This window comes from Hibiscus syriacus, unplaced genomic scaffold (assembly GCF_006381635.1).
Source record: "Hibiscus syriacus cultivar Baekdansim isolate YM2019G1 unplaced genomic scaffold, ASM638163v2 tig00110864_pilon, whole genome shotgun sequence".
NCBI lineage: Eukaryota > Viridiplantae > Streptophyta > Magnoliopsida > Malvales > Malvaceae > Hibiscus > Hibiscus syriacus.
Window position 1 is genome coordinate 210,758 of NW_024062893.1, and position 144,179 is coordinate 354,936.

The window sequence follows — 144,179 nt, forward strand, 5'->3', positions numbered from 1 at the left end:
AACTATTTTCCAAAAAAAAGAAATAAAAATAGAGATAAAAAATATTTTCTAAAACCATAAGATTCTTCTATTTTATGGTTTTCGATAGTTTAGAGGTAAATTTTATTTCTTTTAAATCCCAAAATACCCTTTTAATAGAATAAACATATCGAGTATTTCAATATTTGGATTTAGTAGTTAATGAGCTTAATTAATATTTAAGACGAATATACGAGTTTATATTAAAGAAAATTTTAATAAATTCGAACTTATATAATCCAAAACATTAAATTATTAATAAAAATGAAAAAAATTAAAATTTTGATCATTTTCGCCAAGTCTTTCATCTATCCCTGTAATTATTAGCATTGAAAGTCTGGATGTAAATTTGAATGGAGCATTGTAAGGGGGTTTCTATCTCGTTAGGTAAACGAGTTTAATGAGTTGGAGCATGACATGAATGAGTCGACCACTCCTTTCGTCTTCTTTTGATTTGATCCAATACTAGAAGGTCGGCTCGGTTCCACCAAAACAAACGTTCTTCGTAAACGTCTAACACTAACTTTTAGTTTAGAATACTAACAAGGGTCACAATTGTTCATGTAGTATATCAAATTTATCGATTTTGCTCATATCATATTTTCGTATCAATTTTACCTTCTTATTTATTTAATTACATCAATTTATACCTTTGACCAGGTTAAATAACAAAATTGTTAATTTCTACTTATATGAATGCCAACTGTTTCTACCTCATATAATTTTATTGACGTGTTAACATGATAACGTGATAATAACAAAAATATATATTGTTTTTTAAGTAAACAATTACACGGTCCATTGTTCGGACCAGCAACATTCGAAGCAGTTGATCCACAAATCTAACAAATTCTAGGAAAGCCATTGAAACCATAGAAACAACTTTTATACTTATAAAGTAAAATTTGATTCCCTTAATTCCCAGAAAGATTGTACACCTAGAAGAATAAATCGTGCCAATAATTAAAAAAAATAATAGCAAAACATCCCATAATTAAAAAAAAAAAGATTACTCATTTCCCTTAATTTTGAACCAGGCCTCTACACACTGTTTATGGGCAGCAACCAAATCATCTTTACAAGAACATCCCAACTCTATAGGCAAATCACATTCTTGATTACTGGGGTTCAAGCTGAGATGGCAAATCCTGCAATTTCTCTCCACATTTTCCAAATGCAGCTTGGTTCCAGCCTCCAGATCCACTTCCAGTTACGACACCGAAGATCCCCTCTCATCGATCGTCCCAAATTTTGCTTCATTCGAACAAGAAGATATAAAAGAATTCTCAAATACTATTATCTGTCAATACTTTAACTCGAGAATTTCCAAATAGATACATATAATTTTGTAGAAAGAAATTTCTAAGTAAACATATATAATTTTGCAGTAAGATTAATTGTAGAATAATAATGATCCCGTCAAAGATCAAACGAGTTTAAGTCTCACGAGCCCATGCAACTTGAAGAAATATTATCGAAAGATATAATTAAATCCCCAATTTGTTTCACTTTATATATGTCATTATTCTCGATTTTCTTTTGTCCTTGTAACTTCATTTGTTAATGATGTAGAGTTTTCAACCCCACGTTGCAGCTATGTGGTTCTTAAATAATCAGGGTAAAGTAAACAAATGATCCATTGACTATAGAGTATTGTTTTATTAAGTCTCCCGACTATTAAAAGTTATAAAGTTATCCTCTGCCTATGGAGTGTTGCTTTGTTGAGTCTCTCGCCTATTAAAAATTACAAAATGGTTATATAACTATTCATTAAGTTCCAAACTTGTCTTTTTCGTTAAAAAATTGACGGTATTTTGAGTTGAACATTAACCTACTGACTGTGATATGATAAAATTTGATAACAAAATCTCAAATGACTATCATATCACAGTTATCATGTTAACGTCCAGCTTAGATGACCGTCAAATTTTAACTGAAAAGGATGAGTTTAGAACATAATGAATAGTAGAGTGATCATTTGGTAACTTTTAATAGTCAAAGGACTTAACAAAGTAACGTTCTATAGTCGGAGGACCATTTTATAACTTTTAATAATCAATAGACTTAATAAAATAATACCCTATAGTATGTAGACCATTTGTGTACTTTACCAAAAAAAAATTAATAGAGTTAAAATTGGTACTGTTCAGTTAGATTTTTTCATAAATTAATTTAATTTTCAAATTTTATATTAATTTAAAATTGTATCTTTTCAAAAAAATTATTTTGATCTGTAATTTTTCGATGAAATATACATTGAATTTGTGTTTGGGAGGTCAAAAAGAGTGAAACATAAATTTTGTGTCTAATAGTATCCAACAACAATCATCGATTGAATTTAGGGTTAATTTGTTATTTTATATTAAGTTTAGGGGTTAAATTAAAATTGTATGTAAATTTTAAAGTTACATTTGAATTATTTATAAAATTCAAGTGTCAAGTTAAAATTTAATCATCTTTACATCAGTAAAATAACGGGAGCTAATACCAAAATAAGACACCGAAAACAAAAGTGACCAATTCTTTTTCTTTGCAAAATCGAGTAAACAAAAAATATAAGATACCACCAGTGTTGTTTATCTCACATTCTCAATATATTAGAATATTTTTAGAATATATGATTGGAAGGGAACCAGAATGCCCTGGCTTGGCATGCTTCGCCATCGCCTCGATAGTTTAAAATATTTTTCGCGCAGTCTTCTTTCTCTTTTTCGTCTTAATCTCTGTAGGGTTTACTTAACTGCCAAGTTCAATTAACATCAACTAAGTTTTGAATTGATTTTCATTTATATCCCAAATTCTCATTTCCCCTTAAGTTTTCATCATCCCCTAAGTTTTCCTGGAGGATAATCTTTCTTTATATTACATAAATATTATAATGGGTCTACTGGATCCGTCGCTGGAGTTGCTAGCTACGAGAGGCGGCGACACCGTTAGGATTTTCGACATTAAGCTTGAACCGAACGATTCTTGTGTTCTAAGTTACTCGCCTTCTCCGAATTGCTTTGTTAATTCGGTTAAGTGGAACCACACTAGTAAGCTCTTTTTTAATTTTAAATTATTCTCTCCCCGTTTCTGTTGCTACGATCTGTTCGATTGCTGTGATTTTTTCACTTATTTTTTTTTGGTTCAGAACTTTATTAAATATTAATTTAGCACTTACGCAGAGAGTTTCAGTTCTTTTTTATGCTTGTTTGAATTAATTTATGCTGAGTTGCTGTTATGACAGATTTAGTGGTGGCGTGTGCCGGAGAAGATAAGAAGATATCTTTGTGGCGGAACAATGGGCAGAGGATGTGGACAGTTCTGGTTTCTGGGACTGATTGTGGAGAAACATTGAGGTAATCCTCCTTTAGGTTTAGCACATTGTCAAATTGCAGAGAAAAATTTGAATATTACCGTTGTAGATTTTGATATGATTATTGAGATGAGTATGTTAAATCCAATTTCAATTTGTTTTATGTTTTTTATCTAACTATATTTTTCTCGATGTGATACTACATTCGTGTACATGATGAAATAGAAGTTACCTATGGACGTGCAGTCTTTGTTGATTGACTGTCCACTTAGATGCTATATTTATATATAAGAAAAATCATGTGCTCTCATTTGCAAAACTAAAACCGTCAAGTTTTTACGTCAATCATCCAAAATTAATTAGTCATTGATGATACCGAAAGTTGGATGTATTTAATGCCAGTCCTTGATTGGTTTCAACACTATGAAAGTCTTTACAATCATTGCCATGGGCTTTCACACTTAAATTAATCAAGTAAAACTCCCCACCTTTTCACAGGAGTCTATTTTAGCTATTAGCTTTAGCAACAAGGGGTCTAGATACATTTGTTCAGGGGGAAGTGGTCAAGTTGTAAGGATATGGGATTTGCAAATGAAGCGTTGCATTAAATGATTAAGGGGTCATACGAGCACAATAACAGGTGTTATGTACAATTGCAAAGACGAGCATTTGGCCTCCATCAGCCAAAGTGGAGATCTCATTCTTCATAACCTTGCTTCCAGGGCTAGGGCTGCTGAACTAAAAGATCCTAATGAAAAGGTTGTTTAGTTTGTTGCACATGAGTGCATATGCTAAGTTCTCATTCTTGTTTGCAAGCTAATTTTCCTGTGATGGATTTTAAGACCAGGTACTTAGTGTACTTGATTATTCACGGACCAGTCGACCCCTTTTGGTGACTGCTGGTGATGATGGATCTATCCATTTATGGGATACCACTGGTCGTAGCCCAAAGGTTCTCCTCTCTCTCTCTCTCTCTCTCTCTCAATATTCTTGCCGTTTTAAATAGATAATTAATTCATTTGCCTTTTACAGGTTTCCTGGTTGAAGCAGCACTCTGCGCCCACAACTGGAATTAGCTTCTCACCATCCAATGATAAGGTCTCGCTATTTCTTTTTTATTCTCTTCTACTTATTCCAGGATTAATTAAAGAAAAAGGCTGAGACTTTTTGGGAGTTCAAAATGAAGTAATCTTTCTTTTATGTTTTGGACATCTTTCAAAAATTTGTTAAATATTCTGACGCTACAAGTTGCTTCTTCCTTTCTGACAGCTAAAAGTTAGTGTCGGGTTGGATAAGAATCTACCTATGATTCAGGGTCTAGAAGACCCTCATCTTTCGTGTCTCATGAGGCACCTTTCACTTCATTGGCATTTAGAGATGATGGTTGGACACTGGCAGCTGGCACCAATAATGGTAGTGTGGTGTTTTATGATATTCGGGGGAAACTAAAGCCTTTTACTGTCTTCCGTGCTTATAGTAGTTCTGAGGTGGGTTCTCTTTTCCTCTACGTATCACACTTCTTAATAGAAGAAACCCAGACATGATAATTACTAGTCATTTGCACCCGCTTTCCTACTTTTTTTCAAAGAACTCTTAACTCGATGTAGGATTTGAATTGTATTAGTATAAAGGTTCATGTTTTATAATGGAATTAGTGATATGTAATATGCTCTCACTGCTTGCTTGTTTGTGCTCCAACTTAAAAGATATTTTGTAAATGGAACAAAATAATGATAATCTTATTGTTAGGTCATGAATTTAAAGTAAGAACCCTGATTCCTTTAGTCATTTCAAATCCTAAGTGTTTATTGCATCCATCAGGCTGTTTCAAGTTTATGCTGGCAAAGATCAAAACCAGCAATTGTTAATGAGAGAACTTGCACTGCTGAAACTGCGCTCTTGGGAGATGCAGTGGAGGACTCAGTTCTTATGCCTGACCCACTTCCATCTGTGACATCAACAAACCTTTCAGCATCCACAGCAATTTCTGGCTCTCTTATCACTAGCCGCTCAGGTCCCGCAGAATTATCTCCTGTTACAAGTAGTGGATTAGTATCAAGTACAATCAATCTGCCTTTTTCTATGCAAACTCCACATCAAAAGCCATATGTGGCCAGGGGGAACACTGATGAGGCTACATGCTCCACGTTCTAAATACAATCTCAAGGATGATATGGATGTATTTTCCCCGGTCGTGGATGTTCAACCAATTAAACCCTCACTAGATAAGCTGTGGGATAATCATGATGGTGCAAAGAAAGAGCATCTACTCACTGATAAGAAGCCTTCCTCCCTTCTGTTTGCCTCTAGCAGGAGGTTTGGTGTTGCAGATGATGGAGCTCGTGATCACCCAATTTTTGATTGGAAGCCCAGTTCAATGTCTCGCAGGTTTTACGCATTTTCATATTTTCTTATGCATACATTTTTGCATGGCTTGTTTATTTTACTTTTTTTGTACAGGATATTTACTCTAAATTTTCATGGCAATGTTCTATGATAATGTAGTTAGTTTTATAATTAGTGCTCATTTTCACTTAGAATGTAAATTGTCCTTTTGCTCATTGTTTTGGATGTTTGTAGCATTTTGAGTGTGCATATCAACAAGTAAAATAGATTACATTTGTTTTAAATACATACTAACAAATTGGGTTTACATGTTTTAAGTATATCTAAGATTTACTATATCAGACCTTTTTTGTTGGATGAATTTGGTTTTATTATCCAAGAAGCAGAATTTGGCTACCATAGAAAATATCAGACTTGTTATTCTGCAGAAAGCTCTTGTTTCTGACAATGTTCATTTCTCGCCTCTGTCCCCCATAAAGATGTTTGTATACCACATTTTGTGCAGGTTGACACAAGATCTTTTACATCATTAGGATCTATGTCTTCAACATCATCCAAGAGTGAAGAGGCCTCCATGACTACTCCAGGATCTTGGGGTGGTGAGAAGATATCTGATAAATTTGCTCACCTTCGCCTTCTGCCATCTCGATTTGGAATGGAGGCTTCTGGTGGTCTGACAACTAGCTTTTTTTATTCTGGACAATCTCAGTCTTCAATGCTCAGTCAGATGAGTGTTAGCTCGCTAACAAGTTCTGACATAAGCTATGAGAACTTGCACGCAAAAGATGTCACTTCAAATCATGAAACTTAAGTGGGATTTCCAGACCACTTCTCCAGCTCCATGTTTGCATCTCTTGGTTCAAAAGGTATTACTGGAGCAGGCAGCCTTGATTCACCAAAACTATCTTTAGCACTGTCTGGAAGGTTTTCAACATATGCCGAGAGAATTAGCAATGCATCTGCGTTCAGTGATGGAACGTCCCTGTTGGTGGCTTCCCCAAAAACAAAGAAAACCGGAGATGAAACCAGAGAAGAGCTGTTGAATAGCTTGTTCTTGAAGTCCGATTCATTTGCTTCAGCGGAATCAAGAATTCTTCCAGCTATGAATGTATAGAACCTGGTTTGGTTAAATAAATGTTGGCTTCTACATTTACTTTATTATTATGTAGGTCTTTTAAGAATGGAAGTCTAGCTTGAGCAATCATCCTGCTTGGTCTGCTCACCATGGATGGTTTCACCATTTTTTGTATTCTGCTATCATTCACACATTGAAATGGTGAAGCCAACCATGATGAATAAATTTTAGGAACTTCTATGATTTTCATAGTTTTCTTTGGTCACGATGGATTGTTGATTCTGACTAACAGGGAGGAACGCAACAACCCCACTAGGCTCTTCAACCTGATCCCCAGTAAGGAAGTAACTTCACTCTTCAGCTATTTCAACGTACTCTCGAAGAAACCCTCAAATCATTTCCGAAATCCATTCATGGAGATCTGAGGAACCTTCATAGTGAAATCTTAAGACAATTCCACAGGCAGGAGGTATCTTCCTATCCTCTTTTGTTTTTCTTATTGCTTTGGCATTTGGGAATATTCACAGCTCTAAATGTGGGACTGTTGAACAGATGGAGATGTCTCGTGTGATGAGCTCCATTCTACAGTACCAATCTGAACTGATGGAAGAGATTAAGTTTCTTCGGAAAGAAAACTATCAGCTTCGTCAATTGCTTTGACTGCTGCTGATTGAACTGCATTACTGCGTCCGGTTAGTGAATGCCTTTTCCGATCACCTTGCTGTTTCATCGGTACAGGTCATTGTATTTTAAAGTAAAATTGATTCTTGGATATCATTTGTGTAAAAATGGGTAAAAAGATGGGGAAAGAATCATACATACTAAATGAAGAGTACAAATGCGGGGTTTAAGAGATTTTCAGATTCTCTGAAAAATGTATAGAAATGCTTCTCAATTGATTGAAAAATGAAGCTTTTAGAGGCTTATACCTTGGTAGATCTGAGTTCCCTGTAATCACTACATATGTTTAGGCTTATCAAATCCTCATCTTGCAATGCAAGAGTCAAAATAAAAATATATTTTGCACAAAATATTTTTGGTATTTCTCTAATATTTTTAAGCAATAATTATAATTTCAAAAAAATATACATGAAAACTCATAATTTATTTTTAAAATTATAAAAAATATTTTTAAAAATTATGATTCTTAAAATACATTTCACAACTCATAGAATTTTTATAAATTTTTAATATTGTTGAACTTTTACCGTATGAATATTATATTTTATATTTCAGTAATTGTTGGATATTAGTTATGATTATTTTGGTTATGATTTTGGAGTTTTGAATGATTATCGATTCAGCTGTCTGAATCAAACTGTGGTTTTCTTTTCTACTGAACTTTGCTTTATGATTCCACTTCCTTATTTTTCTTCGGTTGAAATTTGGGATTTTCCAATGGCGCCATGAACCGTTTTATTATACTGAAGGTTTCATGATATTTTCGAACACTGTTTGGTGTTTCAATGTTTAGCCATTGCAAGTGTTATGATTGTCTAATAATTCATATAAACTTGTTGATACCAATGCTGGAATTTGCTTTGTTTATTGGATTTAAGCCCCTTTTACATTATAGAACAGAGTGAATATCATGAACATTGGATTATTAGTTATGCTTGATGAAGGTGAGGTCTCTGGAGTTACGATTCTGTTGATTTCTTTTTACCATTTTGATCTAAATCATTCGTTTAGAGATTCATTTTTAAATCATTCGTTTAATTTTTTTACCGCTAATATATTAATTTCTACTCATACTTTTCACCAACCCCCAATTTCAAGTGTAGGTATTTACTGGTGTGAAATCAATCAATTTTATAAGGTTTCATTTATTATTAATTTCTTTGTTAAGTACAAATATCACATTCTAAGGTAAATATTGAGATTTAAACTTATATAAAATAGAATAATATGAGCATTCTTATCACTATTAATTCATGAATCTCCTATTATTATTGATTTTTAATAAACTGATTTTTACTTATACAATGTAATTTGTATTTCCCGTACATGAATTATCTGAATATTTATACCATTAAAGTAGGCCCATTATTAGCCCAAATCATTTGAACCTCGTTGGAAAATCAATAAAACGTAGTCGTAAACGCAACGCTCCAGAAAGGCGCGTGTCTGGGGGAGATCCAAGCTCCCCAGAAGAAGTTTTCAGTCAATTATTTTTTCTTTATCCTTCCGTCGTCGTCCTCTCCGTTGCTTCCAATAAACGCATCGTTTTTGTCCTTTTAAAAAATCCATTAAAAGAAAACAATTATTTCTAAAAGAGATACTTTAAAAGGAATTCTGTTAATTTCTCAGTTGGATCTCTTGTTTTCAATGGAGGAATCATCGTATTCAAATCTTAGTACCTCTCATTTGCTCGGCTCAGTTCCCGTAAGCTTCTTACTTTTCCTCTTTCATTTTATTTGTATGTCCTTATTTCTTTTTCTTTCTTTATAGAATTAAATCTTCAAAGATTTGACTTGATTTCAATTTCATTCGAATCTCAGGCTGTTGCCAATGGAGAAAAGAAGGCCTCGTATGAAGGTTTTCTTTCTTTCTTTCTTTAACTTATAGTTTCTCGAAAAGTATTTTTACAGCATTGACGAACTTGTTTTTGTTTTTTTCTTTTGTTGAAATCGTACAGTTCCTGAAGCGAATTTGCAAATTTTCCCTCCAAATAATGGAAGTGGAGGGGGTAGTGGTCGAGGTTATCAAACTCTTGAAGCTCCTACTGGTATATTTTTTTCTTATTTCTTTTAATTTATTCCCTTGCCATAAAAAAGTAATACTTAGTTAAACTCATCATTTTTTATTATATATTTGAAATCTGCTATATTTGCAATGTTCATTGTATTAAAGAGCGGTTCTAGTGAATGTAACGGTAAGAAAGAAAAACTTCCAAAATCTTTGCATCTAGAGTTGAGATATCAAAAGTAGGCTGAGTATTCGATCAATTCGAGTCAAAAAAATTTGAGTTAGTCAAGTTGACAAATCATATTTTATAACTCAAATTTTATTTGAAATAGTTTTGAGTCGAGTCGAGTTTATAAAATTCGAGTTAAGTCAAGTTGTTTAAGTTTCTGATTAAATTTGGATGTAAATACTTATAGTGTTATGGTACTAATTGATTCCAGTTTGAACGGTTTTCTATAACCATATTTGATATATATATATATATATATTTCTTAATTTTTTATATGTGATATACATATATCATGTGGAGTTAAGGGGCCTGGCTCGAACTTGGAAATCAATCTACTAATTATTAAAAATTTTGAGTTATTCGAGTCCTATTTTATAACTTGACTTGAATTTTAAAAAAAAATAATGTTTAGATGAGTCAAAAAATTCAATTTTTTTGAGCCGAGTTTTGCTTATCCTTAATCAGAAGTTTGGTCATTGACCTGTGTGGTTCTTCTTTCTGGAAGTTCCATATGGTATAATAAGGGGTATTCAGCAAGGATGTCTGATATTTTCAATGCCCTTTAAGTTTGAATGGAGAGATTACACTGCAATGTACTGTTACGTTTTCTTTTATGCCTGGAAATAATTACCTGTTGTTTTTATTGACACTAATCTCCTTTTATTAGATGGAGCATTGTGAATATTTTTAAAAATTATAATTCCATATCTTCATGTAATTGATGTAATCAATTGCAATGCCTCGTCCGAAGTTAAGTACTATTGTCGTAGTTAAATGCTATTCCATTATGGTAATATTTAATGCTTTTGTTTAGTGTTACTTAAGTAGCCTTAATGTTTAATTATCCATTCGATTATTCTATGCAGAAGATTTTGAACAACAGGCAGCAAATAATTGGAAGGGAGTTTTTAGTATCTCATCATACACACAGTATTTTAATGTGGATACTGATGTTGTCATATACAGATTGATATGTTCCTTTTTTCCTGCCACTGGAGATTTTTTCAGCAAGATCGATGCTAACCCTGATCTGTGAGTATGCTCACCCCCCCCCCCACACACACAAAAAATCACCAATTTTTTCTTTCTGTTGCTCCCCATTGTATCATAGAATGAGACATTCTTCAATATGGGTGAAACAACTGCTGCACAAAAGCTTCGTCATTGTTCTTTTTGGAAATTATCAATTGGAGGAGAAAAGTTCATGGGGGGTTTATTCCTTATAAAATCGTATTATATGTGGTTGATATAAATTGGGATGAAAAGTGGATTGCAAGCAATCAAAGCAACCATTGACTTGGCAATCTTTTGTTTGCAAGAAATAAGCTTTTTGGAAGTCAGGATGAGCTCACTGATCTTATTTGCAAACTTACCAAGTTAGAAACTTCAGTTATTTGGTTCTTTATTTTGATATGAATCATAACAAGTAGGAAAGACAGAGAAAATTAAAAGAAGCATTCTAAACATAATAAGTGCATGTGGTGTTATCTAAAGGGAGTAAAGGCAAGCAGAAATACAAAATATTTAAGCACACATTGGTTGCATAATTTGTTTTATCAATAGCTATTATTCTGATTTTAGTTCTAGCTTTCGCATTTCTGGTTATCTTTGCAAATTGGTTGATAAAACGAAGTTATTCATTGAGAAAGAAAATAGGAATACAGAGAGTAAAGAGATAGATGAGTCATTCAATTATGGAAGTCAGAATACATAGGATTTTGTAGCATTTATTTGTCTCATAGAAGGGGATTCTTCAATGAGTTGTTTGATAGCGAGATCATGGATGGTTTGCCTTAAATCAAAGGATCTTTCCTGGTATAGCTAATCAGCATGTTGCTTAACGGATAGTGCTGGGGTAAAAGCTGTAAATTCTGATCTGATGGATTATTATTAAAGGTAACCAGATACATGGTCCGTTTTGTTGTAATCTGTGGTAAAGTGCAATTCCTTGTTAATGGTGATTGGTGAAATATAAATCTGATCATGTAGAAATCTTGACAATGTAACAGCCATAACTTGATAAAGGTGAAATAATGTGCAGCTGTAAGTGTCATGATCATCTGTTAAATTAGTTTGTTGGTTGATATTTTTCTGTATGTCAGTTATGGGCTTATCTGGATCACAACAACCTTGGTCTTTGCGCTTGCTTCCTTTGGAAACTGTGCCACATACCTTATGCAAAAGCACACTGATGGTACCACTTCTTGGAGCTTTGATGTTGGCTATATAAATGCAGCGGCTTCTGGAATCTATGGTTATGCAGTTGTGGTGCCAGTGGCATTTTACTTCTTGCTTCAATATCTGGGTTCAAATGCTAGCCTTGTACGATTTTGGTGCATGTGGGGTTATTCGCTCTCCATTTTCGTTCCAACTGCGGTAAGTTATAGCAAACTCATTGATGCTTCCTTGAATCTTGTGGTGGGCATATATAGACCGTTACTTCGAGTCGAGTCGGGTATGTCTGCCCTTCTAAGTTATTCCATGTATTTGGAAATTTTTCAAAAGGTCATATACCTATACCTATACTCCTGTCCAGATGTGCACTGGATTCTTAGAGTCACATTTGCATCAGTATGAACATCGAAGTTATTAGTTATTCATTTGTTCTTTTACAGTCATCTGAGCTGTAGTTTGTAACATATTTGCAGATCATACTGCTTATTCCACTTGAGATCCTCCGATGGATCATTATACTCATCGCCGGTACGGCCTCATCATGCTTTGTTGCCTTGAATTTAAGAACTTACATCGAGGGGCCGAACGATCTCAGAATGATGGTGGTCGCAGCATTCTTGTTGCAAATGGCCCTTGCAATCTTCATCAAGGTATGGTTCTTTGCATAAACCTCACATCCAAGCATCGAAAACCCAAACTTTGTTTACTCTGTTTGTGGGAAACCTGCAAAAAGAAGATCCGAATTCGATCTAGCGAGATTCCTCATGAAGAGAAGCTTGTTTGTTATTGTTGTGGGATACATTAGTTGTTGAGGTGTAGTTTTAGTGATAAATTTGAAGCAGAGAGACAAATGATAGGGTTTTTGGAGTGTGGTTGATGTACTTTTAGGAGGCCAACACCATCACAAAAACTAGAGTAGATGTTAATGTAACGATTACGAATTCTAAAAACTCACTAAGATATACACTTTCACTTGTCGGTCCGGGTCGCCACAACGTGTCACGTGATCTGCTTTACTCTAGCTAGTCAATGGTTTTATATTTTGTACGTTTTCATCTTTTGACTGCCATTTTATAATCATTATATGACTTACCTCCTCTATTTAACCATTAAATAACAAAGATTAACCCATGCCATAAGTTCATGATGACCAATAAATATTTTCGTTTTTTATGTCTTATGTATTTTGAAGGAGTGTTTTTAAGTTTTATGTAATTACTTTATCTTCAATAAAATGATGTACTATTTTCCTCCTTCCGCTAGTTGGTTCTTGCCTTAGGGTTGAGGACTACTAAGAGGGAGGTTTTTAATGAGGTATCCTATTCCTATAAAAAAAAATATAAATATTATCGATTTCTTCTTCTCATATTGCACAACTTCAAAGCCACATGATTTGTTTTATAGCTCTAAACTCATACATCATACTGTTAAGTACTAAGCACACATTCTTAACAAAATCATATAAATTGTTATTTAATTAAATGACTCAAATGTGAACGCAAACAAAAAAAGATAAATTTCAAAATCTTAAAAATATTGTATATAATGACGTATGTAATTTTTATGGGTAAGTCAGGATAAATTGAAGAATGATTGGGACAGTTTGAAGGAATGATTGGAATAATCGTTTTTTTAAAAATTTTAAATTAGTTTGTATTTTAAATTAATAAAATATTTTTATTAAAAATATATTTTAACCTCTTAAAATTTTGTAGTTTGTATTCTCTTATTATTATTATTTGGTAACAAAGAAAGCCACTATGATGAAACTAGTGGGTTAACTACTACTTGTTCTGGGACGCTCAACATTAAAAATTGACAGCAATTAAGTCGGTGATCTTTGAAGAACGGTAAGCCCCAAGTGGTCGTCATTTTCAAGATGAGCTATGGTGTCAGCAAGTCGGTTGGCTTAACTGCTAATATAACTGAATTTAACTGCTAATATAACATTGGCAGGAGGCGGTAACCAGCCGTGTAATCGACGGTTGTTGGTGTGCCGCTGGGATTCTTTAGCTTGGTTTTGTCAGATGGTTTTCGCCCAAGTCCAAGCTGATTGAACAATTTCTGGGGTAGACCAGATTTGGCCATTAAAGACCATGCAGTTAAGCTGCTCCCAGAATCTCCAGGTAAGAATGCCAAAAAGATGTCTCCAATAGAAATCCACTTGGTCCCAATCTGCGTTCATGGACAAATTAGAAGAAAGCCAAGAAAACAAATTTGAGGGAAAGAAACTTATCTTGGCCTGGTTGGGGATTAGGGTTTCCCAAATAGCTCGAACCGACATGCAGTCCCGTAACGCGTGAAGAATGGTTTCGTCTCCATTGTTGCAGACAGGACAAAGGGTGCTCGTAGTAAATCCTTTTCTGGCTCTCTCAGCGTTGGTCATAATCAGTTGGTGAAGAACGAGCCATACGAAATGTTTCACTCTTTGGGGACCCTCATAATTCCAAGCAATATTCCAGATTTTGTCACTAGCATTACAGTTAATATGTTGACTGCTTATATAAGCAGATTTTACAGTGCAGGCGCCGGTTCGGTCCCATTTCCAAGTTGGTCGGTCCTCTCCCATCTCATCAGTAGGGGCTGGGATAGCCATGATCCAGCGCATCATCTCCTCACTAAGAGGTTTCGAGACGCTACCTATCCCAAGTATTATCAGCAGTGGTAAAATCGCGAACAGTGGCACAGGGGTAGGCAAGATGGGTCGTGTTATCAGCTGCCATTAAAACGTTTTGACCAAGGATCCAAGCATCGAACCAGAAGTTAGTGCTACGCCCGTTTCCAATCGACCAACAAGTATTCTCCTGAATGAAGTTCCAAACATGGGACAAACATTTCCAGACAAAGGAGCCAGTGTTAGACACCGCTTGAAAGGGAATATTACTATGGACTTTGTATTTAGAGCGCACGACTTTCACCCATAAAGCATCGGGATTAGTAATGAAATTAAACCCCAGTTTGGTGAGAAACGCTTCACTTTGGGCATGGAGGGATCGGATGCCAAGACCACCATGAGTGTGAGGTTGACAGCAATTCTTCAGCTAATGAGGGCGGGTTTTGGATTGTTACTTGAGCCTCCTCAGATAAAACGGTGAGCAATTTGCTTGAGTTGATCGTATATGCCTTTCGGGATAGCCAGTCTGGATAAAATAATTTGGGGTAGCCAGGAGAGTAGCTTTAACAAGCGTGACTCAGCCCGCCATAGATAGTTTGAAAGCCACCCAATTGCTTAATTTGTTGCTTGACTTTATCAACTATAAATTGGAAAGTTCTTTTGGTGACTTTTTTGTGAAACAAGATACGTACCAAAGTCATACGAACGTTGGAAACCCAAACGATTATAGATGATATCTGTCATATTGTCGCTTGTATTAGCCAAGAAAAAGACCTTAGACTTGTTGGGATTGACTTTATGGCCAGAAAACTGCTGAATTGATCCAAGGTAGCTCTAAGAAGGGTGGCTTGGTTTTCTGAAGCTTTGCACATGACGATAAGATCATCTGCAAAAAATAAGTGAGATAAACGAGGGCCTCCACGGGAGAGAACCATCGGATCCCAAAGGTCAAAGTCCATCACATAGCAGATACTGTGAGCTAGCCTCTCCATTCCAAAGAATTTGCGTGGTGGAAGTAGAGACTGCATCCATAATAATACATCGAATGTTATCCGGGCAGTCCATGCCTTTAATAGAACCAGACAGGAAATTCCAGTTCACCCGATCATAGACCTTTTAAAGATCCACTTTAATAACCATCCACTGATTTTTGCCTGAGTGGACAATCTCTTGGGCTATAATGATATCATCAGTGATGTTACGCCCGACTATGAAGCTAGCTTGATTCAGGCCTATGAGTTTTGGAAGAATGGGCTTGAATCTGTTGACAATGATTTCTATTTTCAGTTTATACAAGACCGAGTACAGACTAATAGGCCAAAAATCAACAAAGTTTTCGGGTTCGTAATTTTGGGATGAGCACCGAGAGAGTTTTATTGAGCTTCGAATCAATGCGGTTACCTTCAAAAATACTTCTGACCCAAGAGCACACAGAATTACCCACTATATGCCATTAGCTTTGAAAGAATTAGGAATGCAAACCATCCTTGGGACTTGAATGGATTCATCTCAAAGAGAGCATTCTTGATCTCCTCATCCGAGACACTAGCATTAAGAATACTTTAGTCAGTTGTGGAAATATTGGGAAAAGCTCCTCTAATAGGGAAGTTGTTCAAGACCCTTCCATCGTCACGGTAAAGACTGGAAAAGAACTCAATGGCTTCCTTGTGTCGTCATTGTAACACCAATCCCCAGGCTTAATCTTTAGAGCCAAAATTCGATTAGACTTGCGACGTTGGAATTCACGACTGTGTAAAAACTTTGTATTGCGGTCCCTATCTATGAGCCAGGCACTTCTCGCTTTTTGTTGCCATAAAATCTCATCTTGATCAAGAACCTCTTCGAGTTTAGTCCGGATTTCGAGCTCCTTGGAAAATAAATGATCATGACCAGAGAAATCCATCTGATGTTGAATCTCCTCAAGTTGCTTCTTTAGACTTTTCTTTTTGTGAATAATGTGTCCAAATATGTCTTATTCCACAACTTTAGTTCATTAGAAATAAAGGAAATAGAGTTAGCTATGTTATCTACTGGGGACCATTTGTCCTTAATGAGTTTACTGAAATCCGAGTGCTTGACCCAACTAGCAAGAAACCGAAAGGACCATTGAGCTAGAGAAATGAACGTCTCGCCTATATGCAGTAAAATCGGTCGGTGGTCAGACTCAGCCCCGGCCCTGAGGGGTGTCTGGGTTGGGCAATGGCCAAGGGCCCAATATGAGAAGGGGCCCAATATTGATTCTAAAAATAGTTTTAGTGAAAAAAAAAAAAAGCATATTAAGACAAAATAGAAAAGAAAAAGACCATTGAATCATGACTGCTTCATCACTATCATTAGAAACTCTTCGAATTCTCTGCTTTTTCTCTCTCTTCCCAAGATCTAGAATTCAATACCTATATCTCTACCCACCATTAAACTCATGGAAAAATTCCTTATTTCCCAAAAAAAATAAACCATTATTAACATCGAAGCTCCTAAACTTTCTCTTATCAATGACAATGAAAGTTTTTTTTCTTCAATTTAAATAGGGTCAAATCACAATTTAATAATGCATCACTCAAAAGTTTTATCCTCAATCAATTGAAATTTATAAGAAAGATTGAGACTTTAAGGGTTTCAGATCGGGAAATCTATTGTGGGCAGTGGCGAATTGGCGGTGTTCGTCTGACAGTTGATGATGGTTTACTGGTTTTACTTGGTATTCATGATTAGGACTTTCTAGAGTTTTTGAAATTTCGGAATGCAATCAGAGGAAACTACTGGTGTTGCTTGCAATTGGGTTGTTGGGGCGTCGCTCTATAGGTCTTCTCGTTTCATTTTCTAATTTTTTTTTCTTGTAATATGATTTGAGTGTTTGATTTATTTGTTAATTTTTACGTGCAATGTTGCCTAAAAAACATTTATCTAGGAGTGAAAAAAAGGAAAAAGAGAAAACAAACTGATGAGTTAATGAAATCACAACAAGGTGATATTGACAGACTTGTTGTTAGAAATGTAGTTCATGAAAATTCGGTTCACCAAAATGAAAGTTTACATGATGATGTCAATGACAATTCTGAAATTGATCGTCCAAATCAGTCTAATTATGTTCAAAATGAGCCTAATTTGCCAAATAATGTGTCAAATGTGTCCAATATTTCTATTGATATTGACATTAATGTAGAAGCAGAGCAAACATTTCCTACTAATTATGACATTGATGAATAACGAGCAATTCCTTTTGTGGATTTTTATGATCTTAGCAATTGGTCAAATCTTGATAACAAAACAAGAGACATTATAGTCGAAAAGGAGCATTAAGATTAAGAGATTTGAATCTTGACTTTCCTCTTGGTGATAATAATAGACACTTTTCATATGTTTATTTTTCTAGGAAGATGATCATTGGTGAGATTAGCGATAGAAAATGGTTTGTTTACTCTAAACATGTTGACAAAGAATTTTGTTTTTGTTGCAAGTTGCTCAAAATTTGTTGGTAACAAAAGTTTGTTAACAAATGAGGGTTTACGTGATTGGAAGCTTCTTAGTGAAAGGCTAAAAAATCCATGAGAATAGTACTAAGCATATTGAATAATATTGTCACACCCCAACTTAGCGCCTAAAATTTTCTTAATTTTTTTGAGAACTAAATTGAAATTTTAACTAAATTCAGGAACCAAAGTAAAATTTTGATTAAATTCGGATCCAAATTCAGAAAGTATAAAAAACTAAATGACTTATGGCATAATTTTACCATTTTTCCTTTTTTGGAATATACAACTCCAAATCTGGAAAATTTCCTCTTTTGGAAACTTCATTCTCTCTCTCTTCAAGCTTTCATCTTTTAGTGGGAAATCTTTAATCGACGTTTCGTCACTGACCGTTGTTCCGTTTTCGACACCTCTCGTACCATCGTGTTCCTTGCATCGTCTCGAGTCCACCGATGTCCATCTTGTCTCCATTGCCGCCAACGTGTGAGGGGGTGAGGAAGATCAAGTTTTTGCCGTTGCAAAATCGAACTCTGTTGAGTTAATCGATTGACTAAATCGGCCAAGAGGGGGGTGAATTGGCAATAAAAATTTTGGTGGAAGCTTTTGCAGAAAATTGAAAGAAATTGCACAGCGATTTAGAGTGGTTCGACTTTATCAACCAAAGTCTACGTCCACTACCTTAGCTATCCACACTAAGGATTTTCCAACAAATTCACTAATTTGTTCTTTCTTTTGAGGCCAAAGAGATAACCTTACAACTCCATCAAGAATATACCCCAATTCTTGAGAACACTCTTTTCTCAAAGAGAAATGCAAATTTGCAAACTTACAAGAAAAACCTCACAAGGCAAATATGTTTGCACAATTCTAGAACAAAGAAAGAACACTCAAGAATAAATACAATTGAGCATAATAAGTGTTCTTGAAAGCAAAATGAATATTGAATGAAAAATAGGCTTGAAATGCTCAAACTTGAGGTTTGATACTTTCTCTTTGATTCTCTCTTGATTCTAATTGCTTGATGTTTCTTGTTATTGATCAATGGCTTTTAAGCTTGCTTAAATACACCTTGAATCACTTGTGAACGTTGGGGATGATTAGAGAAAATAATATAGCCGTTTTAGTGTGAAAACAATTAATAAAACAGCTTGGAGCGTGGGGGGAATCGGTTCCCTAAGTGTAAAATTCAAATATTTCGACCGTTATACACGGGGGAATCGGTACCCCCTAGGGGGGAATCGGTTCCCTCCGAGCATACTGGAATTCTCGGAGCCAAATCATTCAGGGGGAATCGGTACCCCCTTGGGGGGGAATCGGTTCCCTCTGAGCAATCTGGAATTTTTGGCTTTGAAATAGTTCGAAATACTTTGTAAAATTATTTTGAATTTGCTTTAAGATTAAAACTTAATTTTACACTTGAGTAAGGATTAAAAATGATCTTTGAAAGATTTGGAGTAATGTTTTGATATTCGAATAATTCTATCGAATATACTTAGAAAATCATTTGGAAAATCTTAAAATTCATTTAACTTAATTTGTTATATCGAAATATCAAAATGTTTTCAACAATCTCCCCCTTTTTGATATAACAAAACATTTTAGTAATTTTAAGATTTTGTGATTTTGAAATCAAGTTTTGAAATTACAAGTTTTGAAATTACTCCCCCTTACTTTAACACTTCTCCCATTTAACACATTTAACACTTCTCCCCTTTTTTGTTAAATCAAAAAGACATTTTAAAGAATTAAACAAGGTTTTGAAATCATTTAGCCATTTGATTATATTTTAAGCTGCTAAGATCACAAGCAAGAGAAATGTTAGCCATTAGTTTCATAATCAATATTCATAGTTAATGTGAAATGGAAAAATTGGTCATATATCTAATCATGAAGTAAATGATGCAATAATGAATAAGTTTAATCACACCAAATAGATAATTTCTAACCATTCATAAATCCAAACAAATTCAAAGTCAATCAATCCACAAATTCAAACATTCCAAAATATTCAAAAAGTTAAAACAATAAGTTTGGAGTTCAAAGCAAAACATAGAATCACATATCAGGATCAGGAGGAGGAAAATGAGCTCGCATAGCGGCCATTTCTTGAGTGAGGTCATTAATACGCGCGTTGGTTGCTTCATTGTTTGCACGCATCTCCCGAAGAATTTCTAATTGTTGAGCTCCCATTGTGGATAAGTGGGACTCTATAGAAGAAAAGTGTGAATCCATGGTAGCGTATCGGAAATTGAATGTCTCCATAAAGGATTGAAAATATGGAGGCATTTGATGCGTTTGTTGTGCTTGCTCTTCGGGCTGTTCCTCGGGCTGCTCAGGCTCATCTTCGGCTTCATCGATGTCTCGCATTAATTGCTCAAGATCGAGATCTTCGTCAGCTTCGGGTGGAGGTTGTGAAGAACTAGCTCCCAGAGTATTTGCAGAAGATCGAACCCATTCACCGGTTTCCTTATCCTTAATCCATCCCGCTCTCGTTAAGGAGAGAAGGTTAATTTGTTTCTTAAGGGGGAAAACGACATCTAGACCGACTCTAAGCCCAGCTTTGGAAAACAGAATAGTCAAAATGCAACCGTGAACTAGGGATGAACATAGTTTCTTGTTAGGAACAAGATTTACGGTTTCTTGTTAGGAACAAGATTTACGGTTTCAACAATTTCAGCAAAAATAATCTGAGGTAGGTTAATTTTAATATTGTTTTCGAAACAATGTAACCACCAAAGATATAAGGCTCTAAGAGTAGAATAACGACCTCCGGATGGTCGAAACCACCAAGAAATCATTAGATGAAGAAAACGTTCATGAAGGTCTAAGACACTTGCACTATCCCTTGTTTTATAACGAGATCCTAAAACCTGTTTTTCATTTGAAATACCATCATTATCTAATTTGAATGTATTGGCTATGTAAGCCGAGTCAATATATAAGAATTGTCCTAGGAGGTAGGAACGAAATCCTATGGTTTCGGTTTCAGTTTGGTTTTTAACACAAACGACATTAGAATAAAAAATACGAACAAGTTGATGGTAAACGATGGGTTCAAGGTCAAAGAGTTTATCAAATTTCCACTCTTGTAAAAGAGGAAGATATTTAAAATTGATAGCTAACATAGCTTGACGAGAAGGAATACGTTCTTCCCGGATTTTGTAAGAGTCGAAATATTGATAATACCAAAAACGATGATTTCTAGGACCAGGATGATTGAAACATGAATTTTGGATAGTCAAGTTAGGATCAATGGGATTAGGATTAGAAATTGGAATAGGAGGAGGATTTGGAGGTGGATTTGGTTGACGGTGTGAGCGACTAGATGATGACCTAGCACGTTTAGGATTGGACATGGATTAGGAAATCGGAATAGAATTGATAACCTGCAATTTAGAAAACACATGTATGCAATTCAATCAATCCCAAAACTCAATTGAGTCCTCAATATTTCAAGGTTCTCTAAATCAATCCTAATGGGAAAAGATTTTGAAAAACTTTTGAAAAATATGGTTTTGAGAAACAATATATGTATAGTTTTCATAACAACAATATAATTTAATCAAAACACAATAATTTGAAAATTAACATTTTTTTTAATTTCGAAAATTTAAAAAAATTTGGAAAATTCTTGTGTTTTTGATGAAATTGGTTGTAATATCTAGTTTCTAATCACTAAACAATCAATGCCCGATCAAAAGTTCATCCTAGAACTAATTAAAACAAGTCCTATGTTCAAAATCAATAAAATAGGGAGTTTAGAAAATTTTATCTTGAAGGATGAGATTGAGTGGATTTTGATGTTGTTTGCACGATTTTAATGATGATTGCAAGTTTAGGAGATGATATTTGAAGTGAATTCCAATTAAAATCGATGATTTGAGGCAAGAATGGAGATAGGGAGAGAGTTGAGAGGGAACGGCGGAAGAGAAATGAGAGGATTTTTTGAGGATTTTGAAGGGTTCTGCCGTGTATAACCAGAACCCCAGGGGGTATCGATTACCCTGTGGGGGGAATCGGTTCCCCTTCAAAGGGGGAATCGGTTCCCTAAAGGGGGAATCGATTCCCTCTGCACCAAAATGCTAAAATCCGATTTTAAACACCCAAAATGCTAAATTAATTTCCTCTATTGGTATTGGCAACTCATATATTGAAAATTAATCATGTTCAAACAATTAAATTAATCTTTAAACGATATTTGAACATAAAATTAATTTTTCATCAAGAATCATAAACTCCCCCTAACTAATATCAATGAATGCAATCAAAAATTACTATTATAAGCATTTTCATTTATTCTTAAAAGTGCCAAAATTATTTTTAAACACTAAGTGAAGATAGGTTGGTCAAACCTAATTCTCTCCTAAGTGTCCAAAATCTTTCCTTGTCTAAGGGTTTTGTAAAGATATTCGCTAATTGGTGCAAAGTATCAACAAATTCTAGAACTACATCTTCCTTAGTGACATGGTCTCTAATGAAGTGATGTCTTATTTCAATGTGCTTAGTTCTAGAGTGTTGGATGGGATTTTTAGTGAGACAAATAGCACTAGTATTGTCACACTTGATAGGAATGGTACCTACTTCAATTTCATAATCAAAAAGTTGTTGTTTCATCCATAAAACTTGTGCACGACAACTACCAGCTGAAATGTATTCGGCTTCAGTGGTAGATAATGCAACACAATTTTGTTTCTTTGAAAACCAAGAAATTAGCATATTTCCAAGGAATTGGCAAGTACCGGAGGTGCTTTTTCTATCTAATTTGCATCCTCCATAATCCGCATCAGAAAAAGCATGCAAGCTAAAGCTAGAGTCTCTAGGATACCAAAGTCCTAAACTAGGAGTGTCCTTAAGGTATCTAAATATTCTCTTAACAGCTAGTAAATGTGATTCCTTAGGACATGATTGAAATCTAGCATATAAGCAAACACTAAACATAATGTCTGGTCTACTTGCAGTTAGATAAAGCAAAGAGCCAATCATTGACCTATATAATTTTGACATCTACACATTTACCTCCTTCATCTAAGAGCTCATTGGAGTGTCATGAGGTTTCCCATTTTCCAGTCCAAACTTCTTGAGCATATCTTTGACGAACTTAGCTTGATTGATGAAGATGCCATATTTTCTTTGCTTGATTTGGAGTCCCAAGAAAAAATGAGAGCTCCCCCATCATGCTCATTTCGAATTCACTTTGCATTAACTTAGAAAATTCTTGGCAAAGAACATCATTAGCAGAACCAAATATTATATCATCAACATAAATTTGAACTACTAATAAATCTTTACCTTTATGCTTTAGAAACAATGTAGTGTCAACCTTCCCTTTTGAAAAACCTTTTTCAATTAAAAAATTTGACAATCTTTCATACTAAGCTCTAGTAGCTTGTTTTAAGTCATAAAGAGCTTTTGTCAATTTAAGAACATGGTCTGGAAATTTTGAATCTTCAAAACCTGGAGGTTGTTCCACATACACTTCTTCCTTTATAAAACCATTTAAAAATTCACTTTTAACATCCATTTGATATAATTTAAATTCATGAAAACATGCAAATGCTAGTAACATTCTAATTGCTTCCATCCTAGCTACGGGAGCGTATGTTTCATCATAGTCTATGCCCTCTTCTTGAGTATACCCTTGAGCAACAAGTCTAGCCTTGTTTCTCACTATATTACCACTTTCATCAAGCTTATTTATAAATACCCATCTAGTACCTACAGTAGTTTTATTACTAGGTCTTTCAACTAATGTCCATACTTTACTTCTCTCAAATTGATTTAATTCTTCTTGCATAGCCATAATCCAATGTTCATCTTTTAATGCTTCTTTGATGTTCTTAGGCTCTATGCATGAAATAAATGCATCATAATTACAAATATTTCTAAGAGAAGATCGAGTAGTTACCCCTTTGGATGGATCACCTATAATTTCACCATCCTTGACATAGTTGTACTCTCTTGGATAAGATACTTCCCTTTCTTCAATGGTTGGATTCTCAAGAGGATCATGAGTTTCCTCATTTTTCATTTTTTCCTTTGATGATGGTTCTCCAACGTCATGTCTAACGTCATTTGTATTTATAACACCTACATCATCATTCACACAAGAATCCTTCCTCGGAAGGGGATTATCATCGAAAACAACATGTATAGACTCTTCTACAACTAAAGTTCTTTTATTAAATACACGATAAGCTTTAGAATTTAAGGAATAACCCAGAAAAATTCCTTCATCACTTTTAGCATCAAATTTGCCAAGGTTTTCTTTACCGTTGTTTAAAACAAAACATTTACATCCAAAAGGATGAAAATAACTAATGTTAGGCTTTTTATTTTTGAAAATTTCATATGGAGTTTTCTTTAAAATTGGCCTAATCATTACTCGATTTACAACATAACAAGCGGTATTTGTGGTTTCCGCCCAAAAATATTTTGGCAAATTATTTTCACAAAGCATGGTTCTAGCCATTTCTTCTAAAGTTTGATTTTTCCTCTCAACAACTCCATTTTGTTGAGGGGTTCTAGGTGCTGAAAAATTATGGCTAATACCGTTAGAGTTACAAAATTCAATAAATCCAATATTTTCAAATTCAGTTCCATGATCACTCCTAACACTAGTTATAGAGTAACCTTTTTCATTTTGGATAATTTTTGAAAATGTGATGAAATGTTCTAATGCTTCATCTTTTGTACTTAAGAATAGAACCCAAGTATATCTAGAATAGTCATCTACCAAGACAAATGCATATTTTTTTCCAACCAAGCTAGTAGTTCTAGTTGTCCCAAAAAGATCTAAATGGATCAATTGTAAAACTCTACTAGTTGATACATCATTAATGGATTTAAAAGAAACTCGCTTTTGTTTTCCTTTAGCACAAGCATCACAGATTTTATCATTATCAAATTTTAGTTTAGGCAGCCCTCGAACCAATTCTCCTTGAACTAACCGTTGTAAAACACTCATACCAGCATGTCCTATTCTCCTATGCCATAACCAACTATCATGCTCATCCTTAGCAACTAGGCATAAATTAGTCATATCAAAAGAATCTAAATGCACCATGTATATGTTTCCTATTCTATGACCAACATGCATAATCCGATTAGATGCAATGTCAATGACTTTACAACCATTAATTTCAAATAAGACATTGAATCCTTTATCGCATAATTGACTAATACTCAATAGATTATGCTTTAATCCATTCACATATAAAACATTTTTAATTTGTATGGAAGAGTATTACCTATTGTACCAATACCTTCAATGTGACCTTTTGAATTGTCTCCAAAAGTCACTTCTCCTCCATTTTTAGCGTTAAGCTCAATGAACAGGCTTTTGTCTCCGGTCATGTGTCTTGAGCATCCACTATCAAGGTACCATGAATTTGAATTTGTTTCTCGTGCCTTGTAGCAATGCTCTTTTCCCTACAAACATAGATTAATTTTTTATTTTTGGTACCCAAATTCTTTTGGGTCCATATTCATTAGTTTTCAAAATCCTAGTCTCCTTAGGTATCCATTTGTGCAGGATATTTTTATCTTTAGTAGTAATGAGTTCTTTAGGAACCCACATACTTCTAACGATTTTTCCATTAGAGGTTCTTTGGGGACCTCTATGATTGTAGTTTCTAAAACTTTTTCTAACAAAGTTGGATTTTGAATTTCCACCTTTTTCAAAATATTTTGTTCCAACTTTATCAAAAGAAGTTTTAATATCATCAATTTTCTTTTGATAATCATCATTGATCTTTGAAAGTAAATTTTGCAAATCTAAATTTTTCTTTTCAAACTCTTCTAGTTTGATTTGCAAATCTTTGATTTTACTTTCAAGATCATTGTTGGTTTTGGATATGAGTTTGTTTTCAATTTTCAATTTTGAAACATCATTTTTATATTTTAAAAATAATTTCTCATAATCCGAAGCCAACCCATTATATTCCTCTAATAACTCATCATATGATAAATCATCAAAATCGGATGAGTTAGAGGTTACCTTAGAATCTTCCCCGAATGCCATCAAGCACAAGTTAGCTACTTCTTGTTCCTCTTCATCGAAACTTTCTTCATCACTCCATGTAGCCACATGAGCCCTGTGCTTATTCTTTGATTGACCCTTTTTCTTCAATTGTGGGAAATCATATTTGACATGCCCTGGCTTTTTGCATTCATAGCAAATGATTGGGTCCTTCTCTTTCGGTTCATTTTTGAGGCCTTCATTTCATTTGAATTTTCTTCCTCGATAAGGTCTCATCATTTTTCTGAACCGTTTGGCAAACAATGCCATTTCCTCGTCATCGTCATTCGAATCACTCTCATCTTTTGTGGATTTGAGAGCAACTCCAATGTTTTTTCTTCTTCTCCTTCTCCTTGGTGTCTCGTCAATCTTGTCGAGGTCCACCTCATCTTCGAGCATCATTTCATAAGTGAGGAGTGACCCAATTAGCTCTTCAAGAGTTAAGGACGTTAAGTCCTTAGACTCGATGATTGCCGTCTTCTTTGATTGCCACGATTTTGGGAGGGAGTAGACTAACTTCCTCACAAGCTTTTCATTTGAAATGATCTCTCCATATGATTTGAGACCATTGACAATCGTTGAAAATCTATCTGTCATAGCTTTGATATCTTCATTTGGTTTCATCCTGAAATTTTAATAGTTATGCGTTAGAATACTAATTTTAGATTTCTTTACCTCATCGGTACCTTCATGAGTGACTTGAAGTTTGTCCCATATTTCTTTGGCGGTTGTACACGATGAAACTCTTCCATATTTATCTGGTCCAAGAGCACAAAAAATAATATGGATGGCTTTGGAGTTGAGCTGGAACATTCTTGTCTCTCCTTCATTCCACAACCTTGGATGAGTGAGAGGTTTGATGTATCCTTCTTCTACAGCATTTCATGCTCCCATGTCACTTGCTTGAATGAAGTACATCATTCTATTCTTCCAATAGGCATAGTTAGCTCCATTGAAGAAAGGAGGCTTGTTGACGGGCATCGAATCGAGACCGGAGTCGAAGTTTGAAGCGGAGGCCATTGATGACTTTGATTATCGATAAAACTCTTCCCGAATCGACTCAAGAGGCGATTAAACCTTCAAATGAGTTAGGCTCTGATGCCAATTGTTGAGTTAATCGATTGACTGAATCGGCCAAGAGGGGGGTGAATTGGCAATAAAAATTTTGTTGGAAGCTTTTGCAGAAAATTGAAAGAAATTGCACAGCGATTTAGAGTGGTTCGACTTTATCAACCAAAGTCTACGTCCACTACCTTAGCTATCCACACTAAGGATTTTCCAACAAATTCACTAATTTGTTCTTTCTTTTGAGGCCAAAGAGATAACCTTACAAGTCCCTCAAGAATATACCCCAATTCTTGAGAACACTCTTTTCTTAAAGAGAAATAAAAATTTGCAAACTTACAAGAAAACCTCACAAGGTAAATATGTTTGCACAATTCTAGAACAAAGAAAGAACACTCAAGAATAAATACAGTTGAGCACAATAAGTGTTCTTGAAAGCAAAATGAATATTGAATGAAAAATAGGCTTGAAATGCTCAAACTTGAGGTTTGATGCTTTCTCTTTGATTCTCTCTTGATTCTAATTGCTTGATGTTTCTTGTTATTGATCAATGGCTTCTAAGCTTGCTTAAATACACCTTGAATCACTTCTGAATGTTGGGGATGATTAGAGAAAATAATATAGCCGTTTTAGTGTGAAAACAATTAATAAAACAGCTTGGAGCGTGGGGGGAATCGGTACCCCCTATGGGGAATCGGTTCCCTAAGTGTAAAATTCAAATATTACGACCGTTATACAAGGGGGAATCGGTACCCCCTGGGGGGGAATCGGTTCCCTTCGAGCATACTGGAATTCTCGGAGCCAAACCATTCAGGGGGGAATCGGTTCCCTCTGAGCAATATGGAATTTTTGGCTTTGAAATGGTTCGAAATACTTTGTAAAAATATTTTGAAATTGTTTTAAGATTAAAACTTAATTTTACACTTGAGTAAGGATTAAAAATGATCTTTGAAAGATTTGGAGTAATGTTTTGATATTCGAATAATTCTATCGAATATACTTAGAAAATCATTTGGAAAATCTTAAAATTCATTTAACTTAATTTGTTATATCGAAATATCAAAATGTTTTCAACAAACTCTTTGTTGTTCACCTCTGTGAACTGAGCTTGGTAAGTGTCTCAAAACCCCTTAAAAAGCATATATGATTTTTTCTGCTATTTTTCTGACCTTGGATGGCCTTGCACGCTCCCCCACGCACCGTCGCTGCACGTGGGGAAATCCCACTGCATGGTGGGTTTCTAGAAACGAGCTGACCCGATCCGACCCACCTGTCCGACCCGACCTACCGGGTCCAACCCGAACCGAATATGTAAGCCGTTGACCATTGATCGTTGATCATTAACAAACCATTAAAGTTTTTCAAAAACTTTTATCTGGACGTTTTTCGACGTTCTGAGTCTAATTTTACAATTTGTTTTGCCAAATTATGACCCAAAAACCCTAAATTGACCCGTTAATCCAAAAATGCTTAGTATTTTAGCATATAGGAATTTTTCTGCTATTTTTCTGACCTTGGATGGCCCTGCACGCTCCCCCACGCACCGTCGCTACACGTGGGGAAATCCCACTGCATGGTGGGTTTCTAGAAACGAGCTGACCCGATCCGACCCACCTGTCCAACCCGACCTACCGGGTCCAACTCGAACCGAATATGTAAGCCGTTGACCATTGATCGTTGATCATTGACAAACCATTAAATTTTTTCAAAAACTTTTATCTTGATGTTTTTCGACGTTCTGAGTCTAATTTTACAATTTGTTTTGCCAAATTATGACTCAAAAGCCTAAATAGACCCGTTAATCCAAAAATGCTTAGTATTTTAGCATTTTTGCTTATTTATTTTAGATTTGGTTATGAAATTGATTCGAGAAAATATTTTTATGAAGTTACTCTTGTTTCACCCGACCGAAGGTCGGTTAGATCTGGTGCTTCTTGTCTGTCATATCCACGTTCTTCGAGAGTTACTCATAGGTTTATGTAAATTGTTTAAATAGTGGTTATTATTATTCATATTAGGATTCCAATATGTATTTTTTGATTCATAGGATCTAACGCTGCCGCTGATCGTGATCGATAGACTTAGTAGTAGGTTTTCCTATCAAACTACTCAGACCGGTACAAGTGTGTTTCCTGATGGTGTTACATTACAGTTTTAAACTATTCATCTGAACTGTTTTAGATTTCTGATGATACTGAATATTTTTACGACACGATACCTGATTTTTTGAATATTGTTTATCTAATATCTGATTTACTGTATATTTCTGATATGATCTCTGATTATTGTATTTATGTATATGATTTCTGAGTCTAGAATATTTTCATGTTTTAATGGATTAAATTGTCGTTTTCACTCAAATACATACATGTTTATTACTGTCATTAGGGTATTATGTGAGGAAGTATATATACTTAGTCTATGACTTGCAAGACCTTACCGCAGGTTCCTTTGTTTTGTGCTCAGAGTAAGTCCTTACCATAGGTCTTATGCTATATGTATAAGGTAATTACTGGGTGTATGTGTGGGTGTATGGTTATGGGGTACCTACACATTCTGGTGATTGGATGGGGGTAGTGGTCATATTTTTAAAACATGTTTGATAAACTGATTTTTTACTGAAGTATTTTAGCAATATGACTTGTAAGACCATCCGCACCTGGCTCACGAAGAAGTTCTTCTAGTGGAGATGAGGGTTCCTCCACGATGTCAACATTTAGGTCGAACAAGCTGATAGTTGCATGTCTTCCCCTTAAACTTTAAGGCATCTCGACATTGAGGTCGAAGAAGTGTTAGAGTATGCCCAAAGACCAATCATATGATGATTGTAACAATATTTTTATTTACCGATTTTATTTAATAAAGGCATTGCCGTTATTATTTTCATTTATATATATATGTGTTTGACATAAAATGGAAGATAATAAAGTCCATAAAATGACATAATTGTTATTATTAAAAGATCCCTAGTCAAGTATTATTATGGGCATGGACAATAATAATACGCTTAAGACTAACATGTTATTGATTGATGACAACAAGTTGTCATTGACATAGAGATGTCAGAATTGATACATGATTATAGTGTTAGAGAACAATGTATTGGATTGACTTACCATAAGCATATATCTTGGATTATTATGTGACAGTCATAATATTGCTCATGGTGATGACTATATGTATGATCCTCAGACTTGATATCAATATTATCCCAACATATATTGTTGTATGTTTCGATGCAGCTAAACAAGCTCCGTAACTGGTTGCTCTATAAAGATTGTTATTGAATATATCTCAATATATGTAGTAGGTGTGTATGATTAAGATAGGATTCGCCCTTCCTACATAATAGGAAATATATTACAGGCCACTTGATTGAGTAAGACTAGAAACGCATGGTCATGCTCGAATAAGTTGATATGAGATATCATAAACTATTCGTTAATTATAGTCTACTCTAGATATCAAAAAACAATAGATGGGATATACAAGTGTGACTATTCCAAGATTTGTGTCTATTCTAGATATAAAGGACATAAGGATGTAATACATAAAAGAGTTAATCACCAAGATGATATATCGAATCATATTTTCTTGTAACTTAGGTGACAATGATATATTGCTAGATGTCACTCATTGTATGTAATACTAGGATTATCCTAATAATTATTGCTAACGTTACAAGAACCTACAAGGTCACACCCTAGGATTGAAATGAGCAAAGATGTACAATTTGTTGTACGTTACTAAAATATATATCTAGAGTTAATTAAATATATGTTTTAATAATTCCGAATATTTAATTTCAATTAATTAAATATAGATTTAATTAATTTGAAATAATAAAAATCCCCAATATGATTAGAGTAACTTGGATATAAAATGATTATTGAATATTAATTAATTAAATATAGATTTAATTAATTTAAAATAATAAAACCTTAATATGATTAGGGTAACTTGGCTATAAAAGGGTGTGTTAGGTCTAGCAGCCGTTTTAGAACACACACACAAAACCTTCAGTCGTTTTTCTCTCAAAACTGTTTTGGGGAAGAAAAATGTTGCTCTCAATCGGGTGAACGAAGTAGAGACCGAGACGTGATTTCGTGGAGGCTTACGATTCGAACTGATCTACACCACCAGTATTCACTGTTGTCCTTGCTGTTTTTCAAGGAACTCGATGTAAGTATTCGCATCCATTCCTTCCGATTTCAGTTTTTCATACTTGAATCGCTGGTGAGACCGTCGAGTTTTGTTTCAGCTGCGCCATGGGGTGCGCCGACGGTCCCAACAAGAAGCTCACAGTTGAATGTCTCCCCCTAGAGCTTGAAGGCATCGTGTCAAATGGGTACTGCACAGATTGTTGCGTCGAGGGCATCTCCATATTCAGGTCAAAGAAATTGACAGATGAATGTCTTTCCCTTGAATTAGACGCGATGTTGACATACAGATTGTTTGTGCACCTCGGTACAGATCGTAAGAAGTTGCTGATGAATGTCTCCCCATTGAACTTGATGGGATGGAACCATGATATGGATTTCCCATTAATGAGTTAAAATCATTACATATTACTTGAGTTGTCCTGTCAACTTGATCAGCTTGTTGAGCCATCCCATAGTGGGAGCGTGATGACATACCACAAACAACATACACTTCAACAAATTTCACATACATTTTTGTATCGGCGTATGAATAATGATTTTTTAGAATCAACCATTATAGCAACATTGTCATCGTTGGATAGTTCGAACACTGTATAAGTTAACGAAAATACTGTGGTTGGAAATCTATACTAAAGTGAGGACAATCTTCTAGTACTTCCAACATGAAATATTCTTTGAAATTTTCGTTATCAGCTCCTCAAGAGTTATGTTTCTCTTGAAGGATATTCTGACATAATGATTTGATGCGAAGATGACCAGTTTCATCTTCCCGGATTTCTCCATCATAGTAAACAATAACTGAAATTCACGTCATTCTGAGAGTTTGAAAGATTGAGAGTCTTATATCTGCAAAAACAATAGCTGAAATACGCATAATTAAATAAATAGTATATGAAATAAAAAAATTAAAAAAGTTCACAATTATTTAAATAATACAATTTTATATTGTTACCGTATCGATAAATATGTCTCGAGGTATGATCACACTTTCTAATTTTACAACAGCAAAAAATAATACAAAATAATTAGTAAAATATTTTTTTTTCAAATAACCGTATATAAAATAAATATAATATAATAAAAAATAATTTTACCTTTCAACAAAAAATCGAAGGAATTGATTAAGTAAAAATAGAAGAAATAGAAGGAATTGATGTGGTGATGTTTGCATGGAAGGGGTGTTATTTATAGGGGAGGGAAGAGTTTAAAGGCCAAATTTTTCGGGTGATTATTTTTAAATTTAAATAATATAAAATACTCAACTTAATAATATTATCATTTTAAATTTTGATAGATTGATTTCAACTTAATACATATTATTGACGCATTATAATATTCAACTTAATAATATTATACTCAACTTAAATTTTGATATCAACATAAAAAGTTTAAATATAATATTTAAATTTTGATAGATTGATTTCAACTTAATAATACCAAGTAAAATTCGATTTTGTTTCTAAGTGGAAACAAGGACAGAATTTATTGACGCATTTAATGGATATATGCTGTTCAAACTATATATATATATATATATATTATTTTAAATGCTTAAGACTGTCTTAGTTAAAGTGATTTATTTTTCAGAAAAGCATTTCATTTTTTAAAATATTTTAATTATAATAAAAAAATAAAATATTGAATATTTACTATAAAAATAAAATAAAAAATTTAAACCCTTATTATTTTTCAGAAAAGCATTTTATTTTTTCCTCAAAACTCCACCAAACTATATGCTTGCATATGGTTCGAACTGGTGGTTGTCTCAAATTTTAAATGGCTCTTTTGAACCATCGAGTTGTCTTTTAATCATTCTCTTCTATAAATCTCACGTTAGACTAGAATTCCTTCAGTTTTCTGCTTAAGATTCTCGCCATTTCTGTATAAAAATTTTCTCTCGTTTGTTCTTCAACCAGAACATCAAAGAAATTCAATTCCAAATCATTTCCCACGGCGAAGAAGCTGATATTTTTCTGGGTTTTCCTTGCTTTTGCATCAGAGCAAGTTTTTTTACAACCAGTTCAGTTCATCTTCAATGGATTTCATGGGTCAGCCAACAACAACGTTAGCTTAACCGGAGTTGCAGACATTTTAAACAATGGGTTACTCTGTTTAACCTGTTGTGAAATTCGGATTAATTTCCACCAATAATAACAAATTTACCTTGAAAATTATTATTTAGGTGACTAGTGTGAAAACGATTGTATTAAAAATCACCCTAAGGTAGATTCACAGGAAAGAGTGGAGGGGTCACAATGGTCCCTCTTAAAACTCATTCTCCTTAAACAGAACTACCAAGACAAGTAATTTTAATAGTACAATAATTAACAGTAACTATACCCGACAATAGTTATTAAATAGACATAAAAGAGAACACTAAAATTTAAGGAGGTTAGGCTAAAATTATGCCTACGTCCTCGAGCACTACTAAAATAATATTTCACTAATAGATGAAATATTACAAAGAGAGAGAAAGAGTACAAATAGCCTTTAATATAGAATAAGACTTATATTTGTGGGATGTTAAACTAAGGAAGAGGAGGGCTCTATTTATAACAAAAGAATTTATCATCCTCCTTATACAAAATCAATGTGAGATTCAAAATTTGCCAAAAAACTAACAAATCTCCACATTGGCAAATTCCGCACACATCTCTCAAAAATCCAATCTTCAGTAGTCTCTGTAAATTAATCTTTCAATTTGGAACAATATTGACCAAGTCTAAACAATGTTTAAACTTGACCGCAGTCATCACTTTTGTTAACATATCAGCAGGATTCTTAGTGGTCCGAATCTTCTGGATTATGACTCCACCTTCTTCTAGAATCTCTCATACAAAGCGATATCGAACATCAATGTGCTTCGTCCTTGCATGGTAAACCTGGTTCTTTGATAAATGAATAGCACTCTGACTGTCACAGTGCACTTTGATGTGCTTCTATTCCATTCCCAATTCACCAAGCAACCCTTGAAGTCAAATTACCTCATTCACAGCCTCTGTAACTGCCATATACTCTGCCTCTGTAGTAGACAAAGCCATTGTTGACTGTAAGGTGGACTTCCAACTAACTGGTGCTTTTGCAAATGTAAACACATAACCAGTAGTTGATCGACGCTTGTCCAATTCACCTGCATAGTCTGAATCACAATACCCAACTACACATTGACCATATCGTTTGTCCTGCTGAAAGACCAAACCAACATTACAGTGTTAAGAATATACCGCCGAATCCATTTCACAGCTTGTCAATGCTCATTTCTAGGATCATGCATATATCAGCTCACAACCTCAACTGCCTGTGAAATATCGGGTCTCGTACACACCATTGTATACATCAAGCTACCAACAGTACTTGCATACGGAACCTTTGACATGTATTCTCGTTCTGCATCATCCTTAGGTGACATGGATGCACCGAGCTTGAAATGAGGAGCAAGAGGTGTACTAACTGGTTTTGACTTCTCATTCAAGCCAAAATATTTTAGTACCTTCCTCAGATATTCTTTCTGAGACAAACAAAGCCTCCCCAATTTCTTATCCATTGATATCTCCATGCCTAGAATCTTCTTCGCTTCACCAAGACCCTTCATCTCAAACTCCCTATTCAATTGAGTCTTTAGTTTTGCAATTTCTGTCTGACTCCTGGAAGCTATCAACATATCATCAACATAAAGAAGAAGATATATATAGGATCCGTCTTGTAGCTTGCGTAAATACACACAATGATCGTATTTGCTTCTTGTGTACTTCTGCCCTATCATAAACTTGTCAAATCACTTGTACCACTGCCTTGGAGATTGCTTCAATCTGTACAACGATTTTTCTAATTTGCACACCATATCTTCTTTTTCAGTAACTTTGAATCCATATGGCTAAGTCATGTAGATTTTCTCATCCAAGTCTCCATGTAAAAATGCAGTTTTTACATCCATCTGAACTAGTTCGAAATTCAACTGCGCTACCAAAGCCAACAACATTCTGATGGAGGAATGTTTTACAATTGGAGAAAATACTTCATTATAATCAACTCCTTTCGTTTGAGCGTAGCCTTTAGCCACCAATCTTGCTTTGTAGCGGATGTTACCCACTTGCACCCAATTGCCTTCTTTTTCTTTGGAAGACTAGCTAGTTTCCACGTCTGATTCTTTTGAAGGGATTGTATTTCTTCATTCATGGCGATCCTCCACTTTTTATGTTCTGAACTTTGGATTGCTTCATTAAAAGTGGGAGGAACGTCATCAACTGTAATTAGTGATGCAAAAGAGACCATATCAGCATAACGAGCAGGTTGTCTAATGATCCTCTTTCCCTTTCTGAGTGTAATTGATTCATGTTACTGTGGAGGTCCTTGGGTCTGAACCTCTTCTTCATCTGACTCTTCTTCTACCATACGAGAGTCAACATCAGTTTCTTTACTGGCTGGGACAATTCTGCTTCCTTCAAACTCCACCTGTTTGGGAGTTCCATCTGTCTGCTCCAATTTTTCTGAAGTCACATTTCTTAACATGGTAGATTCATCAAAGGTAACATCCCTGCTGAAGATTATTTTCTTTGTTTCTGGACACCAAAGATGATAGCCTTTCACACCAGAGGTGATTCCCATAAAGATCGACTTCTTTGCTCTTGGATCCAGCTTTGACTCCTTAACATGGTAGTATGCAGTGGAACCACACATATGTAAGGAATCATAATTTGTAGCAGGTTCTCCAAACCATTTCTCTAATGGTGTTTTACCACCAATAGCAGTTGATGGTAAGCGGTTGACAAGGTGACAATCATAGACCAAAGCCTCATCCCAAAATTCTTTGCATAGCATTAAACAACATACACCGAACCTTCTCTACTAATGTCCGGTTCATACGCTCTGCCACCCCATTCTGTTGTGGTGTATATCTGACAGTGAAGTGCATGACAATAACTTCTTCTTTACAGACTTTCAGAAATGGATAATTTTTGTACTCTTCACCATTGTCTGTACGAAGACGTTTGATTTTTCTACCTATTTGAGTCTCCACAATCTTTTTCCATTTAAGGAAAAAACCTAGCACCTCATCCTTTGTCTTCATTATATATACCCAAACTCTCTGGGAAAAATCATTAACAAAGGTGACATAATAGTGTGTTCCTCCCAATGAAATTGTCTTGGAAGGCCCCCATACATCTGAATGAACATAATCTAAAATACATTTAGTATCATGGTTGTTGTTCCAAATTTCACCCTCGTCTTCTTCCCTTTGATGCAATGCTCACAAAAAACTAATTTGCAAGCCCGAACACCCTTCAATAATCCTTGATCTATCAACAATTTCAAGGATTTTTCACCAACATGCCCCAAGCACATATGTCATGGTTGCTTCTGACTCCTGTTCATCAGTAGAAGCTGCCACTGCTGCTGTCCCAACAATTGTACTACCCATAAAGTAATACACATTATTTCTTTTCCGGATTCCCTTCATTATCACCAGTGCACCAGAGATAATCTTTATAATCCCATCTTTTGCCCTCATTTCTAAACCTTTTGACTCTAAGGTTCCCATAGAGATGAGATTTCTTATTAAATCTGGTAAATAATAGACACCTGTTAAGATTCTGATTAATCCATCCTGATTTCTCAAGCGAATTGAACCAATCCCAAGTGTTTCAAGAAGGAAATTATATGTTGTATAGACAATTCCACCTTTTAGTTCTTTAAAATCAAATAACCATTCTCTATTGAGGGTCATATGGTGGCTACAAGTTGAATATAACAACCATGAACTGAAACAGCTGGTTGATGGCGTAGCAGCGAATGCGAAATTTGAATCTGCATCATCATACTTGACCATATTTGACTCTCAGACAGCCTTTCCCCTTTCAGGTTTGCCTTTATTCTTTAGCCTGGGACATTTTTTCTTCTAATGCCCCTTTTCTCGACAAAAGACACATTCATCTTTGCTCAATCTGGACTTTGACTTCGATCTCCCTCTCATTCCTTTATTTTGACTCTTCGAACGGCCTCTAACAACAAGAGCTTCTGCTTCGACACTTGTGTTTTCTTGTTTTTCTTTTTTTCCTCAATTCATAACTATATAAGGAAGTTGTTACTTCACTGAGAGACACATCAACATTCCCATTAAGTAGAGTAGTTTCAAGATACTCAAACTCATCAGGAAGTGATCCCATCAACATCAGAGCCAGATCTTTGTCTTCAAAAGTCACGTCCATATTTATCAGATCAGTCACCAGCTAATTAAAGCTAGTAATGTGATCATTCATAGTGGTATCTGGTACATAGTTGAAGCGGAACAACCTCTTTTTCATGTAGAGCTTGTTCTGACCGCTTTTCTTCAAAAAATTCTCCTATAGTGCCTTCCACAATTTACTTGCAGAAGTTTCCTTAGAAAATGCATACTTCTGCTCTCTAGAAAGACACGATCGAATAGTACCACATGTCAATCTATTGATCCTCTTCCATTCTTTCTCCTCAACATCATCTGGTTTCTCTCCTTCAATAGCAATGTATAAACCCTGCTAAAATAAGGCATCTAGAACCTCACTTTGCCACATGCCGAAATAACCGGTGCTATTAAAAATCTCCACTGCAAATTTAACATTTGTCACAACATTTCTTGTCAAAATTGAAGATGAAGAAGTTGTTGACGACGATGTGGATGTTTTTCTGTTGTCTGTCATTTCTCCTATAAATTCTATTTAATAGCTGTCAATGCAGAATGTCAATTAGCCCAAGGAAATTTTTTTTATGATGTGGAAGAGCAGCCTAAGCCGCAACCACAGAGCATACTCAAATAAACCAAGAGCTTTGATGCCAATTGTTGTGAAATTCGGGTTAATTTCTACCAATAATAACAATTTCACCTTGAAACTATTATCTAGGTTACTAGTGTAAAAACGATTTTACTAAAAATCACCCCAAGGTAGATTCCCAGGAAATAATGGAGGGGTCATAATGGTCCCTCTTAAAATCCACTCTCATTAGACAGAACTACCAAGACAAGTAATTTTAATAGAACAATAATTAACAAAAACTATATCCGACAATAACTATTAAATAGACATAAAAGAGAACACCAAAATTTAACGATGTTAGACCAAAATTATGCCTACGTCCTCAAACACTACTAAAATAATATTTCACTAATAGAGAAAATATTACAAAGAGAGAGAGAATACAAATAGCCTTTAATATAGAAGAAAGTTTATATTTATAGGATGCTAAACTAAGGAGGATGATAACTCTATTTATAACAAAAGAATTTTTCATTCTCTTTATATAGAATCAATATGGAGTTTACTTATAGAAAAATAACGTGAGATTCAAAATTTGCCAAAAAAAAAAACCCAACATAACCAACACAACGTCTCGTGTAAGTCGCCATGCTTTTTACTCATCTCCATTTCGATTCAAGAACTCAAAGACAGCAAAGTTTCTTCTTTCTCGACTGCTTTCGTTTTCGCCACTGTTTCCGAGTACAAAAAGCTCGGTGGCCATGGCATTGCCTTCGTTCATTCCCCTTCAAAACAGCTTTCGAGCTCTCCCAGTCAGTAACTAGGCTTGCTTAAAGCAAACGAGAATAGGGACTTAAGCGACCATATATTTGCAGTAGAGTTCGATACCGTGAAAGATTTGGAGTTCGATGATATTAATGATAACCATGTTGATGTTAATCTCAATAGCATGAAATCAATTGCTTCAGCTTCGGCTGCGTATTTTCTTAAAACTCGACAAAAAAAGAGTTGCTATTCAATAGTGGGAGACAAATTCAGACTTGGATCGATTATGATTCATCCAAAAATCGATTAGATGTAAAGCTTTCACTGTTTTCTGAGAAACCAAGTTCCTCAATTTTGTCCATTGATGTGAATCTTTCATCAATTCTCCAGGATTCCATGTTTGTGGGGTTTTCAGCTTCAACTGGTTTGCTTGCGAGATCTCACTATATCTTGGGATGGAGCTTCAACATGAGTGGGGAGGCTCAATCTCTGTCTTTATCTTCTTTGCCTTCTCTTGCGAGGCCTAAACAGAATCACACTGTCTTAATCCTCTGTGTTACATTTGCAGCTGTTGTTGTTATAATATCGATTGTTTTCATCTCGTTTTACCTTGTCCGAAGATTCAAGGGATCGGACGTAATCGAGGCATGGGAACTTGAAATTGGTCCTCACAGGTTTTCTTACCAAGAGCTCAAGAAAGCAACGAGGGGTTTCAGAGACAGATCTGATTGGATTTGGTGGATTTGGCAGAGTTTACAAAGGAACTTTGCCGAGTACAAACACTCAGGTTGCTGTCAAACGGATTTCTCATGAATCGAAACAAGGTCTAAGTGAATTCGTGTCAGAGATTGCGACCATTGGCCGTTTTCGACATCGGAATCTGGTTCCGCTCCTTGGGTGGTGTCGTTGCCGGGGCGATCTGTTGATTGTATATGATTATATGCCTAATGGTAGCTTGGATAAGTACCTGTTTGATGAACCTAAACGAGTTCTCAGTTGGGACGAGAGGTTCAAGATAATCAAAGGTGTTGCTTCGGGTCTTTCATATTTGCATGAAGAATGGGAACAAACTGTGATCCATAGAGATATCAAGGCAGACAATGTGCTATCAGATTCCAAGCTAAACAGAAGGCTCGGTGACTTTGGTCTGGCTAAGTTATACGAGCAGGGCACGAACCCAAGCACAACCAAGGTGGTCAGTACATTGGGTTATCTAGCACCCGAACTTACGAAAACCGGTAAGCCTACAATGGCTACCGATGTGTTTGCATTTGATGCACTTTTACTTGAAGTGGCATGCTGGAGGAGACCTATTGAACCAAAGGCATTGCTCGAAGAGCTGATTCTGGTGGATTGGGTGTGGGAACAATCGCAAAGTGGAGTGAATGGTGATTTCGATGAGGTAGAGGCAATCATTGTAATCAAGCTCGGATTGATGTGTTCGAACAATGCACCAGACGCAAGGCCGACAATGAGACAAGTAGTACAATACTTGGAAGGGGAGGTGCTGCTGCCAGAAGTGGTGCCATCGCCTGGCGATATGATAACAAAAAGGGTCATGGAAGTGGCAGTACCGGCACGGATACCGCCCAGTTTGAAGATTTTGTGCATTCGTATCCAAATTCATCACATTTTGACAAGGTTGGCACATATTCGCCAACCTATGAAAACGGGGATGTGGATATTGAAGCAGGTTCAACAACACCTCTATCGATCTCCGGCAGTGGAAATGACAGATAGATAACCTTAGTAGATCAAACCAAATTCCTTTCAAGTCTGTTATTCGGAATCAAGTGAGTGTTAAGATGTTCATGCAGTTCTGCTCAAAATTATCATTGAAAGATCCTTTTACAGTTCCCATATTGGAATATGTGAGGAGATTTAACCATCTAAGGTTTCCCGTGGTTAGAGTTGTATGCAGTTTTGTAAATACGAGGAGATAATGTTTATTTTTTCTCTTCAAGCAAGTTATCGAGTTGAATCTATTGAGACCTATTTCAACGGTGTTGAAAAACTTTGTAATAACTTCAAACATAATACCAAACAAATATTAGTTGAGTAGCATGAAACAAGAAACCTCAATAATTAAAGGGATAGTTGATATATTTAGAAATTCTGATTCGAGCAGATTGTCGAGAGGGGTGTTTAAACTTTTATCGTTAATAGCCGAGAGTCTTTCTGTTTCCATGAAATTATGCAGAGATAATTTGGTTGCCCTTCATATTCCCTTCAATAGTCTATTTCACGAACATACTGGATGGATTTTCATTCATATTTTTTATTAGGCACTTTCGGTGCATGCTCAGATTTCTTTGCAAAAGATACAAAGCTTAGGCGTTAGTTCAATGCTTTTTTTTGCTAGCAATGGTGACCCTTTCTCATTCCATCGGCATCACTGCTTTATTTTGTGGACTTCTGTATAATTGATATTTTACACTTCCTAGGGACTACTTTAAACGCTTTCTTTTAGTTTGTGGACTTCTGTATAATTAAACCATAGAGAGAAAATTAAAACAAGATGCGGTGAGCGTCAATCGAACACGCGACTTCATCTTCAGTCTGACGCTCTCCCAACTGAGCTATCCCCGCTTGGTTTAGATTTGTTATATAAAGCATGAAAGATTTTATTTTTTTCTCCGCTTTCACCTTCTTACCCAGAAAAACCCTTTTGCCTCAACTCACACTAGTTCGTTCAAAAAACAAATAATAAGAGCCCTTTATAAAATGCCATTCATGTCAAAAATCAGAAGGCAAACAGATTACAATCGATTTCGTTCATCAACTCCCATTGTCATTGACAATGGCTTTTCGTATTGGGTAATCCAACCTAACCTTTCTCCTTTTTGTTTAATAATTTTCTTTACTTGCAAATGGGAATAGTTATTCGGAGAGCATTGGTCGTGGGGAAAGATTGAATGCTGCTCAGAGGGAATGAATGAGCCTTTTGACGAAAACAGCCTTTGATTGAATGCTTACTGTTGTGATCGTTTGTTGTTATATCTTGAGAAACTGACGTCCAACGTTACTCAAAGCACCGATGAGAGAATAAATATGTCTTAAGGAAACTGTTCATATATGCCTCAACAAAATTCTTCTTCGATTTATGTTACTATACTCATCTGATTCAGTGTCTAAATATGAGTAAATCAATTTCTTGCCTCTACTTTAAGTTTTATTTATTTATTTTGTTTCGTTCGATTATATAATAATATTTTTTATTATTATTATTATTATTTTATTTCGAATTAATATTTTTTCTAACAATCTTAATACATATTCTTTCTTAATTTTTTTAATCCGAGAGGAAATCGATCATTTGAGTTTAATCCTAACTATGTACTTATGAAGTATCATTGGAAAACCACCAAAAATAGGAACACGTGCCAAAGTAAAGTTCTCAATTGATTCCAATTGATTCCAAAAGTTTGACGTGTTCAAAGCAAGTCGAACACAATATTGGGTTCCCACTAACCTTTATGTGTGATGAGGCATTTCTATGTTAATTTGTCTGCAAGTTTTTTATGTAGAATTACCATGTGATAAGCGTGATAAAGAAGACACGATATTGATAAAGAAATTCAAATATGCAGCTTATGGATTTTTGACTTACGGTGGCGCACTTTGAACCCACATGTTGGTTCAAATGACTACGATTAAGAAATTAATCGGTAAATGATATCTTCAGTATTTCATTTTCAGTAATATTTTGTGTTAAATATTGTACTTATGTTCATATTTTAGCTTATTAAATTCCCACCGTTCAACAGAAATTAGTTATGTTTCGAAAATTAATTTATTAAATTCTCATCGTTCAACAGAAATTGATTTGTTTCGAATTTTAGTTTTACTAAATCCCGACGTTTAATGAATTCAACAAAAATATCGTTGAGTGTGAATTTCAGTTTCGGGAATTTAATTTTACAAAATTCCTATCGTTTAACAGAAATTACTCAATTGTTGGTGATTCGTTGCGATAAATAAGGTGCCAAAACGAAATTACGATATGTCTGTGAACAAAAATTGGGCCTATAATTATGTTTCAGAATTTTAACCCTATTGTTCAACAAAATTTATTTGATTTACTGTTGATAACAAAAATCGTTTAAAGGTAGTAACATTGTTACAAATTTTGTTTTAGAATTTTAATTTCTAAATTTTGTTGTTTAACAGAAACAAATTGTAAAATAAATTGAATTAGCTTTCAATTTATTGTTGGAATATTTACAAATTCTGGTTATGTGTTATAAACGAAACAAGGGTAGCCCCACTGATTCACCTAACTCATGATTTAAAATGTTGATTCCTATTCAGACTTTGAATAAAATTCAACGATGTCAGTGGTTGTGAGCCATAACGAGAAGCATGTGAAATTCATGGATAGAAATTCAAGACATAGCGACATAAGATGTTATATTTAATCATGTTGAATATGGTCAAATATAAGATGATCCTCCTATTCATAGAGAGGATGAGATATTGTTGTCATTAAAGCTTGAAAGCACTCTAAGTTTCTATGTTGGAATTACATCTCGAATGGGTTATCAGATACGCCATATGAAGTGTATAGTATCCGTAAGATCGCTAAAGAATTTTGAATGACATTTGGCCATGTTCTGAGTTGTCACAGAACATGTGAAGGAAGTTATTTTATTAGCAAATTACCTTTAAATAAGGTAACTTACAAGAAAATAGGTGAGACATTATATGAGTTATGGAAATTTAGAAAACTTTCCTACAACTACATCAAAGTGTGGGGGTGCCTTGTATAAGTATAATGGTAAGTCGAGACACATACGTCGTTGACATAATATCATTAAACAATTGATCTCAACTAGAGTTATTTATATTGATTTTGTAAGATCAAAAGATAACATTGTGGATCCGCTAAACAATGAGTTGAATCGAGATCAAGTTGATAAACATCGAAAGGAATGTAACTAAAGCCCATTAATATTTAAGGCGCTATGTGAAGGAAAAACCAACTTAGTTGACTAGAGATCCCAAGATCTAAGTTCAATGGGACAACCTATTTACATAGACCTTGTGAGGTCACTGTGGGGGTTCTTATCCCCAAGTCCATTCCTATGATGAAACCAGTGACTAAAATGTGGAAAAGGTTAAGCAATGCTTTTAATGACCACTATATGTTTTGGTGAGCCGAACAACATAAGTCACCTATGTGAGAGTGAACTGGAGTCGCTTCAAAGAGACTATTGGGGTATAGCTCTCTAAACTCTTTTAGAACCAGGAGATGTTCATGGTTGTATGTACATAACCATGAGAACCAAATTCTTGTTAGTGAGATATTTGTGCGAGGTATGTCATCGCTTACACCAACGGCAGGATAGTTCAAGGACATCACGTCTACTGAATTTACCATTCTTATTTTCAACAAACATCTACCAAACTTTGAAAAACATTTTTTCAAAGAAACATTTACCAAACTTTGAAAAACATTTTTCAAAGTTGGTTGCCAAACTTTGAACTAACTTTTAACAATCTCCCACTTGAAGACTGATTTTAATCTGTCTTCACACCTCGATCAATGCAACAGTATTTCTGGTCTTGTTATTCTAGCATGCCAACTGAAGCTGAACACAACTTCAGTTTGTCCGTAATCACCGTCTTTGTCAACATGTCTGCCGGATTTTGAGCTCCACTAATCTTTTCAAGTTTCAAAATCCCATCTTCTAGAAGAGATCGGATAAAATGATATCTCAATTGTATGTGCTTCGTCCTGGAATGAAAAGACAGATTCTTTGCTAGATGGATAGCACTTTGACTGTCGCAATACAAGACATTGTTTTCTTGTTTCTTGCCTAACTCTTCTAAGAAACTTTAGAGCCAAACCATCTCCTTGCTAGCTTCCGTAACAACAACATATTCTGCTTCAGTTGTGGAGAGAGCAACTATCTTCTGTAGTTGAGAAACCCAACTCACTGCAGTTCCTCCTAGAGTATAGACATACCCTGTAGTGCTCCTTCTAATATCAATATTTCCGGCTAAGTCAGCATCTACATAGCCTGTCAGTATCGTATCTCCACCTTTGAAACAAAGTGTTTTGTTTGTAGTACCCGTAGATATCTGAGGATCCATTTGACTGCTTCCCAGTGTACCTTGCCCGAATTATTCATGTACTTGCTAACAGCTCCCCACTGCTTGAGCAATATCTGGTCTGGTACAAACCATGGCATACATTAGACTTCCAATTGCTGAGGCATACGACACCTTCACCATGTGTGCACGTTCTTCCTCCGTCTTTGGTGACTGTTCTTTGGAGAGTCTAAAATGAACACCTAAAGGTGTACTTATTGGTTTAGCATCTTGCATGTTGAACCTGGAGAGTACTTTGTTGATGTACTCAGCCTGTGATAACATCAAAGTCCTCGACTTTGTGTCTCTCTTGATCCTCATCCCAAGAATCTGCTTTGCAGCGCCCAGATCCTTCATAGCAAACTGCTTCGACAATTTTTTCTTCAAGTGTATAATCTCTTGCATGTTTGAGCCTGCAACGAGCATGTCATCAACGTACAACGATAAAATAATGAAGCTATTGTCGAACCTCTTGATGTAGCAATAATGATATGTTTGGCATCTGGTAAAACCACTGCTACCCATGAAGCTATCGAACTTCTTGTACCACTGTCTAGGAGCTTGTTTTAAACCATATAAGCTCTTCTTCAACCTGCATACTAGGTTTTTCTTGCCTGCCTCTATGAAGCCTTCTGGCTGCCTCATATAGATTTCTTCCTCCAAATCACCATGAAGGAAAGCTGTCTTTACATCTAACTGCTCAAGATGTAAATTCTCTGCAGCTACAATTTTCAATACCAGTATTATTGTAGACAGCTTCACGACTGGAGAGAAAATTTCATTGTAGTCAATACCTTCTTTTTGTTGAAAACCTTTGACAACAAATCTCGCTTTGTAACGTTTGCTTCCATCGTGCTCTTCCTTGATCCTGTAAATCCACTTGTTGTGGAGCGCTTTCTTGTCTGGTGGTAATTCAGCTAATTCCCATGTCTGATTTGACATAAGTGAGTCCATCTCATCTTTCATGGAAGACTCCCACTTGACTGAATCCTCCACTTGCATTGCTTCATCATAGCACTCTGGTTCACCATTGTCAATCAGCAATAAGTAGTGCAAAGAAGGAGAATACCGTTGGGTTGGTTTAGGAATTCTAGAGGAGCGTCTCAGTTCTGGTGTGTCTGGTTCTTCTTGAACTGCTTCAGGATTGATCTGAACATCATTTCTAGAAATCTCCTCGAACTCAGCAAATTCCTTTGTTTCAGCTTCGGTATTGGAGCTACTTGATTCTACAGTTGACCTATCTTTGTACATCACATTCTCATTGAAAATGACATCTCTGCTTCTGATGATCTTTCGATTTTTGTAATCCCAAAACCGGTAACTGAACTCATCACCGCCATAACCAATAAAGGTACATTTGTTGGACTTAGCATCAAGTTTACTTCTGTCAGCAGAGTCTATGTGTACATAAGAAATACAACCAAACACTCTTAAGTGTGAAAGGTTTATTTCTTTCTTGCTCCAAACTTCCTATGGTATTTTGTCATCCAAAGGAACTGAAGGCCCATGGTTGATCAGGTAAGCTGCAGTGTTGATAGCTTCAGCCCATATAAATTTGGGCAATCTGGCATGTATCCTCATGCTTCTGCACGTTCATTCAGAGTTCTGTTCATGCGCTCTGCTACGCCATTTTGCTACAGTGTCATGGGAACTGTTGTCTCCATCTTGATCCCATTGCTTGCGCAAAATTCTCTGAATCTGTTGTTTCTGTACTCTCCTCCATTATCAGACCTCAACCGCTTGACTTTCAAACCAGTCTCATTTTCCACCATGACCTTCCATTTTCTGAAGGTATCAAAGACTTCTGATTTCTTCTTCAGAAAATAAACCCACACCTTCCTTGTAGGATCATCGATGAAGGTGACATAATATAATGAGCCTGCAAGAGATGGAACTGGAGATGGTCCTATACATCAGTATGAACCAACTCTAACTTTTCAGCCTTGGGTGTCTTGCCAATCTTTTCAAAACTGATTTTCTTTTGTTTTTCAAAGTTGCAATCCTCGCATAGTCCGACATTTACATTCTTTAGATCCGGCAGCTTCCCTTTTGACAAAAGTGTCTTCATCCCTTTCTCGCTCATATGGCCAAGCCTTTGGTGCCATAGGTTTGATTTTCCATCAACATCTACTGCAGCAATGATATTCTCTAAATTTGATGTTACATAGAGAGTACCAGTCTTCTTACCACGAGCAATGATGAGTGCTCCTTTTGTAATCTTCCATTCACAGCCTGAAAAAGGTTGTACTATAACCTTCTCCATCAATCTCTCCTACGGAAATCAAATTTATTTTTAGGTTAGAAATATGTCTCACTCCTTTCAGCGTCCAGGTGGTCTGGTTTAACAGCTTTAGTCAGATGTCTCCTCTTCCGACGATCTTCAAGGTTTCATCATCAGCTAGATGAACCTTCCCAAAATCACCATTGACATAGTTCTCCATGATTTCTCGGCATGGGGTGGAGTGAAAAGATGCTCCTGAATCCAAGATCCATGATTTAATCGGACTGTTGACGCTTAGAATCATGGCATCACCTGTATCATCTGTCACGTTGGCAGATTCCTGTGCGCCGATATTTTTCATCGGTGCCCGACAATCTTTTTTAAAGTGAACCTTCTTGCCGCAGTTATAACAGATAAAATATTTCTTTCCCATTCTTGATTTTCCCGTTCTGGATTTCGATCTGCCTCGGTTTGAATTTCTTTCTGAAGTTCTCCCTCTACACTCCGTGTGCAAGGCTGAAGAGATTGATGCTTCACCCGATTCTCTTCGTCGAATTTCTTCACTCAATACCAGATCCTGAACATCATCGAATTTTAATTTACTATTTCCCGACGAGCTGCTGAATGCTGTAACAGTAGCATTTCAACTGTCTGGTAGAGATGATAAGAGAATTAAAGCTCGAACTTCATCATCAAATTCAATTTCCACGGAACTCAACTGGGTTGTGATTGTGTTGAGCTCATTTAGGTGTTAAGCCACTGATGCCCCTTCCTTCATCCGCAAATTGAATAATCGCCTCATCAAATGAACTTTGTTTGAGGCCGATGGCTTCTCATACATACTGGAGAGAGCCGCCATAAGACCCGCCATGGTCTTTTCCTTTGCTATGTTGAAAGCAACATTTCGGGACAACGTCAGTCGGATAACTCCGAGGGCTTGTCTGTCAAGAAGAGCCCAGTCTTCATTCTTCATGCCCTCTGGTTGTTTTCCTAAGAGAGGTTGATATAGATTTTTCTGGTACAGAAAATCTTCAATCTGCATCTTCCAAAAGCCAAAGTCCGCACCATCGAACTTTTCAATTTTCACCTTCCCTTCGTCTGTAGTCATCGCTCCCACTCGAATCTGGCTTCTTTGGATCGTTTCTGACAATTTGTGCGAACCACCGTGTATTATAACACCTCCGTCGACAAACTCGTATCGTCGACAAAATTTTTACTATTCATAAAATTCACTATTTACGTGAATAGTAATAAATAGTAACCTCGCAAAAATTGACAAAATTTACAACCAAAAGCTCTGATTACTAGTTGTTAGGAAATAAAGCGAGTACAAGTAATTTCCCTATAACTAGACTAGTAAGAATGCGAAATAAAAGCGGAAAAATAATACCCAAAAATTGATAACGGAGTTCAGCCAATTGTGCTTACGTCTCCGGACTGCTGCAGATCTTTTACTAAGAGAGAAAATTTACAGGTGTTTAGAAAACACTCACTACTCACAAGAAACTCTCTAGTATTGGGAGAAAGAAATGATTTGGGATGATTTTGAAGCTAAATGAGCTAGGGTATTTATAGTTGAAACTTATGGACTAATCTTTGAAAATACCCTAAAGTGCAATGACTAAAGTGAATTTACCAATTCCTATTTTCAACAAACATCTACCAAACTTTGAAAAACATTTTTTTCAAAGATACATTTATCAAACTTTAAAAAACATTTTTCAAAGTTGGTTGCCAAACTTTGAACTAACTTTTAACACAACCAGTAAGGTAAACATATTTTCACAAGGGAATGTTCAAAGGGGGACGCCTACCTATCCTATGCAAATATCGAATGTAGAATCTATCACCATATCGAGTTAGTGTTTGAAATCATCAATTTCATTCATGTGGGGGATTGTTGGAAAAAATAATAAATAATTGAATAAAATTGATGTATTTTAATAATAAGTTACGTCATTTGGTGAACAGACTTATTATTTGATATAAAATTGCATCAGTTCAATTATATTATTAGCTTTTCAACAAATCTCTTCATCAAAAGATCATAAATTTTTCATTAATTTCCTCTCCCCTATAAATAGGTTAGTTAAGGCTCAATCTTAGAAACAATTCCCTAACATTGGAATAGGAAAATTCTTAGAAATTCCTTCCAAATTCGTTCTTTCCGATGATAGAGACAGACAAGATTATGTTCGACTAATCACTACGGTTGTGATCGTTTGTTGTTGTATCATGGGAGACCGACGTCCAACGTTACTCAAAGCACCGAGGAGATGACGAATCTATCTTAAGGAAACTGTTCATACAGGCCTCAACAAAATTCTTCTTTGATTTATGTTATTTTACTCATCTGATTCAGTGTCTAAATATGAGTAAAAAAATTTATTGCCTCTACTTTAAGTTTTATTTATTTATTTATTTTGTTTCGTTCGATTATATAATAATATTTATTATTATTATGATTTTATCTCGGATTAACATTTTTTCTAACATAGACGAGATCAATAACAAGGTTGTCAACTAAGAATGAGGCATTGGAGGATAGGTTTAGCAGGATAGGTCTCTTCCCGGTATCCGGATGCATAGACCATGTGGGTTGCTGATTAAGGTCGCAAGAGTATCAGATCCAGTTCTTGATGCACGGCGTGACGCTTCGGTGTATGCCGCTGACTTGCAGTTCAAACATAAAATCATTCAGTAGGGCAGATTATTATGAATAGGGAGAGGACTGGCTTTGCCCATATCAACTGCGTTACACTGTAAATTTATCTTATCCGGGGACGACATTGTGATACATATAATCCAACACCGTATTCTTAACATGTTATTTACTCAAACTTTGAACACTCGAGCATTCCATTCTATACACTCGGAATCAAATAAGATACATTTCAAGTAGAACAACGAACTTCGGGACTCGGGTAAGTCTAAGCAAACAATTGTTTTAGGCCCTAGTAAAATAAGCTTTCAATTGAATCATTAACCTTTCAAACTGCATCAAATAGACCCTTAAATTAGTTTCCTTTTTTTGCTGTCAAAACCAGAAGCTTGCAACGTTTGATTACTTGATTATTTCACTCTGTTATAAACCATAAGCACAGCAATGCAAACAAAAAACAGGGGAACGGACCTGAACAAATTCAGGGAAAATATCAGAAAACTTGACAGCAAAAACCATCTCAAATCTGAATAATGAATTGACGCATCCACAGTTCAGGAGAATAGAACAATCGCAATACCAATGATCATGAACATCAAACTTTTTAGGCAAAAGGCACCCAATGTCCCTAAACTTGAAAAAAAATGTGTCCCTCGTCGTTTTTTTTTTGTTGAATCAATGTGTCCCTCCATCTTGAAAAAAGAATCTAATGTGATCCTTTAACTATCGTTTTAGGTCATTGACCAAGAATTTCGTCAATTTCCACCGTTATAAATTGGGTAAATTACATCATTCATCACTCAACTATTTTATTCTCTTCTATTTTGGTCACTAAACCCTAAAAGTTATTAATTTCGGAAACCCTAAACACTTCAGGAACTAAAGTTGTAGTTAACCCATTCTTCTTTGTTTCTTAACGCCATCGCTGCCATCTCTCGTTTCTCCCCGCCGTCCCCGCTGATCCAAGGTCATCAACGTACCCCCAATTCATTGTGCTTTCCTTCATGAACCATGCCGTGTTCGAAATTACCAAATGGCCAATTAAGTATACAAAACTGTAGGTAGTGATCAGGTTGAAATGATTCATTTTCTCCAAGTTGGAAATTTTGGACAAAGTGGGAACCTTGCACGACAGAAAAGAAGGTCATTGTTTTGTTTTTCAAATAAAAAATTAGTTTATTTTAGGTGTTCTATCTACTTCCTTTGAGACCTTTTTTAGGTTGCCATTGCTACTACTGGATCTTGATCTCTCACTGTCTTTACATCTCTCAACTCATCTTCTCATTCCCCTGCATTTTCAACCAATCCATTCCCGGATTCAAGATACTTTCCATCACTTCATTGTTGTGGGTTCTTTCTTTTTCATCACTTTTATTCATCCCCTTGAGTTCATAATACCAGTTTGATCTTTGTTTCTCCAACTCTTCATTCCTTTTCTGCATTTATTGTTCAATCCCATTGCATTTCAATCACATCTGCAACCCCTCGATTATTCTCTTTTCCCATTACGATCAGCTTAGATTGGTGAAGTTGAATATCAAATCTCTGCATTGTTAAAATGATTTGTGTGTGTATCTGTGTGGCGGTGGCGGCTCTGTTGAACTTGGCTCGGTGCGGCGGTGAGAAGGAGAGAGAAGAAGTTAGAGAAATGGGGTAAAATGGGTTAACTACAGCCTTAGTCCCTGAAGTCTCTAAAATTTCTGAAATTAAAAACTTTTAGAGTTTAATGACCAAAATAGAATAGAAGAAAAAATTGAATGGCGGAAAAACATTTGTCAAAGTGGCGACGTTGTTGTTGTTTTTTTAAAGTTTAAGAACCTCTCTATATCTTTTTTGCGAACCTTTTATAGTTCTCTTGCAACATGGAATGTTAATCCTTTGAAGGTAGCTTTATATTGTGATGGGAAGAAGCTGCCAATTAAGTTGCAGCCTGAGATTGGATACTTTGTAAAGCCTCTCCCCATGGATGTTGAACTAATCATTCATAAAGAATCTCATTTCCCTGGGATGTTTGAATGCACAAATAGGTTAGTTGTCACCCCGTACTTCTTTTTGCTGCATATTTTGAGTGGAACCTTGTTTGTATTTACAACTTTTTCTCGAGGAATATATATATTAGGGGTCAGGGGCGTAAATGAACAGAGAACTGTTCGTGAACCGTTCATATGACGTTTTTATGTTCATTTGTTAAGCTAAATAAACGAACATGAACAAAAAAAATATACGTTCATTTAATAAATGAACGAACACGAACAGATGTGTGTTCGGTTCATTTATGTTCACAAACAAGCTCATTTATGAGCTCATTTATCAACTCGTTAATTTATGTTCACGAACAAACTCGTTTACCCGATTCTTCTTTTCCTTTTAATTTTTAACATTTTAAATATTGGTGAAGATAAGGATTAAATAGAACACATGATAAAAAGTTGCATTTTAAACTATGAATTTTGAGGATTTTAAACACCAGTGACATGATGTTATCATTTTTCTTTAGCTTGCAAATGAAATTAAAATCAAATATATAAACGAACTATAAAAAAAACACTAAAATAACGCTAAACGAATACTAAATGAACGCTAAACGAACCTGTTAATGAACACGTTCGTGAACATATAAATGAACACGTTCGCGAACATTAAACGAATATGTTCATGAACATATAAACGAACACATTTTTAAATATTAAATGAACATGTTCGTGAACAATAAATAAACGAGAAGAACACCTTCAAAAATAAAACAAACATGAACACGATATTGAAAATTTAAACGAACACGAACCGAACACAAAAACCTTCAAAAATAAATAAGCGAACACGAACACGAACATAACCTTATTCCTTCAAGCTCAATTCATTTACACCCAGAAGTAGTTCACTTATAATAGTGTAAAATTAAGTGTCTTTTACTCACATTTGTAACTTCTTTTACTACTAATATTTTAACAATCAAAACATGGAGTTTGTCAATATTATTATACTTATTATGTATGTAAATCTTTGAATATCCTATACCTTTACCGTAACGATCTAAAATAATGTCTTTACTAGGATATACTCAACGTGTGAAAACTATAAATAAAATAAAGAGTTAGTTTAATTTATTGAAAACTTAACAGGACTGATATGTGAATAGTGCATGAAATTCAAGGTTGGATTGTTAAACTATTATTTGTAAAAGATTGGAGATAGCCTGTTCGTTAAAGACAAATTTCTTACAATCTGAGAGCTTAGCACTAAAAAGGCTTAGCATGCAGATCATTGTCTCGTATCCGTCGTATGCCCGTTGCTTCTACATTAGACGATGCATTAAACTCATCCATTAATGTGAACTGTGAAGAAACAGTTTTCGCCCTTAATCTATTATAAACAGAATATCCAATTTCTTAGTTGAGCATTCCATTTTCCTTTAAATCATTTTTGGTGGGTTTAGTTGAAAATAAGGGCATTGTCAATGCTTGAAGAGCAATCAGAGACGGCGGTTGAAAAATCAGATTTCGAACTTAAGTGTTAAGTATATGAAGTTGTATGACTGAATGTTTCAAAATTTATGATATTCGAATTATTAATGTATTAAATTTATGTAAATATATAACACTCAAGTATGATTATAACACACAGATTGTCAGATCTAGCGGCCACCTCCAGGTCTCCTCCATAACCTACTGCGTTTTCATTGCAGTTTCTGCAACATGTGGCAGTATCGAACTCAATCCAACCATAATACGTTGATAGCAGAGCTCCAGCTTCAAAGCGATCGTGCTTACTGCCAAAAAAAAAAAAAAGATGACTTAATTCAGTACACATACAACTAGGGCTGAGAATGGTTTTCAACGGTCTTAAAACCAAAATCATGAATCATACGTGCAAGATTGGTCTTAAAAGTTGTGGGTTGTCTTAAAAGTTGTTTTAACACCGATTTTAAGGTCCTAAACCGTTGCTCACCCTTCACATACAACATTTAAGGCAAAAACACACCACCCCAAGTCATGGCACCAACCTTCAACCTTCAACATGCAACTGCAACATCTGGTTGCCATTTCTCCTGGTAGGGCTCAGTAAGCAGAGGATTTTTCTGGAAGTTATTTCTTAGCTGACCGCAGGCAGCGCTTGCATCCAGACCCCTTGTTTGACGAATACTAACAGTTATCTTGCGGGATTCTAGCGCACAGCAGATGCTTACAACTGTGGAATGTAATAAAGGGTTTACATATGTGATAAAGAAATTCTAGGCTTAATATCAGTCAAAAACAAGGGCAAAACAGTATATAGTTGTCGGCATACTGCTTTTTTGTATGGTCGTCGATACTCAGAACCCTCTATCGGATTGAAGGGTATCAGATTAACATGATAGCCACGTCCCCATTCATGCAGTAAATCAGCTAGTTATAGTGCCTGTTCTACTGAATCATTCACTCCTGCTGCATAGAGAAGAGGGATTGCAGCTTTAAACCACTTCTTGAAGCTCCTAAGGTAGTAACTAGGCATATGACTGAGACGCAAAGTGCTAAAAAAGCACTCGCCTGAGTAAAATATGGTGCAATACGTGTGTGGGTGCATATTTACTATGTCTACATATAAATACGTGTGGGTACTGCCTGCTGGTGAATGCTCAAATATTGAGAAGCAAAGAATTTGATATTATCCCTTTTCTTACTAGAAAAGGTACAAGTAAAAAGAACTGAAGAAACCAAAGATAACTTCAATCGGGCAACCATTCTTGTGCAGCCCAGATGAACCAAGCGTATGCCAAGCACTTTTGTTGTCTGGCACTAAGGCACATGCCCTGAAAACAATGGGCAAGCAAGAAACTTGTCAATGCGAAATTTCAGGTACCTAGCAGCACATACTCAAAGGAGACTCGTCAACTGGTTTCGGCAAAGTAATCTCGGCAGTCCTTCATGATTGCATCAAGGGGGTAGGATTTTGCACTGGGCACAATCATTTCCCTGAGTTCCTGGTTTGGAGCATGCAAGCTAATGACAATGAAGTGAGTTAAATTAACATTTAAAAACCTTCACAATCAATATCATTCAGATATTCAAGTCAAGTTGCAGTGTTTACATAAGACAAACCTGACAGCCAATGTTGACTGAAGCTTGTGAGACGCTAGTTTTTTTATGGTGTTTGGAATTCCCACAGTGGAAATTGTAATCATTCTTTGACCAACTTGTATATCCTGGAGACAAGGAAAAAGCACAAAACATTGGAGATGAGCTTAATAGAAAAGGCCACATAATATCATTTACTGTGGCATGTAATCAAAAGCCTGATCAAACTCAAGATGTAAGATGTAAAACTCGAGCTTAGCTCAAAGCTCGGCTCAAACTCGATTGAATTTTACTTTAAAAGTTTAGCTTGCTTTGAAATAAAGATCACTGCTAGACCCAATCAATTAGGCTCATTTACTGGAGTCAAGCATTAGGATACTCGAATTCAACTAATATGATAGCTTGAATTGCTCTAACACAAAAATAACCGAGCTAGATCCAAATTGTTTTTCGAGCCGGACCTGAGTAGCTAATGATGCAAATGTCATAGAAACAAAGGTTTCCTTTATTAAGAAGAAAAAGAAGAGAAATCAACTGCATTTTATATGTGGCGACGGAAAAAGTTGCAACTTGCAAAAAAAATGTACCTTATTCAAGCATCGATGAGCGTCAAGTACCCACTTCAAATTCTACATGGGCTCCCCCATCCCCATGAAGACTACATTTGTAACCCTGTGCTTGAAGATATCCTCAATAGCCAATACCTGTTCACATACATTGTTTTTACCACATTACCCAAACTATAATGTCATCACCGTAAATTCTAATCATAAAAAACAGCTTCTGTTCTTCCAAAATATAGGGATTCAGCAAGGATTCGAACATCAAAGCTACTAAATACCACATGTTAAGGGTGGTTGCTTGAATCAACTGTACTAAATTCTGGAAAAAGCTTTAAAAAGCATGCATGTATTTTTTTTTTTGAAGAAACAGATCATATATCTGCTCGATAATTTCAAGCATTCGAAGATTCCTTGAATGTCATTTCTTTTAGTTACCTCTTTGTGGCTATGTGAATCAATTGAGTTAAATTTCAGATTCCGATCAGTTTATTTTCTAAAAAAAGGCTGAAAGCATGTGTGTAAATGCAAAAAGTTGAAGAAAGGGATTTTATAGATGCTTAAATAATTTCATGCCTTTAAAGATTCCTTGAATACTCTCCCTTTCTAGCCACCTCTTAAAGGTTAGTACAAGAATCAGTAAAATAAGATCCGGAGTTTAGCCTCAACTTCTAAAATGGTTTGAACACATGCATGTACATGGAAAAAATATATCAAAATAAAGAAATGGATGATAAACCTGCTCGATAATTTCATGCCTTTGAAGATTCCTTGAATACCCTCCCTTTCCAGTGGCACAAAATGAACAGCACAACAGGCAGCCTACCTGAATATCAGAATAAAACATGAAACAAGTCGAAAGTATTGCATATTTGCGTGAGATAACACCAGAAATGCATAACTAACTGAACTACTGAAGAAAATCTTCCTCCAACCAACTCCTAATAGCAACTACAAAACATAAATGATTGAAAAAAACACCTGTGATGATACACATGCAGTAAGTCGCACTGAACCCTTTTCATATTCAACTGGAATGCCAACTGTTTCGATCAATCTGTTATCCTCCAGCATTATCAATAACTGAACGAGCAACAAAATGAGCATGCATAATTAAGAACAAAACCCCACAAAAAAATAACAGCCAAATGTCTAATTTACTGGGGAAAAATAATGGAGCTCCCAGCGATCATGATAAAATCTAAATACAGGAATCCAGAAATAAAACCTCTCTATCTAGTAATTATTTTGCGCAACTAGCTGCCTCTTTAAAATTGCAAAAATAATTAAAAGATACAATAGAAAATAAGAAACTAAATTTAACGCATTATAAATATTCACACAAAATAATTCAACTTTTATTTATTCCAAACATCATTTCATTTCATCTTCAAATGCAATTTTTGCCACACGCTTTGGGATTTAAAGTTAATTAGTAAAAAGATCTTATGTTATCCAAACTCTTCACTTTTTCTTAAAGTATGTGTTGGAGACCTATATTCAACATATCTTCAGATGATTTCATCTCAAACGCAGTTTTTATGTTACACATTCAGATTAAAAACTAAGCACCAAAAATACCTATGTTATCCAAACTCTTCAATTTTTTTTATAAAAGCATATGTTTTTGACATATACATTATACACATATTAGGACATGAGTATGAGATATGATCATCCAAATAGATTGAAAAACCTTCCAAAAGTTGCGTAGCTGTGTAGGACTCATACCAGTATCTTGCACTCAACCTCAAATCCATTCAACCTCAAATCCGAATAACATAGAAATATGAAGCAATATATAACATTCAGGTAAAAATTAAAACATTACCTTAACAGTGCCATCAGCAGCAGTAACAGTGTGATAAATTGGAGACCTTCCTATTTTCCATCCAGCTTCTATAAGATCGTTTCTAAATGCTTAAGGCACTATTTTATTAAAAAAAAGCTAAATATTCACCAAATTAATAAATAAATGAAATTATATAAAATGATTCTCACAGTGACTAAAATCTTGAACTTCTTTTTCCTTCCTCTTGTAAATTAAATGGTGTATCTGCTTCCCTCTGTAACTTTTCTAAACAATCAACCAAAAAATGAAGAGAAAAACAGTTATTAGAATTTTTAAGTGTAATAAATAAATGTAAATTTAAGTTGTGTAATCACCTGGCCGAACTCGACGGCTAGTTGTTGAAGGTCATGTTCAGATATGCAGAGGAGGACGCACGGGTCCACGTTGAGGGGCACGTGTGGAGGAGGAGGCGGTGAGATTGCGCGACGGCGAGGCGGTGGTGGAGGCGGAAGCGGATACGGTGAATGAACGATGGCGGGTGACACGCGCGAAAGGGACGATGCACACGTGCCGAAGCACGGAGAATTTGGTGGCAACCATGGCTTTCGTGGTCTTTGAAGAGCAAAAACCTCTCTGCAAATATCAACTTTTCAGCCACAGAAGTGGCTAAAACCTTAAACCTTGACATTTTGTGAAAAGACGAATATACCCCCTTACAGTTCAACGGCTTCAGAATTCAGATCATTTGCTGGTAAAGAATTATGGGCTTTAATGGGTTAATTGTTAGCCCGATTAAAACAATGGAATTTTATTAACAAATGCCTCCAATAAAGAACCACGTTTGCTTTCGATACCAACTACATATTGAACGCACTGGAATTTAAAAAACAATATAAATTAAATTAAATTCTAACCATTTAAGTAGATTTATAATGCTAATTACAATGTGTAGCGATATATGAAATGTAAAAATTATAATGTAAGAAAAATAAAATAGAGAAAGATATAAAAATAACATGGAATGTATATATGATTGGTTCAATCCCTTTAGATAATGCAGATCAATCTTCTGATACAAGACCTTTAATGCAAATCAATCCATGAGTGATTAGAATTCGTTTAAAAATATATGATTAGAATTCGTTTAGATAATGCACAAGTATTTCTATCGAAATTTAAATTCAAAAACTAAAACCACACACCTTTTACATTGTTGATAGCGTAGACGATTTTTTAAGCAACGAGTGTATTTGGTGGGACGCACGCACTGGTCATCAAGTTGTTGCTTTAACTCTTTGCTGAGCGCATATACAAGTCATTTTGTCACCTGCAACTCTTCCTCGAGGTGTGAGCTTATGGCCCGCAAAAATGAGCATGAACTGAACTTAAGTCTTCCGGGTGTGAGGCCTCAACATGATCCATATGGGTAAGCAGTCAGCGTTACTGCCCATGGTGAACTTCAGTTCTGCTTTTCATTGAACCAACAGCTTCCTATTTAGAACCACTTGGTGTCTAAGTGTTTTTTAAACTGATTTTGTGATTGATGTCTATCTGGTTTGATCACCCTTATCGCTTTATTTTTTTTCTGGTTACATTAAATATTATTAAAAAAATTCAAAACTTTTCAAGGATATGAGAAATTGGAAATTTTCGAGTTTGTCCCAAAAATTTAAGATAAAGATAAATTATTTTGAATTAGGATTTAATTGTTAATTATATAAATTTTAAGATTAAAACTATTATTATGTTACGTTATGTTATGTTATATTATTATTTTCGTGATTGGTAAATGAGATATAATACTAAGCATGATTCTATAAAATATAATATAAAGATATATATCAAATAGATAACTTATCCAAAAATTAAATAACCCAAATATATATTTAATGTATATATTTAGGATCGAACCCACGACCAATAGATTAAGAGGCTAATCTACCGACCGAATTTTCATTCTCGTTGAAGAAAAGTCTCTGTTAAATCTTGCTTCCACCCAGCATCAGCTAAAAGCTTGCCGGGGGGGGGGGGGGGAGAAAAGAAAAAAAATCGAAAAAAAGGGAGATGGAGGTTTTATTGACGATGCTAGAGTATTTGGCGGTTTTAGTTTTGGTCTTTGTTTTAGGTTTAGTTTCTGTAATCGTTCTGGAAGCCTACAGAAGACGTCACAATAATGTGTACTCTTTTTAACCCTAATTTTATCGTTTTTGGTTTTATTTGATTTCGTTTTAATTCGTACTTTTTTCTTTCTCCAATTTAGTCATGTTGAAGCGCCGGCGATCTTTGAGGATCCGAACTCATTGAAACAGGTAAAGTTACTTTTACGTATTGTTTTAATCTTATTTGGATTGTTCTTTGCAATCGCTTGTTTGGTTGCCGAACTTCTTGTTCTCCTTTGATTTTTATTAGGAAATTAATGAAGTGTCAACTTTGAGAAGCTAAATGTAACCAAATATTCAGTATTGCTGATTAAGTTCATGAAAATGGGACTTGGTTTTATAGCTCCTTTCATTTTAATCCAATGAGTGAACAGAAAAAAAGAAATTAAAAAGGCTAGAATTGATAGCATTTTCCCTTCATTTTGTGTGTGTGAAGAAGTATATGTTATTAGATATTTGTGCAAGAACTAATGATTCTGATTAGAATTCTGTAATTCATTTCTCGAGTTCATTTTTTTAATATGATATTTCTATTTTAATTTTTTTTATTTATGGGACCATGATATATATGAAGTGGGTGCAGATTCTAAGAATTTGCTGGATGCATCTTTTATTTCCAGGTTCCTTGTCCCTATATTTTTGATCCAGCAGAGAAATACTTGTCATTGATAATTCCTGCTTTCAATGAAGAACATAGGCTTCCTGGTGCTCTTGATGAAACCATGAAGTAAGCTAATGCTTCTTTTTCTAAATCCTTAGTCTGAACATATATGCTTCAGTTGGATGGTTTGTGATAACAAAAATAGTGTTTACATACGAAAAATGCAGGATGTGTATTTTCAATAGTTGGTATTTAGTAATATCTTGAAATGCCAGCATGTCAATCCGATTTCTTCACATAAAAAGGGTTGGGAAAAGTAGACATGAAAATGCAGGATTATTTCAATTATTTGATTTATGTTTCTCACATCATAACAATAAAAGTAAGGATATTTTTTCTTTCGTTTGCTATTTGTAGCTTTTAACCATTGCCTTTTTTTCAGGATTAAAAATATGGTTTCTTAAGCATGTTTAAAGACAAAAGATATTGTTTCTTAGACATGTTTCGATGAGTTAATTTGAAACTACATCCATTGTTGTCACTGAAAAGATTATGATGTTAAATAGTAATCGTTTATGTTGTTACTATGCAGTTATCTTCAACAACGGGAAGCAAATGATAAATCATTTTCTTTTGAGGTATCTTTCTTGTTTCGTCTTTTAACTGGATCAGTTAAATTGGTTTGTAAAGTCTATTATGTTCGGAAGCCTATCATCAAACAGGTTAATTGTGTTTCTGTCTCACTGCCTCAGGGGACAACAACCATTTTTTCCTTTTTGAAGAAAAATACAATTTTAAATTTTTATTTGATGCATGCATGCCTCTTACTTGTACGAGATGCAGGTATTGATCGTTGATGATGGAAGTAGGGATGGGACAAAGAGAGTAGCTTTCAACTTTGTAAAGAAGTATGGTGTAAACAATGTGAGGGTTATCCTGCTTGGTAAAAACCATGGAAAAGGAGAAGCGATAAGAAAAGTGAGTAACTTAAAACATTCATTTGGATATTCACAAACATTTCCTGATGCCCCCTGCATGATAACTATGGATTGAAGCACTTTACCTCTGCGAATGCATTGTAAAACAGGGAATGCTACATTCACGTGGTGAATTACTTCTAATGCTAGACGCCGATGGGGCTACCAAGGTTACCGACCTAGAAAAACTTGAAAATCAGGTTTGTAAAAGACTGACTACCCTTGGTGAAGATATACCGTGTGGTACAGATTATCTGATGTTTTACACTTCAGATCCATGCAGTTGCAAGAAAAGATCATCATGGTGATCCGGCAGCTGATAAGGCGACTTTTAGAATATCTGATATCCCGATAGTTGTGTTTGGATCTCGTGCCCATCTTGAGGAAAAAGCTCTGGCTACAGTTAAGTTTACTTACAAGGCTTGTTATTTAGTCATATTTTAATATTGTATTATAAGTTGCAGAGTTCTTATTGAATTTGTTAAATTCTTCTATGTTTTAGAGGAAGTGGTACCGCAATTTTTTGATGAAGGGTTTTCATCTTGTGGTTCTCTTGGCTGCTGGTCCTGGTATTCGTGATACCCAGGTGTGTTCCATCACTGTAAAGGTTTTTCTAACTTTCTTCCCTAAAGTAACGTATCCTCTATTACTATCATAATATGTACTGAATTTTCTATAAAAGTTTTCCTGATCTGGATTTCTTCATAAAATGCAGTGTGGTTTTAAGATGTTTACTAGGTCTGCAGCAAGGAAGCTTTTTACCAACATCCGGTTGAAAAGGTGACCTCGGGGCCAATAACCAACTATCCATAAGTAGAAATATGGAAAATATATATTTTTTCCATTAGTGTGCTTGGTAGGAAAGATGGAAAAAATGAAAGAAAATGTAATTTTCTTTTGTTCATTGCTTGATAGAGTCGAAAAATGAGAGGAAAGAAAATAAAGCTTTTGAAAAATACATAATTTTGAACTATCTTACATATCTCTCTCATTTTATCTCTTCTTTTCCTTCCAAATTAATTATAATGATTTGCTTTTACACATGAGAATGTGAAATGACTATTCCCATCATTTTTCATTCTTCTTACCAATTACATTCACAATTTATTTTCTTTATACTTTTTCCCTCTCCTTCCATCCTCCTGTTTTTCCACTTAACCAAGCAAAGCCTAAGCGTCACTACTTGCTTATCCTGTCGTTAATAATTCAAAACAAATCTAAACTACATGCTTAGATCACCAAACTGCCATTGCCAATCTTGTTTTCTCTTTGATACTCTAATACTTTTCTGATGTTTCCCATTTACAGATAAGCATCAAATTAGGAGAAATAAACGATAGAAAATTAGAAAGAAATGGATGGAGATGAACTCATAATGGAAATTCAGTTTTTTAGTTGCTGAGAACAGACAACCAATAAAAGAGGAATTAAGCTATCTTTTTAGTAATAGATATTCGACTTCATGTTTGTTTCATTCTTCCGTATCTCCACTGTTCTGAAAAGATTTGCCAAGTACTTTTTTATAGAAAATTTCAATTTTCTTTCAGTTGAAATCAGATGTGTTCAAGTCTCTCATCTTGAACACACTTGGGGCTTTGTTTGTTTTAAGTTAACTTGTCCGAGGTCTAGCATTTAGGTAGCGAGAGAAGATATCATAGTCATTTCTCTGATCCCTTGGAAAATTTCTGTTAACTGACTTAGAATCACCCTTGAATTATATGTGCAGGTGGTGTTTCGATGTTGAACTTGTTTTCCTTTGTAAATGGTTCGGTATTCCGATGCTGGAGATATCTGTAAACTGGTCTGAGATTCCTGGATCCAAGGTAAATCCATTGAGTATACCGAACATGCTTTGGGAACTTTCCCTCATGTCCATAGGATACAGAACTGGGATCTGGAAAATTAACTCCTGATGTCTGAATTTTCTTGATCCATCGAGCAATGGCAATCAAAGAGAAGCAGTGCAAGTGATTTGATAAACTTGGGTTTTAATACGTTCTTTCAGACACCACCTTCTACTATCAGCTTAAATCAGTTTATGCGAGCTTGTTCTTTCTGCAGTCCACCGCGGCTGGAATATGCAGTCTTTTCATGTTGTAATATTGATCGAGGTTACACTTTTTAGCCGGGGGGGGGGGGAACTTTTGTTACAGTTTGATAACCTATTTCTTGGATAGGTACTTTATTACACATTTACGAATTCTTAGCAGTATAATATGGATTTAATATGTACTTTTTTTCGTATTTTTTACTCGTATCCCAACATGGATATGGGTAGGGAATAATTGAGGGAAGCGCGTGTGGTGGATGCCCCTTAAAAAATTTAAATTTTTATATATTTCTGATATTTTCGATTTAAAATCTATTTTTGTTCATATGAAATTTTATAATTTCGTCTTTCTTTAAAATATTATACATAAAATCTTACGTTCGTTTTTGGATATTGTGAGCGAGATATTGGTGCTTTGAATGATACTAGTATAGTCATGATTCCCAAAATATATCATCCAACTATAATGACTCATTTTTGTGCCACAAGCTTATGTAATGTCTTGTAACTATAATGACTCATTTTTGCCCCGTAAGCCATATGTAATATTTTGTAACCATAATTACTATGGAACATCTCGGCAGTGACCGAGTTTTCGGAACATGTCTTCTCCAATCTGGAAATGGCCATTCCTCCACCACCTGTTGAAATGGATTGGCCATTCTAGTCAACTGATAACTTCATAAGCCTTAATTCAACAGACTTATATCACGACTTTATGGTTCCATCGGAAATTACTTGGTTCGGTTGTTTCTTTTGTTTTGGCTCACCTGAAGTAAATATAGGGAGGATTCTCACCAGCCTTCTTCATCTGAATTGGTGTGTTGGGAGCTGCCTGGGTAACTCTGTTAGACTAAATTTGGATGCTTCTTCCAAGGAATCACAAGGGGCCCGAGCGAGTGCATGGCAAACCCCTTTACTAACCGGATCGAAAATTTTCAATAAAACTTACTCAAACTATATGTTAACATCTATTCAACTTTACTCTCGAATTAATTATATTTGAACTTTAAAAATACAACTTATTCGAACTTCAAATTTAAATAAACTATTCTATTGTTCTAATCAAATTTCACCGAGTCACTAAGAAAAGAACATACATTGTAATTTAAATCAATTATTCTATTGTTCTAATCAAATTTCACCGAGTCACTAAGAAAAGAACATACATTGTAAATGTCTAATTCAACTTTAAAGTAATAGAAACAATACTGACAATCAATTGGTATAATGAGATGATACATTAAATTTATTAAGTAAGATCAGAAATTTGAATTTTAATATTTACAAATAAAACAAATTGAGTTGAGAAGGTCACTTCCATAAATAAATCTTTATAAAATTTAATTTAAAATATTCAATCAATAAACCGAATACAAATGATATAAAATTAATATAATTTGATTACGTTATTTATGAATAAATTGTAAAAACTAAACCAAAAGTCAAATTGATTTGATAAGTTGAACTGCAATTTTTGACACTGAGGTGGTGTTTGTTTTTGCAGAGGTAAAAGGTATGCAGTCTGCGGACTACATCTGCAGCCATCTGCAGCAGAAGAGGTGGACCAAAAGTCTGCAGTCTGCAAGAAGAAGACTGTTTTTTAACGTCTGCAGACTGCTAAAATAAACTGAAATATAAATAAATTGATTTTTTAAACTTAAAAGAGTTTTGCAATACCGAGATTTAAATAATTTTAGTTTTACAATATTGAAATTTAAATAATTCATACAACTACAATAATAATTTTTTTAGAAAAACAAACATCACCTTATTAATTCTATTATAAGTCTCACATAATCACATGTATTATTAGTTTTATAAGTTTTATAGAATAAAATTTATAAATGATCATTAAATTATATGATTTTTTTAAATATGCAATTATGTAAATACTTTTAATTTTTTAAATATATATTCATAATTTATTTTTATAATTATATGATATTTTTAGAAAATATTTTTTAATTTATAAAATTATTTTATGATTATTTTTTATTTAATTGTGATTATATTTTAAAATTTTAAAAACATAATTTATAATTTTTTATATTTTAAAATCTTAATTATCAAACAATGAAATCATTTTTTATTAAGCAATGTGGTTTAAATACTTACATTTTGTATAAAAAGTTTAAATATAATTTAAAAATAACAAATCCAAAAAAATATTATATTTAAACTTAAATCAAAATAATTAAAATAAATATAAAATTTTAATAATATATATAATAATTTATATGATATAAAATTAAATATCTATAATATAATATTAAAAAAATTAATATTTAATTTATTTAAAAAATTAATATTAAAATTAATATCTATAATATAATATTAAAAATTATTATTTAATTTATTTAAAAATTAATATTAAAATCAAATATAATATAATATAAAATTAAATATAAAACCTCTTTGAAGAGGTTAGAAGACGTCTGCAGACATAAGACCACGTCTGCGCCGCGCAGACGTTAGAAGAGCTTATGTCTTCTAAAAAACAAACGGTCTGCGAAACTCAATGCCTGCGCGTGGTCTGCTCGGCGCAGACATAAGAGCTTTGCAGACCTTACACAGTAAAAACAAACACCACTTAAATCGTATAAATAAAGCTCTTTCCGATGTGTTGATAGTAGAGTAGTTAGTTTTGACCCCCTTTTTTAGGGTAAAGTATAGTATTGGTCACTAAACCTTTCTAAAGCTTTCATTTAGGTCCCCAAAATTTTAAAACTTGCAATACAATCCTTCAACATTTAGTCCATTTGTAATATGGTCCCCGCCGTTACACTGCCGTTAGTACGTTTGCAATATGGTCATTGAACTTTTTAGGCACTTACATTTAGGTCCCCCAACTTTTAAAACTTACAACACAGTCCTCAATTTCATTATAAACCCCAAATTCCTTTTCGATCTTCTCATTTCCTTTTTCGCTTCTCTCTTCTCATTTCCGGCATAACTTTTTCAGTTGGGGATGCATGGAAAATTCTAATCTAACTTTGAATTATGTGGAGGTGTTGAGTTGAATAAGGGTCCATTGAGAGAATATCCGACCAAGGGACTATCGGGACCATCAACGATTCAAGGTGTAATGTTAGATACAAGTCATCTCAGGTAAAGCATAGATATTCGATGAAATGCTTGTGAGAAAAAAATGGGGTTAGAAATGCACAGTTGACAAATACTACTAAGATGAACTAAGTATCATTATTGAAAGTCACCAACAAAACTGGAATTATTTTGTATAAATGACATGTAATAATTTCTTCGTTTAATCTTTGTAGTTAAAGATTTTCCAACAGATGATCAAATATAATGAAATCTCAAATAGCGCATTCACCTCTCAGTCTGTTTTGCAACTCGAAAGGCATCATGATAGGGTCAAGTAGCTGCTTCAAATATATTACCCTGTCATGATATCTTTTCGAGTTGCGTGCATACATAATTATCTTCTAAAGGTATAATTCAATATAATTCAACTATAAAATTTCTAAAACATGTAAAAAAATCCAATTCGTTCACGATATATCAGTCCCATAATCAACATGAACTTATTAAAAAGAATACGAGCTCACAGGACGCCGAAAACCATAGGTCGTATCAATACAATTCACAGTAAACTAATACTACCAGTCTCTCGGATTGAGTCTGGCGATTTCACTATGTCGACACTCACAATCAATTCCCTGATTTAAAGAAAAATCAAACAAGAAGATAAAAATATTAGCCTAAGACCCTCTTTCACTTCTATTCTGATGGACTGAATATCTTTCATAAGGAGTAATAAAAGTTTTGATTAAGAAGAAAGAAAGAAAATTAGATAGTTTTGGTTCAAAACTAACACTGAATATCCAAATCATTGACATCCAGTTCCAGAAACATAAAAATTTCAACAAAAAACACACAATGTAAACTGAAAATGGGAAAGCGCGAAAGAGGAAAAGCCTACTTCCGGATAGCCCAAAAGAGAAAATAAATACCTTCTTGCAAGTGAGGGGAGAGGCTAACAAATAAACGCAATCAGTGTTGCGTTCCAGCAATTCTTCCTCCATTTTTTCTTTGAAAATAAAAAGCTGAAAGACAGAGCACCGCTTGGGTTTACAATTTTACATGGCGGAAAATTAAAGAACAACAACCAAACGAGAGTGCATGTGAGCGAAAGAGAGTGAGAGGTGAATGTGATGTTTGAGATTTCATTATATTTGATCATCTGTTGGTAAATCTTTAACCACAAAGATCAAACGAAGAAATTATTATATGTCATTTATACAAAATAATTCCAGTTTTGTTGGTGACTTTGAACAATGATACTTAGTTCATCTTAGAAGTATTTGTCAACTCTGCATTTCTAATCCCATTTTTTTATCACAAGCATTTCATCGAACATCTATGCTTCACCTAAGATGACCTTTATCTAACATTACACCTTGAATCGTTGATAGTCCCGATAGTCCCTTGGTCAGGTCTTCTCTCAATTAACCCTTATTCAAGTCAACACCTCCACATAATTCAAAGTTAGATTAAAATTTCCCATGCATCCCTGACTGAAAAATTATTCTCGAAATGAGAAGAGAGAAGCGAAAAAGGAAATTTGAGATCGAAAAGGAATTTGGGGTTTAGAATAAAATTGAGGAATGTGTTACAAGTTTTAAAAGTTGGGGGACCTAAATGCAAGCACCTGAAAAGTTTAGTGACCATATTGCAAATGGATTAAATGTTGAAAGATTGTATTGCAAGTTTTAAAAGTTTGTGGACCTAAATGAAAGCTTTAGAAAAATTTAGTGACCATTACTATACTTTACCTTTTTATTAAAACTTGAAATCAAATCATACCGAAAGAAGGATTCTTGTATACAAGAGTTGAGCCACAAAACTGTAGCTGCTTTCCTTTTCTTTTTCTTTTTAAGATTTATACCGTCTTTCATAAAGCATATCACTTTTTTAAATTTTATTTGGTATTAGTTCTGATACTGGTTGTCGATTGTTAATTATCTTTTTCTTTATTTTTTAATTTTTTAAATAAAAACCTTTGTTTTCGTCACACTTTTTTGTTTTTTTTCTCATTCGTTTGACTGTTCTTTTTATTTTTTATTTTCTCATGATGCTCGGCTTTGCTTTGCGATTTTTATGGTCTTTTAATAGTTTAATCTTTTTTTATGGTTCGTTTATCAATGCAATTATATTTATTAGTAATTATTTTTCATTAATTTATAGGAAAATGTTCGTAACAATTTTTAATATTTTCCATATATGGTGTATATATATATTCTAAAGTTGCTAGTTTCAATGTTATAGGAAAATGTTCAAATTACATATTTAGTTTACGATGATAATTGTAAACTCTTTTTTTAATTTTAAATATTTTTAATTTAATAAGAATAACGATTTCTATTAAAAAAAATCATATAAAAATAACATTTTTCCAAAAGAAGGTCACAAAGGATGGCATAAGTCAAGTTTTTTAGGATAAATTGTTGAAATGCCTATTTATCTTTTATATTTATATATTTTTGTTCATTAAGTTAAAAAATAAATTATTAAATATTTTTTATTAACGTATTAAGTCATTAAATTGATAATATTCAATCTCTTAATTATTAAAAATAAAACGAGAGCTTGTGGTGAACAAACCTTAAGTTCATTAATAATATAAAAAAACTTCCATTTCAATAGTTTATACAAAATTTTAATATTTTATTGAAGAAAAATAAACATCTCAATAAATGCCCCCATGCAGGATCGAACTACAGACCTTCAGTTTACAAGACTAACTCTACGTTATTTGGCATGTAATTCACTGTTTATCTATCTTTTGAGTTATTAATGTGTTGTATGTTTATACGTGTATTTAATTTTTTTTATTTACTGAAAATATAATTATTATTATTAGGATACATAATATTTTGAAAAATTATAATAATAAAAGGTTTTCTGGAATAAAATATAATAATAAAAGAATTTGAATAAGTAATTAAAGTAATTTACAACATTGAAGATAATTGTATTTGAATAATGTTTAAAGGGTAATCTATAAGAGTGATTACCTACGTTTTAGTTTCTTTTATTTTTCATCATTAATTTTAAAAACAGTTACACTTTGATCACTAAAATTATTGATTTTTTATATTTTGATCATTGAATGTTTAACTTTTAATAGTTTGATTAAGTAACACGTTAGTAAAAAAAATTAATTTTAAATTTAACTTCTAAATTTTAAATAAATATTAATTTAACCTCTAAAAATTTAAATTAATATAATTATAACCCTTAAACTTTAAATAAAATATCAGTCTCACCCTCAAATTTAGTAAAAGTTTCCCGACGCTCACTATTATTGTCAATCATCATCATTGACGATTGTTGAACTCCAAAATTTTTGGTTCACTCCTTTTTTACCATATTGAATATAAATTTGATGTCTCTTTCGTCATAAAATATTCCAATTTCATAAATCTAACATATAACTTTGATTTTTTAAAAAATTAAACCACAATAATACATTTATCAAATATTTTACTATATTAATTTTAAAACAACCAAATGATGTTGGTTGTTTTAAAATTAAAGATTTAAAAATATGGATTTTAGTGGAAAACGATCCCAAGCATTTAGGTAGGGGTGATGATCTCATAGCCAGTATATGTTTAAGTAGGTTGGCAGTTTCCTAGGCAACTCGATTTCAAGGGAAAGATATTAGCGAATGAAAAACGAGTAAGGAGACATATGACGAACGATCCTAGCTGTGCCATATGCAGTGCAACAGTGAAAACTGGGTTACACATTTTTAGGGAATGTGCTATAGCCCAGTCTACCTGGAAAGAACTTGTGAAATCGGAACTAACTACCGGATCTGAAAATATTGATTTTGAAGCATGGATAGGTAAAAACATTTGTAATCTCTAGACCCAGCCTATACAATGCGATTGGATCAGCGGATTACAATAAAAAATTTCAAAATAATTTCACCACTTTGAAATTTTAATATCTATAAAAACATAAAAATAATAGTAAAACTCAAATCAAATAATATAAAACATGAAATATCGCCGATTAAATAAAATAACAAACTAGTGAAAATATGATACATACATCATATGTGATATAAAATACGTCATAAAACATATATCACATTAAAATACATCATAAAATCATTATATCAAAATATAGGCACATATCACCCATAATAAAGACAATATAGAAGATGGAAACATTACATCAAAATAAGCGGTATTGAATGTGTCGATCTTCCAAATGCCAAGATCGTTAATACCTATCCAAAAGTATCTAAAAGGAAAGATTTTGGGAGAATGGGCTAGGGAGCTCAATGTGTTCCAATAGGTGCAGAATAAAACACACGGATAAATTTTTAAAACTGATTTCAAAATTACAATACAAGACTAACAATAAGGTTTTTATTTAAAATACAGAGTTAACCCTCCAACCTTACACCATATGCAGTTGCCCAGAACTGCATCCATAAGGACTTAACCAAGGCCCAAAAGATCTAAGAGCCAACCTAAGAGAGCACCTTAGGTTCATAAGGACTTACTCTAGTCGAAGTGTTGGAGCCACCTACGGGGAGTGCCCTCATGTACATAATAACTTACCCAATACACAAAGCAAATGAGCCACCATAAGGGAGTGTCTTAGGGTCCATAAGATCTTACTGCTAGGCTCATTTGGCCAAGGAGCCCACCCAAGGGTCGTTTTAGGTCCATAAAAAAATTATCAACATGATCAGAGCGGAAACTGTAGAACTCCAGAATACATCCTAGAAATACCCCAGTAAATTTCAGTAATCTAGGAAAATCATAAACCAGACATTTTTCAATAATCAGTAACCAAAGAACATGTATCAAACAAACATAAATTAAAAATTAGTAAAACAGTTATTCGGAATTCAGGAATTCAGTAAACCAGAATCAGGTTTTCCAATCAATTAAATCAGTTATGTTTCAAATCAAATAAAACTTTGATGTGCACATGATAATTCAAGCATATATTTAAAACAAATATGTAGCACACAATGAGCACACCTCGCAAAACGGTTCGAGAGATCTACTGAGCATAGGTCTTGCTATGATCTACAACAGTATACTATCCTAAATTAAATCAGAACATTGTTACAATCAGAGTAATATACTGAACAAAGTATTTAACATAGTTACAGAACTATACAAGTAATCACGGGCTCACGTGGTCGGACAGATCAAGAGCAGATGGGTCGAGCAGTCAAACGGTCGAAAGAATTACATGTACCTATCATAACCAAAGTCATAAATCAGTTCTTGCCCTTTCCTTATATTTCCTTAACCAATTTAGTTTAAAATAGTTATGCATGTTTGGGTTCGAAGGTTAATTTGGAGAGTTTTGGGTTAGAATTTGGCGAAACAAACTTTAAATTCAGACACATGACATCAAAAAACATAAAATAAGACTTTTCGAAAAATTTTAATTTTTTTTTATCAAAGTCAACTATTAATATTGGTCAAAGTCAAAGTCAATATGTCTAGTCAATGGTCAGGTTAACGGCCAAGTCAACAGTTTGGTTATAGTCAACGGTTCGATCAAAGTCAACGAGTTAGACCGATTTGAGTTAACCCAGGCTAGTCCGAGTTGACTTAATTCGATTCGAGTTAAATCAGATCGATTTCTAGAAGGATCTCGACAGGAAAGAAAGCCCACACGTAGTAGTGGTGCGTGACAGCTCTTTCGGTGATAACAGGGGCGGGGGAAGGCGGTCGATTAACTGGAATACTCTAAAACAACAAATCCAACTCAGATTATCTTAATAAATCAACCAAACTTCGATGAAAATTAAATTAAAACAACCAAAAGCTTATCCAACAATGGACGGTGAAAGATCGATGATGAAGTAACGACACCGGTTGGGTTTTGACCGAAAGGACTCAGGTATCTCAATGGTGGAGGCGGTGAGACGAATAGACGATCGATTTGGCTGAAAATCATCAAAACAACATCGGAGTTTTTTTTTTGTTTTCTAACGAAACTTTCGTAGAGCTCTTCAATGTGAATGATGATATATCTCTACGAGTGGAGAGCAAGACTTGGATTGGAACGAGGCGGTGCTTCTTCTGGCTTGGGCTGTGACAGTTTCCGACTAACAGTGGTTAAGATCGATGACAAGTTAATCGAACACTCTTTTCACGGCTTAGGACAAACGACGGGTGATGTCGATGATTTGAGGGTTTTGGGGTTTGGTCGGGGAACAAAGCTGGTGCTAACAGTGGTGGCGGTACACGCCACCACTAGTCGAAGGTTGGTGAACGGCGGGGCAGAGGCTTGGGTGATGAAGGGGTTTTGGGGTTGAATTCTCTGCATGGTTTTCAGAACCGGACCGGTTAGCGAACCGGCCATGTTACCGGTTCACTGGTTCAACCGGTCGAACCGGTCCGACCGGTCGGAAGAACCGGACGACGTCATAATTATTTAAAAAATTAAATAAAAATACCAAAAATATTTAATAAAAATAATTTTTTATATCACAAGTCATATTCAAAGCAAGTCATAACATATATAAATTAAAAACCATAAAATCAAGTGAAACAAAATGATTCAAATTAACTACAACATAATATTTAAGGTAAAACATATTAAATAATAAATATAGTTATATAACTATAATTAAAAAATAAATTTGGGGTTAAAAAATCATAACAAAATGATATTGTTTGGTTTAATTTTTTTAAAAAAAAAACAATATCACATGGCTAAGAAAGATAGAAGAGCATCCCAAAAGTCTAAAGAGTAAAAATATGAGAAAAACAATCCCACATTTCTAAGAAACATAGAAGAGCATCACAACTAACTTCTATAAATAATGGAGGTAATTTGACATTCAAAATCATTGAGCCTTTTGGTGAGCATTGAGTGAACTATTCTTTCACTTCAATCAAACTCGAATTTTTAGCTTCAATTGAGTTTCTAATTTTTTTTTAGTTCAAGCATTTTTGAGTTCAAGTTTCAATATTATATTTCGAGTTCGAGTTGAACTTTATAATTTTTAACTTGTGAGTTTGAGTGGAGTTGAGCTTACTTTTAAAGTTTTCAAGTTCGAGTCGAGCTCAGCAATACTCGAGTTCGACTTGGCTCGTTTAACAAATGACGTTTGGTTTAATTTTTTAAAAAAAACAAAATTTCCGATTTTTTTTTGTTTTCAGCCGGTCCGATTCGAACGGTTCAACAGTTCTGACCGATTCACTAGTAGCGATTCAATCGATTTAGATTAAACCGGACTAGGCGACGATTTCCAATTAAACCGGTTAAACCGGCCGATCTGGTCTGATTTTCAAAACAATGGTTCTCTTAAACTTGTTTTTTCACGGGAGAAAGTTGATCTAAGTGCCTAAAGATTGGGTTGGTTGTAGGATAAAGTAAAATTTTATTATTATTATTAAACATCAACTATAGTAATTTAGCCTAGATGGCTAAGGCTTAGGGTGAAGATTCAAGAAGACTTGGGTTTAAAACCCATAAACCACAAGTTTTATTTATTAAAAAAACAATTGAGATACTGCGGGGAAAAGGATGGCGATTTTCCTCAAAAATCACCTTTAAAAACTTTATTTTCTTGTTAGACACTATTTCAACTTTATTTTTCGATCTAACACCCTTTGCAAGAAGGAGCGACCCATGTACCGCGCCTTACGATAATCCGACGCCACGTGTGGTAAGGCGCGGCCCATGCACCGCGCCTTATCTTGACATGGTGACACGTTGGGCAAGGCGCGGTGCATGGACTGCGCCTTCTGCCACGTAGGGGTACAACGTGGTGCATGGGTCGTGCATTCCTGCAATTATGACAAGCCTCAGAATGGCACGGTGCATGGGTCGCGCCTTGTATAATTGCAACCGCACTTCTTAGGTTCAAAGCGTCTCCTCTCGGCTATAAATACCCCTCACCCCGTAAACATTCTCACAACTTCCTCTCAACCAAAAAACTAATACAATAATCCTCTCAACCAGTAAATAATACACGAAAATCCTCTTATATTTGATTCAGAAGTTCGTTCGATCTTTCGTTATAAGGTAAATTTTTTATAATATTTTTTATAATTATATATAATTATTTGAAAAAAATATTATACTAATTGTTTTCAATTAATTTTTGTGGTTGTAAAATTGGAAAGCGAGAGCATACGTCGAAATATTTTTGCCCATACGGTAATAATATAAAATTATATTATTTAAATTATTTACGTTTTTGTGTAAAAATTTTATTTCCTTATATTTTAATTCATATATTATTTATTTAATTAGGCTTGTTTCAGGTTTATTTTTTGCAGATATAGGATTGTCTCACTTTCAAACTCTAAGAATGACGTGAATTTCAACTATTGTTTATTATGATGGAGAAATTTGGGAAGATGAAACCGGCATTGTTTTCGTATCAAATCATTATGTTAAAATATTCTTCAAGAGAAACATAACTCTTGAGGAGCTGATAACAAAGATTTCAAAGAAAGTTCATGTTGGAAATACTAGATAATCCTGGCACAAAGTATGCATCTAACCAATTTAACGGTATCCGACCACCGTTAAAATTTCGCGGGACACCTCCTAGATAATCCTGGCATAAAGTAGTCCAGTTACCGTGCACCATCCCTGAAATCACATCTCCATCCACCGGAAGTCCCAAGTGCATAAAAACATCCTCAAGCGTAATCGTGCACTCTCCGCACGGAAGATGAAATGTGTGGGTCTCCGGCCTCCACCGCTCCACTAATGCAGAAATCAGGTTTGGTTCTATCTTACAATGACCTTCATATCTTGCTATGTGACCTGATCCAACCTCGACTAAATAAGGCCAGACACGGATAGGTATCGCTAACTTAAGGTTTCTAATAAAAGGATCTAATATACGGTCGCTCTCCTAAAATATTAATATTTACAAAAATTAATTTATAAACTAGTAATCATGCATTAAATAAATAAATTATTACTAATAATTTAAATTAAATTAAAATATAAAAATATTATTGTATCTACATAATGACTCGATATATGATTTCTATCCAAACGAAGCAGACCGTTTTCCATTTTATAATTGCACAAAAAAATTAATTAAATAAAATATTAAAATAATTAAATAATTAAATAAAATACTAATAAAATATTAAATATAATAAAATATACCTTAAGTTGAGAGGATTTGAGAGAAGTTGAGAGGATTTGGTATGATGAAAATGATTGAGAATAGAAGTATTTATAGGGGTGGGATGGGGTGTGAACGGTCGGGTGGTTGGGAAATTAATGGAAGGCGCGGCCCATGCACCGCGCTATCCTGACACGTGTCAGACTGTCAGGAAGGCGCGGTCTATGCACCGCGCTATACCCCTACGTGGCAGAAGGCGCGACCCATGCACCGCACCTTGCCCAACGTGTCACCATGTCAGCATAAGGCGCTGTGCATAGGCCGCACCTTACCACACGTGTCATCAGATCAACGTAAGGCGTGATGCATGGGGCGTACCTTCCTACAAATGATGTTAGATCGGGAAATAAAGTCGAAGGAATGTCTAAAAGGAAAATAAAGTTTTTAAGGGTGATTTTTTGAGAAATTCGCCGAAAATGATTGAAGGGAAAAAGTGGAAAGGACATATTTTCCCTTTTGGGGCAGTGAGAATAGAAGGTGAGTTGGGTTGGAGCATAGTGTTGCGAACGAAAACCATCCTCCTCACAAACAGGAAAGTTGAGATTCCATGTTATCAACTCACATTTTCTTCCGTGAGCTGTATCCAATTATCAAAATTATTGGTCTCCAAATAAATGAACCAAAACGGCATGAATTTTGTGATACTTCTGATCCCAGAGAATAGAAAGTTCCCCAAATCATTTGGAAAAATTTAAAGACATAAAAATCAACAATTTACGTTTTTTTACAAGTTCCGTGAGAATAGAAACTGCCGTTAACCTTCTTGTTTATATGGAAATGTGTGCTTAGAAGGAAGGAGTTGCTTACACAATTCTGACACGCGCCAATTATAGAGCATTGGTTCTTTGGGAAATTATAAAAAATTGTTTAAAAAATGGAAACCCCAGATTTTGAATAATTAACAAAAGAAAGTTGTTTATTTAGCTGCTATAAATTCAGTAGTCCCTACCTTGTGAAACCATACGTATCTGAAGAACACGAGGAAGTTGAAGAGAGAGACAAACATGATACCTGAAGCCAGAAATGAGGCGGAGGACTATATGTTAACTGTTGAAGTTCCTGAAACTGCCCATGCTGTTAGCACTGGTACATAAAAATTATACATTTTCTACGTAAAAGATCCTTCCTTTTTTTTTTTTTAACTCTGGGTTTTTCTATTTGTGTTTTGCTTCATTCTATTTTTTTGGTTATGAGAAATTTGTGTAGTTTGAAATCTGGGATCTTGTGTTTTCTTATTTTCTGCAAGCTGCAAAGTGAAGAGTGGTTTGTTTGATATTCTGATGCCACAAGAATATTATCTTTTTTTATAATTGTTTTTGTCTCAAGGGATTTGTATTGCATTCTTTCACAGCAAAACATTTTTTTTCCTACTGATACTTTGTTTTTCATGTTCTGTTTGTATATTCGAGTGTCAGTGCCATGTCCAAAATCATTAGATTTACTATTGTTGGAATTAAGCTCTTCAATGGCTTTTGATTTTTTTTTTTTCTCTAAGAAGCTGAACAAATATAGAAGAATTACTTTCGTAGTTCTGTGATATTGTTCTACTCTGATTGGAATATTTCAAAAATAGTGACATAAGAAGGAATCATTCTGTTGGGGGTGAGTTTTCTGTCTCATGATGTTCCATTTTCCATTTGAGCTCATTAGACCAATTTTCTTTTTACAGATTCATGGCTCCAGGCAAGTTTTGTCTTAACCACTGGTGTCAACAGTGTATTTGTCTTGGGATATTCCGGGACAATCATGGTTCCTCTCGGCTGGATAGGAGGCATAGTCGGTTTAATGTTAGCCACTATTGTGTCGTTGAATGCGAACATTCTTGTCGCCAAGCTCCATGAGCATGGAGGAAAGAGGCATATCAGATACAGAGATCTGGCAGCACAGATATATGGTACAAGGCTCGAGTAAAACGAATACGAAAATGCAGAATCTTATTTTGTATAAGATCTTCATGTTTATTTTATGCTTGATGAACACAGGTAGGAGAGCCTATACTATTACATTGGCAACGCAATATGTTAATCTGTTTATGATTAACATTGGATTTCTCATCCTGGGTGGTTCTGCTTTAAAGGTAAGACCAGATTGTTTAAATACACCTTACTTTCCCTGACAAATCTACATTTTGAGTTCAAGATAGTTGTTACAAACGGTTTCAGAATATCCCGAACACGATCTTGGCATTTCTGACATCTTTCTATGCTTATCCACTCCATGAATAAGGACTCGGTTTGTCAATTTACATGAAGGTTCATATGGATATCAGTCGTCCTGAAATCTTTAACATGTGAATATGTAATGCAGGCTTGTTTTGCTGTTTTCAATTACGAGCACACCATGAAACTTCCTTACTGTATTGCGATAACCGGGTTTGCTTGTGCTTTGTTTGCCATATCGATACCACATCTGTCAGCTTTAAGAGTATGGTTGGGATGTTCAACAGTTCTTGGCCTGATATATATCATCGTGGCATGTGTGCTTGCAGCTAAAGACGGTAAGTTCTAATATATGATATTCGCGCTGTTCAGTTTTCCTTTTATCAAAAGTTTCATTTAATAATCTCAGACTGATTGAACCTCAAATGAAAGTGCAGATTGAATCCTTAATAAATCAAAATTTCCCTCTGTATTTTCTTGTAAAGAATGAGCCTTAATGTAGATTGAAACCTAATCAAAGAGCAATCTTGCTTCACGATGTTCAAGCCTCGGATGATTTCTGGCGTGATGTTCGGGAAAAAAACATAAGGTCTTTCCAAGAGTTTAAGCAATGCTAACCTTTTACCCTATTTAGGTCAGCCTGACCATGTGGGAACCTCTATGTTGGCTGTTACTTGCCAGGAAAGGGACTATTGGCTCGACCGAGAGTTAAGGCATTCGCGTGTTTTCCGTTAGCTACCTTGAACTTGAAGCTTGTCACTTTAGAGCTTTATATTATGTATCTGAACATTGCAGTCAAAACCTTAAGAAGTTTTTGAGCCATCATATGCATGAAACTAAATAGATCCTTGCCTGTTGTCTGTAGAATAAACCGCACTGCTTAGCTCCTGCAACATTGAAGGAACTTTGCTCGATTTTCCGATAAGGCTGTTAGCTCCCTGGATTCACGTGGCTGGTGTTAATATCATTCAGATTCACTTGATTTTTATTCGGAACCCTGATGTACTCCTTTTTGTCCTCATTTTTTCCTTCATTTATGTGACAATAACGATTCCAATGCTGTTATAGGAATTAATGCACCTCCCCGAGATTATAGGATACATGGGAAATCAAGTAGCAGAATTTTTACAACTATAGGAGCATCTGCAAATCTTGTGTTTGCATTCAATACTGGAATGTTACCAGAAATACAGGTAGGCCAGACTATCTTAATGATTACAAGTTCATCCCTCCGATGCTGGTAATAAAAACGTCTAAACTTCTTCCTTTAACACCATTAATTAGTGTTTATATCAAGGCTCTATATATAGAACTTCATGTTTGCTTCGACAGACATCGGTCCCAGCTCAGCCATACTGATCCATCCGTTTCTGTTTCGGTCTAGAGGATGTGTCTTGAAAGTCAAGGAAAGATGGGTGGGATAGGGTGGCACCTAGATTTAAATCTTATTCATTCCGAATATTTCGTATAGAATTCGTCGAAATCGATGTTTCCTATTCATTGAAATCTGGTTACTTCAACTATAAGACATAGGTTGAATTTGTAGCCATGTTGCATACTTGCATTCTTTCCCCTTTTTTTCTCTGCTTCTGATACATTGTTCCTCACAAAAGGCAACAGTGAGGGAGCCTGCAGTGAGGAACATGCTGAAAGCTTTGTACTTTCAGTTCACCGTCGGAGTGGTACCGATGTTTGCCATTACCTTTATTGGCTACTGGGCTTATGGAGCGGAAACATCCACATATTTGCTTAACAGTGTAAGCGGTCCACTTTGGATTAAGGCCTCTGCCAACATATCCGCCTTCCTGCAATCCATCATTTGTTTGCACGTAAGTATGTTCTACTTGTTTGTACCATCAACCACTTGTATCATTGTTCCACGAATCTGATGTGTTCATCTGCCGCCTGCCGTTAGATATTCGCGAGTCCGACTTACGAGTACTTGGACACCAAGTTCGGTATCAGAGGAAGCGCGCTGCAGCTCAACAACTTGTCCTTTGTGGATTCCAAACAATATCATGTGTTTGCTGATCTGTGATCAACTACTAGAGGCCTAGAGAAATACCCAAAATCAAATGATAGAAACCCGATTCGAGTGTAATGTTCGTTTCGGTTTTGATCAACAGTGGCAGCTTTAAGGCTCATAGCTTTTGAGTTTGGTTTGATTTCTAAAAGATGAGATTATTCTGCCTTTTTGTTTCTCAAAACCTTGTGCACAAGTCCTGCCCTAACAACTTATTACATATCCGTTAGGGAACAAACCTATTCTACTATTGTGTGTGAGAATTAAATTCAGAAATCGAAATCTTAAACACGTATACTTCAATAAAATAACAATAGATTGATCTAACGGGAGAGATTAAATTTAATATATTTTTATACAAATATTTAGGAGAGAATATAAGAAAGGTGGTTGTAATGGTAGTGAAAGAGATGAGAGAGAGGATGATGACAATGACGAGTAGGAAGGTGGAGAAAGAAACGAGAATGAAGGAAAAAAGAGTGGAATATAAGAAGGAATCAAATATTGCCACAAGGTGGAGGGATGATGATAAATTATGAAAAATAAGTAATTTGGGAAAATATTAAATTGATAAGTTTTTTAATTCTTTAAATATGAACAATTAGGTTTATTAAATTATTTTAAAATAAAATTGATAGAATATATAACTAAAATTGTTATTATATCAAACCTCACCATACGTCGGTTTCATTTTAATTGGAGTGAATTGGTTGCAATAAAATTTTAATTGAGTAACTTGATTATAAAAGTGTTTGAAACTAGGCGAGCTATTTCTAACCTGACTAATAATATAGTGACTAAAGTGTATTTTACCCTCTGTTCTTTAACTAAATCTCTGCACCCAATCATGGGACTTCTCACCTTGACTAGGTTATGTCATTCGGGCCAGGTAGTTTCTACCCAGTCAATGAGTAGGTATAATACAACTCTCAAATTAGATTAGACTGGCAATGGGAGTTGCATTATGTCTTATTATGCAGCATCTTGTCTTATATTTCTTTTATTCTCAACAATTTGGTTAATTATAAAATAATATTTTATCATAATTTTTTTAATTATTGATAAAACACATCCTGTAAATACAGTTGTTTCAACTTAAGATCTCTAAAAAGAATAACAATTTATTTTATCACTTAATGAATTTCTTTTTTTTAAAAAAAAACTCTACTAACATTTTGTATATGTTACATATTTATTTGTTACATTTTATGTAGGTGGGGAGTTTAATAGACAATAAATTCAAGGTTGTTCTAATAAGACTTGTTAAAACTAGTACCATGATTAATTAACATTAAATATTTTATGTAACCTTTAATTTATTAGATAAACGTGTTGGTTTAGACATTATGTTCTCCAAAGAATATCTTTAGGTATAATTGAAACAATTTGAGACATGGTGAGATTTTATGATTATAGATATACGGTAACATTTTTTAATTTTTGAACCAAATATTTTGAGTTCGATGATTGACAAATATTTTTGAGGATTAAAATATTCATATGAACTATACAAAAATTTATCTAATTTAATTAAATTTATTAGACTAAATGATGGTTCAACTCAAGATTAAATAAAAAATGAAAATAAAAGCTTAAATACCAAATTGTAAAGAATCTAAAAGTTTTACATTACGATTTGCCTAAATGATAGGTTAGATGGAAATTGATGGAACTTGAGAGACACGTGTCAAGATGGTAGAAAATGGAATAATCGTAAGTATTTTGGAATTTTCCCAAATGAGTTTATGTAAATACAAGAAGAGTAAAATCACTAATTATATTAAAAAATAATAAATTAAAATAATTGAAACAATTAATCACGGAGAGCTTTAATTTTCTTTTATTAATTTGAAATAAATATAAAAATAAATTTATTTAAATAATTTTAATCATTTGATATTAAACATTTATATTAATATTACAAGTTGTATTTGATTTACTTGATTAAATTATATATATGTTTAAATGAAATAAAAAAACAAAGATTTAATGGTTATAAATGAATTGAACATGCATGCTCGTTCCATTTAATGAAAGAACTTCAAAATATTAGTATTTATTTTATTTAATAAACAAAAAAAACTGAATTATTAATGAAGTATTCATCAGTTCATTGACAACATATGCATTTTCCACCATTAACATTGACCTTTGGAGTTTACCTGAAAAGAAATAAAGAACAACTAAATTAAAAGCAACTACTCCCGAACTTCAATAACCAAATTAATTAGTTAACACGAGTTCTGCTTTAATATCATTCTTCTTTCTTCTTCTTCTAACATCAGAGAAATTTATAGCAGCCACATTCTCAAAAAGAAGATTCCCTAAGTCAAAATTCTAGTTTTTCTTTTCTCTGGGATTCCTTGATCATGTAATGAGAAACTTGAATCAGATCCATGGAAGTTAATTCCATCGAATCATCCCAAAACAATCCGCCCCCCCTCAAAATAACCCATAAGGCCATAATTCCCCCTCTTCCTCCTTGATCCTGTTATAGTATCGTTCTAAGGAACGATAAACATCGTAAAGAGAACAAGATTGAAGAGTGAAGAGTGAAGAGTGAAGAGTTAAGAAGGAAAACTTCATTCATTTCATGATGATCTTTCTCAATTATGAAGGGATGTATTTATACAATTGACTAGAACAACCCAAGAAGCTTAACTGCTCATAACCATCTTAACTAACACTCAACAACCTAACTAACACGTGAAAGATTGGTTAAAACCAACCCAGCTCTAGCTCATACACCAACATTCCCCCTACTTTACAACTGACTTTCCTCAGGCCCTTAAACACAAGCAATACATGCAAGAGCATGCACCAACATTCTCCCTACAACAAACTCTCCTACCACTAAGAACGTCATAAACTCATTCATCACACTTCTCAACCGTTGAAGCCACAAATTTGCCTTGAATTTATGAGACAAGCAATCATTGCCTATGTTTAAGAAACGTTGGAGCAGACAACGGCTTGGTTAGAACATCAGCAACCTATTCAAAGGCAGGTACCTCTTGAACCGATAGCTTGCCAGCAGCTACCATTTCCCTAACAAAAAACAGGTCAAGTTCAACATGTTTGAACTTGGAATGCAAGATTGGATTTGTACAGACAGCTACAGCACTGGAATTATCACACCACAAGACAGGTTTCCCATGAATGGACACCCGCAGCTCACCCAATAGTGATTCAAGCCATACCATCTCCGTAGCAGCACATGTAACACTCCGATACTCAGCCTCTACCGTAGACCGAGCGACTACTTGTTGTTTACGAGAGCTCCAGGAAACCAAATTTTCACCAAAGTAGATATAATAACCTGAGGTCGATCGTCTGTCTGCATCTGACCCCCAGTCCGCATCAGCAAAGCCTGTTAAAGACAATCGTGATGAAGTAAAAAAACGAAGACCAAAATCAGCAGTAGCTTGCAGATACCTCTGTATCCGTTTCACTGCCTGAAGATGAACATCACATGGTGCTTGCATGAACCGACATACCTTATTCACAGCAAAGACAATGTCTGGTCGCGTGATAACGATGTACTGCAAAGCACCAACAGTACTCCTATAATGAGCTGCATCCTCAACTAGTATTCCAATGTCAACCGCCACCTTGCAATTAGTGACCATTGGTGTAGGAAGACCCTTAGCATCTTCCAGCCCACTTTTAAACAACAAATCACGTATATACTTTTGCTAACTCAAGATAATCTCATCAGCTTCTCGACACACTTTATTTCCCAGAGGAAAAACTCAAGACCCCAAGATCCTTTAGTGCAAACTGCTTGTTAAAACTATCAATCATACCTTGCACTTCCTCTTCACAGCTACCCGTGATGATGATATCATCTACATACACTAGTAGATACATGATGCTGTTAGTAGTTTCCCTAACAAACAGTGAAGCATCAGATTTTGCTAACACAAAATTCTGAGTCACTAAAAGCTCCTTTAGCCTCTCAAACCACGCTAGATGTGCTTGCTTTAGCCCATAAATGGCTTTGTTAAGCTTGCAAACCAAACTTCCATCACCTTCTTCATAGCCAGGTGGTTGTGCCATATATACCTCCTCAGTTAGAACTCCATTGAGGAAGGTGTTATTTATATCAACTTACCTTAACTGCCATCCCTTAGCCAGTGCAAGTGAAAGCACAACCCGAACTCTTGCTGGCTTGACCACAGGACTAAAGACTTCATGGTAATTGATACCTGGCTGTTGTAAAAAACCCTTAGCTACAAGTCGAGCCTTGTACCTTGCTATGGATCCATCAGCATTTCGTTTGATTTTGAAAATCCACTTACAGTTCACTACTTTCCTTCCACTCGGGAGAGGAACAAGCATCCAGGTGTTGTTCTTCACCAATACATCAAACTCCGTTTGAGCAGTAGCTCTCTACTCAAGACTTCTCATGGCTTCTCGAATGGTCCTCGGTTCTTTATCTAAGCAAGCCACCTAGAATACGTTGGGCTTCCAAATCCCATTTTTGCTTCGAGTCACCATGGGATGAACATTGGATTGTTCAACATCAGCCTGAGATTCTATACATGTGACAGCACTGGGAATTGACTCATTTATAACAGCATCATTATCATCATTCAAAGCGGCTGGAACACATAACTCATGTACACCATTGGTTATCTCTTCACCATAAGCCATAGCAGGTACAACTGAACTATTACCTGCACATACATTCTCCTCAGTGTATGTTGCATGTGACGAACCAGCCAGGCATAAGTCAGAGTCACGATTATGGCTATGTACTGGATTAGGCACAACCTCCACGCACCTTCTAGGTTGAACATTGTGTAACTCTTCAGAAGATTGTACTACAAGCAGAAAATTAGTTGAGATGACAGTGCCACAATTTGACCGACCTTCTTCTTTCTTACTAGCATAAGGAAAGACTCCTTCGTCAAACACAACATGTCTAGAAATGAAGACTCTCCCACTATCATCTAAACATTTGTATCCTTTATATAAAGGACTATAACCAAGAAACGTGCACCGTTTGGACCTGAAATCCAACTTATGTTGGTTGAATGGCCTTAGAAGAGGAAAACATGCACACCTAAAAATCCTGAGCATGGAAAAATTAGGAGTCTGCTTATAGAGAACCTCAAAAGGAGACTTGCCACCTAACACTTCAGTTGGTAAGAGGTTTATTAAATAAACGGCTGAAACAAATGCATGACTCCAGAAATTTAAGGGGAGTTCAACCTCAGCTAGCAGTGCTAATCCCATTTCAACGACATGCATGTGTTTTCTTTCGGCTTTCCCATTTTGTTCAGACGTACTTGGGCAAGAAATCCGTTGTTGTACACCATTAGCAAGGAACCAGCCTTTGAGAGCTTGATACTCTCCTCCTCAATCAGTCTGAACAACTTTGATTTTGAAGCCAAACTGAACCTCTACCATCTTGTAGAAATTTAAGAAGCATTGCATAACTTCATATTATTTTTAGTAGATAGACCCAAGTGTGCCTACTGTGCACGTCTAGAATGATACATAATACGAATAACCATCAGTAGAAATAACAGGTGCTGGACCCCAAACATCTGAAATAATCAATTAAAAAGGTTCATTGTATCCAGTGATGGAATTACAAAATGACAATTTATGAGCCTTGCTTTGTAAACATACCGTACATACATGAGACAACTTATTTTCACTAAAGCTGCTATTACAAGTCTTCATTACTGCTCGAACAACAGCCATTAAAGAGTGGCCGATGCGTTTGAGCCACAATTCTATTGAACTCGACATTTTAGACACATTGTTCAACTGCCAGCTCGAGTCCTTTACAGTGCGTGGCAGCAACTGGTACAACCCATCATGCGTGAGCCTCCCTTTCAACAGGATCTCCTGGGTCTGTGTGTCATTCACAAAGCAGTCAAATGGGTGAAACTCGATAAAAACCTTATTGTCACGAGTGAATTGTGACACAGATAGAAGATTCTTCTTTATGTTTGGCACATGAAGCATATTTTGTAGCAACAAAGGCTTCGAATTACTCAACAAACAAGACTGTCCTATATGTGCCATCTTAATGCCTTCTCTATTTCCCATAAGTAGAGTATTATTACCTGTGTAAACCGTACCAGAGTTAAAGACAGATAAATCATTGGTAACGTGATGTGTAGCTCCTGTATCTGGGTACCAGACATCATCAGTTGGTTTGGTCGAGGCATTGACTGAAGGTACTGTGGAAACAAAAGCAGCTGGTGAAGATGACATCGAGGTGTAGAGCCAAATGATGAATCACTCAAGGCTACATTCATATGGGGAATTGATACTGGAAACGCAACCTGAGGAGTGAATAAGTAACCATTTTGGTAGTATGGCACTGAACCAAACGATTGCATACCAGGAAAGACTGAGTTAACACCTGGATGACAGAGAAACATATGAGTCTGGGTAAAACCAGGATTCACCAAGTGATTATGCGTTTGCATGCTAGCAACATATTGTTGTTTATCACCCAAGAAAGCACGCGACTGTCTCCATCCTTCAGTGGTCGATGCAGTAGAATCAGGTACCCCAGAATAGTCTCAGTCAAACCTATGATAACACTTCTGTACAGTGTAGCCAAACTTTCCACACAGTTGGCATTGAGGTCAATTAGAGCCATTGAAATGACCACAACCTCTTCCTTGGAAATTTTCACTTTGTTGAAATCTTTCTGAATTCTGCTGTGACTGAGGTGCAGAACTACTAGTGGACTTCAACTCATCTTTATCACTAGAACTAACTGCCATATTAACTGAAGCACTTTCATACAAGAAAAGCTTCTGTCGAGCTTCACAATCAAGGAGCATCTTAGTTAGGATATTCAATGACAAAGAATCACGAGAGGCTATAGCGATTACAGACTCAAATTCCATGGATAAACCAGCCAAAAGAACACTGACATGTTCTTGTCCAGTCACTAAGCTTCCTGCTACATTTAACATATCACAAATAGACTTAACTTTTGCCAGATATTCACTTAATTTTAAGCCATGCTTCCTTTGCGAGTGAAGGTTATGTCTGAGGGCTGATATCTTTGCACTAGACCTTGTACCAAAGAGACGTGAGATAGCACTCCAAATAGCAAGAGTTATCGTGAGACCAGTGAGATGAGGAAGAACTTATGTACTCACAGTGGTTAGGAACCAAGATGCCAAGAGTTTGGCTTGCTGGCTATATACCACAAAAGTTGGGTTCTCTTCTTCTTGCCCTGAATCATTCTTGACAAACTTACTAGGAGCAGAAGTGTCAGTAGACACATATCTCAACAGACCATATCCATCAATGATCAACATCACTTGATGCTTCCATAGGAACTAAGTGCTTTCAGACAATTTTACAATGTCATGCTTAAGAATGTGTTGAACATTCAAACTAACCGGAGACAATTTTACAGTATCAGTAGACATATATCTCAACAGACTATATCCATCAATGAACACTCAAAAGACGTGTAGTTGTATGAAATGACAAACATCTGGTTATCCGTGTGGCCATGTTATAAAAGTTTCTCTTCATCTAAACCAAGATGATTCAAGCGCATACGCTATGGATTGCTACACTACAGAAGTATATCGACAGACTTATGGCGAGATTGTCTACCCTATTCCACATCCTTCTGAGTGGGACATACCAGATGACTTAAAAACAGTTTTTCCACCAGCCATGGACAGAAGGCTACCTGGCCGACCAAAAAGTCACGATCATATACCGTCTAAGGGTGAAGAGAAGAAGAGATCAACATGTAGTCGGTGCAAGGAAAGTGGTCATACAAGGTTGACATGTGGATCACCAGTGCCATCACAATCATCTTTTCCTCTACCAAAATATAGATCCTCATCAAAATCCCAATCACAACCGGCTTCACCTTTTGGGACTATTAACTTAGGTGATTTTTAAATGCAAACGTTGTATTATGTGTATATTATGTGTGAACTTTTAACATTTTCAGTTAGGCATGTACTAGTAACTTGAGTTTGAACATTGCTATGATATGTTCAGTTGTTATCACTTATTAGACATTCATTTGACTATCGCAACGCGAATATGACTATCGCAATACGGAAATGACTATCGCAATGCGGAATTGACTATCGCAACGCGGAAATGACTATCGCAACGAGAGAATCACAATGCGAAATGAAAATCGCAATGCGAAAATGAAAATCGCAATGCGAAATTAGTTTCGCGTTGCGATTTTCATTTTCGCATTACGATTCACTCGTTGCGATTTTCATTTCGCATTGCGATTCTCTCATTGCGATAGTCATTTCCGCGTTGCGATAGTCTTTTTTGCATTCAACATAATGCAGATTGAAATCAACAAATCAACTATTACATTTCAATCAATTAAACAAGCACAAATATTATGTACACATCAATTAAACAAATCAACATTTACAAATCATCTTTTACAAATCAATTAAACAATCAAAAAATAATAATGAAATCAACTTTTGCACCAATACATCCATTTCACGCAATTCACTTCAGGATTAACCTGCAAAAACTAAACATTGAATCAACAACACTTTCTACACATCTAAAACCTACAAACAGCAAATTATTGAATTCTAGCTACTTAACCAAACATTTTCAAACCAAAAAGAGTAAATATGTTTAACAACACTTGCATTTGACTTACAAATTGTTTATGGACACTTTCATATCGCGGATGCAGGTAGGCAGCGTCTCGCATATATCGCTCTAGCCATAAAATGCCGAAACCACAAGCCTACTCACCTCTATCTCTATCGGTGGGAGGTAGAAAATGTGTACTTCCTGTCGTCAAACGCTCCAAGCACATGCATACGAGAGAACCAAAATCCCCTCTGGCTTCCTTCGTTTGTTGTGGCGCGGTCTCGTCTCTGATAACTGTAACATTGAACTTCTTTGGCTTCTTGTTTCCAGACTTAGTCCAATAATGAATTGCATCCAAGAATTTAGCCAAATGAGAGCTCCATCCCTTAATCATATCTCTCAAATCAGACAATGATATGTAATTTATCATACTGTCATATACTATTGTCTTTAGGGATGGGAGCTGAAGCTCGACGAGAAGCCAATGAGTACGGTCCAAAACAGGGATAAACACCTGCATCGAAATGTAATAATTCAAATTGCGCACTTATTTATGAATACCTTTAAAATATTTAAACAAATATACTAACCTTATCGATCTCCTACCATGCAGGATAAAGTTTAGCTTGTCCATTAGCCAACACATATGATTCCTGTCGTTGATTCTTCAAGTGAACTACGTGAAAAGACGTCGGCATAATTATATATCGCGTTTTTTAATATTTTTCTTCAATTTCCTTACAATTAGAAGACGTGTCACCCATGCATCAATATGCTGTTTTACAAAAAAGACATATATTAGTGAATTACATAAATTTACAAAAAAATTAATCAAACTGAAATATAAGAAATATAAGACTTACCCCCATCGAAATAGCAGTTGTCTTCAACCCCTAATAATACACCCCACCAAGACCGTTCAATCAACAAATGCATATCATCGTTGAGTTTGTATATGTCAGCGTAACACCCTTGGCTCCGCTCATATAGATAAAAATCAACTGCGGTCTTAGCCCAAAGGGTATTATCCAGAATTGTTTCCGGTAGTTGTTTCCTCTCCACTTCATCTGCCGGAATGGTACTGGCCGGTAACTTATACGAAAGCCAACAGTCATCCATCATGTCCGGCACGTGAGGGGGCTTCTCAATAATTCGATATATTACGTCGTGTGAATCGGGCTCTAGAATGTTGGGAGGGACCTCTTCAACGATGACAGTGGCCTCTTGAACGGTGGGAGGGGACTCTTGAGGGATGATAGGGGCCTCTTGAACTATAGGGGAGGCCTCTTGAACGATGACAGGTGAGTCGGGCTTTTTCTTAAGGATTCTTCGCACTATTGGGGTGAACGGAGACATAATGGCACGTGCACGCCGTCTGATGCGTGAACTCTGTCTTTCAAGAAAAACCCGACGTAGAGCATCCACCTTAGCGGGCCGCTAAAAATAAATTAATACATAAATCAGTAAATAAACAGACATGATATTAAACAGTGAGAATAAAAACAAATATATTTCAAACTTGCACGGTATTCACCCAAGTCATTATTATATCATTATTCATAAAATGCATCAGATAACATTCCAGAAGTAAGCACTTATATAAACATCTAAAAGGACAACATATAGGTTTAGTGCAGGTTCAATGACAACATAAAGAGTAGTAGTTTATTCTTGAAACTTAAATTTTCAACACTGTGAAGTTAGTATTTGTCTTTTGGTTGAAGTAATGCAATTCATTCAAGTTTCAATTTGCAGAAGAAGAATAGAATCTGAAACTTAAAATCGCAACGCGAAAATGACTATCGCAATGCAAAAATGACTATCGCAATGCGAATTTGACTATCGCAACGAGAAAATCGCAATGCGAAATGAAAAGCGCAACACCAAAATTGCAACGCGAAAATGACTATCGCAATGCGAATTTGACTATCGCAACGAGAGAATCGCAATGCGATTTTCATTTCGCATTGCGATTCTCTCGTTGCGATAGTCAAATTCGCATTGCGATTGTCATTTTCGCATTGCGATAGTCATTTTCGTATTGCGATAGTCATTTTCGCATTGCGATTCTCTCGTTGCGATAGTCATTTTCGCATTGCGATAGTCATTTTCGCATTGCGATTGTAAACTATTCTTCTTCTGCAAATTGAAACTTGAATGGATTGCATTACTTCAACCAAAAGACAACCAAAAACAAATACTAACTTCACAGGGTTAAAGAATAAACAGTTAAACAGTATTGGCAACAACCGAATGAATTTACTAAGCAATCTAAGTGAAATTACGAGTAAATTTATCATCAAGTTAAATATGAAAAATATTAAACTTACCTCATTGCGTAGAGTATGAACCTCGTTCTGCAACGATGCTACAATCTCACGTAGAGCTGCTACCTCACCACGTAAAGTAGACACCTCAACACGCCATGCACCATTGTCATCGCGTAAAGTACCGACCTCCTCACGCAAGGCATTGACCTCATTACGTAACTCCCCTAACTCATCCCGTGGAGGTGGAGGTAGAGAACAGGGAGATAAACGTCTTGGCATCTTTGCCGGTCGCCTATCATGAGGTGATGGTGGAGAAGAGGCTCGATGATGTGACAGAATAGGTGATGACTCTCGTTGTGGATGTGTATATTCGGGTCGATCAGGTGATGGCTCTCGAAGTGGTGGCTGCTCATCATCCGTGCCATCAAAACAAGCTTACTAGCTTGCCACCAATCAGTGGCAAGCTCAGCTTTCGTGGGTGTCAACCTCTGTAATTGAGTGTTGGCCTCCTAACAATATAAAAGCTCAAACAAAGTTAAACGTGTACTAGTAATAACTTGTTTATAAACATATGGTAGTATTTGTGTTAACTTACATTATTTATTGTAGTATACGGTAGTAAATCTTCCCATTGCTGCAAGGACCGTTTCCTCTTCTAGGAAATAGCCCTAGGAATATCATTAGAAGTTTTTAATGCATATGTCTGCATGGCGGGAAAGGCCTCAAATATCCAAACTACAAACAATATAATAACAAACATTAGTAATTGTTAAAGAATTAATTATAATTTTGGAAACATTATATAAAAATTATTACCTTAAAGGCCCAAATAAAGCCTGACAAAGTGTATTTGGAACCATCGCCACGCAAACTTTTCCGATCATTAAAGGCAGACGAAAACTTATTCCATGTAGCTCTCTATAGATACGAACCCCACGGAAATAGGTTCCATGCATTTAGGTCCTCTACCAATTTAATTAGATCATTAGGAATAGGTTGTCGGGCCTCTCTGCCTAAAAAGCCGGCTTGCAAAAGTATTAGAAGGCATACTCGGAAAACATCGACGTCATCCATCCGAGTAAAACCATCTTTCTTATTCAATAATCTTGTCAAGTCTTCCACGTGTAAATTCGACTTGTCCGTTGACTGCTCAGGAAAAACCTGGGAAAACCATGATAGGCGGGTAATATGTCTAGTGTACCGATCTACATCATCGTGTCCGAAGCGTAGACCGGTGATTAAGCAAAACTCCTCCCGCCCAAAACACGTATACGCCGGTGGAAAATCAAACCATATCTCTTCATCACGACGTTGTATAGTCTCTGGTAGATCGCTAGTCATGGTTTGAAGAAACAGATGGGTCAACATAACATCTCCACCTGGATGTTGTACTTTCAGCCATGGCCCGAAGCAAGTATCCTCAAATATTTTTCTTTGTGCAGGTGAAAGCTTCGACGCAATTGTTTTGGCCAGGCTTACTTTATTTCTTAAGGTCAATTGAGCCGAATAAAAGTTCTGCAAAAACAATAAACATACCAATTTAGATATACCAAAAACTACACTGTGAAGATATGAACAATAAAGAGTAGTAGTTTATTCTTCAAACTTAAATTTGCAACAATGTGAATTTAGTATTTGTTTTTTGGTTGAAGTAATGCAATTCATTCAAGTTTCAATTTGCAGAAGAAGAATAGTTTCTGAAACTTTAAATCGCAACACAAAAATGAAAATCGCAACACGAAAATGACTATCGCAACTTGAATTTGACTATCGCAACGCAAGAATCGTAACGCGAAATGAAAATCGCATTGCGATTCTCTCGTTGCGATAGTCAAATTCGCATTGCGATAGTCATTTTCGCGTTGCGATAGTCATTCTCGTTTTCAAATACTAAAATTGAAAGAAACTTGAATGGATTGCATTACTTCAACCAAAAGACAAAACAAAGACAAATACTAACTTCACAGGGTTAAAGACTAAACAGTTTAGCAGTATTGGCAGCAATCAAATGAATATAATAAGCAATCTAAGTGAAATGGTTAATCTATTATTGAAAACACCAGTAAACTTATCATCAATTTCAATATGAAAAACCTAATAATAATGCAAAAATTTCAAAATAAAAATAATTAAAAAAACTAACACTCGGTGGTTGATTTGGTTGATTTTCCATTTCTGACCGTGAATGATTTCGCCGGAGATGGAGATTGTTATCGTCGTGGGGACTGATTTCGTCGGAGATGGGGACGGATGTCGCCTTAGAGAGTGAGAGATGGAGATGAGACTGAGTTGTGATTTAGGGTTTTAGATTATGAGTTGTGATTACGGGATATACTGTGGACGGTTCAGTGTTCCGATATATTAATATATTCGTGTTTGGAATTTGAAAAAAAAATACACGTTAATATGAATGGCGCTATGTAAATCGCGTTGCGATTTACGTATTAGCGTTGCGATTTACGTAATCGCGTTGCGATTTACGTATTGCGAATTAGGAAAATCACAACGTGAATTTGGGAAATCGCAATGCGATAGTCAGAATCGCGTTACGAATCTGGAAACTGATTTGCGATACCGGAGATCGCGTTGCGAATTATCGATCGCATTGTGATTTAGTTGGTCATTTTGGCAAATCCAAAAAAAGTTGGTTAAAATCGTATATTATAAGGCATTTTTGGTCACTGAGGTTATTTTCTCTTTATATTTTTGTAACTGACCTATAACTTTTTAAATGGGTATAATTTAGTCCTTTTTATATTAATTTTAATCTCACATTTTAAATTTATTTCGATTTAGTCCCTTACCTATGTGTTTTTTAATTTGTATTTTAAAAATTTATTTTGTAATTTTACATTTCTTCAATTTTGTCATTAAATTTATATATTTACAAAATTGATCCATGATTTTTTTTGTAATTTAATCGAAATCATATACAATTACAACTTGCAATTCAACAATCACAAAAGATGACAAAATAATTAATCCAAAAATAAAAACGACCCGACCTGAACTCAATCTGTATCCGGTAAACATCCGACCTGAATTTTATCTGTCAATGATGTGACCCGATCTAAACGAGATCCGACTGAAATCCACCTAAACCTGAATTAACCTAGTCTTTATCTGCTTCGAACTTGAATTATTTTGACCTGAACTGACATCGATCCGAACTGAAAATGACCCGACCTGAACCCGATCTGGTGTCAAATCAACCTGAAAATGATCCAAACTGATTTGACCTATACCTGACCTGATCCGAGTCAAACCATCAAATTGACCTGACTTTACCTGTACCCGATTTTACCCAACCTGCCAGGATCCGACTGAAACATGTCCGATTACCTGATTTTACAGTCCTAATCTTACCCTTGTCCATGTTGTTACAGGGTTATCATTGCCAGTGGGGTATGCATTTTGTTTACTTTCTTTTTGTTTTTGAAACTATTAGCTGTTTTTAAGGAAATGGATTGCCTTCATTTTGTTGGAATGTGGAAGCTGGTTTTGCTTTACAAAGTTGAATTCTACTGTTGGTTATTCTGCAAATTTTTGTCCGTTCTATATTTTTCTTGTTTTGTGGCAATGATAGCCTTTTCGTAGGGGATTTGATTGGAATGTAGAAAATTTTATCTTGATTGCTGTAGCATAGATAATCCATTAATAGTTAGGATTGCGGTACGTTGAAGTTAGAATGATGAATTGAAGAATTCGCTTTAAGCTCTATTTAGTTGCCGTCGCCTGAGAGATTTTAAATTTCTTAGATTTTTGTGATCGGGGTGAATATAAAAATTAGACCTCTAATAATAAGTATAGAAAAAAATTAAATTTTAAGAGTAAAAAAAAAATTGTTTGTAAATTGTTTTTTAGTATGTTTAATAAATCATCTAATAAATATATAGTTATCTCAAATATTTTCGGGACCATGAGCGAAACTAAAAGATAGACTCTTATAAAATAAAAAATATATTCTAATACTTTGAATAATTAATTTAATATTATGTTAATAAATCGTATAAAAATGATTAAATTAGGGGCTTAAATTATAAAAGTAAAAAGTATGATTGAAAAAATTAGGGACCCCAATTATAAAGGTAAAAAGTAATATTAAAAAAATAAGGGCATCAATTTTAAACGTAAAAAGTGATGATGAAAAAAATAGGGGTCTAAATTATATGAATAAAAAATGGGATTAAAAAAAATTAGGGGCCTCAATTATAAAGGTAAAAAGTGATATTGAAAAAAGCATGAGCTTAATTATAAAGGTACAAGGTGGGATTAAAAAACTTAAGATCATCAATTATAAATGTAAAAAAATGGGATTGAAAAAAAATTAAGGACCTTCATTATAAAGATAAAAAGTAGGATTACAAAATTTAGGGACCTCAATTATAAGTATAAAAAACTAAAATTAAAAAAATTTAAAGGTTTAAATTATAAAAATAAACAATATTATAAAAAAATTAGGAGCACTATACAAAATGAGGGACATGAACAGTTGCTCAAAGTGCATCCCTAATAGCAAAATATATATATATATATATATATATATAATTTTAATGAAAAGCGAAAAATAATTTAAAAATATCATATCAATATCATTCTTTATTTTTTAATGATGAATAACCAATAAAATTTAAATTTAACGTTAAGTATATTTTAAAAAAAATAATTGAATAACCAAAACAAAAATAAAATAATAGATGAGTGACTAAACAAATAATTTATTATTTTTTAATTATATATGAATTTCTCAATTATGGGCCCCGGCCAAGAGGGGCCTGAACAAGTGCCTCTCTTGTCCATACTCAAATACGGGTCTGGTTGGAACTCACATGAATTCCCAGTTTTTTTTGCTTAGTTTGGAGATTTTTCAATGTAATGATCGCAGCTTGTGGATTATCAATGATTAAATCATTAACTTATTGCTTATTGTTCATCAATCCTTATAAGTTTAATCTTTCCACCTTATGCTTGCAGTTCTCATATTGTATGTTGTAGTTGTGGCATTTAGAAGTGTATAGTCTGAAATTTTGCTGCTCTATTTGATTGAAAAACCCTGAAACTTTTTTGTTTTCTCTTTTAATTTTTTTTAAAATTTGTGTTATGCATTATTCACAATATTATAGTTCATTTGCTTAATGTGATTTCTGATTGTTAGTTTCCATTCTTCTTACATGACCATAGGGTGAACCGAGTTTCTATCTATTCGGTTTTATCATGTGCATTTCAGTTACGGCGGCAAGAGCTCTCATGTCACTGTTGCAAGGAATTTTGCTTTCTTCTGAAGGGTAAGGAATGTTTATATGCCTATGCTTATGCTTTGTGGTTGATGGAATATTTTTTTATATTCTCCTTGTCTTGTTGACTTTGTTTTAGGGAGAAGTTTAATTCCATGAACCTCTTCCTCTACATGGCGCCAATAATCGTTGTATTTTTACTTCCTGCAACACTCATTATGGAAGAAAATGTGGTCAGTATTACCCTTGCCCTCGCAAGAGACGACACCAAGATCCTTTGGTATCTACTATTCAATTCAGCACTATCATATTTTGTGAATTTAACCAACTTTTTGGTCACAAAACACATCAGCGCCATGACTTTACAGGTATGACGTTTGTGATACTTGTTCAAGCCTTCTCTTATCTCCAACTCTCCCTCCCTCCCCATTTTAATTACTTCTTAGGAAGGATTGATCAAATTATGCTGTATGAAGTTGAAGTCACATAAGTATATAAAAAAATTCTTAGCATGGGTCTTAAGCTTTTTGAGTTACTGAGATGTTTTTGTCATGCAGGTTCTAGGAAAAGCGAAAGGAGCTGTAGCTGTGATTGTTTCAATTTTGATTTTTAGAAACCCAGTCTCCGTCACCGGAATGCTTGGTTATGCACTCACGGTCTTCGGGGTTATACTCTACAGTGAAGCCAAGAAACAAAGCAAATGAGAGATCCTAGGAATACAATATGTATGCGATCGATGTATATTTTGTTACCTTTATCGCGAGGACAGCAACAATGTTCAGAGAGGTAGGTACGTCTGGGGCCATATGGTAGCATATGATGCCATGGATTTTGTGCCTTGGATTCAATTCTTTCTTTACCTTGAAGCCTGGGAAACTGCATTTTCCTACGAACAGGCAACAGCTGCTGGATTTAGTCAAAACTTTGAAACTCCAATAAGTTACTGATTGGTCTTTATCATTCCCAGCTCTTGGTTGTAGAGGAATATCGTTTTTATGGTTTTTGATTCATTCAGGGAAAAGTTGTAAAATTGCTGTTGTTACACAGTCGATACGTTGTTAAATTTCCAATGTTGATTAAAGGAAAAGGAATCTCGTGAGATTTACCATTTTATTGATGAGCAAATGACAGTGAACTTGATGTTGGTATTTCTCCTCAGCACCTTTAAACATCGATGTCGGACACAGACGTTTGATTATGTCGGACGAAAATCGAACAAGGATGATTTAAAGAAATGAAACAAAAAAAGTAACATAGCTACATATTGTAGCATTGGTTTGCAACTTGCAAAGGTCATTTTACTACTTTGGGGAATGCATATCCGGATCCCGTAGATAAATCAAATACCACAGCATATATGCAGATGAATGTTAACTCATAAAATATAAATCAGATGATCCATGAATAAAACACATTGCAAACACAAGGAACTGAATTCAAGCTTCTGGAAGAAGAGAGAGTAATATACAATTCATTGTTCCATACTAATACTTTCCACTTCCTCTGCTTTGCCTTAAATCAAAGTATTATTAAATTCTTCTAATTTAAATTATGCTATTTTTGAGAACTCGGTTGAGTTTTATACGAAGATTTTAAAGTTTGTTTGGCTTGAATTTATTTTTTTAAAATTATTTCACTTTTTTAATAATAATAAAATACAAATTTAGATATTTTAAAATTTGACACGACCACGTTCATAAATATTTTACTTTTTTAATGTATATAGTAAAAAGATACCCTATAAATATTTGCGGTGGATGGTTTGAGTTATTTTTGGAGATTTAATTCATAGCATTTTGAATGAGGTTTTCTTGGTGGAGAATACAATGTTAGCATGCATATACGTATATATTAATATTTGATTCTATATATAATAAGTCGTTTGAGTTTATGATTTGAAAAATCTTGAACCGTTTCTGAAATAAAGAAATTATTTTTTTATCTCTTTAAGGTAAAGAAAGAGTTTCTTTCAATCAAGAAAACTCATTTTTCATCTTTTTATTATTATCATTATTATTAAATTAATCACCTCAATTTTGATAGCGGTCTCAATTCAATTTAATAGCGCGTTCATCAAGAAACTAACTTGAATTCAATTATCTTCTTAGGAGCCCCTCTAATATGGGGACTGGATCTGGGTTGCTTCAACAACATCTACGGCAGAAAGCAGTCGTACGAGGCGTGAAGGGGTGGTGTATGTCGACAGCGACTCATCCAACAACTCCATCACTCAAGAGGAAAATAGCCCGGCTTCGGGTAGACTTCGGAGGAACGTTAGAGGCAGACCTTGGATCCCGGGACGAGACCTTCTTTAATCATCCAACTCTAACCCCGAAGATGAGATCCACTCGACTGACTTTGACAGGTTTCCACTGCATGTTTGTGTTGCTAGAGATTCTGCAAGAGATTCGGCAAGAGAATAGGAAAATTTTCAGAATGCAAATCCGAGTGTTCAAGCAGAAGTTGGCTCTTTAAGTTAGGGCAAACGTAAGGGATGAGATAATGGAAAAGGCAAAAAGAAGTACAAGAAAATTCATAGGCAAGATCTGAATACTACCATGTCCACGATGAACTCACGTGCTAGAACTAGCGAGGAAGAAGACCCCAACAAACTCGCAAGTGAGCAGTCGGAGGATGTGTTTCTTACGGCGGTGGCTGAGGTGCAGCCCCGCCGATCTCCATGATCGCTTTATGCTGGAACTGTCGAGGGCTTGGGAACCCATCGACAGTTCAGGAGCTACAGAGACTCATCTTCGAAAAAGATCCTCTGATTGTCTTTGTGTCGGAAACTAAGATTCGGAAGAATAAGGTGGAGTCGATCAGACTCACTACTAGGATGCATGGTTGTTTATCGGTGGATAGATTGGATGATTGTGTTGGGCTTTTGCTGCTATGGAATGAAGGCATTAATGTCTCGTTGAGAAGTTTTTCTAACCTTCACATTGATGTGTAGGTAAACTGGAAAGAGTACCACTTCAGGTTCACGAGGTTTTATAGTTGGAGCGCTTGGGAGGACAAAAGAAGGAACTGGGAAACTATTGCAAATCTGACATCCTCTTCTTCACTGCCATGGTGTAAAAGAGGGTATTTCAATGAGATATTGCATGCTTCAAAGAATGAGGGAGGAAAAAGACAGTCTAATGTTCACATGAATGACTTTCAAAGTTATCTTCGGGATGCGAATCTATGGGACATCCGACCTAGGGAAGGATGGTTTACACGGTCGGGTGGAACCAAGGCTCGAACTTTTGTTAAGGAACACATCGATATATTTGCGGCCACCAATCTTTGGAGGCTTATGTTTCCCGATTGCTCAGTGACTACAGTCCCGACCTCTTGTGCTCTTTTCTTGTGTTTGGAAAGTGTTGCTCCCTCTCGGCCACCTAGAGCTGATTACTTCAAGTTTGATGTTTGTTGGGCGAAAGAGGAGCAATGTACTAACATTGTCAGATCGATTTGGGAGAACCAGGATGATTCATTCTTGTGTAAGATTAAGAAGGCATGAGATAAACTCGGAAGGTGGCAAAAGATGAGACGGTCGCAGGTGAAGAGAGACAAATGGCGACTTAGAGACCAAATTCTTCAATTGGATTCAGCTCCGATTTTAGACCTTGTTTGCGAGCAGCGTTGTCAGGCCATAGCTGAACTGAAAGAGATTATCGACAAGGATGAGGCTTATTGGTTGCAGAGATCAAAGGTTGCATGGTTAAAGGACGGAGATAGGTACACTACTTTCTTTCATACTAGAGATAATGGAAGGGGAAAGAAAAACTGGATAGAAGGTATTGAGAGTGAGGAAGGATTATGGTGCGACCAGTTGGATGACATCTTTGATGTGGCCACAAAGTACTTCACCTCTCTCTTCCAGTCTTCAGGAGCCGAGCCCGATGAGGAGATTTTGCAGGCCATTGATCGTTGTGTAATGCCAATGGACAATGAATTGCTCTGTTGCAAGTTCATCTCCGAGGAAGTTATCCATGCCTTTTCCCAAGTAAACCCTTTTAAAGCCCCTGGTATTAATGGTTTGTCTGGTCATTTTTACAGTTGTTTTTGGAATGTTGTTGGCCATGATTTTGTTTGTCTTTGTCTTGACTTACTGAATGGTAATATGAACTGTGCTGATGTTAATTGCACTATAATAGTGCTTGTTCCAAAAACAAACAGTCCAATTTTAATGAAAAATTTCAGACCGAATAGCCTTTGTACAGTCATCTATAAGGTGGTGTCGAAAGTTATTGTTAATCATTTAAATCCTTTTATGTCTATTTGCATTGTTGAAAACCAATGTATATTTGTGCAGGTTAGGTGTATCTCGAACAACTTTCTAGTTGCTCACGAGTTGATTTATTATCTTAAAGGTTCAAAAAATGGCCCAAATAAGGGGGTGACTATTAAGCTTGATATGGAGAAAGCTTATGATAGGGTCGAATGGGATTTTGTGCTAAATGTTACGATTAGAATGGGGTTTAATGAATCCTTTGTTAACCTCATCCGTAATTTTATTAGCTCTGTTTCCTTCCAAATTAGGTTGAACGGTGCTTTGTCAGATCCCTTCACCGCGGAAAGGGGACTCCGGCAGGGTGACCCTTTCTCCCCATATTTGTTCTTATTTTACGCACAGGGACTTTCAACTTTGCTTCTTGAGGCAAAAATGAGAAATGATATCAAAGGTTTTCGAGCTAGCTTTCGAGGACCAAGAATCTCCCACCTCTATGCAGATGATAACATCCTTTTTATGAAGAACTCCGTTGAGGAACTGAGGAAAAACAAAAGCATCCTATTGAATTATGAAAGGGTGTCAAGACAGAAGGTCAATTTTGAGATATCCAACATCTACTTCAGCCCTAATACTCCAATCTTTGATCGTACAATTTTCCTCAATTTACTAGGAGTAGAGAAAGCTCAGGATCTTGGAAATTACCTTGGTTTGCCACTTGCAGTGGGAAAAGGTAAGAGGGCCGCCTTTAACTTCATCAAAGATAGGACTGCTAAAAGAATTAAAGGGTGGACAAAAAGACTTTTATCATTCGGAGGCTGAGAAATTTTTATCAAGTCTATGGTTCAAGCGCTTCCAGCGTATGCCATGTCCTGCTACCTGTTGTCAAAAGGTGTTATTGAGGATATTAAGACCCAAGCGAGGTCGTATTGGTGGTCGGGCAAGCAGGATGCTAGAGGTTGGGCTATGCTTGCTTGGGATAAGGTTTACCGGTCCAAAAAAATTGGTTGGGATAGGTTTTAGGGACCTCAAGATGTTTAATATTGCCCTCATGGGCAATTAAGTTTGGAGACTCATTAATGACGAGGAGTCACTAGCCTTTAAGGTTCTCAAGGCCAAGTATTTCCCTCGTTCAAACTTTCTTGAAGCCAGACTTGGGGACATGTATTCTTATGCGTGGGCAAGCATTATTAAGGCTAAGGATGCACTGATTGAAGGCTTTTTTTGGAGAGTGGGGATGAACAGCTCAACACGGATATTCCTAGACAAATGGGGGGACTCAGGCCCTCTCAAGTGGAATGAAAGATACATGGATAGTAGTGTTGTTCCTATTAGGGTGGCGTATTTTATGCTTCCTGACTATCCCAGATGGGATGAGAATAAAGTCCGATAGGTGCTGTCAAGGGAAGATGCAACTCAGGTTCTAAAGACGTTGATTGCACCCACCCATGGGGACAAAATTCTTTGGTGCCACCATAGCTCAGGTTCCTACTCGGCCAAGTCAGGTTACAATTGGTTGAAGATTCAAAACAGCTCGACTTTGGTCTCGGAGAAAATATGGAATGTTATTGCTGAGGCAAACGTTCTCCCTAAGATTAGAGTCTTTGGCTGGAGACTTTTTCATGAAGATCTTCCTATTGGGGAAAAACTCAAGCAGGGCAGACTTGGGGATGGATTTGTAGCATGTGTAATGCCTCGTTGGAATCGGCTCTGCACGCGATTAAGAATTGCCCTAAGTTGAAACCTATCTTCAGTCTGTCGGGTCTACCTCAAGTTATTGTCGATTGGGAAGGGATCTCCTGTTTGGATTGGTTAAAATCCACGCTCCCCAAGCTAAACCGAGAAGGATTTGATCTATTCCTCATGTTGCTTTGGAATGTTTGGAATCGTAGGAATAAATGGATCAATAACACAGAGCTTCAACCAGACATAAATGTCATTTTAAAGGCTTGGAACCTTCTGAGTGAGTTTAAACAAGTTTCTAATCTGTTCGCTTGCCTTAGCAGAGAGACCCCTCCCCGTCGAATTCGCAAGTGGTGTAAGCTGGCGCAGGGGTTGATTAAGATCAATGTGGACGGGGCATTTTATCACAAATCCCATAAGGTCGATATAGGCGTTGTGGTTCGAGATTCGAACGGTATGGCCCTTGGAGGAATGACTACTCAGATTGATCCTCCTGATACGGTTGAATCCACAGAAGCTTATGCGTTTACACAGGCAATTAGACTTCTGCCGAGAATGGATGGAACAAAGTGTTAATAGAAGGATATGTTATCTCGGTGGTAAACATATTGGCTAATTCATCCATGAACAAGACCTAGGACCTCTCTACAATAGGATTGTTGCTCAATGAGGCTCGTTCCCTCCTTGATGACTTTCCATCCTTCAAAGTTCACTATGTATGTAGTGAAGCGAACAAAGTGGTTTACACGCTGGCTCAATGGGCCTTATCGAACCACAGTCTGATTTGGTTTTTCCTGGATGAACCTGAATGTATTAAGCAACTTGTTATCATTGATGCTTTTGGAATATAAGCTATTTCTTTCCTAAAAAAAGAATCATTCATAAGATTATGATCAAGCAGCTGTCAAAGAATTTAATTCAGCGATGGCAACAATTGTCTGATAAGGGAGTTTCTGAAATTTTTATCGACAAGTAATTATGATCCGTCTTAAAAATTCTCCATGTGCATTTAAATATGATTTAAAATTTTTATATAATTTTAATTTTATTTATGAATTAAATAATAAGTTAGATAATTTATCTTTCTTAAAATTTAAAAAGAAGAGATAAAACTAAAAAATAACTTTTCTTTTTATCATTGAATTTTATTATATTTTTTAAAGGGTTCAATTGTCATTTAAAATTATGTAAGACAATTTACGATAATAAGCGCTGGCGTTTATCATAGTATAATTATTTTTTAATATTATATTAAATTAACAAATACTAAGTATAATATTAATCTTTTCAAAAAAATAAATGAATAAAAAGTAAACTGAATTTCGAATTTTTTAAATAAATAAATTTAGAATCAAAATTAAATCATGTGAGAAATTAATTGAAATATAATATGAAATGAATATTGTATAAATATATAAAATGTATTAAATTTATATAAAAATAAATTATTAACATGTATATAAATATCTAATATTTCAAATACATTTTTTACTTGAAAAATAACATAAACATGAAACAAGTATGCATGAGACATTGATAGTTTATTTAACTTGAAAAATCACGTGAATTAATTTTTTAATAATTAAAATTCTAATAGTAAATTAAATTTTATTTATACGTTTAGTCATAAAAAAAGCATACAATACAAGTGAAGATAAGTAGGCATAAAAAAATCAATATTTAAATACATTCAATTAAATACATTCAATTAAACCATTTGTATTAATATTTAACGAAGAAACGAACTGTCACGTTCGACGAACATCGATGAACATTATTAATGATAATAAAGAGTAAATTATACTAACGACAACCTAACTATTATCTCTTTTTATTTTGACCATCATTTTTAAAATTTTATTAATCACTTAATTATCTAAATACATTCAATTAAGCCACTTGCATTAATATTTAAATACATTCAATTAAATCACCGTTAATATATTTAACAGAAAAATTGAAGTAACAATTAAAACATTTAATATAATTATACATGTAATCAATATCATTTATATTTTCTATCAATTTGATCTTAATTTTAATAAATTAAAATAAATTTAAATTTCATATCAAATAGTACCCTGTATCATTAGTGTCAAATAAATTTAACTCTCATATCAAATAAATTTAACTCCCGTATCAAATAATAACCTATTATTAATGTCATATATCACTTGCGTCAAATAAACTTAACTCTTAAATAGTACCTTGTGTCATTAGTGTCATCATCCGATAGGATGATAATTAAGTAATCACTAGTATAATTTATCTTTTATTTTAAATATTTTTAACTTTGAATTTTTAAGTAATTTATATTTTGAATATTTTAACTTTAAAATTTTAAGTTATCTTTTATTTTAAATATTTTATTTTTAATTTTTTAAATAATTTATATTATAAATATTTTCCTTTTAAATTTTTAAGTAATTTATAATTATAAATTAAACCCTTCAAAATTTAAAATTTTATTTTTTTGAAATTTTAAATTTAAATAAATCGAATTTAAAATTTATATAAATTATTTGAATCTTTAGAATTTTAAATTCTTATTAAGTAATTTATAATTATACATTAAACCGTTTAAAATTTAAAATTTAAAAAAAATCAAATTTAAAATTTCTATAAAGTAATTAAATCTTTAGAATTTTAAATTTTTGTAAATTAAATTTTCATTAATGGTGTTCATAATTAAGTGATAAACTAATTTAAATTTTTATAAATTAAATTAATTAAATGATAAACATCAGCGCTGGTCGAGGTTGTATAATCTTTTTATACACATTCATCGTTCGAGGTTGTAGAATTTTCTTTATACTCATCGTTAGTGGTTCTTATTAGTGTTGGTAGATGATTAGAGCGTTGTAAAATTTTTCAAATTTATATAAAAGATGTTAAAAAAAATGAGTAGATAGCAGTAGCCGGTAGGGGGATGGGCTAAAGCAAAAGCAAAAGCTAGGCTGTGCCGGTAACGCCCAAATCTTGGTTGCCGTCATGATCGGCATGGGGATTGCCAAAGACAGGTCCACCTTGGCCGGCAGGATCATTGACCTTGTCTTCTAGCCTATCAACCTGAATGCCACCCTCATCTTCCTTGGACCTCAGCTCCGTCTTGCTCTTATTCTCTCCTCCCTGCACTGATTCATATGTTGTTGCCGTCTCGACTCCTTGGGCAACGCTCCCTGTGCCCCTGACATTCTTTCCTTCTTTGTTTTACCCTTTTACTTCTTCACTACTATTTAGCAACAGTGGTAGAATACGAGTATATATAGGGTAGGTCAACATATAGACTTACCCAGACACGTGTAGCCTGCACCGACTCCATTTGGCTTTAGATTCAACGGTTGCTGCTACGTGTGTGCCATGCAATACTCTTACTTGGCAGCTTAAGAGCTTACATTTTTAGCTCTTGATTTTTCATTTACAAGTGAAAGATTGCTTCGTGTCGATTCTTGATTGCGATATGCATGCAATGTCTAATGTTCAGTTTTGGGGTTTATAATTGCCAATATTGATATTTGGGTTGTGATGAGCTTGGTTATAGGCTATAAGGTTGACAACACGTATCCATTAAAAATTGCAACTGTCCATGGCCCAACAAAACCAAAACTGCCACACCAACAACTACCCCTTTTCCTCAAGATCCCACTAATTAACATTCAAGACCAAATTATAAAACATGAGATTTGATTTATAAATTTATTAAATGATTTCTTAAAATTAACTATACAGTTCTATAATTAATTTCTATGATCAATGTAAGACTTTATAAAAAAAAATATGACATTTGAATTATATAAGATTTTATGGTATAAGAATTGTAAATAAAAACAATTAGTTTTTTAACGGTCAATGCAAGTCGAATGAAAACCGTTAGTTAATTAATTATAAATGTAAGTTGGATGGAAACCATTAATTCACTAACGATCAATGCAATGTATTGATGTAATATTTTCAAATATATTTAACTAAAGGCACGTCGCATGATATATCGCATAATGTGTCACATCATTCAAAATTATGTAATGACATATGTATTGCATCATTAAAAGTGGTGACATAACATGTGATATATCACCTAAAGTGATTAATGATATCTGTTATATCATATAAAATAATAACGTGACATATATCATGTTACAAATGAAGCACACGTGAAATTATCATGTCATGTTGATTGTTATCAAATAATAATTTTTATCTAATATAGACGATTTCGATAAAAATATTAAAATGTTAGCAGTTAAATGTTAAAAAAATAATATAGACTAAAGTGATCATTTTAATAACTATCGAGGACTAATATTGGTATTACGCCTATAATATCTCATACATTATATTTTTTTTACTTCATAGATAAATTTTTTTAAACAGTAATGTTTTTAATGAAATATATAATAATTTATAACACCGCTTGCTAAAAGAGAAAATAAAATAAAAATCACCATTAGTGTGGGAATAATTGGAAGAAAATCCACGTAGCATTATCCTCCTCTTTTCAGCATCTTTATCATTTCTTCTTTACGCAGAAAAGAAAAAGCTTTTTCCACAGTTGATGGAAGATGGGGTGGGAATCACCTCACCTCCCGGACAAGTGTCTTCACTGCTAAATAATAAACCTCCATTTTCAAAAAAATTAATTAAATTCCTGAGCTGTTTAAGATTTTTTTATTAATTTTCAACACATTAAATACTATAAATAATATACGTGAAAACTTGTAATTATAATTTTTTAATTTATTAATTAATAAATTTAAATTAAATATAATAAATATTTAGTATAAGGATGATTAGTTTAACCTAATTTATTTTATTGTAAAGACGGTTGGGTATTGAAGAAAAAAATATTTATTAAAATTTAACATTTGAGTTTAAATCTTTTTAAAATATTCGGCAATTTGAAGAGAATAATCACATCGTTGATTTTTTTTAATTAAATAAACTAAACCCACTTTATGACACCTGTTGAAAAGAAAAAACAAGAATAGTGTATGATTTGAGATTGGTGGGGGCAGGAGAACACTATAAGACATGTGTGCACCAAATCTTGAAAAGAAAGGAATTGGGAGTGGGCATAGCCTCTTAGGTTGGTGTTTAGGGTTTAATTATTTTTTTATAGATTGGGTCTCTTCTCTCATTTTTGGCAATGGGGTTGGGATGCCCTCCATACCAAGAAACTTAACCTCAGTAAATATTATCTTATACTTATATTATATTAATAAAAGAATATTCTTAATAAAATCATATAAATATTATGTTTTCTATATTATTAAATGACATGGGTTTTATAAAATATATTTTAATTTTGATCTCTCCTCATCAATAATATACATATTATCTTTTTTATAACTTGTTCGAATAACGACCTTATCAAAAAAAAAAGTAGTTAGGAGGAGAGGGGACTTGAACCCAAAACCCCTAACAAAAAGATTATACGTTTAGACACTAAAGTAAACTAAAAAAATATGTTAAGTTCTACCAAAATTGTTTTATAAATTTGTGTTTAAATTAATTATAGAAAAATAATAATAAAATTGTGGAGTGAGAATTGTCGGGATTCAAACTTAGAACCTCCTTTATTTCAAGAGGCTGATCTTTTTGCTCCTGCTCCTGCTCCTGCCAAGAATTATTGGATGTTCCAAATATACGTAAATGAGAAACTAATCTTTCCATTGTTGTCAAATATGAACAAGAAATTGGATAAAATTGAAATTTAATCAAAATATAATATTTGGACACTTTAGTAAGTTAAAAAAAAATTAGTTATTGGAGTTATATCAAATTTTAATTTAATTAATTTATGATATTTTATAATATGAAAATAAAGTTTTAATTTAAATAGAAAAACTAACTTTAAAACTAAATGAAATTACAGATTATTGTTGTTTATCTGAAAATATATTTTCAGAATATTTTATATTTTTTTATAAAAAATGTCAAAAGATCATAAATCAAAGTACTTTATTAAAATAAATTTAACACTAATATAAAAATTAAAACTCAAACTAAAATATTTGGATAAATAAAAAAATCTTAAAAGAAGCCCTAACCAAATTTCACCTCTGCATATTACCTTTCCTAGCAGAAATAGATTGAGGGAGAGATATCGTGGTCTTCTTGAAAGTATCAAATTCTTATATAATTTATTTATTTTTTTAAATTTTATAATTCGTCATCTGATATAAAATCTGATCAATATTATTATATTGTAGAATGTAATAATATGTAACCAAATCTTTAAGAAAACTCACCGGAATTAATATTCAAAGTCAAAATGTAGTTATGGTTGTATGATAGTGGTAATGAAACTTTGCAATGCATTAATATGTAGTAGTGCATACTTATGCGACCAAGTTATCATTACTACTTAGACTCTCCTCTTTAATTTAACATATATGCTTACGCATATAGCATAGAGAAAGATGGGTTGACCTTCCATTAATATTATTAATGGCAAACACGAAGTGGCGATTTCATTGAGAAAAATTGCATTTTGCATTGGAAATAAATAGTATAATATTCCCTTCACCTTGTAATAGCAAGTAGTGTATAATACGAAAGAGTGAAGTCTTATCATATCACACTTTATGCGACAATTAATGGGTGCTAAAGCAGATTTTCAACTATGGAGTCGATAGAAAAGTTGAACATATTCCCCCTCTTTTCTTATAATTAAACAGGAAAAAGCATGTTCCATATCGATAAAAAAAAATATTATTGCTCCATGTTGGTCCCCAAATGGCCGATCCTTCTCCTTAACGAAATGCACTTTTGCAAAGTGTATATTTTTTAAAATTATTTTTTCAAACTTATTAAATAATTTTAAAGATAAAAGAGATTGTTATTATTTTAAAAAATTAAGATTTGAGCAATCGTATATATAGGGTATGCATGTTGTTAATTGATTAATAAAATTTTAAACTATTAATTTTTCTTGAAATTATAAATTAATATATTTCTCTCTAAGTTTAATCTCATAGTAAAATTAATTTTTGATTTAAATATATATTAGATCTTTATATTATTTTAAAATTTTAAATTTAGTCTTTATGTTTATTTTTACTAAATTAAATATATGTATTATTATGTATTTAAAAACCTTAATTTCTCACTAAATTTATATTTACTTTTACCGTTAATTATTGACTTGATAGCTATAAAAGGAGAAATGTTTTTTAATCTCATACGTTTACCGTGTTTATCCATCTTAAAAAATAAATGAAAAGTATCATTAATTAAAGAGAAAATCGCCTCAGTGACCAAAAAAAAAGTTATAATATACGATTTTAACCAACTTTTTTTGGATTTGCCAAAATGACCAACAAAATCGCAACGCGAAATAAAAATCGCAACGCGATCCCCAGAATCGCAAATCAGTTTCCAAAATCGCAACGCGATTCTTGAAAATCGCAATGCGATAGTACAAATTCGCATTGCGATTTTCCAAAATCGCAACGCGAATATGAAAATCGCAACGCGAACACATAAATCGCAACGCGTATCCGTAAATCGCAACGTGTATCCGTAAATCGCAACGCGTATGGGTAAATCGCAATGCGTATCCGTATATCGCAACGCGTATCCGTAAATCGCAACGATAATATATAAAATCGCAACGCGATATTTAAAGCGCCATTATAATCGCTACGCGTATTTTATTTTCAAATTACAAAAAGAATATTAAGACAAAATCCCGTAATCGCAACTCATAACCTAAAACCTAAAATCACAACTCAGTCCCATCTCCATCTCTCACTCTCTACGGCGAAGAAATCCGTCCCCATCTCCGAAGATTTCCGTCCCCATCTCCGGCGAAATCCCTCACAACCATTCACGGTCAGAAATCCCTCACAATATTCAGAAATGGAAAATCAACCTCCGAGGGTTAGTTTTTTTAATTATTTTTATTTTGAAATGTTTGCATTATTGTAGGTTTTTCATATTGAAACTGATGATAAGTTTACTGGTCATTTCAATAATAGATTAACCATTTCACTTAGATTTCATTTCGCGTTACGATTCTGTCGTTGCGATTTTCATTTCGCGTTGCTATTCTCTCGTTCCGATTTTCAAGTTAGTATTTGTCTTTGTCTTTGTTCTGTCTTTTGGTTGAAGTAATGCAATCCATTCAAGTTTCAATTTGCAGAAGAGTCGCAACGAGATAAATGAAAATCGCAACGAGAGATTGACTGTCGCAACGCGAGATGACAATCGCAACGAAAGAATCGCAACGCGAAATGAAAATCGCAACGAGAGAATCGCAACGCGAAACCAAAATCGCATTGCGATTTTCATTTCGCGTTGCGATTCTCTCGTTGCGATTTTCATTTCGCGTTGCGATTCTCTCGTTGCGATTGTCATCTCGCGTTGCGATTCTCTCGTTGCGATTTTCATTTCAACCAAAAGACAAAACAGTGTTGCAAATTTTAGTTTCAAGAATAAACTACTACTTTTTATGTTTATTGTTTTTGGTATATCTTCACAGTGTAGTTTTTGGTATATCTAACTTGGTATGTTTATTGTTTTTGTAGAAATTTTTTTCGGCTCAATTGACCTTGAGAAATAAAGTCAGCCTGGCCACTACAATTGCAAAGAAGCTTTCACCTGCTCAAAGACAATTGTTTGAGGAAACCTGCTTCGGGCCATGGCTGAGAGTACAGCATCCGGGTGGAGATGCTAATTTGACCCATTTGTGGCTTCAGACCATGACATCAAATCTACCCGACAGTATACAACGTGGTGAGGAAGAGATATGGTTTCATTTTCCACCAGCGTATACTTGTTTTGGGCGGAAGGAGTTCTGCTTAATCACTGGTCTACGATTCGGACACGATGATGTAGGCCGGTACACTCGTCATATCGCCCGCCCATCATGGTTATCCCGGGTTTTTCCGGATGAGTCAATGGAGAAGCCGAACCTACATGTCGACGACCTGAAGAAATTGTTTAATAAGAAAGCTGGTTTCACTCGGATGGATGACGTCGATGTTGTCCGAGTATGCCTTCTACTACTTGTGTATGCTGGCTTTTTAGGCAGAGAGGCCAGACAACCTATTCATCGGGAGCTAATAATATTGGTAGAGGACCTGAATGCATGGAATCTGTTTCCGTGGGGTTCGTATATATGGAAAGCTACCTGGACTAAGTTGTCGTCTGCCTTTGATGACCGCAAAAGTTTGCGGGGCGATGGGTCCAAATACACTTTGTCAGGCTTTGTTTGGGCCTTTAAGGTAAGAATTTCTATATAATGTTTCTAAAATTATAATTAATTATTTAACAATTACTAATTTTGTTATTATATTGTTTGTAGATTTGGATATTCGAGGCTTTCCCCAGCATGCGTACATATGCAATAAAAACGTCAAATGATATTCCCAGGGCTATTTCCTGGAAGAGGAAAACTCTGTTGGATTAGGAAGACTTAATACCATATGCCACAATAAATAATGTAAGTTAACACAAATACTTTCATATAATATATAAACAAGTTATTAATAGTAGACGTTTAACTTTGTTTGAGTTTTTATATTTTAGGAGGCTAACATTCCATTACAAAGACTGACACCCACGGAGGAAGAGCTTGCCACTGATTGGTGGCAAGCTAGTCAGAATTTTTTTGATGGCACGGATGATGAGCAGCATCCACTTCCTCCAATTCGAGAGCCATCACCTCACCTAGAGCCATCACCCGATCGACCCGACTATACACCTCTAGAACGAGAGCCATCACCTATCCCGTCACATCATCGAGCCTCTTCTCCACCATCACCTCATGATAGGCGACCGGAAAAGATGCCACGACTCCTATCTCCCTGTTCTCCACCTCCACCTCAACGGGATGAGTCAAGGGAGTTACGTGATGAGGTCAATGCCTTGCGTGAGGAGATCGGTACTCTACGCGATAACGATGGTGCATGGCGTGTGGAGGTGTCAACTTTACGTGGTGAGGTTGCCGCTCTACGTGAGATGATAGTATCGTTGCAGAATGAGGTTCATACTCTACGCAACGAGGTAAGTTTAAGATTTTCCATATTTAACTTAATGATAAATTTACTCGTAATTTCACTTAGATTAGCCATTTCACTTAGATTGCTTAGTAAATTTATTCGGTTGCTGCCAATTCTGCTAAACTGTGTATTCTTTAACACTGTGAAATAGTATTTGTCTTTGTTTTGTCTTTTGGTTGAAAGTAAATTTGTTCGGTTGCTGCCAATTCTGCTAAACTGTGTATTCTTTAACACTGTGAAATAGTATTTGTCTTTGTTTTGTCTTTTGGTTGAAAGTAAATTTGTTCGGTTGCTGCCAATTCTGCTAAACTGTGTATTCTTTAACACTGTGAAATAGTATTTGTCTTTGTTTTGTCTTTTGGTTGAAAGTAAATTTGTTCGGTTGCTGCCAATTCTGCTAAACTGTGTATTCTATAACACTGTGAAATAGTATTTGTCTTTGTTTTGTCTTTTGGTTGAAAGTAAATTTGTTCGGTTGCTGCCAATTCTGCTAAACTGTGTATTCTATAACACTGTGAAATAGTATTTGTCTTTGTTTTGTCTTTTGGTTGAAAGTAAATTTGTTCGGTTGCTGCCAATTCTGCTAAACTGTGTATTCTTTAACACTGTGAAATAGTATTTGTCTTTGTTTTGTCTTTTGGTTGAAAGTAAATTTATCCATTCAAGTTTCAATTTGCAGAAGAAGAAATAGTTTACTTTCGCAACACGAAACTTAAAATCGCAACGCGAAACCAAAATCGCAACGCGAAATGAAAATCGCAACGACAGAATCGCAACGCGAAACCAAAATCGCAACGACAAGATCGCAACGCGAAACCAAAATCGCATTGCGATTTTCATTTCGCGTTGCGATTCTTTCGTTGCGATTTTCATTTCGCATTGCGATTCTGTCGTTGCGATTTTCATTTCGCGTAGCGATTTTGGTTTCGCGTTGCGATTTTAAGTTTCGTGTTGCGAAAGTAAACTATTTCTTCTTCTGCAAATTGAAACTTGAATGGATAAATTTACTTTCAACCAAAAGACAAAACAAAGACAAATACTAACTTCAGGGTATTAGTTTGAAACATATTTTTCTTTGTTATCTGATGCATTTTGTGAACTATGATAGAATAATGACTTGGGTGAATACAATGCAAGTTTGAAACATATTTGTCTTTGTTTTCACTGTTTAAATATCATGTCTGTTTATTTACTGATTTTGTATTTAATTATTTAGCGGCCCGATAGAGTGGATGCTTTACGTCGGGTTATGCTTGCACGATGGAGTTCACGCATCAGACAGCGTGCACGTGCTATTAAGTCTCCGTACACCCCAATAGTGCGAAGACACCGCAAGAAGAAGCCCGACTCGCCTGTCATCCCTCAAGAGTCCACTCCTATCGTTGAAGAGGCCCCCCTATCATTCCTCGAGAGTCCCCTCCCACCGTTCAAGAGGCCACTGTCATCATTGAAGAGGTCCCTCCCACCATTCAAGAGCCCGATTCACATGGCGTCATATGTAGGCTTCTTGAGAAACCCTCTGACGTGCCGGACATGATGGATTCAAGTTGGCTCTTGTATGAGTTACCGGCCAGTACCATACCGGTATCTGAAGAGGAGAGGGAACAACTACCGGACACAATTCTGGATAACACCCTTTGGGCTAAGACCGCTGTTGATTTTTATCTACATGAGCGGAGCCAGGGGTGTTTCACTGACATATGCAAGCTCACCGATGATATCTATTTGTTGCTTGATCGGTCTTGGTGGGGCGTATTATTAGGGGTCGAAGACAATGGCTATTTCGATGGGGGGGTAAGTCTTATATTTTTCTTATATTTCAATTTGATTAATTTTTTTTTAAATTTATGTAAGTCACTAATATATGTCTTTTTTTGTAAAACAGCATATCGATGCGTGGGTGACACGTCTTCTAATAATAAGAAAACTTAAGAAAAATAAAAATATACGATATACAATTATGCCGACGTCTTTTCACGCCGTTCACTTGAAGAATGCACGAAATGAATCATTTGATTTGGGCAATGGACAAGCTAAACTTTATCCTGCATGGTGGGAGGTCGATAAGGTTAGTATTTATTTTAGATTGAGTTTAAAGGTTTTATGAAATAAGTGTGCAAATGAATGAATTATTACTTATGATTGCAGGTGTTTATCCCTGTTTTGGAACGTAAACATTGGATTCTCGTCGAGCTTCAGCTCCCATCCCTTAAGACAATAGTGTATGACAGCATGATAAATTACATATCATTGGCTGATTTAAGAGATGTTATTAAGGGATGGAGCTCTCATTTGGCTAAATTCTTGGATGCGATCAATTATTGGACTCGTTCTGGAAACAAGAAGCCAAAGAAGCTCAATATTACAGTTATTAGAGACGAGACCGCGCCACAACAAACGAGCGGAGCCAGAGGAGATTGTGGTCCTCTCGTATGCTTGGCGTTGGAGCGTTTGACGACGGGAAGCATCAAGTATCTACCTCCCACCGATAGAGATAAAGCTGCAGTAGGCTTGTGGTTTCGGCATTATATGGCTAAATCGATATATACGAGACGCTGCCTACCTGCATCCGCGTTATAAAAATGTCCATAAACAATTGGTAAGTTTATATACTTTTGGTTTGAAAATGTTTGGTTAAGTACCTAGAATTCAATAATTTGCTGTTTGTAGGTTTTAGATGTGTAGAAAGTGTTGTTTGAACAAATGTTTGGTTTCTGCAGGTTAATCTCAGAAGTGAACTGCGTGAAAATGATGTTGAGCTGCAAAAGTTGATTCAATAGTTTAATTGATTGTTTTTTGATTGTTTAATTGATTTGTAAAAGTTGATTCAATAGTAGATGATCGGAAATAAGAATTATTGCTTATTTTTTGATTGTTTAATTGATTTGTAAAAGATGATTTGTAAAAGTTGATTTGTGTAATTGATGCGAATATAATTCTTATTTGTGCTTGTTTAATTGATTGAAATGTAATGGTTGATTTTGTTGATTTCAATCTGCATTATGTTGAAGGCAAAATTGACTATCGCAATGCGAAATGAAAATCGCAATGCGAAATGAAAATCGCAACGAGAGAATCGCAATGCGAAATGAAAATCGCAATGCGGAAATGAAAATCGCAATGGGAGAATCGCAATGCGATTTTAATTTCGCATTGCGATTATCTCGTTGCGATTTTCATTTCGCATTGCGATTTTCATTTCGCATTGCGATTCTCTCGTTGCGATTTTCATTTCGCATTGCGATTCTCTCGTTGCGATTTTCATTTCCGCATTGCGAAATGTAATGGTTGATTTTGTTGATTTCAATCTGCATTATGTTGAAGGCAAAATTGACTATCACAATGCGAAATGAAAATCGCAATGCGAAATGAAAATCGCAACGATAGAATCGCAATGCGAAATGAAAATCGCAATGCGGAAATGAAAATCGCAACGAGAGAATCGCAATGCGATTTTCATTTTGCATTGCGATTCTCTCGTTGCGATTGTAATTTCCGTGTTGCGATAGTCAAATGCATGCCTAATAGTGATAACAACTGAATAACAAGAGTTGGTTAAGTCAAAATGGTTGGCCTGAGTCATTAATTCAACTGAAAATGTTAAAAGTTCACACATAAAATCCACATAATACAACGTTTGCATTTAAAAATCACCTAAGTTGAAGATTCATGGGTAAAGGCATATATTGTAAAACACCATGAACATTATCCCATGACCCTCCAAAACACAAATCTATCCAAACATGATCAACATTAGATGATTTCATGGTTGTAAATTAATTTACTAAACAGACGAGCTGCGAAACTAAAACCTGTTGCCGGATTGGGAAGGATGTCGTTGGATATAGGAACGGATGTCGCCGGAGAGAGTGATAGATGGAGATGGAATGAGTTGCGATTTAGGGATTTAGTTTATGATTTCAGTGTTATATACCCAAAATTTCAGTGTTGTGATTTACAGATTCTCGTTGCGATTTACGGATTATCGTTGCGATTTACGGATTATCGTTGCGATTTACAGATTCTCGTTGCGATTTACGGATTATCGTTGCGATTTACGGATACACGTTGCGATATACGGATACGCATTGCGATTTACGGATACGCGTTGCGATTTACGGATACACGTTGCGATTTACGGATACGCGTTGCGATTTATGTGTTCGCGTTGCGATTTTCATATTCGCGTTGCGATTCTGTAAAATCGCAAAGCGAATTTGTACTATCGCATTGCGATTTTCAAGAATCGCGTTGCGATTTTGGAAACTGATTTGCGATTCTGGGGATCGCGTTGCGATTTTTATTTCGCGTTGCGATTTTGTTGGTCATTTTGGCAAATCCAAAAAAAGTTGGTTAAAATCGTATATTATAACTTTTTTTTGGTCACTGAGGCGATTTTCTCTTAATTAAACAATATAATTTTTCAGTCATCTATTTTTACATTTTTTATGACCCAAATTGATAAAATTCATAAATATGGATGGCTAATTTTTTTTATTACTCTTTCGGAGTTATCAGGCCAATATCTAACAATAAATTTGAACCACAAGTGAGAAAATTGATACAAAATTTAAAATTATAATACATTAATACTATTTTATAAAAATAAAATAGAAGTACTACAATTTAAAATAATACAGAAATCACTAACATATTTAAGCTGTTAACTTTACAAGGAGAATTGTTGCTCTCTTTCTTCTATTTTTGCCTAATCCTTTTCTATTGGCATCAATCCCTTTTGCATATTGGCAACAAAATACAGAAGAAAAGTTTTGGTGAGTATTTTGCCACGAAAAGCCTATACTAAAGAATCTCAAACTATGTATATATTGTATTTATAATGCCAATTTAAATGTAAAAGGAGCTCGCCTTTAAGATAAAATATGCCCCATCTTCGCTATGAATTGATTTGAGCTAAGTCTCAAATTCCACTCGGTTAATAAAATTTTATGTTTACAAATTCAAAATTAACAAGCAAGCGTGTTGACGACTCTCGGGGTATCTAATTGTAGAAAATAAAATATTAGGAGTCCAAATATTATAAAAAAATAGTTAATTTAATAAAACGTTAAATATATATTTTGATAGCTTGATTTTCAAGGATCGTCTTCCATTCATATTTTAACTCTGTCTTTGACCTTTTTTTAATTGTTTTGATGGGCAAAAGTTTTCGAATAACGCTTTGAAAAAAATTTCGCCGAATAACGTTTGTCCTAAATTATTTGTTGAAAAGGGTGAATGTTACAATACACGGTATGACGCATGGATCATCATGCGACACCCCATAGAACATGGACGATCGTTCGATACCCAAGCAAACACCAAGCAAGACGCATGGACTACCATGCGCAATCCTTAAGCCACCACCCTGACTGAACGCTCTGCATGCCCCATGCAAGCCTGTGAACGCCTGCACCTGCTCCCTGCTCCAGCTCCCCGTGAACGAACCAACGTCATGCAGTGGCTGGAATAACGCATGCATGGCTTGCCAGTGGACACCCATGAAGGGCATGCGACCAGCTCCCCGTGAAGAATGGAGAATGTTGCAAAATCTGAATGACAAAAATAATTTTCCTCAATTATTATGGCACCCGACCTTGGTTATTTATATAACACATGGGAATGGTTCGACCAAAGGTGAAAATAGAAGAGAAAGGAGAAGAGAAGAAAGAAAGAAAGGAAGGAAGGAAGAAAGAAAAACTGAATTGGGTAATTTATTTTATTCGTATATTAGGGTTTGAATAATTTTCGAATAATATATATGCATGGTTCATATATTATGCATATAATAATATGTATGACCCCATGAATTTTTAGAATAATGCTACGAGAAAAATGGTTCTAATAATGTTAAACCCAAAATTTAATAGTAATAATATGGATGTTCCCGCGAATTTGGCAGTAATAATATGCATGCGTGGTTTATATATTAGTGAAGATAATTTTTTTTGTTGTTGTTTAATATATTTGAGATTACTTTTATATTAAATTATTCTGGTTTAAAAAATTATTTTTTCTGTAGATTCGTTCAAATGGCGAAACAAAATTAGTTGATTCATTTTGAAGCTCAACATATTTCTAGCCATTTAGGATTGATGGTATTATTATTATGTAGTTTAATAAAATATTATATTTTACTTGATAACACAATCATTATTATTGAATGGTAAAAAGTTTGTTTTATAACAATTGATTAATTTCATGATTTAATTAATCGTAGGAAAACCCAGAGCGAGTCCTCCGTAATCGAATCAATATTCCCAGGGGTCCACAAGAGTTGATCAAAGATAACTTGAAATAGACTAAATTTTACCATGTTATTTTTTTCGAGAGTTCAAGTTGGTCCAGGTGGATTTTTGTTGTAATATGTTACTTACGAAGGTGCCAGTAAAACCATGTTTAAACGGCCGACGTATTAGGCTATCATGGTTGGAGAATTAATTTTTGCTCGATGAGAATAGTACTAAGCAAGAAGTTTTATATGCAACTCGAGCATTTAAGTTGGAGTTGATTGGGGAAGTTTTGATGCCGGATAAATCCGGTAGTTTAGTTCACACTCATTGTCTCCCGTTTCTGAGCAATTTTTAGAATACTCGTCAACACAGTTGGGGATCGACGATATTGGTGTTCTTGTATCGTGAGATGTGTAAGGCGTCAGTAATCGTAAGCGATAATGCTACCATGGAAATCAGGATGTCTAAAGTTAATACAATCATGGGCTTTTCAGAGACTTCACTATTTAACACCAATTAGTCGAACTACGATTGATTTTCCTTTAAACGAAAGTTAATATCTCTATTTAGTTTTGATTTAAAATGTTAATCAGAATTTTATTAAATGTTTTGATTAAAAGTAATTAATGAATTTTGATTTTTAATTGATTTATAGATTGAGGTATAAAATAGAAAAAACAGGTTGGTGCATAATAATATCAAAGAGTTTAGGTTGAATATTGACATTAAAAGCTTACTTTAAATTTTTATTTTTAAGATAATCATTTTTTATATTTATTTTATAGTTTATTTGGAGGTCGTACGTCAGTGATGAAATTACTTCATGTGTGCCGCAAGATGTTTGGGATGATTGTCTATATTGGTGAGCCGTTACACCATTGATCCATTTTGCTTTTGTGGAGTTCTAGCATTCGGATAGAGTGTTGAGGCAGTTTGGCTTCCACCATCATATTCCGGGATCTCCATACGATCATAGCGAGCTCCATAAATTGAATGCAAAGGGTAAGCATATAATGAATTGGGTTACGCATCATATATACTTCATTGTTATATGGAACAACAGAGGGTCTTCATTGCCAGCTCTTACTCCCATTCAAGACGATGACTTTGATTTCACCAGTTCGGTTTACCTGAACTATTTTTGGGATAACGGAAAGTCGTATTTAACAACGCAAAGTGAAAAATGACAATTCCAAAAATTAAATAAAATAGATGGTAAATTCGAAAAGTCTTATTTTTTACCGAGTGGGAGTTCATCCCGCCATGAAGCAGAGACTGCGCATATGGATGATAGCTCAATACAAGAGGTTGATGATTTTGGTGTTCTGGAATATGATTTTGAGTTTATGTAGCCTCAGCCAACCCAGTTTATGCATCCTCCAGCACCCATATACTCTCCCATGTTTGAATCAATGCATTCAACACATTACATATATGATGTCAAATACTACTATTTGTCAATCTTCGTTTCTACCAGAGATGAGAGAGCAGAGTGGTAGGTATATTTTTACAACATCGGATCAGATGCCCTCAATGAATGAAGACGATGACTACCATGCCCCTGAGTAACCACAATGTCCACAACGCACTCGACGCCCGCCTCAACATTATCATTCCACAACACCACGACACCGACATGAACTATAGATGGTTAATTATTTTCGTAAAAAAATAATATTAATTAAATATTTATTTTTATTTACGTATTCAAAAGATGATGGTTTAATTTTGTTTAATTTATCACACCCGTTAAAAAATATTAACATAAATAGATAAAATAATATATAGAAAAACCAAACATTCATTAAAAAAATAAATAGAAAAAACTAATCATTCATTCAAAAAAATCGAACCACTCATTCAAAAAATAATAAATATAAAAACCAAACATTCCTCCTTGATTCATTGAAGTTAGAATAAAAACATAAATTCAAATATTTGGAAACCATTCAAATACAAATATGATTACTAATGAGGCATAAATCTTGGTACATTTGGACATTTTATTTGGAGTGGCCTTCAGCCCTACATAAATCACATTTCTTCGGTTGACCTTTCTATCTACTATGGAAATCCATACTGGTATGAATACAAGTAGACTCAAGTCGACCCTTTGGACTTCTACGAAGCATTGGATTTGGTAGTCATTCGTTGTGAGCCTTTTTCGGCTAATATGATTCATTTGGGATATGTTCGAATGCAAAGCTATAGACTTTCAATATCCTCTATAGGTGAAAGCACTTATCAACATAAGTGTACGTGCTTATACTACATGTATCAACTGTATGATGCCTGAAAGTGACCATAATCACGCTATCTATGTTATAGATCAATGCGAAATGTTTGACCTTCTCCTCATTCGTTGCATGACACAACAGAATTATGACAAATTCGATTACACTTATGAACAACCATTGATGTTTTCAATCACTTGTTTGCTTCCATTGATTCTACCACTGTAAGAGCCCAAGTTTGACCTCTTTTGATGATACACTCAATCTTTCTCCTTTTATCGGACCAAACCTTAGCCAACCTAAAGTACGTCTCTTTCACCACATTAGGTATTGGGAGATAACGTGTACCTTTTAATACTGAATTAATGGCCTCAGCAAGGTTTGTTATTATGTTCCTGTATCATTGACCACCATCATATGCTTACAACCATTTTTCTCGTGGAATTCTTGAAACCCAGTTCCAAACACGTTCACTATAAATAACCTTCAAATTCTTCAACCTCTTAGCAAAGTTTGGTTGACATAATTTGTATCCCGTTTTGTAATACATATTGTGTTAAACATCAATTAAAATACACATAACTGGATACAAATATATTGAAAATAAAATAAAACTTACCCATGCTTATTATCTCACTGCGGATTCATACGTTATGAAACTGATCGATACTATTCTTAGCAATATGACAGATACAAAATGTGGGATATGCATGCGGAGGTATCCAACGACTTTCTGGTTGTTCAATTACCGCCCAAATTATCATTCCTCGATCGAATATTAAGAAAACTCCATCTTCTTGAACCACACATTGACGTAGATTGGTAAAAAAAATCCCAATCCTCTATTGTCCCCCCTTTAACAATGAAGAATGCAACTGGGAAGATATTTCATTCACCGTCTTGTGTAACTTCCATCAACAAGACATGCTTATATTGACCATACAACCACGTACCATATACTTGGACCATACGTTTGCAAAATGGAAATCCTTCTACGCACGACTTGAATGACCAAAATAGTCTATGGAATATTTTCTTCCCTAGAACAAGTTGACCTTCTTCGTCATATGCTGGCAAGGTTTGAGATTTCACTATGGTTCCTACGATGTATCCCAATCTCCATACATCAATTTTATTGCCTTCAACTTCGTATTCCAGACTTTGTCATATTTTACTTGGTATACAAACTGATTTTGAATAGATGCAACTAACACTGAACAAGGGATCATTGGATTTTTTTCAACCAACACCTTCAAGTACTTGCATATTATATTAGAGTTCAATAATCAATGGTCTTTTTGATGGAGTTTTACATATATGTGTGAGGACCATTATACCTTGTGATGACCAAAGCATCGTGCCTTTGAATTTTTGACACTCTGATCTTCCACTTACATCCTGGGCCATATTTAACACACTTTGCATATGTAGTTTTATATTTAACACACTTTGCATATGTAGTTTTTTTTGTTGGACTCTGCAACATGGACGTCAACATGGCATTTGATGAAATACTCTTTAATCGCCAACGTAACTTCATCTTTCCCTTTAAATTGCATCCCAATTGAAAATTTACCTGAATTTTTGAATGGTTTAGCCATGTGATATGGAGATACATATGACATGTATGGGAATTCAGGTGCCATCATCGCATTATAATCTATCTTATACATGTAAAGGGTGGATTGATATGGTGTCGGAACTTTATTGATGCCGAGATCAGGTGCACCACTACAGCAAACATTGTCATCGTCCACCAAAACGGGTTCCTCAGTTTCTTCATCTTCGCTAGAATCATCATGTATTTCTCCCCACCTATTTTCAACATCAACATCAACAGTCAATTCTGACTGATGTATATTTCTCGCCCCATACCTTGTTGCTGTGGATGTCCCAACAACTTCATTTCCACTTTCCAATAGTGCCATAAAATTGTTTATCGACCTGTATGTCGGGCCCTAAAGCTCACTTCTAAAATCCATTTGAGATGAACTTTCATCCACATTTCTTGATGATCTGGGAACATCGAATATGTTACGCACCTCAATAAATAACTCAATAACTGCAACACTTGTTTACTTATGTAATCTAATCATGGTTCCAATAACATCTTCTTCTTCAACTGGTACTGCGTCATATCTAACATGATTAGGACATACCATAAACCTATTATATAATATTAAAAATATTATAATCATAACAACAACAACTTTGTATAGGTAAAATAAAACTATAAATATTATAAAAATAATATTCACATAGCAATAAATCGTAAAATACTTCAAATAAAATCTATTAACACTTACTTACTTTTCTGTTTCTTTCAACAATTTGACTTGAAAAAAATTTGATTTTTTCTCTATTTTCATATTTAGTTTTAACATATTAAATAAATAATTTCATACATAATAATAAAAAATTAAACAAATAATTTTACACTTACTAAAATCAGAATAATAGAAAAAATGTACCAAATGAGTGCATAGAAAAAAAAACTGCACGAATGAACACTTAAATCTTTTACACTTTACCGATTGTTGCTCTCTTCTTAATTTTCATTCCCGGGTTCATTCTTACACACACATATATAGCTGCAAAAACTAATTTTTTTTCAATAATTGTTAGATATGGAATAACAGGGTATATGTTAAGCAATTAGTATTGGTAGGATAAAAGGGTATGAGTTCGAACAATTTGAAATCTAGCGGTGCATAATTCAATCAATTTGTAATATTAGGGTACTAGGATATGATAACAAGATATGGTTTGAGAAACGTGTAGGTTCAGGGTATGAAATATACATACATATAAGCATCCACACTAAAAAAACAACAACAAAACAAATGAATGCATGGTGTACCATGTGCTCTGCATAGAAAACACATGGTAATCCATGCGCCATGCAGGGTGTCGCATGGTAATCCATACGTCTTACCGTGTATTATAGCATTCACCATATTTCAGTAAATAATTTAGGGCGAACGTTATTCGACGAATTTTTTTTCAAAGCACTATTCCAAAAAATTTACATATTTTGTTGCAAGTAATATCTTTGTTTTTTGGTTAAATATTATTGCTTTATCCATTATTTGAATACCTATTTGATGCATTTTGTTGGAAAAAGTCCTTGTTGCAAAACGAGACATTAATATTGACTGGGAAAATATTAAATAAATATATAAGTAAAGAATTGATCAACAGTGTTGTGATATTAACCACTGCCTTAAAAGTAAATTGACACTAATGTGTGTAATCGCTACAATGGATGAACGACCCCCGAGGTTAGCACAACCCTCGAAGAATTCGTACACCCAAAAACTAGAGTGACCTTGGGTGGTACTGCTCTTCTCTCAATTCAAATCACTCAAAAAAAGGTTTAAGAAAACCAATAAGAGTGTTTCAAGAAAACATCATTTGCTAGGGATGATTTCTCTTGAAGTGCATATGAAATGGAAAATTAAACATCCATTTATAGGCTCATCATAGGGGTAAAATGGTAAAAGATCAATAGAAGTTACAAAATAATTAATTGTCATAAACATTATTTTAATGACCATAAACTATATTAAATATTTTGTAACAACTATAATGGTAAAATAAACTTTGATGAATAATATTTTACCGGAGGATCTTATCTAAAAGAAACACACACAAACTGAATTGGATTACACCAAATGGTTCATACCCAATGTGATAATCTTTGTATTATCAACATTCCCCAACTAATACAAAAGAATTCTTTTGTAAATTGAGAAATTTGAAGCTAAAACACGAGAAGAGCAATAATGAGATTAGTTGCTTAAGCACTAGTGAACGTATCTAGAAGTAGTACATAGTGATGATGAGTAATTCTTCTTTTAGATAAGTGAACGAATCTTGAACTTTCTAAGATTAGGGTGAACTCATAACATACAACAAACCCCTTCATACACCTAAGTCCTCGATTTGTGTACAAAGTATATATATGAATGTATATATGTAGTCCTCTTTCCTTAGGATTCTAGTAAGTGTACTAGAAAAATGACCCAACATTTTTCATAAAAGGTGGCTAATCCTTCTCACTTATGTAGGTTATTTCATTAGGTTTATCTCAACATAAACTACCAAAAATCGTGCTATTAAATAATTAAGAGCTTTTACAATAGGTCATCCTCATAATAGGTAAGGTGAATTTCTTCCACCCAAACTCTGGGATAAGAAAGCATTAAGAATAAATATTCAACCACATTAATTTATGAATTCAAGATGTCATTATCAATAGGAATACCCAAACTCGTGAATTTGAATTCATTAAGAGTTCTAATAAAACTCATCCTCTCTAGCGGTAAGTTCTTCTAGTCCTTCACGATAAGGACTACCCACTCAACATTGAGTTATGAACTTATTAAGAATATATATTCAACCCAAAAATCGATAAATTCTTCAAGTCTTTCTCATTAAGACCACCCAAAGCCTAAGCTATAAATTTATTAAGAGCGATTAAGCTTATCTTGTGCATGTACATTATTCGTCATAGAGATAGGTAGATAGAAATGTACACTATGAGTCTTTCCATGGATTCGTTTGGCCACATTGAACTTAGATAACTAAATTAGGTATCCACCATGAATTTCTCAACCAATGGGCTTTAGACCCATCCCCCTCGACAAATCAGGAAACATTTCTGACTTTAACCTCTAATAAGTGGATTGAATATGTTCCTCTATGAATTTAATCATCATTTTAAAACACCTCACTTTTATAACATTTTTAGGATAGAAATAAATCCATAATTGTCTTGAACAATGTGTAAACAAATTCTCTTACACATATACTCAATCAAACTATAGTAAAGTTTGTTATCAGTTTTAACCATAAACTATACTTTAACAAACTCAAATATTGTTTACAGATGATTATATTCTCAAAATTTTTGAGATGTTACTAATCATTAAGATTAGTATGCATAATCTCAAACGATTATGAAATTTCTTATATTTCATCAATAGGCATTCATGACTTTTTCTCATTCAAAAGGAATTTTAGTTTTCCAAATTATTCATAAGAAGTGTTTAAGAAATTAAGAATATTATTAAAAAGTTTATTAGGAGTTTTCAAGTTTTCTAACAACAAGAAAACTATATCAAGTTTAAAATAAGAGATTTCAGCAAAAATCCTAAGATAGACCATCGCTTTTCTTTCCTTTATTTAGGAAAATTATTCAATGAGATTTGAGCACTATTGCCTATCATTTTTTATTCATAATATTCAATATATTAGCCATAAAGAGACCATCACATATTTATTTACTATGACTAAATTTGGTATTTCACTATACTAATTTGATATCTATTTTTTTAACTTATGCACTAAGTTTAAGAAGAGTTTAACTTGTCATATTATTTTATAAAATCAGAATAGTGAACATAGTAATGAACAATCACTAGATAAGTGTATAAAAGAGAGGTGGTGCACTAGGTATGCTTCAGTACCAGATCTTCATATAACCAATCCTAGACATGCACTTTCATATTTATCTCACTACTTTCTAATAAATCATTTATAGATTTTTCTCCTTTTTAAGGCTTATTAAAAATCATGATTGATTATTTTACTTACAATAGTATCTTATAAAGCATATACATTTTGGGCTCACTACTACCTTAGTCTTAGTAGTTTTTCACTACTTTAGTCTTTACTAGTGGTTTATCTCATTTCATAGTATTTCTATTAAGTTTAAAAGACTAATTTAAAGGCTCATTTAAACTAATTCATGTGTCATTCTAAGCATGAATTAATATGCAACAAGTCTAAATAATCTGACCTCGCAGGTAGAATTATAACTCCTTAACATACTTGTACATCCTCACCATGCATACAACTTCAGACGTTGCATTATAATCTTTAATCAGCGTGATCCCAAAGTCTATCTTGATAATCACTTCATGTGAACCAACACTTATTTTGAATCTTCTAAATTCAAATGAAGATTATATCAGGTTAGTCACGAAAATAATCTACTAACATTAATAATAAAAACAATATTTTGATAGTAAAAAGATACTTATGTTTAGGATTCAATTCTTTATTTTCAACGGGTTACGTGAATCATACCAGGATTTGACAACTATTTAATTTGGAAAGCTTTCACATGTTTGCATCATGAGCTTATTACTTCTAAAAAATTACATGTTGTCTTCATTTTACCATTACGCTTTACCACAACATCCATCATCCTCGAAAATAAGCAGTATGATATTGTCATTTGCATCGTGTTGCACCGTATTATATTAATACAAAATAGCAACATAATTGTATGTTATAACAAATATGATATCAAATATCAATTCACATAGTTAGATTTTCAGATAATTTTACAATATTTATTTAATACAAATTTAAAAGAACGAACAAAAATAATCATTACCTAAATTTTAAAGATTATTCCTTCCTTTTTCATATTAATTAGAATTAATCATGAATTCATTATAAAACTTATGAATTGAACATATTTAATTAATAATTGTTACTTATCATTTGAGAAATACCATATCTTCTTCCAATAATCATTATATGATATTCAACCTCAGTCCTGATCTTTTTGGGACCCTAGGCAAAATAGTAAACTGAGGCCCCTTAAAAACCAATATAGAACAAAATAAAAGCATATGATTGTACTTCTATTAAAATAATATATTGTTTAAGATGATACAATTTTTTTTAATAAAATTACCAAAACAAAATGTTCAAGTAACTCATATGCCATGATTTTATACATAATCTCAAAAAAGCATAAAAAATGGGTTCTACGAGCATTCTGAGATGCAAAAATCATTAATGATAAAATCAACATCAATCTTTTCCAAAAGTTCCTTCTTGATTGATAAAATTGTAAGACCATTCATCTGTTCTTGTGACATTGATGACCTCAAGTAGGTTTTGATCAACTTTAATTTTTGAAAAACTTCTTTTAGCTGATGCCACAGTCAACGGAACTATCAAAAAACTTCTATAAGAAATTGAAGCATTTGGATAGTAATTTGCACATTTAAAAAACTCAAGAATTTCAGTAGCTAACATTAATTCATTTGGCAAAGTAGAATGTAACACTTTCAATTATGAGTAAAGATCATTTAAATCAACATCTCATGAATTACCATGAGAAAAAAATAGAGTGAGAAGTAGTACAACATTCTCTCAATTCTTTTTCATCCAATGATTGCAACTTGTTCGAATCAAACAAAAATTCAAAGACATTTTCAAAAGTTTTTAGTTGTTCAAATCTTCTTTTTCAAAGAAGTGATTGCCATATCAACAACAACAAAAAAATACTTAAGTATAAATGATTCTTCATGCGACATATTTTGATCATCCTCTTCATTTTTTTCATCAAAATGTTTTTTCTCTAATAACACGACGCTTTGTTGGAAGGATAGGCTCTACATCCATATCAAATGCAATACCTTTAGCAATATTCATACTGGAAGTAAAACCTTCATCTCTAAACTTTTCGAAATATGACAATATACCTTCAACTTGTTCTATGGTGATGTTAATACAAATTGACTTCGATTGCAATTTCTTGCTTAATTTATTTATAACTAATAAAATTTCATACCAAATACTCATACCAAAAAAAATCTCAAAACTCCTAAGTGTTTTATAAAAAGACTTAGCTTCACTCTTTGACTTTGCATCATTACCACAAGAATCATATAAAATTGACAAAGCCAATCTTAATTGGGGAGCTTGAAATCGAATGGCTTTAACGCTTTTAATTCAACTCTTCCAACAAGTATTAGATAAACATTTCAAAGTAAGTTCAGAAACATTGTCAAGCAAAATTTTCCATCTTTTTGTAGAACCATAAAATAATGTATACAATTCCAAAAAAATGATAAAGCTCTAGTGCAAGAATGTGCTATTTCTCTAAGAGCAAGATTCAAACTATGACAAGCACAAGGCATATACAATGCTCTCGGATTTATTTCAAGTAAACGCTTTAGTACACCTTGGTGCTTCCCTTTCATATTAGAGCTATATCATAACCTTAACCCCTTGTATCATCAACATTAAGATCAAGATACTTTAAGACATTTTGCAATTCAATAAAAAAATCCCAATCCTGATGTATCATCCACCTCCAGAAAATCTAAAAATTACTCCTCAATTTTAATCTTATTTGTTGATATATTCAAACATCGTACCATTAGAGTCATTTGTTCTTGATGAGCAATATCAGTGGTACAATCAAGAATAATGGAGAAATATTTTGCCTTTTTGATAGTCTTGATTATAGAACTTTTCACACTATGGGACAAAAGGAAAATCAATTCATTTTGAATATTATGCCCAAGTAATGATAATGAATTTCATGATTTTGAATGCGTCTAAAATGATCTTGCATTATCACATCAAATTTCGTAATCATTTCAATCAATCCTAAGAAATCACCATTACTATCTTGATATAGTTTCTCATTAGATTCTCTAAAAGGAAAATTATGAGTAGCAAGACATTTTACAACTAAAAATATTCTAAATAACACTTGCCTCTATCGACCTTTCTTTTTCAAAATTATTTCCTGCAAGGTTTTATCAATTGTTTCATTCTTATCCAGTCTTACTCTCGTTTCATTCCAACTAATCATATTTGTTACCTCCTAGACCCGGCCTGGACATTATGCCCAAATCTAGGTAGTTACATATTGTATTAAGAAATTCTTTTCATATTTAAAACAACGTTAAAATCCATATAACAATATAGTATGAAATTAGTCATAAAAAAGTTCATACGATATATATATATATATATATATATATATATATCAGAAAACCATAGAGATATATCGAGATGGTAGCAAAAACACGTGTCACCAAAGTATAACAAAAAGACATAGAGATATATAGTGGTACAAAAGTAGGAGTAGTCGGTCCTTCTGATGCCATGTCTGCTAGCCTACAGTTTGCTACTATATAAAAAAGTTAAATTTACAAAATGAGCTAAAAAGCTCAGTGTGCTCCTTACGGTGTATAAAAACATATTGATAAAATACTTCAGTAAAAATCAATTTATCAAACATGTTTTAAAATATGACCACTACCCCCATCCCATCACCATAATGTGTAGGTTCCCCAGAACCATACACCTACCTGTACACCCAGTAAGGGCCTTATACATATAGCATAAGACCTGCGGTAAGGACTTACCCTGAGCACAAAGCAGAGAAGCCTGGGATAAGGTCTAACAAGTCATAGACTATGCTTGATATACTTCCTCCAATAATACCCCCAATGATAGTAATAAACATTTATGCATTCAAATGAAATGATAGTTTAATCCATTAAAACATGAAAATATTCCATACTCAGAAGTCATATACAAAAATACAGTAATCAGAGATCATATCAGAAATATACAGTAAATCAAATATCAAATAAACAGTATTCAGAAAATCAGGTATCGTGTCATAAAAAAATTTAGTATCACCAGAAATCTAAAACAGTTAAGATGAATAGTTTGAAATAGTAATGTAACACCATGAGGAAACAAACGTGTACCAATCTGAGTAGTTTGATAGGAAAACCTACTACTGGGTATGTCGATCACGATCAACGGTAGCGCTAGATCCTATGAATCAGAAAATCCATATCTGAATCCTAATATGAATAATAAAAACCTCTATTTAAACAATTTATAGAAACCTATGAGTAACTCTCGAAGAATGTTAATCGAGCGGATATGGCGGACGAGAAGCACCGGATTTAACCGACCCTTGGTCGAGTGAAACACAAGTAACTTCATAAATATATTTTTATCGAATCAATTTCATAACCAAATCTCAAATAAATAAGCAAAAATGCTAAAAATACTAAGCTTTTTTGGATTAATGGGCTTAATTCAGTGCTTTCGTGTCAGAATTTGGCAAAATGGATCATAAAATCAGACTCAGGACATCAAAAAATGTCAAGATGAAGGTTTTCAAAAAAAGGTCAACGGTCATTGGTCGGTCAACGATCAACGGTCAATGCTCAACGGATGACCAGTTTGGATCGAATTGGACCGGGTCGGGTAGGATCGGGTCATATAGGCGATCGGGTCGGGAAGGTGGGTCAGATCGGGTCGACCCATTTTTTAAAACCCACAACGCAGTGGGATTTCCCCAAGCACAGCCGCGGTGCGTGCAAGGAATCCGAGGTCGAAAAAATAACAAAAACATTCATATATTCTTTTTAAGGGGTTTTAAGACACATACCAAACTCGGTTCATAGCGGTGAACGACGGAGAGCTTGATTTCGCAATGTCAAAAACTTGATCTTCCTTACCCCCTCACACACCAGCGGTAATAGAGACAAGATGAACACCGGTGGACTCGGAACGATGCAAGGAACATGATGGTGCAAGAGGTATCGAAAACATAACAACGGTCGGTGACGAAACGTCGATTAAAGATTTCATACTAAAAGATGAAAGCTTGAAGAGAGAGAGAGAATGGAGTTTCCAAAAGAGGAAGCTTTTCAAATTTGGGGTTATATATTCCCTAAAAAGGAAAAATGGTAAAATTATGCCATAAGTCCTCTAGTTTTTTATAATTTTGAATTTGGATCCAAATTTAATCAAAATTTCATTCTTGTCCCCGAATTTAGTTAAAATTTCAATTTAGTTCTGGTAATTTTTTTAAGAAAATTTTAAGCCCCAAGTTGGGGTGTGAAAATATTATTCAATATGCTCAGTATTTTTCTCATGGATTTTTAGCCTTTCACTAAGACGCTTTCAATCATGTAAACCCTTAATTGCTAACAAACTTTTGTTACCAACAGATTTGAACAACTTGCAACAAAAACAAAATACTTTGTCAACATGTTTAGAGTAAACCAACCATTTTTATTTCTAATCTCACCAATGATCATCTTCCCAAAAAAAATAAACATATGAAAATGCCTATTATTATCACCAAGAGGAAAGTCAAAATTCAAATCTCTTAATATTAAGGCCCCTTTTAAACTATAATGTCTTTTGTTTTATTATCAAGATTTGGCCAATTGCTAGGATCATAAAAATCCACAGAAGGAATTGCTCGTTATTCATCAATGTCATAACTAATAGGAAATGTTTGTTTTGCCTCTACATTAATGTCAATATCAATAGAAATATTGGACACATTTAACACATTATTTGGCAAATTAGGCTCATTTTGAACATCATTAGACTCATTTGGAAGATCAATTTCAGAATTGTCATTGACATCATCATGTGAACTTTCATTTTGGTGACCCAAATTTTCATGAACTACATTTTTAATAACAAATATGTTAATAGCTCCTTGTTGTGATTTTATTAACTCATCAGTCTGTTTTCTCTTTTTCCTTTTTTACTCCCAGATAAATGATTTTTAGGCAACATTGCACATAAAAATTAATAAGTAAAACCAGAAACTCTGAAAAGTCCTAATCTGAAATGCCAAGTAAAACCAGTCAACCATCGTCGACCGTCAGACGAATACCGCCAATTCACCACTGCCCACAATAGATTTCCGATCTAAAACCCTTAAAGTCTCAATCTTTATTATTATTGAGAAATCATAAAAAGATGAAAGAATTATAACTGCATTTTCATATTCAAAACTGTTGAATTACATTGCTTTTATAGCACACAAATACTGAAGATAGAAGAATTTGAAAAGTTGTTAGATCTAACAGTCCTAACCACGTTGAGCTAATAACCTAACAACCCTATTTTTAGCTCATCTATAACGCAATGCACCCTAGAGAACGTGAGCCTGCCTGAGCACATACCATGCACTCCATGCACAAAGTTAGTCTTCCAACATTCTCCCTACTTCCTCTTCTTCTCCTTGCTTCAGCAAACACACATTCACCCTCTCATGAAAAATTATGAAAGTTACTTTGGACAACGACTTTTTAAGCCCATCTGCAAATTGATGAGCAGTAGGAACATAACTAACACATAAATGATTTCCAGATATTTTTTCCCTCATAAAATGAACATCTAAAAGTCCACATATTTGGATTGAGCATGATGAACCATATTTGAACTCAATGCAATTGCACTGGTATTATCACACCAGATGATGGGCTTCTCATGTCGAACCAATCCAAGATCAGTTAGTTGAGCATCAACCCAAGCAACTTCTACAGTAGCATCAGCTAAGCTACGATATTTTTCTTCCATGGTAGATCTTGAAAAAACCTTATGCTTATTTGCACTCTATGACACCATATTATCACCAACTAGAACACAATGGCCTGACATTGATCTTTGGTCTGACATTGATCTTTCGTCATCCGCACAACCACTACAATCAGCATTAACAAATGTCACAACACATAATACTGCCTTTGATGGTTTAAAATTTAACCCATAATCCACTATTCCAGTCAGATATCACAAGATATGTTTGGCAGCCAACAAGTGACCCTCGCGTGACTCATGCATAAATTGAGCTATCTTGCTAACACTGTAAACAATATCTAGTCTCGTGTGACAAACATACAAATACACTTCAACCATACTTCAAAATTCGCGAGCATTTTCCAGCAGTTCTCCGGTATCTCGTAAGAGCTTGTTAGAAAGTATCATAGGAGTGCTGGTCGGTGTAGCCTTTGACATATTAGTCTTATCTAATAGCTCTAAAAAACTTCTTCTGTTATAAGACTAAAGCTTCACCACAGCGTTGAACGTCAATTCCCAAAAAAATAATGCAAATCACCAATATCCTTCAATGAAAAATTAGCACGAAGTGAATGAACCACTCGTTCAATTGCATCACCTGACTGTCCAGTAACAACAATGTCATCTACATAGACAAGACATATGTAACTTCCCTATGAACATGATAAATAAAGAGTGATGCATCAGCCTTTGATGCATGAAACCCTATTTACATAAAGCTATCTTTCATCTTGGTATACCAATTCCTAGGTGCTTGATGCAGCCCATAAAGAGCTTTGTGAAGCTTACATACGAGCTTGGTGCTATTCACAACAAACTGTTCAAAACCAGGTGGTTGTTACATGAAAACTTCCTCATTCAAATCATCATGTAGAAAGGTATTATTAACATCCACATGTCGCAGTTGCCATTTGTTTGTTATAGCAAGAGATAAAATAACATTCAAGGTTGGAAACTTAACCACTGGGCTAAACGTTTCTTTGAAATCTTGTCCAGGTACTTGAAGAAAACCCTTGGCTATAAGACGTACTTTTTAACGATGAACCGTGTCATTGAGATTTTTCTTCATCTTGAATAACCACTTGCAACTAACTGTTGTTTTCCCATCTAGCAATGGAACTAATGACCATGTCATGTTTCGTTGCAGAGCAGCTAATTCATCCTGAACATCAACTATCGAGTAACTAGACTACATAGCTTGATGAATATCAACAGGTATAGTAGTGTCTAATTCAGTAAGAAACATCCTTGGTTTAAAGATACCATGCTTACTTCTAGTAACCATGAGATGAGTATTAACGATAGGTAACTAATTATTATCACTAACGTCATCAAAAAGATGCTGATCTTCAACAAGAGGTTGACTTATTTCACGAGCATTATTATCATTGGTGATTGGAGCACAACTGATAACTGGAACATCAGCAGATTGATCAGGAAGATAAACTTCACCAACCAATTCAGAACCACGACCAACCCAGAACATCAACAGGCTGAGATGATTCGCTAGTAGAAGCCTGCAATGGTGCCACCACTTGAGGACACACCTTAGATTGTTCAACAAAAACCTCAAGTTCTACTTACCATGGAGAACGTGAAACTCAACGATCTATAACATGTTTATCCTCTGCAAAAGGAAAAATAAGCTCATCAAATTTGACACATCTGCTAATAAAAACATGACCATTTGAGTCAAGGCATTGGAACCCTCGATGATGAGAGTTATATCCCAAAAATGTGAAAACTTGATATCATGGCATAAAGATGTGAGGTTGAAAGGCTCGAAGATGTGGGAAGCACCTACAACCAAAAACTTGCATAACTTTGTAATCGGGCTTCTTTGCAAACAATTTCTCAAAGGGAGAAATATCATCTAAGACTTTGTTTGAAATCAATTCACAAGATACACAACTATAATGACTACATAGAACCAAAACCGAATTGGAAGATATGTCTGTGCCAACAGCACTAGTGCTAACTCAATCAAATACCGATGTTTACGCTCAACAACCCCATTCAGCTCAAAAGTATGAGGACAAGTAACCCTATGAAAAACACCTGCCTAAGCTAATTCATTGGACCAATTTATGTATTATCCACCCTAATCACTTTGCACTACTTTGATTGGTAAGGAAAACTGCGTCTGAACCATACTTTGAAACAACCGAAAAGCAACAATGGCTTACGACTTGTCCTTCAACAAATAAACCCATGTATGTCTCGTGAAATCATAAAAAAAAAGTAAATGTAATAAAGAAAACCAGTCGAGGGCTCATGTAAAGGCCCTCAAAAATCAGTAAAACAAGCTAAAAAGGCATATCATAGACTGTAGTAGATTCAACAAAAGGCAACTTCTGACTTTTACCCAAACAACAAGCAACACAAGTTTTATTTGCATTATTTGGAATGTTAACATCAATGGACTTACAAGCCAATTTCAAAGTAGGAGAAGTTGGATGCTCTAATCTCCTATGCCAGAGTTCAAATGAATTACAAGAAACATTCATTGAAAAATCCTCTGCATTATTACAAGTAGTTGGTTTACTATCCAAAGTAAATTTATAAAGACTCCCATTATTTGGAATGTTAACATCAATGGACTTACAAGCCAATTTCAAAGTAGAAAAAGTTGGATGTCCTAATCTCCTATGCTAGAGTTCAAACGAATTAGAAGAACCATTCATTGAAAAATCCTCTACATTAGTACAAGTAGTTGGTTTACTATCCAAAGTAAATTTATAAAGGCCCCCTTGATGCTTCCCTCGAAGAATAACTTTGCCTTCACTTCATCACGAACGTAACAACCATCAATATAAAACTCAAAAAGATGTGATTATCCCAAGCAAGCTTTGACATTGAGAAAAGATGTTTAGTGATTTTAAGTACATGTAACAAATCAGTAAGTAACAAAGCTTGAAATAATGAATGTAAGAAAGATTGACCAACCAAAATCACATTAAGTGAAGCTCTATTCCTAAACAAGAGATTACCTAGACCATCAAGATCAATCGGGTGAGTAATATGGGAAGCATCAAGAGTGACATGATATGTAGCACCCGAGTCAACAACCAACTGAGCATGAGACGAGGTCATGGTGGTTTAAGGCACACCACCAGCATGGGTAGAAACAGAACCAACACCATTCTTACTGGCACAACATGCAGCACCAAGATTGTCAAGGCTAACATAGTCATCACTGCTTGACTCATCCTTGTACTGTGACTAAGCATTAGTTGCAAGAACCCCTGTAAAATCATGATCAAAATGATACAAACATCTATCAACTGAGTGACTGATCTACCACACAACTGACATTGAAGTCGTGCTCGACCTCTTCCATTAGATCGTCTACCACATATCGAGGTTTGATACTATTGTTTGGATTCACGAAAATTACCAGATCCAGTGGAGCCGATGTGCACTTGTCCCTGGACTACATTGGCACTCATAGGAAAATTCTCAGCCTGAGAATCAAAACCAGCCAGCTGTGTCTCTACATCAATCAACATGGAGTAGATCCGATCAAGTGGGAGTATATCTGGACTAGATGTGATCACAACCATAAATGCTTGATACTCTCTTGGAAAACCCTTCAAAATACTAGCAACGTGCTCCACTTGTGAAACCGAGCTGCCACACGACGTAAGGGCATTGCAAACATCCTTAATACGAGTGAGATTCACACGCATCGACTCATCACCTTTCCTCAATGATTGAAGCTTGTTGTGCAAATTCATCACCGTTTTTGTAGATTTGATGGCAAATAATTGAATAACGGTGCTCCAAACAGTCATCGCAGACTTAACACCAACAAACTAAGGCAAAAGAGGAGCACTAATCGTCGACAGAAGCCATGTGACAATAGCACTATCTTGTGCCATTAAGTCTTCAAAGGCCTCGTTAACAATGGATGCACCATTAACATCAACAATGAATTCAGGTGGAATGAACATCGTACCATTGAGTACCCGCTCCAGACGATAACTACGCACCGTGAGAAAGATCTGCTACTTCTAGAGAAGAAAGTTCGTCTCGTCCAAGACAACATTTACCTTCTTATTTGTAAAGATGAAGACCGATGATGAGGAACTTCCGACCACTGAGACAGCTACGAACCTCTCAAGAAAGACACAACAACAAAGAAGAAACCCCAGAACCCTTAGCGAAAGATACCATATTGAGAAATCAAGAAAAGATGAAAGAATTATAATTGCATTTTCATATTCAAAACTACTGAATTACATTGCTTTTATAGCACTCAAGTGCTTAAGGTAGAAGAATTTGAAAAGCTGTTAGATCTAACAGTCCTAACCGCGCTGAGCTAACAACCTAATAACCTAGGTTTAGCTCATCTACAACGCAATGTACCCTAGAGAACGTGAGCCTGCCTGAGCACACACCATGCATGCAATGCACGCACTTAGTCTTCCAACACTTATAAACTTCAATTGATTGAGGATAAAACTTTTGAGTAATGCATTATTCAATTGTGATTTGACCCTACTTGAAGAAAAAAACTCTCATTGCTATTGATAAGAGAAAGTTTAAGAGCTTTGATGTTAATAACAGTTTAATTTTTTTTGGGAAATAAGGAAATTTTCCATGAGTTTAATGGTAGGTAGAGATTCAATAATTAAATTTTGGATCTTGGAGAGAGAGAGGAAGCATAGATTTCGAAGAGTTTCTAATGATAGTGATGAAGTTGTCTTGATTCAAGGGTCCTTGATGAAGTTTAAGACTTTTTTTGTGTTTTTGATAAAGGCGTGCGTGATTGATGAAGGAGTAGCAATATATTAGTTCTTTTTCTTTTCTATTTTTGTCTTAATATGTTTTTTCTTTTTCTTTTTTTTTTCTCTAGAACTACTTTTAGAACCAATATTGGGCCCCTTCTCATCTTGGGCCCTTGGCCATTGCCCAACACAGACACCCCTCAGGGCCGGGGCTGATGATATTTTATTGTAATATATGAAACAACTATTATCGCATTGTTGTCAGTTTTCATGTAAATATAATTCATGCAATTAAAAATAATATAAAGTTATCTAAACCTAATTAAACATGTCTTTATATTAAACTTTTGCATTACAATAAAATTATTACATGCAAACAATTCCACCTTTAATGTTAAATTTAAAGGTATAATTTAAATTTAAATACATGCATTAATTATTTTAACGTTTCTATCAATTACCAACGGTTATCTTCCAAAATAACATAATGTTTTCGAAGGCATTGAATATATCTCTAATATTTAATTATCATAGCATCATAACATTGACAATCAAAAACTATATAAGAGACCGACCGACCGTTTCAATGGTTAAACCATTAAAATTCCAGACGTTTGGCAGGTTATTTTTATCATAAACTCGAGCAAATCTTTTGCCATTCCAAAGCCCCAACTAGAATGCAATTCACATGTTTATGTGTAAACAAGAATTCACTAAGAATAAAACAGTCACTTACCACCAATAAGCCATAAAAACAATTAAAGGTTACTGTTTTTCAAGTAATATAATTTATATTAATTCATTCATTCAAATCCCAATGAATTACCAATTAATAAGAATAACCACTAATGCATACTCAACCGATGCAAAATAAACATCAATGTACCATGACTAACCTTCATCATGATATCATATTATAATACATAAATGCTTATAATACAACTTTAAAAGCATGCTTATTAATTCACAGTGAGAATAAACTAGATTAAATATTAGCAAAACACGTTTAAAACGTTAGAAATATGAATAAGTTTTAAACTAATATTGTGAGGAATTATCAAATAAGCTAATATTCACGTTAATGTATTCCATCACAAAATTCAAAATAAAAAATAGATTCATGAATCGGCTTTCTGTATCTAACGCATGTTTATATTAAACTCATGAATCGTCACATCGAATAACAATTAATCTTTAGATTAACACACTAGATCACTTAAAATTGTGTTTAAATATTACCTCAATATTTGTAAAAGAGATAATTCGAGTTTCATACCAATGATTTTTCAGTATACTGTAGAATCTGTCTTTCTTCACAAAAATAACATCTATAGTCATAGTCATAATAATGTTTAGATACAATAAAAAATTCACTTCTAAATTATTGGAAAAATTCACTCCTGTAAAAATATTAAATAAAATATATATAAGTAAAGAATTAATCAGTCGTGTCGTGGTATTAACAACTACCTTAGAACCGAATTCACTCCGATGTTTGTAATCGCTATAATAGACGAACGCCCCTCTCCCGAGATTAACACGACTCTCTAAGAATTCATACACCCGAAAACTGGAGTGAACTTAGATGGTAGTGCCCTTCTCTCAACTCAAACCGCTCATAAAAGGTTTAAGAAAACAAAAAAAGAGTGTTTCCTAGCAAATGACATTTGCCAGGGATGATTTCTCTCAACTCAAACCACACTATTTTGAGCCTACAAAATATTTAATATAGTCCATTTATAGGCTCAACATAGGGGTAAAATGATAAAAGATCCGATTGCAGTTATAAAATAATTAATTGTCATAAACATTATTTAATGACCATAAACTATATTAAATATTTTGTAACAACTATAAACGGTAAAATAAACTCTAATAAATAATATTTTACCGGTAATTTCATCTAAAAGAAATTCATACGAACCGAACTGGACTACGCCAAACGATTCATACCAAATGTGAAATTCTTTGTATTACCTACACATTTTTCTTGGGGGAGAGAATTATTTATTGTTTTGATCTAGTTTTTTTTAACTTATTCTTTATTATTTTTATATGTTTTCTGCCATCTAATTTAAAGAACCTCAAATATGATATTTTTAGAAGTGAAATTAATATTTTATTTAAATTTAAAGATTAAATTAAAAATTAATCCCTTTTACTGGTTTAATACATTATCAATATAATATAATGACATTTAATGTTCTAGTGATTAAAAAGTTACCTTTTAAGTTTGGTGATCGAAAGTGAACACTTATAGAACTAAAGTGACCATTGTTGTAGTTTACCATTTTTTTAATAATGAACTTTATGAGGAAATTTAAACAAAACAAAACTATGATTATTCAAGCGGGATGTCTGCTTAATTTAGGTAGGGTCTACTTCTAAGGAAGAAAGGCGATGCTTTGTTTATTAAATGGGAATGAAGAAGAAAGAGAAAGTGAGGATTCGAAAATCAAAACCAAAAAGGAGATCTTAAAAAAGGTTTTAAGATTCTTCCCTCCATCGCTATCAGGATTTCTTTTCCATGCCTTTTTACAGTATTAAATAATGCATTGCAAATGGTCCCATTTGTGAGGAGCCCTCAGCCTACCATAGTGTTTACACACACCCAAAATATATGCGAAAACGACACTGCCATAAACGCCAAACCACTCTATCAAAAGATTTTAGACTTCCAACAACCTTTTATTTATTTGAACTTAAGGGTAAACTACACAAATGCTCCTTCGACTATAGGGTGTTGTTTCATTTAATCTCTCGACTATAAAAAGTTACAAAATGATCCACTGACTATATATTGTTGTTTTGATGATTCACTGACTATTAAATATTATAAAATGATCATCAAACTATTTATATATTCTAAACTCATCCTTTTTTGTTAAAAAATTGTCAATCGTCTCAACTGGACATTAATTTATTGGTTGAGATATGATAAAATTTGATCTCACAATCATTTAAGTTGTATTTTGTAGATCGAGTCTCCATTTACATTATGTTGTTGAGCTAGTGCTTGAAAAAAACGATGACACTAGTAAACATTATTGAAATATGATTTTATCATATCACGATCACCACTTTAACATTTGGCTCAAACAATCGTCAAAATTTTAATGAAAAATGATGAGTTCGAAACATAATAATCAGATGACTATTTTGTAACTTTTAATAGTCGAGTGACTCAACAAAACAATGTCCTATTCGTAATTTTTAATAGTTGAAGAACTCAACAAAACAATGCCCAATAGTCAATGGATCATTTGTGTACTTTACCCTAAATTCAATTCCATAACATTGTATTACTTAGGAAAAGTGTGTTGACCCCTAAATGGTAAATTTGTGTTTTATTCTCTATTAAATTTTAAATTATTGTAATAATAAAACTATATTAGACATTCTTAAAATAGTAAATTTACTTTTTCTTCTCATTTCATTGGAAAAAGTCCTTACACAAGCTTCATTTACTAGCCCTTACCCTTTGAAGAGGGGGGAATGATTTTTTTTTCTTAATTTGGGCCTACCCCGACATATTTTGTAACATCCCAAACACCGGGTTAGTGACCAAATTATAATATTTTAGAATTTAGTGACTAAATTAGATAAATTTAAAAGTACAAGGCCTTAAGTGAAATATTTTATGTAGGATTGAATAGTAAAGAAGGAGGATTGGAAGGGCAAAATGGTTATTTGACAAGGAAAATAATTAAAAATTTGGTTATAGTTATATTATAACCACGTGGAGAGTATAGAAGGTAAAAAAATCAAGAATTCCAGTGCTTTCTTTCTCCTTCAGTCGTGAACCCCATTTGGAAAATGTGAGTGTCATGTTTGTTGATTATTTATTAAATTTAGGTTTGGTTTATGTTCTTTAGATAATACTTAAGCTTAAGGAAAGCTTAAGATTTCTTAAAACCAAAAGATGAAGGAGTTAGGAAGGATTTAAGATAGTAGGTGGTTAGGTGAAATGGTGGAAAAGAGTTAGTAAGTGAAATTTGAGATTAAATTTGACTTGTCATCAGTTAGAATAAGAAGTATAAAGTGTTAGAAATGAAATTAGAACATGTTGGAAATTTAGTAAGATTCTTGGTTTCAAGATTTATGATGAAATATTGAAGATGATGATGTGTTATATGAACTTTAGATGGTTTGAGTAAGTTTAGTTAAGTTTAGTGGCATGAAAGGAGTACAAAAGGGAAAATATAAGTAGGTATGGGTGAATTTTCGAGTTAAAATGATGAATTCTGGGCAAGGGGTATCAGTACTGTTCATCTAATACCGATACTTTAAAGAGAAAAGGGTTATATTTGGGATGAGGGTATCGATACTATATGAATAAGTATCGATACCATAAGCCAAAATATGATAAGTCATTCAAGGAGTATCGATACCTAAAGGGTAATATCGATACCCATGGTACCGATACCCTTAGGAAAGTATCGATACCATTTTTTAAATGAAATTCTAGAACTGGGAAAGGGTATTGATACCATAGCACAATATCGATACCACAGTAAAGGAAGTATCGATACAAATTTAAATTAATTATTTCTCTTAGCTTAGGTTATTGTTGATCGATTCATAAGGATTAGAATTCTAATATCTGTAAAAAATGTACATTTGTGTAGATCTTGAACATAAGCAAGTTCCAGAACGATTGAAGAGTTAGGAACGATCAAGAGAGAGATAAAAGCCATAGGAGTTTATTTGACTAAGTGAGGCTAAGGTGAGTGCATACCATAGTATATATGTTATTTTATGGAAACAAGACTTGTGATAAGTCTATTTCCTCTGTTTGATTTCATGGTTCCATAGTTATGAACATGTATATGTTATGATCATTAGGAGTACATGCATAATTGACATATGTTTATATGTTATGATATATGTTATGTGATCCATGTAAACATAAGAGAACAAAACATAAGCTATATGATATGAGATAAGTGATTATATGCACATATGATATACGTTATGAGACAGGACATATGTAATTACATGAGAAATGATATGAGTATATGAGTACATGTATATGTGGTGAATTAGTTAACCATATGAACATGTGAAACATATAAATGTTCAAGCCCATGTTATATGAGATGAGAGTTGTGGGTATAATTGACATGCCAAAAGTTGAGGGTTTTATGTGGTCCTTCGGGACATGTATGTGATCCTTTGGAACATATATGAGGTCCTTCAGGACATATATTTGGTTATTTAGAACATATATGTGGTCCTTAGGGACAATTATATGTGGTCCTTCGGGACATATATGTGGTCTTTCGGGACATATATGAGGTCCTTCGGGACAATTTTATATTGCACTCAGTGCAAATTTATACGAGCTGTGGTGACAGCATATGTGCACAACCTCGATGTACTTGCATACCTTAAGTTATCAGTAATGTACATGTGCATATAAATATATAAAAAGAATTAACTTTATGATAAGATGATATGTGTTATTCGTTAAATGCATGATTATATATGTTATTGTTGAGTAGTTATATGATAATTGTGATTACATATTGAAATGATTGGATTGCACGTTCATAACTTAGGTGTTGCATTATTGTACTATATGCCTCACTAAGTTTGTGACTTAGCGTGTGAGTGTTTCACACGTAGGTACCAAGAAGCAGGAATATCAGAGTTAGGATCCAACAAGGCAACATACCTTTTACAGAAGATTAGATCAGAAGTGATTCAAACAGTATGTCATTTTGTTGTATTAATTATGTTGGTATGTAATCAAATTTAAATCACATATGCTCTAATCGATTTTGTAATATTTTGATTATACTTATGTAAATTAGTTCAATTTATTTTAATGAAAGTTTAAATTTTTCATGATTTTGTAAGAGTAAAGGTTTTGAAAAGTCAATGTGACACATCGAATTTGTATTCAGGTCGGGTACGGGTTTGGGTGTTACATATTTATGGTAGAAAGTTTTGTGTGTACCATGCCAAGCATTTACTTACTATAAATGCCATGTTATTGTGGATGTTTGTGAACTTGAATGTGTAGGTTTTAGTGAATAATTTGATAAGGCAACATAAAAGGTTTTTGATTTTGTTTAGGCTTCAAGCCTTTAGATAGAACAAATTTTATTAATTTGATTCAAATCAAGCATATTTTAATAAAATGTAAATTCAAATATAATAGATTTTGAGAACCTGTTTTTGATTTAGTAGACTGGGCGTGAAAGAAAAAGAAAATTAAAACGGTTATGTAAAGGAGACAGAGAAACTCAAACATCAAATCATATACTTTTTCACTCTCCTTTCCCTAGTTGTTTGATTCTATATCATAGGGGTAGTTCTGCTGTAAGGCAATCTAATTTAAGACTAAGAAAAGATGTTATCGAAAATGTTAATATTTTTTTAAAATTTCTGGTAGAGTGCTACTTAAAATGTTATTTTTATATCGGAAATGTTAATTTCAATATCTAAAATGAATATTTAAGATATTAACATTTCTGGTAAAAAAATAACATTTTAGGTAGCGCTCTATCGGAAATGTCAAGAAAACATTAACATTTCCGGTAATGTATTTCTTTAACCTTATATTAAGATGACTTTCCTTAGACATCTTCGTATCATAGTAGTGAGAAAGGAGAAAACAATACAACACTCTGATAGAGACACCCCAGTATGTCAATTTATAATTAGTAATTTTTTAAATGTGTCATTATATTTTAAAATTTATAATAAAATTATTTTATTAATTAATTATAACAATTAAATCATTATGATTATATCATTAAATCTTAAACAAACATTAAACTATGCTATTAATTTTTTAATTAATTTTAAATAAATTTTATTGAATATCATTAACTTAAAATTGTTTAAACTCGAAATATATCAAACTTAAAATGACTCAGTTGAAAATAATATAAAGTTAAAATTGATCAAGTACACAATATGAATTTTTAAGAGGTCAAATAAATTCAATCAAAATCTATCAAGTAATCTTTTTTTTAATAGTATGAGGTGATTAAAAGATAAACTTAATACTTTTAGGTGCCTAAATAATACTTAAAATTGATTTTTGATGTCTAAAGATTTTTTTGTTAAAAATAGTTGCCTAACATTTTATTCGTTATACTTTTAGGTGTCTACTGTTATATTTTTTTCTTTTATAATAAAAATATTATTTTAAAAATAAAAAAATCAAAAAGAATCAAACCCCTCACGTCATCCCTATCCTTCCCACCCCCACCTCTGACAACGACGAAGAATCACCACCGGTTGGGTTTTGTTCGGAGCAGAGCGAGGAACTCAATGGTGGCGGCCGTGTAATGTACAACCAACTGTAGTAGTTGAAATCGTCGAAAAACAATGAAGGAAAACATATAAAATTGACGACCATTCACGACGCTTTTCAATACGATAAACGCAATTCCACAGTGAGTGGGGGTTGGGTTTTGGTTGCGACGGCGAGACGGTTCTTTCGGTGTCACCGGTGACGACTACTAACTGATGGTGATCAATCGACGATAAAATTTGTGGGTTGGTTTTTTTAATTATAATATTATTTTTTAAAAATTTTATATGCATAACAAGTGCCATATAACAATAAAATTTAACTGATGTTATGGTCCGAACACCTAAAAGTGTAACATTGGAAACGTTAGCCAC

At 34.4% G+C, this 144,179-nt stretch overlaps 6 protein-coding genes and 4 pseudogenes across 8 annotated transcripts; 8 read left to right on the plus strand and 2 right to left on the minus strand.

Annotated features, from left to right (window-relative positions):
- The first annotated feature begins 2,671 nt into the window (after nucleotides 1-2,671).
- Nucleotides 2,672-7,576, plus strand: LOC120143797 (annotated as a pseudogene).
- Nucleotides 7,577-8,920: 1,344 nt separating this feature from the next.
- On the plus strand, nucleotides 8,921-12,805 carry LOC120143787 (protein YIPF1 homolog). 2 transcript variants are annotated; one of them, XM_039158021.1, is made up of 7 exons: nucleotides 8,921-8,950; nucleotides 9,047-9,122; nucleotides 9,239-9,275; nucleotides 9,376-9,465; nucleotides 10,521-10,686; nucleotides 11,757-12,030; nucleotides 12,303-12,805. In XM_039158021.1, exons 2-7 carry the CDS (start codon nucleotides 9,066-9,068, stop codon nucleotides 12,495-12,497), a joined length of 819 nt encoding a protein of 272 aa, XP_039013952.1. In that variant the 5' UTR covers nucleotides 8,921-8,950; nucleotides 9,047-9,065; the 3' UTR covers nucleotides 12,498-12,805. The 2 variants fall into 2 exon arrangements, with proteins under 2 accessions (XP_039013952.1, XP_039013951.1); XM_039158020.1 differs by lacking the exon at nucleotides 8,921-8,950 and having other exon boundaries at nucleotides 8,963-9,122.
- Nucleotides 12,806-31,263: 18,458 nt separating this feature from the next.
- LOC120143858 lies at nucleotides 31,264-40,447 on the plus strand (annotated as a pseudogene).
- A 12,803-nt stretch (nucleotides 40,448-53,250) lies between these two features.
- On the minus strand, nucleotides 53,251-57,657 carry LOC120143829 (annotated as a pseudogene).
- Nucleotides 57,658-58,947: 1,290 nt separating this feature from the next.
- LOC120143846 (dolichyl-phosphate beta-glucosyltransferase-like) lies at nucleotides 58,948-62,962 on the plus strand. Its single transcript, XM_039158066.1, has 10 exons — nucleotides 58,948-59,210; nucleotides 59,294-59,342; nucleotides 59,813-59,919; nucleotides 60,386-60,431; nucleotides 60,637-60,771; nucleotides 60,881-60,970; nucleotides 61,044-61,172; nucleotides 61,273-61,356; nucleotides 61,486-61,550; nucleotides 62,497-62,962. Exons 1-10 carry the CDS (start codon nucleotides 59,098-59,100, stop codon nucleotides 62,681-62,683), a joined length of 1,005 nt encoding a protein of 334 aa, XP_039013997.1. The 5' UTR covers nucleotides 58,948-59,097; the 3' UTR covers nucleotides 62,684-62,962.
- Nucleotides 62,963-75,808: 12,846 nt separating this feature from the next.
- LOC120143845 (proline transporter 2-like) lies at nucleotides 75,809-79,288 on the plus strand. 2 transcript variants are annotated; one of them, XR_005517983.1, is made up of 8 exons: nucleotides 75,809-76,078; nucleotides 76,662-76,886; nucleotides 76,975-77,069; nucleotides 77,300-77,489; nucleotides 78,220-78,344; nucleotides 78,531-78,570; nucleotides 78,765-78,980; nucleotides 79,067-79,159. XR_005517983.1 is itself a non-coding variant. In XM_039158065.1 (7 exons), the coding sequence occupies exons 1-7, from the start codon at nucleotides 75,997-75,999 to the stop codon at nucleotides 79,187-79,189; spliced, it is 1,056 nt and encodes a 351-aa protein (XP_039013996.1). In that variant the 5' UTR covers nucleotides 75,965-75,996; the 3' UTR covers nucleotides 79,190-79,288. The 2 variants fall into 2 exon arrangements, 1 of the variants encoding a protein (XP_039013996.1); XM_039158065.1 differs by lacking the exon at nucleotides 78,531-78,570 and having other exon boundaries at nucleotides 75,965-76,078; nucleotides 79,067-79,288.
- A 16,180-nt stretch (nucleotides 79,289-95,468) lies between these two features.
- LOC120143774 (probable sugar phosphate/phosphate translocator At3g11320) lies at nucleotides 95,469-96,339 on the plus strand. The gene is made up of 2 exons (XM_039158009.1): nucleotides 95,469-95,632; nucleotides 95,822-96,339. The coding sequence occupies exons 1-2, from the start codon at nucleotides 95,483-95,485 to the stop codon at nucleotides 95,966-95,968; spliced, it is 297 nt and encodes a 98-aa protein (XP_039013940.1). The 5' UTR covers nucleotides 95,469-95,482; the 3' UTR covers nucleotides 95,969-96,339.
- Nucleotides 96,340-100,320: 3,981 nt separating this feature from the next.
- On the plus strand, nucleotides 100,321-100,873 carry LOC120143859 (uncharacterized mitochondrial protein AtMg00310-like). The gene is made up of 2 exons (XM_039158080.1): nucleotides 100,321-100,438; nucleotides 100,545-100,873. The coding sequence occupies exons 1-2, from the start codon at nucleotides 100,321-100,323 to the stop codon at nucleotides 100,871-100,873; spliced, it is 447 nt and encodes a 148-aa protein (XP_039014011.1).
- A 290-nt stretch (nucleotides 100,874-101,163) lies between these two features.
- On the plus strand, nucleotides 101,164-101,739 carry LOC120143860. The gene has a single exon (XM_039158081.1). The coding sequence runs from the start codon at nucleotides 101,164-101,166 to the stop codon at nucleotides 101,737-101,739; it is 576 nt and encodes a 191-aa protein (XP_039014012.1).
- Nucleotides 101,740-104,115: 2,376 nt separating this feature from the next.
- LOC120143861 lies at nucleotides 104,116-104,357 on the minus strand (annotated as a pseudogene).
- Nucleotides 104,358-144,179: the final 39,822 nt, after the last annotated feature.

What these genes read in the sequence shown, in the direction of transcription:
- LOC120143859 (XM_039158080.1), top strand. Translation starts at nt 100,321, where the DNA reads ATGGTTCAAGCGCTTCCAGCGTATGCCATGTCCTGCTACCTGTTGTCA. An exon ending in GGGCAAGCAGGATGCTAGAG is followed by an intron (nt 100,439 to 100,544) that starts GTTGGGCTATGC and finishes TGGGCAATTAAG; the next exon opens with TTTGGAGACTCATTAATGAC.
- LOC120143860 (XM_039158081.1), top strand. Translation starts at nt 101,164, where the DNA reads ATGTGTAATGCCTCGTTGGAATCGGCTCTGCACGCGATTAAGAATTGC.
- LOC120143845 (XM_039158065.1), top strand. Translation starts at nt 75,997, where the DNA reads ATGATACCTGAAGCCAGAAATGAGGCGGAGGACTATATGTTAACTGTT. An exon ending in TGCCCATGCTGTTAGCACTG is followed by an intron (nt 76,079 to 76,661) that starts GTACATAAAAAT and finishes TTCTTTTTACAG; the next exon opens with ATTCATGGCTCCAGGCAAGT. An exon ending in TGGGTGGTTCTGCTTTAAAG is followed by an intron (nt 77,070 to 77,299) that starts GTAAGACCAGAT and finishes TATGTAATGCAG; the next exon opens with GCTTGTTTTGCTGTTTTCAA.
- LOC120143846 (XM_039158066.1), top strand. Translation starts at nt 59,098, where the DNA reads ATGGAGGTTTTATTGACGATGCTAGAGTATTTGGCGGTTTTAGTTTTG. An exon ending in AAGGAGAAGCGATAAGAAAA is followed by an intron (nt 60,772 to 60,880) that starts GTGAGTAACTTA and finishes ATTGTAAAACAG; the next exon opens with GGAATGCTACATTCACGTGG. An exon ending in ACCAACATCCGGTTGAAAAG is followed by an intron (nt 61,551 to 62,496) that starts GTGACCTCGGGG and finishes TTATATGTGCAG; the next exon opens with GTGGTGTTTCGATGTTGAAC.
- LOC120143787 (XM_039158021.1), top strand. Translation starts at nt 9,066, where the DNA reads ATGGAGGAATCATCGTATTCAAATCTTAGTACCTCTCATTTGCTCGGC. An exon ending in AAAGAAGGCCTCGTATGAAG is followed by an intron (nt 9,276 to 9,375) that starts GTTTTCTTTCTT and finishes GAAATCGTACAG; the next exon opens with TTCCTGAAGCGAATTTGCAA. An exon ending in AACTCTTGAAGCTCCTACTG is followed by an intron (nt 9,466 to 10,520) that starts GTATATTTTTTT and finishes TATTCTATGCAG; the next exon opens with AAGATTTTGAACAACAGGCA.
- LOC120143774 (XM_039158009.1), top strand. Translation starts at nt 95,483, where the DNA reads ATGGAAGAAAATGTGGTCAGTATTACCCTTGCCCTCGCAAGAGACGAC. An exon ending in TCAGCGCCATGACTTTACAG is followed by an intron (nt 95,633 to 95,821) that starts GTATGACGTTTG and finishes TTTGTCATGCAG; the next exon opens with GTTCTAGGAAAAGCGAAAGG.